General features: G+C 36.7%; 11 protein-coding genes, 5 long non-coding RNA genes, 1 other non-coding gene and 3 pseudogenes across 26 annotated transcripts in view; 10 read left to right on the plus strand and 10 right to left on the minus strand.

Moving 5' to 3' along the window:
- Nucleotides 1–820, minus strand: part of LOC103321993 (uncharacterized) — a 1,346-nt gene extending 526 nt beyond the window's left edge. Inside the window, exons 1-2 of one of the 2 annotated variants that reach the window (XR_016123684.1) lie at nt 798–820; nt 1–36 (exon numbers count right to left, since the gene is read on the minus strand). The exon at nt 1–36 is cut by the window's left edge and continues 136 nt beyond it. This is a non-coding gene — a long non-coding RNA (uncharacterized LOC103321993). The other variant, XR_513421.3, reaches the window with a different exon arrangement.
- Nucleotides 821–6,919: 6,099 nt separating this feature from the next.
- LOC103321994 (geraniol 8-hydroxylase-like) lies at nt 6,920–9,049 on the minus strand. Its single transcript, XM_008223847.3, has 2 exons — nt 8,019–9,049; nt 6,920–7,716 (listed from the first exon to the last, which is right to left on the minus strand). The coding sequence occupies exons 1-2, from the start codon at nt 8,910–8,912 to the stop codon at nt 7,108–7,110; spliced, it is 1,503 nt and encodes a 500-aa protein (XP_008222069.2). The 5' UTR covers nt 8,913–9,049; the 3' UTR covers nt 6,920–7,107.
- An 11,216-nt stretch (nt 9,050–20,265) lies between these two features.
- On the minus strand, nt 20,266–22,915 carry LOC148919868 (uncharacterized; annotated as a pseudogene).
- A 2,730-nt stretch (nt 22,916–25,645) lies between these two features.
- On the minus strand, nt 25,646–28,105 carry LOC148919869 (uncharacterized; annotated as a pseudogene).
- A 1,081-nt stretch (nt 28,106–29,186) lies between these two features.
- Nucleotides 29,187–31,509, minus strand: LOC103321995 (uncharacterized). The gene is made up of 4 exons (XR_513426.3): nt 30,821–31,509; nt 30,147–30,224; nt 29,780–29,853; nt 29,187–29,537 (listed from the first exon to the last, which is right to left on the minus strand). It is a non-coding gene; the product is annotated as an uncharacterized LOC103321995 (long non-coding RNA).
- Nucleotides 31,510–35,745: 4,236 nt separating this feature from the next.
- On the minus strand, nt 35,746–37,983 carry LOC103321996 (geraniol 8-hydroxylase-like). The gene is made up of 2 exons (XM_089045475.1): nt 36,708–37,983; nt 35,746–36,623 (listed from the first exon to the last, which is right to left on the minus strand). Exons 1-2 carry the CDS (start codon nt 37,605–37,607, stop codon nt 36,003–36,005), a joined length of 1,521 nt encoding a protein of 506 aa, XP_088901601.1. The 5' UTR covers nt 37,608–37,983; the 3' UTR covers nt 35,746–36,002.
- A 424-nt stretch (nt 37,984–38,407) lies between these two features.
- Nucleotides 38,408–40,021, plus strand: LOC103321997 (AAA-ATPase At3g50940-like; annotated as a pseudogene). Its single transcript, XR_016123900.1, has 2 exons — nt 38,408–39,334; nt 39,416–40,021. The product of XR_016123900.1 is annotated as an AAA-ATPase At3g50940-like (transcript).
- Nucleotides 40,022–40,037: 16 nt separating this feature from the next.
- Nucleotides 40,038–45,817, minus strand: LOC103321998 (U-box domain-containing protein 6). Of its 3 annotated transcripts, none has more exons than XM_008223853.3 (6): nt 45,554–45,817; nt 44,468–44,560; nt 43,697–43,882; nt 43,391–43,498; nt 41,365–42,557; nt 40,038–41,044 (listed from the first exon to the last, which is right to left on the minus strand). In XM_008223853.3, the coding sequence occupies exons 2-6, from the start codon at nt 44,516–44,518 to the stop codon at nt 40,252–40,254; spliced, it is 2,331 nt and encodes a 776-aa protein (XP_008222075.2). In that variant the 5' UTR covers nt 44,519–44,560; nt 45,554–45,817; the 3' UTR covers nt 40,038–40,251. The 3 variants fall into 3 exon arrangements, with proteins under 3 accessions (XP_008222075.2, XP_008222074.2, XP_008222073.2); XM_008223852.3 differs by having other exon boundaries at nt 45,415–45,803; XM_008223851.2 differs by having other exon boundaries at nt 45,280–45,803.
- Nucleotides 45,818–55,470: 9,653 nt separating this feature from the next.
- Nucleotides 55,471–55,553, plus strand: TRNAL-UAA (transfer RNA leucine (anticodon UAA)). The gene has a single exon. It is a non-coding gene; the product is annotated as a tRNA-Leu (tRNA).
- A 201-nt stretch (nt 55,554–55,754) lies between these two features.
- LOC103321999 (N-terminal nucleophile aminohydrolases (Ntn hydrolases) superfamily protein) lies at nt 55,755–58,680 on the plus strand. Its single transcript, XM_089045256.1, has 8 exons — nt 55,755–55,901; nt 56,070–56,196; nt 56,289–56,418; nt 56,664–56,770; nt 57,089–57,223; nt 57,321–57,428; nt 58,143–58,242; nt 58,364–58,680. The coding sequence occupies exons 2-8, from the start codon at nt 56,083–56,085 to the stop codon at nt 58,489–58,491; spliced, it is 822 nt and encodes a 273-aa protein (XP_088901382.1). The 5' UTR covers nt 55,755–55,901; nt 56,070–56,082; the 3' UTR covers nt 58,492–58,680.
- A 3,807-nt stretch (nt 58,681–62,487) lies between these two features.
- On the plus strand, nt 62,488–66,708 carry LOC103322000 (Leucine-rich repeat protein kinase family protein). Its single transcript, XM_008223855.2, has 2 exons — nt 62,488–64,360; nt 65,667–66,708. The coding sequence occupies exons 1-2, from the start codon at nt 62,854–62,856 to the stop codon at nt 66,299–66,301; spliced, it is 2,142 nt and encodes a 713-aa protein (XP_008222077.2). The 5' UTR covers nt 62,488–62,853; the 3' UTR covers nt 66,302–66,708.
- A 2,755-nt stretch (nt 66,709–69,463) lies between these two features.
- Nucleotides 69,464–70,440, plus strand: LOC148919870 (uncharacterized). The gene is made up of 2 exons (XR_016124033.1): nt 69,464–69,699; nt 70,283–70,440. It is a non-coding gene; the product is annotated as an uncharacterized LOC148919870 (long non-coding RNA).
- Nucleotides 70,441–70,761: 321 nt separating this feature from the next.
- Nucleotides 70,762–71,478, plus strand: LOC148919871 (uncharacterized). The gene is made up of 2 exons (XR_016124034.1): nt 70,762–70,845; nt 71,067–71,478. It is a non-coding gene; the product is annotated as an uncharacterized LOC148919871 (long non-coding RNA).
- Nucleotides 71,479–71,489: 11 nt separating this feature from the next.
- Nucleotides 71,490–82,071, plus strand: EMB3011 (RNA helicase family protein). 6 transcript variants are annotated; one of them, XM_089045722.1, is made up of 20 exons: nt 71,490–72,520; nt 72,617–72,741; nt 72,855–72,875; nt 72,958–73,000; nt 73,113–73,251; nt 73,825–74,046; nt 74,576–74,654; nt 75,850–76,133; nt 76,449–76,622; nt 76,752–76,897; nt 77,002–77,099; nt 77,495–77,606; nt 78,110–78,287; nt 78,403–78,632; nt 78,715–78,891; nt 79,323–79,394; nt 79,515–79,691; nt 79,924–79,985; nt 80,091–80,243; nt 80,326–82,071. In XM_089045722.1, exons 4-20 carry the CDS (start codon nt 72,995–72,997, stop codon nt 81,923–81,925), a joined length of 3,909 nt encoding a protein of 1,302 aa, XP_088901848.1. In that variant the 5' UTR covers nt 71,490–72,520; nt 72,617–72,741; nt 72,855–72,875; nt 72,958–72,994; the 3' UTR covers nt 81,926–82,071. The 6 variants fall into 6 exon arrangements, with proteins under 6 accessions (XP_088901848.1, XP_088901847.1, XP_088901849.1 ...); XM_089045721.1 differs by having other exon boundaries at nt 72,961–73,000; XM_089045723.1 differs by having other exon boundaries at nt 72,651–72,741; nt 72,961–73,000.
- Nucleotides 82,072–82,253: 182 nt separating this feature from the next.
- LOC103322042 (uncharacterized) lies at nt 82,254–83,375 on the plus strand. The gene is made up of 3 exons (XM_008223906.3): nt 82,254–82,511; nt 82,714–82,797; nt 82,893–83,375. The coding sequence occupies exons 1-3, from the start codon at nt 82,301–82,303 to the stop codon at nt 83,240–83,242; spliced, it is 645 nt and encodes a 214-aa protein (XP_008222128.3). The 5' UTR covers nt 82,254–82,300; the 3' UTR covers nt 83,243–83,375.
- On the minus strand, nt 82,750–84,451 carry LOC148919872 (uncharacterized). Its single transcript, XR_016124035.1, has 2 exons — nt 84,169–84,451; nt 82,750–83,062 (listed from the first exon to the last, which is right to left on the minus strand). It is a non-coding gene; the product is annotated as an uncharacterized LOC148919872 (long non-coding RNA).
- A 3,139-nt stretch (nt 84,452–87,590) lies between these two features.
- LOC103322055 (mannosyl-oligosaccharide glucosidase GCS1-like) lies at nt 87,591–91,933 on the plus strand. The gene is made up of 9 exons (XM_089044465.1): nt 87,591–87,859; nt 88,237–88,500; nt 88,656–88,830; nt 88,988–89,074; nt 89,190–89,258; nt 89,393–89,489; nt 89,914–89,996; nt 91,611–91,667; nt 91,775–91,933. The coding sequence occupies exons 1-9, from the start codon at nt 87,591–87,593 to the stop codon at nt 91,931–91,933; spliced, it is 1,260 nt and encodes a 419-aa protein (XP_088900591.1).
- Nucleotides 91,934–93,296: 1,363 nt separating this feature from the next.
- LOC103322046 (mannosyl-oligosaccharide glucosidase GCS1-like) lies at nt 93,297–101,033 on the plus strand. Its single transcript, XM_008223909.3, has 22 exons — nt 93,297–93,702; nt 93,784–93,857; nt 94,187–94,438; nt 94,796–94,970; nt 95,367–95,453; nt 95,570–95,638; nt 95,782–95,878; nt 96,204–96,286; nt 96,857–96,964; nt 97,464–97,585; nt 97,772–97,879; nt 97,970–98,043; nt 98,310–98,435; nt 98,662–98,729; nt 98,933–99,082; nt 99,159–99,209; nt 99,433–99,489; nt 99,861–100,010; nt 100,097–100,188; nt 100,307–100,416; nt 100,535–100,598; nt 100,703–101,033. Exons 1-22 carry the CDS (start codon nt 93,424–93,426, stop codon nt 100,842–100,844), a joined length of 2,538 nt encoding a protein of 845 aa, XP_008222131.2. The 5' UTR covers nt 93,297–93,423; the 3' UTR covers nt 100,845–101,033.
- Nucleotides 101,034–101,401: 368 nt separating this feature from the next.
- Nucleotides 101,402–104,528, minus strand: LOC103322047 (nuclear pore complex protein). Its single transcript, XM_008223910.2, has 9 exons — nt 104,091–104,528; nt 103,939–103,992; nt 103,610–103,669; nt 103,392–103,502; nt 102,672–102,737; nt 102,506–102,592; nt 102,119–102,220; nt 101,879–102,028; nt 101,402–101,694 (listed from the first exon to the last, which is right to left on the minus strand). The coding sequence occupies exons 1-9, from the start codon at nt 104,526–104,528 to the stop codon at nt 101,572–101,574; spliced, it is 1,191 nt and encodes a 396-aa protein (XP_008222132.2). The 3' UTR covers nt 101,402–101,571.
- Nucleotides 104,529–109,963: 5,435 nt separating this feature from the next.
- LOC103322048 (Galactose oxidase/kelch repeat superfamily protein) lies at nt 109,964–111,785 on the minus strand. The gene is made up of 2 exons (XM_008223911.3): nt 110,946–111,785; nt 109,964–110,833 (listed from the first exon to the last, which is right to left on the minus strand). The coding sequence occupies exons 1-2, from the start codon at nt 111,473–111,475 to the stop codon at nt 110,206–110,208; spliced, it is 1,158 nt and encodes a 385-aa protein (XP_008222133.2). The 5' UTR covers nt 111,476–111,785; the 3' UTR covers nt 109,964–110,205.
- Nucleotides 111,786–122,743: the final 10,958 nt, after the last annotated feature.

Raw genomic sequence — 122,743 nt, forward strand, 5'->3', positions numbered from 1 at the left:
GAGGTATTGTCAGGCCAATAAGTATAGAAATTAGAACTGCAGTTATGTACAATATCGATAAACTGCACTAAATTAGCATAGCTTACCCATCACGTTGTTTACAAACCATATAAAAAAACCAACTAATGCATCCATTGAATAAACGGGTGATTTGATACCTCTTCCTAGAAATTGACAAAGGACACCATCGTCCAATGAACTCTATTAATTTCCATTAAAATAGGAAAATAAATATTGCTTAGTATTAAAATTCCAACAAAAGCTACTGCAACTGCAAAAACAAACTATAAAGATTCATGTGCCTAATGTAGAGACTATAAATGAACACCTACAATTTTCCTTCTTTGGATGAAACAAAAACAACAAACAAACACAGAATCCAATTACATAAATTGCCAAAAGCATTAAAACCACAATGGAACGGGAATAAAACAATAATAAACTAGCAATGACACAGCACTACGATGCCAATATAATACCACTAAAATGGCAATCCAACATCAATAAAACAACAATACGATACCAATAACAGCAGCAAAACAATAGCAGTTTCAAACGAAGAACAAGAACACACTCCTTCACTATTTCAAACAAGGAATCATCACAATCATACAATTTCATAGAAATCCTTAAACCCTAAACCAAATTCAAAGAAACCCCTAAACCAATTTCATAGAAACCCATAAACCCTAAACCAATTTCAGACAAACCCTTAAACTAATTTTAGACAAATACCTAAACCCTAAATCAATTTCGAAGAAACCCCTAAACCCAAAGAAAATGATGATGAATAGTACTTTTTGGATGTGAACAGTAGAGTTAAGCTTCGATGAACAGACACCGTTGAGGGAGGAAGACCACTGCGTCACAGAGAGAGAGAGAGAGAGAGAGAGAGAGAGAGAGAACTGAGAAAGACCGAGAGTGAAAGCTGGCGAAGACGGACTGAGACTTGAGCGACAAAGAGACAGAGCAAAGAGAGAGTGAGAGCTGAGCTACAGCAAAAGATGGCGGCAAGAGAGGTGAGAGAGAACAAAATTTCTAAAAATGTGATATCTGTGCAATCAATGGACAATAAAAATATATTTATAGGTGATAGTTTTAAAATTTTGGTGGAGGGATGGTATTTTCACAAAAAAATTATAAAATGGGTGGCATTTTGAGATATTTCCCTCTCTTTTTTCCCAGTAGGAGCTCATGCCTCTTTAGTTATTCTAATTACCAATCAATCTTGAAAATTAAGATGCGTGACGCAGGGAGACAGTACATTCATGCATTTGTGGAAAGAAAGTTTTTCTTTGTTGTTTTCCTATGAATAGAAGACATGACATGTTTTCGGCTAAATTCACTCTTATGCACATGGCTGATTTTTTTGAAAAGGACCCGTGGAGCACGCAACATGAAACACTGTCATGGAATTACATATATATATTAAGACTAACGTCAAAAGACTTCCTAAAAATTTAGGGTCATTTTCAATATAGTGTAACAACCTGATCCTAAATTAATATTTAATTATTAATTTCTTCAGGTAAAAGTATATTTTGTCTTTGGAATAGTTTAATTATTCAAAAGTTGACTTTTTGTTCGGAAAGGAATTTGGAAATTTCAATTGGACCGCTACGTAGAGCTCGTCGATATGAGTTCGTAGACATGCGGCACGCCTAATTCCGAGTTGTAACGAAGGAGGAAAGGTCTAGAAACAAAAAAGACATAGTGGGAATTTTAAAAATTGTTACTGTATCTACAGTACCGGGTCTTCTTCCTTGTGATTTAACCTGATTTTCTAGTTATTTTTTTCTTCATTCTTTCCACTTCCATCATTTTTTTGAGGCACCATCTCATCTCGGTTGCCACCGCAACCTTCACGAAATCTTTTCCCATCGTCCTCCTCTACAAAACCCACCCAAGACCCAATCCGATTTGGTGATGATGAGCTCGATTCGAAGCTTGGAAAAAAGCAGGTTTTTCGGCGATTCCGATGGCCGAATCAGTCGAGTGAGGTATGGTTCCTCACTTAATTTTCGAGCTCTAGCTGATGGTTGGGTAGGATTTGATCAATTTCTAGCCTAGGTGGTTTGATTTATAACCCTCAGTTTGGCCGGTTTTCAAATTTGAAATTCTGGCCAATCCCGGTCATTTTTCAAACAAAAGTGGCTCCAATCGATGTCCTGAACCTAAGGTAGGAATTGTGACCGGCGGTTTGGAGATTTTCCAGCCACCGAAAATTTATCTAGACACTCAGGAGTTGCCGACGCGTGGGCCAGGTGGCGGTCAGGCATTGGGGTCTAAAATGATCCTTGTGTTGTCACGAGTGCGTAGGTGTGTTCGGATTTCAATTTGGATATCGTTTGAGTCTCAAACAGACTTCAACTATTGTGCAATTTCTGGGTTTGATATGTTCGGAGTGTCAGATCGAACTCAAATTCAAGTATGTGGTACTTTATAATTCTCGGATCGTATAGGAATCGATGGATCATGAATCCGAGTCTTGGATTTTCAAAAATCGCTAACCGTAGGGCTAAATAAACTGTAACAGTTCGATCTTGTGATTATGATCAAGCCAACCATCCAATTCAAATCAAACTTGCAGGGTAGGTTTAGAAAAGTGTGTTGAACCTGTAGGGACTCCCGGATTCGTGATAGGAGTTCGTGGGCCCCGCGGGCCCGGTTGACCAAGTTTAGGTGGTTGACCCTTCATTTGACCGTGAGTCTTCCGAAGTAATTTTACCCTTCGAAAAGTGTTAGAACGATCAGGTAAACGAGTCTTGAATGGAAGTTGGGTTATTCTGACCCTGTTAAGGTTAGAGGATTGTTTTATAGTATCTTATAAAAATTCGTGGATAGTACATCAATAATTGAAGTTATGGGAGTTTCTCTGAAAGTTATCATTTTTCATTAATTGATATTATTACGTTTATAAATTAAGTATATGGATTGAGTGGTATTAGGTTTTGTATGGAAGCATTATGTTTTAATTGTCGAATACAGTATTTTATGGAAGTCATATGAAAACGTGTGAGTGTTCATTTGTTAGTAATGGCATTAATTTCATAGATTAGATTACCATATCACTTATTATGAAATTATATGACTATGGAGTGAGTATATATAATTGTATACATATGGATTGCTAAATTATATATATATATATATATATCTATGTTATTTTGTATTTGGAGGTGTGTTATAGTATGTGATGGTAAACCTAAAGGGTATTTTCGATAATTGGAGATTATGCAATATTGAGAATTGATTTCTGGAAAATTGAGAAGAGAATATAAGCAAGGTTTGTGAAACAAGAGGAACTTCGAGATAAGTTTCAGAATATGGTTTTTAAACCCACCTGAGGAGTATCCCCCCCCTCCCAGTTGCCTTGAGACAATTTGTTATTTATGATAATGCCCCACGAGTTTCGGGGACGCCTGAACCGTGTGGTGTGAGGATTGCGGCTCGGTTGATCTGGTATCTCCGATGCTGCGAGGATTGCGGCTCGGTGACTAATGGTCCCCGAGGCTGCGAGAATGCGGCTCGGTTAACTTTGTGTTTCGAGACTTGCGAGTACGTGGCTCGATTAACTTTGTGTTTCCAAGACCTGCGAGAACACAGCTCGGTTAACTTTATGTTTCCGAGGCTTGCGAGGATGGAATTGACGGTATTAATGGAATTGACGGATTATTATTGGAATTGACATACCAGGAAATGGGGGTTAGACCTGGCAAACGGGTTGATTTAACGGATTTCGGGTCGTATTCATTTCAACCCATTAAGTTAATGGGTTAACACGACATGACCCGTTAAGTTAACGGGTGACAAATACTAGACCCAAACACGACCCGTTACAATTCACGAATATCCGACACGACCCGTTAACCCATTAAGAATAAACCATAAAAAAAAAAAAAAAGGAACAACTATCACAGCTTCTCTACCCAGCTAGCAAACACGCCATCTCTGTCTTTTTTCCCTAAACCCCAACCCTAATTGTTCTTCCCTCTTTCCCTCTTCGTTCCATTCTTCTCACCACAAAACAGTATATATATCTCTCATACATATCTTAAAAAACCCAACAACTACATAAATTGAGGAAGAAAGAAAATTCAAAATTAACTGAGAGAACCAAAACCAACAACTCTAGAATCACAATCACCCTCTGTGGACTGACCCAAATACCTCCTCCTTGATCCCTGGTGGCTAGGCTGATGGAGTCTATTGAGTGGAGAAAAGAAGAGCAGAAGAAAAGAACGAGAGGAAGAAGAAATGGAAAAGGGGAAAGAAGAAAAAGACACGAAAAAGAAGAAAGAAAAGAAAAATATTTTGCAAAATTACAAAATTAACCTCCTTAACAGGTGGCTAACGGGTTAACCCGTTTTTGCCCGACACGACCCGTTTGCTTAACGGGTGGCTAACGGGTTCACTCGTTTTCAACCCAACCCAATAAGCTCAACCCAAATACTGATAATTTCATGCGAATTCGTGTCATGTTAACGGATCGTAAGCAATATTGACAGGTCTAAGAGGGTACGCCTAGGTGGAGAGAATTTAGATTTTAATATGCTTTTAAACTAAATTGAGTATTTTATACGGTTACCATTATTTTCTTAAGCGTCACATTTGTTTTACAAGTGATAGATGGAAACATACATATAGATTCTAATTAAGTTGTTGATATATATATATATATATATTTATGAACCTTGCGTTAGTTTCGATACAACTATACAAGGGTCTTCGGAGCTTATAAATCTTTAACTTATTTTATTTTATTTTATTTTATTTTAGTATGTTTATTTATCTTTATCTTTTATTATTTTATATAGTATTAAATAGCTTAAGTTTTTCTAGCTTATTTTGCCCCACAAGTTTTAGAGTTATCCGGACTGTGGGAGCGAGGATTGCGGATCAGGTTGACTAGATGTTTCCAGAGTCCAGCAAGGATTACAGGGCAGGACATCTCACCAATGGTGTCACGAAGAAATGGATAGTTATGGCTTCCCAAGTGTGATTACCTAAATCTAAATACTTTTACTCATTCATTTAATTATATATTTCCAAGTGAGTAATGCCAGGAAGTTAGAAACAAGAAGCTGAGATGAAATATGAGAACTATGTGTGGATTGATCCCTTGGTAAGGGTACGTAGGCAGCCTATAGTTACAAGGTGCAGCCACGAGTTAGAATGTTTGAGATTGCCAATGTATTATTGTTGTTATGAAAGTTGAGATGAATTTTATTAGCAAATTGATTTATTTGATTTGTTGCGGCCAGAGGCCAGAATAATATGATGCTTGATTTGCTTGGGTATACTTTAATACATGTTGAATGATTGGGATATATAAATGTTTGTTGACAGATGGAAATTTTGGGAAATGTCCAATTTACAGGGAAGACTCAGTCGAATTTTCGGCAGAAGTCAAACTTGAAATAAATTGAATTTTGAATAGAAGAGCAAATAGGTCATTTGTGCTAGGCACCCACCAGGTGTCGGACACGCATAGGATTCGGCTAGGATTCTAAAGTGGAATTTGGGTCGGGTCCTGTCATATAAGTTCTCGAGTTTTAATTTCATCAATTTATACTCGATGGTTTTCAAATTTGACCAATTTAGACCTTCTGTTAAGTTGATCGTTTAGTTTAACTGATAACATGTCCACCATAGGACCACCGTTTCTTTAAATAAAAAAATTAATTAATTATATAATATAATATAATAACATTAAAAAAATCATTACCAAAAAAAAAAACCCCTCCCTCTCTCTCTCCATCCCCTTATCCTCCCAGCTCCCCCACAAGAAATCCAGGCAACTAATAGACACATTTGCATGCAACACAAGAAATCCATATCTCACCTAACTCTTAATTAAGTTTTGGCACGATATCCATATCTCACCTAACTCTTAATTAAGTTTTGGCACGATTGTCGAGACTTATCGAGAAAGCATGAAATTATCTTTTCACAGACTAACTCTTTTAAGTCGTTTATATGTATCCTCTAAGCTAAGAGACAAACTTAGGTAAAGACATTTGAGAACAATTTGGGTCTGGACTTATTTGTTACGAGTAGAAGCTTTTACAAGCTATCTCTATTTACCCTAAAGGGGAATTTACATGAATATCATCCGAACTTTTAGGTACATGCGGGATTATCACATAAATTTTTAAGTTTTTTTAATAACCATTTGAACTATTCAAAGTGTTGGAATATTTACCACCTATGTTTAACTCCTTTTAAAATTTCTGTTAAATCAAGTCACATGCTTCAAATAAGGCAATTTCCATCAATTTACTGTAAGTAAAACCAACCTAATTTTTCCACGACTTTTCCATCCCCTTCTAACACCAGTTCTCAACCATTGCCGAAGTAGCCCCTCCCAAATCTAGAAGAGTAGAAACAAAGAAAGAAAAGTGATTGAGCCAACAAGATTTCCAAATACATTTTTTAAATTGAAAAATCAACACCGAATATCTTAATAAGAAATTTACAAAACAAAAATCTGTATTCTAGTGCCATGGCTCTGTTTGCTTTTCCTTTAGATATAACCTTCGCAAGGTCAATCTACCATCATATATTGAAGGGGATGTGTAGTGAACAAATTTTAAGAGGCAATGATCTAGAGTTTCTAAATTCATCTTCCTGTGATGTGTTGTGAAGAAATACGTGGGTATGAGATCCAAGCCTAGTAAAGCAACTAACACCAAAATTTTGAAAAATATTAATCGTTGAGAAGAGGAGAGGAAAAAGCACTAAACATAAACAAACACCCTTATGGGTGAGGAGTGAGGAGCGCTAACGACTCTCAATGTTGGCAACTGGAGAATCGCTAATCGGCGTTAGCCATTAGCTCTGATACCATGTAGAAACTGATTTTTCCTTAGTAATTCATATGATCATTATACAATATATAAATATGTAGAGAACAATCTACAATTGGAACAAGTCATTATCATAAACATAAATATGGAGTTATGGCCTAATAACAACATAACTGACAACTAACCATTTCCTATCATTAGTAGGATTAATTATTGTAACTGAAATACTATTGTAACTCCCTAATAAAAACATAAATCTATTTACTATAGAAACCATAGCTAGCTAGGTTTGGTTCTCCTAATACTTGATGGGCACAGCTATCAGAGGATGAGCCATCTGTAAAGTGAGGCCAAACTTCTCATCCATGTTCATTTTTTCTGGCACAACTCCATCTTCAAGCTTCCAATTATCAAACGAGTTAATAAGCGAACCCAACATCAAATTCAACATTCTCATCGCCAAAGGCAACCCAGGACATATTCTCCTCCCGCTACCAAACGGAATAAGCTCAAAGTTCTGGCCAGTAACGTCAATATCCAATCCCAAAAATCTCTCAGGGATAAATGAGGTAGGGTTGTCCCAAATGCTGGGGTCTCTGCCGATGGCCCATGCGTTGACCAACACTTGTGCACCCTTTGGAACAATGTAACCGCAGATTTCTACGTCTGCTTGGGCTTTGCGAGGGAGAAGAAGTGGGACAACTGGGTGCAGTCGGAAGGTCTCTTTGATTATGGCTTGTAAGTAAGGGAGCCGAGTGATGTCTGATTCCTCAACTGGTTTTCCTTTGCCAACAACCTTCTTCAGCTCCTCTTGAGCTTTTGACAGCTTTTCAGGGTTGCGTAATAGCTCAGCCATTGCCCATTCTAATGTGGCTGAAGTTGTCTCTGTGCCCGCACCAAATAAATCCTAATTCACCAAAAAGTTAATTAGTCAAATTAATATGGGCACATAGACACATAATGAGCAAATAAAATTATATATATATAGTTTTTTTTTATACAAGCGATATAAGGTGATTCGAACACAAGACATTGATCAGTGTAGACATTGTTTATAGTACTAACATAAACAACAACAGAAACAACAATAATAAGTTATAATTATAAAATCTAAGAAATTTAATTATGAATTCAGACAAGGTCATCAAGAACAATTAGACTTAGTAGAGCTAGAGTAGAGTAGTAATATAGCAATAAGTAGCAACTAACCAGAAACAAATGTTGAGTTTCAGCCATGTCCATATCCTCATTTTTCTCTTCGCTCATGTTTATAAGAGTATCCAACATATCATTCCCTGTGACATAATCACGTGACTTCCTTGATTCTAACCTTTGGACGATCATGCGGTCAAAAAGGTCAATCATCTTCCGGAAGTGCTTGCCCAAACGGCGCCGTATCCCCATGGGATCAATCTTCTTAAGCACAGGAAAATAGTCAGCCAAGTTTGGCTTCCCAGCCTCCTCCATAATATTCCACACCAATTCCTTGATCTCTGTAGCCCTCACACTGTTCGGGTCCGCTAAATCCACAGAGAACACAGTCCGCGACATCAAATTGAGCGTAGTTTTGAAAGCAGCCCTTCCAACTTCAACCGCCTTACCTTCAACGCCTTCCTTAAGGTCAGCTAAGAGCTCCTGCACTTTTAGGTGACGGTTGGCCTGGTTGGCGTCGAGAACTTTGGCCGCGAAAAGCTGGGAGTTGCATATTTTGCGGAGGTTTCTCCACGTGGAGGCAACCGTCAGCCAGGGCATGCCGTACTTGGCATGCTTGCAGGCTTGGACTGCATCCGGGATAGTTCGGTTGCAAAAGAATTGGTCGTGGGTGCGGAGGACTTGTTTGGCCACGGCGGATGAAGAAACTACAACTGTTGTTATTTGGCCGAGTTGTAAAGTCATAATGGGGCCATAGCGTTGTGAAAGCTTGGTTAGAGAGAGATGGGGTTTGTTTCCAAGCTCTAGAAGATTGCCAATGAAGGGAAATGGGTTTGGTCCCGGTGGAAGCCTTGTGGGATTTGATGATCTTTTTGCAAAGGAATAATAGAGGGCATGGATTGAGATCCATGCAACTATAAGACACAATAGTATGAAACTCAAGAAATCCATCTCTCTCTCTCTCTGCTTCTTCTCCCCCTACTCTTAATTTCTCTCTCTCTCTCTCTCTGTTTCTTCTCCCCCAACAACCTGTAAAGTTTGGCCAGATGCAGGCCAAGTCTCAACCATTCATTTGCCCCCTTAGTCCATCTCCAATCCAAATAGGGCTAAATCCAAATTTCTCACTTTCAAAATACAACTAGTCATGTATTGCTCGAACTCAAACAGTTTTTTCCTCCAACCATGTAGACTCATAATTTGAGTCCTCAACTTTATTAAATTGTTTAAAAAAGGTTAACCTCTATTTTTTTTTCTCATTAATTTTTCTTGACATTATTTTTGTTTCGACCTTCGTGAATTAATTTTCTGAAGATTTTAACCTTAAAAAATCCAAAATTCAAAATATAATATAATTTCACTTTTAAAAAAATACAGCAGCATTTTATTTCATAGACTTTAATGAGGATTTATAGAGTTTGGGATATGTTTTGGTGTTAGGTCTAATTTATAATATTTTATTTATTTATTTATTTATTTTAGATGTTGGATTTTAATTTTAACCGTTGGATCATTTGTTTTTTTGTTGATCAAGTCACTTTTTAATCACAGTCATTGGTTTAAACTAGCCATTACATTTGAAACAAATAAAAAATCAATTTGGTTGTTTGAATTGCAGCCATTAGATGGCAACAACTACAAGCTCATCTTGCGCCACGCGTCAGCAACTTTCTCTTCAAGTAGCCGACATGGCTGGCCCACCTCCTCAATTTCTCTTGCCCTCATTCAACATAAAATATCATGAAAACTTGACACTTCATAGGTGTAGACAAAACTAAGTGGGGCTAGTGCCTTCACTGGCTAGGTACTAGATCCGCCACTACTTATAGGTAAAACTCCTCTGCTCTCTTTTTTTAAATCAAAAATACCCTGAACGCCCTTTAGAACTTTTAAGAAAGAAGAGTATAGAGGACCTGAAGTTGGCCCACAACTCAGCCAACATGAAGGTATTGGACTTTTAGGTACACATGGGCGTGTAAAGCTTATTCTTCTGAGGCCTAAGGCTTAAGGTCTTGAATCTGATGGACACCAAGATTCTTGTCAACGGCCGTGATAGGAATTCTCCCATCAAAGGTTTTTTAGGTTTTAGACATAAAAAAAATTTCACTTTTGGAAAAAGCTAAAGTTTTCAAAAAAAAAAACCACAATGTATTGAATTCCTTAGGAAATCTAAAAATAAATAAGGGCATTTTTGTCCATTTTTGCTTCTTTTAAAATTTTTCTCTCTCCTTTTGCTTTTTCCAAAATGTCCCTTCTATCAAAGAGTGTCAACTTTAAATAACTATTTGATATATTTGAGGATTCTATCAAGGAGTGCCAGCTTTAAATAACACTATGATATACTTGAGAATTTATTATAATTATTAAATTTCTATATTACAAATTTGGTATCTTAAGTAAGCATAACCCAAATTCTATCAACGTAAAAATATTGTCAAAGTTGATCTTAGATACACTAGTAAAAAATAAACCTTGCGTGACCAAATTTTGCGCGACAAAAAACTATTCGTCGCTCAAAGTCACTTTACGCGACGAAACTCAAAACTTCATCGCTCGAAACCTAGTGAGACCATCTTTTGCCCAACGAAAAACAATTCGTTGCGCAAAGTCAATTTGCGCAACAAACTTTTGCGCGACGTCAATAGATCGTTCCTCAAAGTCTTGCACGACCAAATTTTGCGCAACGAAAAACAATTTGTCGCACAAAGTAACTTTGCGCGACAAACTTTTGCCCGACGACAATACATCATCGCTCAAAGTGACTTTGCGCGACAAAACAATAAACTTCGTCGCGCAAAGTCCTTATAAAAATAAACAAAATAAAAAATTTATTTTTTAAAATATTTGCATGGCGTAATCTAAACATTCCGTCGCCTAAATCAATTTATTTTTGTTTTTTATTTTGTATGCATAACACTTAAGAAATTAAACGGTATATATATTTTTATTAAGTAGCTTTAAATTTTTTATTTTCGATCGGATCGGATTTTTGTTAGAAAAATATATTATTGTTGTTCGGATTGGGTTTTTGTTAGAAAATATATTTTATAAATTGACGATCGAATTAGTTCATTGTATTCATATAGGGTCAAGGAGTGTAGCTATAAAAAATCATCAAAATCGGAGTTAAAATAACCGTTAAATTGTGATTTTTCATTTATAACCGTCGAAAAGTTTTGTCTCATTACTTGATCTCTGAATATTTATTTTTTCTGATTTTTGGCATATATGATCTTGAAGTATAAACAAACAAGTTTGACGGTTGGATCGTTGAAACTAGTTTTGTTGAATGCGTATGCTATCAAAACAATATATTCACTAACAATTAAGAGTTTATTTATACTTTCGTTAAATATAACATAAGATTTTGTGGTATCCACTAGTGTAAATATTTTAAATTGAAGATCAAATTCAGTCATTGTATTCATATAGGGTCAAGGAGTATAGCTGTAAAAAAATCATCAAAATCGGAGTTAAAATAGCCGTTAAATCATGATTTTTCATTTATAACCGTCGAAATTTTTTGTCCCGTTACTTAATCTCTGAATGTTTATTTTTTCTGATTTTTGGCGTAAATGATCTCGAAGTATAAACAAACAAGTTTGACGGTTGGATTGTTGAAACTAGTTTCTTAGAATGCATATGCCATCAAAACAATATATTCACTAATTAAGAGTTTATTATACTTTTATTAAATATAACATAAGATTTTGTGATATCCACTAGTGTAAATATTTTAAATTGAAGATCAAATTCAGTCATTGTATTTATATAGAGTCAAGGAGTGTAGCAGTAAAAAAATCATCAAAATCATAGTTAAAATAACCGTTAAATCATGATTTTTCATTTATAACCGTCGAAATTTTTTGTCCCGGTTACTTGATCTCTGAATGTTTATTTTTCCCGATTTTTGGCGTATATGATCTCAAAGTATAAACAAACAAGTTTGATGGTTGGATTGTTGAAACTAGTTTCTTAGAATGCGTATGTCATCAAAACAATATATTCACTAACAATTAAGAGTTTATTTATACTTTCGTTAAATATAACATAAGATTTTGTGGTATCCACTATTGTAAATATTTTAAATTGAAGATCAAATTCAGTCATTGTATTCTTATAGGGTCAAGGAGTGTAGCTGTAAAAAAAAATCATCAAAATCATAGTTAAAATAACCGTTAAATCGTGATTTTTCATTTATAACTATCGAAAAGTTTTGTCTCGTTACTAGATCTCTAAATGTTTGTTTTTTGCGATTTTTGAGGTATACGATCTTGAAGTATATACAAATAAGTCTGACGGTTGGATCGTTAAATGGTGTGTGTGTATATATATATATTTATTAAGTAGCTTTAAATTTATTTATTTTGTACGTATAATACTTAAGAAATTGAATAGTATATACATTTATTAAGTAGCTTTAACCTTATTTATATTTTAAATCGTAAAATAAAATTAATTTATTTTTTATTATACATAACAATTATTTTTATAAATATTGTGCTACGAACCAATTTTTAGTCTCTCAAAAGTTTGCGCGACTAACAGTTCGTCGTGCAAAACAAATTTATTTTTTAAGACTTTCGACCCATATTTTGTGTCGCTCAAAACTTTTGCGACCAATATATATTTTTAAATCGCGCAAAAAATTTGGTAGTACCAAAATGGGACGCATGAATTTTTTATATAAATTTTTAGACTTTGCGACCAATATGTATTTTTGTCGCAAAAAATTTAAAAATTTGGGTGGGTACCAAAAATGGGACGCGGGAATTTTTTAGACTTTATGACCGATATGTATTTTTTGTCATGCAAAAATTTAAAAATTTGGGTGGGTACCAAAAATGGGAAGCGGGAATTTTTTTATATAATTTTTTAGACTTTGTGCGACCAATATGTATTTTTCGTTAAAAATTTAAAAATTTTAGGTTCCAAAACTGGGACGTGGAATTTTTTATATAATTTTTTAGACTTTGGGCGACCAATATGTATTTTTCATCACACAAAAGTTAAAAATTTGGTGGGTTACCAAAAATGGGACTCGAATTTTTTTTTTTTTACTTTGCGACCAATATACTAATATTCGTCGCAAAAAATTTAAAAATTTGGGCGGTATCAAAAATGGGACGCGGAAATTTTTTTTTTTTTACTTTGCGACCAATATTCCATTACTCGTCGCGCAAAGTGATACGGTTTTTAAAACGAAAATTGCTCCTCCACCATTTTCTCAATGTCATTCTCTACTCTTACCTCTTCTCTCTCTTTCCCTCTCCCCAAATCCCACCCTTTCTCTCACACTCACTCCTCTCACCTAATCTCTCATCATCTATTTCTTTACTATCTCTCTCTCTCACTCTCACTCACTCTCTCATCTCTCTTTTCACTATCTCTCACTCTCACTCACTCTCTCATCTCTCTATCACTATCTTCTCTAATTCTCTGACACTCACTTCTCTCTCTCATTCTCACTCACTCTCAATCTTGCCAAAAGGTATATTCTCTCCAAATTTTAAATTTTTTTATTAATATGTGTTTTTGGAGTTAGTTTTGAGTTTGTGTGGGGTTTGGGGTTGAGTAAAGGGGAGGGATTGGAGTTTGGGTTGGATTTGTGGTATAACAATTTTAGGGGAGATTATCCCCTTTTTTATTTGACCTTTTTTTTTGTAGAGAATGATCAAGACTTTGACGGCTAAAGTTGAGGATTAGAAAGCTATCAAAACATATTCTCCGCCACTACCACCACAATACGCTTGTATTAGGATTTTATTATTGTACTTTGTTAATTTATGTGTACATTTTGAATATTATATATATATATATATATGCATAATTTGATCACAATTTTTCATATGTAATTTTATTTTGAATATGTCAATTTAAATTAAAGTAATTAAATTAAAGTAACAAAAAAAATCATACAAATAAATTAAATTTAAAAAGTAAAAATTTGAAAAAATTAATTTAATTAAATTAATATTAAAGAAATAATAAAACCAAAAGTCAAAAACCAAAATATTTCGTTGCGCAAATATTTGAGCGACGTTAGTATTCGTCGCACAAAACCATAAAAATTTAGGCGGGTACCAAAAATAGGACGCGGAAATTTTTTTTTATTTAATTTTTTAAGACTTTGTGCGACCAAAGTTTTTCGCATAAAACTTTGCGCGACCAGTGTTTTTCGTCGCGCAAATGTTTTTCGTCGCGAAAAATTTGCGCGACTAATATTTTTCGTCGCGCAAAGTCTTTCTTCACGATCTTTGCGCCAAGAATTTTGCGCGACGAAGTTTCTATCGCGCTGAAATTTGTGCGACTACAATGTATTTTGCGTGATGAAATTCTCTTCGTTGCGCAAAGTGTAAAATGTAGTCGTGATAGAATGAGAAAATCAAATTAAATCCATGGCACACACATGGTTCAAGGTTTAGGAGTTTGATATTGGGTTTCAAATTGCATTCCTATGTTTGGTAAATGCATACTTGGGATTCTAATTATGGACTCCAAATTTGTGATTATTTCTTATGCCCTATGCCTTATTCCGATGATTTGCATTAGTTTCTTCTGTGAAATTGGTTGTTTTGATGTGTTTATTGCGAGTTTTGTAGGAAATCGTCCCTAGGAGTGACTTGACCCAAAAAGGAGAAAAATATGGTGAAAATGAGTAAAGAAGATATAAATTTGGAATTAGCAACTTGCAAGTCAAGAAACTACCTATGCACAGAGGTTGAATTTACGGATTTACCTGTACGTGCTCGAGAAAGAATTAGATAACGTGCCATATATCATTGGAAAGCTCTAGAAGTATAGTTTCTAAAGAAGTTTACGGTTTGTGATTTCGAGTTTTCTAGAGGAAGTTACATTAGTTTTTGTACCAGTGGTTCAGGCTACAAACTGTGTGACTACGTTCTGGCGCTCATGCAGACATCATGGAATTTTTGGCCTTTTTGGTTAGTTTTCCTAGGGTTTTTGGGAGTTTTAAGTTTCCTAATCCTTGTATGATTAGAGAAGAGTCCTAGGGCCTATAAATACATCTTTTAGACTAAATTTTTTAGGAGAACACTAGCTAGCGTATTGTTCAATATCTCAAATCACCCAATTCACATACTCACTTTCTTAGCCATTCATAGCTTTCAAGATTTGCTGAAGGAGGCGTTCAACTACAGTGGATCCATCTAAGGGTTTTTCTATCTGAATTCAAACTTTGTATTCTATTTTCATTAATATATTGTTTGTTTCTAAGATGGCTTTGGGTAACTAAATTCTTTGCTAGGGATCCGATATCACCTAACATGATGATTCTATGTTATTAAGTTAATATCTTATTTTTAATCAATTCATATTCTTTGTTTCATTCATTATTATAATTGTGATCTTGATACTTATAATTGGTCATTTCAGGTATTTTGGATTGTCTAAGATAAGATTGGGTGAGGGGTTCATCCCTAATCTTATATGCACTATGAATGGATGAATTGTTGTTAAAGCCGAGGTTCAAGCTAAGACACTTCTTGGTTCTTGATTGTTCTTTGAAAACTTAATGGGTTTCAAGGTTTTGGAGCTTGAGAATGGGTTTCAAATTGCATTCCTATGTTTAGTAAATGCATACTTGGAAATATAATTATGGACTCATGGGTATGGACTTCCAATATAGGGGGAATTTCATACCCTTGATAACTTTTCATTACTAATTACTGCAGTAATTAACCAAACATAAGAATGAGAGATAATTGCATTTCCTAGTCCTCATTTCTCAACGTTCCCAAATATATGAATGAACATCCTCCATTCCCATCTTGTGGGATTAGAAATGGGAAGTTTATTCCCAAAAAGTTCAATTCATGAACCAAACGGGCCCTTAGGTTGGTTGCCTAAGGCCTCCAAAATGTAGGACCACCACTGACGAAGTGGCTATGATGGTTGCAGTAGCATGAATACCTAGAAGTGGTGGTGATGGTTGACGACGAAGTGCTTGCCCATATTTCAACTTGGAGATGAATCTGGGACTACGTGAGAGACAAGGGTGAGAAAGGAGTGAATTCATTTTTTTAATTTTTGAAGTAATGGGATTTTTTATTATTTATGGACCAAATTGCCCCTCCACAACTAGTTGAAGTTATAAAAAAAAATAAAACAAAAATTGAGGATTATCCTTAAATTGCTTCAAATTGAAACCACATGAACAAAAATTATCAAATTGAAACAATAAGGACCTTAATGGTAAAAATGATAAACCATAGGAATAAAATAAAATAAAAGTGACTTTTTATCATAAATAAAAGACCTAAATTCCATTTGAAAATTGCTTGAGAAGCTTGTTTCTCTCATCCGAACATTGACCATGTTTGAAAAGTTTGGGAAAAGGTACTCAATCTTGGATTGGAAAAGGTACTCAATCTTGGATTGGAAGGTACCCAATCTTGGTCGAGATGAGTAGGACATTTAATAATATGACATAATATACTAGTTGAAATGTCATGGTATAATCCAAGTCATGTTACTAGACGGATCCTTGAAGATTAAATAAAGAAAGATTTTTGATAACATGAATTATCAAAAAGTTATATTGCCGAGTGTTTAAAAATGGCAAGGAGATTAAATTAAGACATAGCTATGTGAAGTTATCAAGAATTTCATATATTTTAGAATTTGATTTTGTAAGTAAGTTAAACTTACGAAGGTTTTATGTGGAACATCAATGAGATGGTGTTAAAGTCCAATTTATTAAATCACCAATTGTGGAAACTCAACTCAACACTTGATGACACATTATGTTCTTGAGTTCAATGAGCAAAGTACATCATATGTAGTGGTTGCAAGCACTAAATGTTTTAAGAAAAAGGAGAACACTAATAATATATTTTCCATCCAAGGTTAAAAGTGCTTGGTACTATATGATAAAGAATAAGGTGAGTATTTACTTTTAGGATAAACTACAGTAAAGCCCCCAATCTATAGGGTCATTTACGAGTCTATACCCGATTTTGGGGACATTTATGAATACATACTCAACGTCACGGAAAACCTACAATTTGCCCCCTTCGTTAGCGAGATCGTCAGAAAATCCGTTATCTGCCTATGTGGCATTTGTGGGACCCATTTTTTAATTGATGTGGGATTCCACGTGGACAAAAAATAATAAAAAATTTACTTTTTAAATTATTTTAAAAAATTAAACATATTAAATTATAAATTTAAAAAAATTAAAAACCCTACCCAGATTCTCTCACTCTCTCTCTCCCCGATCTCTTCCCCTTCCTCCCAATTTCTTCCCCCCCCAGATTTCTTCGATCCCATATTTCTTCCCTCCACCCAAATTTCTTCCCTCACCCAAGCAGAAAACAAAACAATTTCAATTTTTTTGTTCGCACTAAATCAAAACTTCGGAGTCTACAGACTCTCCCATGGCTGAAACTACGGAGAAGCCACCCAAGGATATTGAAAGTGATGACGAATAAGAGCAGACGTTCGAAAGCCTAGGATTGGACGGTCATCTTATCCGTGCCCTAAACAAGAAGAAAATTTCTTGTTCAGATCAAGCGAAGCCGTATAAAGCTCCTCCTTTGATCGAGCGAAGCCTGAAATTGAGGCTTTTTAGTATTCTGCAACCTTAGGGTTTGGATTCAAATTCGAATTTGATCAATAAATTGACCAAGTACAAATTAGGTTTTTAAATCGATTTGAGTTTGGTGGGTTATTTTTGTGATTTTTGTGATTTTTTTTGTAGGGGTTTTAAAAGCCTCAAGCGTAATTTCCGACGGCATGCCTCTTTAGCTTGTGATATCTCTTTTCATCATATAAGAGCTTACATGTTTCTGAAAATTTATTTAATCAATCTGCATCCTTCAATTTGTAGATTCCAATGCATGTGTTTGATTTTAATAACGAACTGGTTCCTGGATAATGAGACTTTGACATGCTCTTCTCCCTCTTTAATTATCGTTTTCATAATTTTGGAGCCTCAGCGAAGTTCATGTGGTTGGTTGGGTGTGTGGCGTGGGTTCCTAGAGGAGGGTGGGTGTTGGATGTCAGCTCAGAGACTTTGGGGTGGTGTTAGGTTGGGTGGGCTAAGAGATTCAGGTCGCTGGGTAGGAAGGGAGGGTGGGTCTGATGGTTTTTTTCCTAATGGGTTTTGGAGTGGGCGACAGGAGAGGGGTGGTGAGAGGTGGGGTTGAGTGGGGGGGAAGAGAAGAGGTTGGCTCCTCAACAAACGCACTCCTTGTGCAGCTTTTTTTTCTGGGTTTTCTATTTTTGGTTTTTGGGTATTCATGGTGAAGGGAGGGAGGAAAAGATGGCAGACATGGGTTTGCAAATTTTCCCCTCCAATTCGTCTTCATCATCTGAATTGGCACTGGATTTTTTAGGCGGTGGCTGGGTTGGTGGTTTTTGGGAGATGGATGGGTGGTTCTTTGGGCAGCGACAGGAGAGTGGTGGCTGAGAGATGGGGTTGAGTCTGGAGGGAAAGAGGGTTGGCTAGGTTGGAGAAGAGAGATGATATTTTTTTTATCTTTTTTAATGATTTTAATATGATTTTAAAATTATTTTTAACATTTACATAATTTTGTATTAATTTTTTGTCCAAACCACATGTCAATTAAAAAATGGGTTCCACAAATACCACGTAGGCAAATAACAGATTTCCTGACGGACTCGCTAACAGAGGGGGCAAATTGTAGGTTTTCCACAACGTGAGTATGTACTCATAAATGTCCCCAAAATCGGGTATGAACTCGTAAATGACCTTATAGGTTGGGGAGTTTACTGTAGTTTACCCTAATTTTTAATAGACATGATTGAAAGTACTTATTTACAAGGGTACTACATGTTTACCTATATGAGTGTAGAGGGTGGTGCCGCCTTCTATGCAACTTAGGACTTGTCACTAAAGCACTCATGAAAGTGGGTATATACACAAGGCCAATCCACGTGTCAGTCAATCAAGAGGATTAAAGAATTATGTGGAAGATTTATCCAGTTAACCACAACAAGAATGCAAGTTCAAAGTTTATCTATTTAGTTACTTGATTAACTTTGATATGTTTTCACTAACCTAAGATTCAAGTCCACAGGACAACTTAGTTTATTCACAAAGTCTTTCAAGGAATTACTCAAGAAACTTTCTAAACGTGTTTTCAAAACCTTTTAAAAGGTATACTTAAGTGTTGTTTTTTATTTCTTTGGAAATGGTGGAGGATTGTTGGAAATTTTCAAACAAAAAAAAAGCGACCGGTCGTTTCAGGCAGGAAATTCTAGTTTTGGTCTCTGTATAAAACGATTGGTCGTCCGAAGAAAAAACGACCGGTCACCTCGTGTCTAGGGTGCGATTTTGAAGTACCTTTTGAGTGTTTAAATGTGTCTCTGGGTGCCTAAGTGTTTGGATTAGATATATGAACATTAGAAACACTTCACATACACAATTCAAATATAAAGACACTCTATTATATGAAGAAATGTGATCCCTTTGAAGTAGTACCTCTTGATTAAGAGGTGCAATTCAAGAGAAACATGGTTTCTGAACTAAGGGTTACACCAATCACTACTACATTTTACGCTTTGCGCAAATAAAAGGATTTCGTCGCGCAAAGTCACATTCAGTCGCACAAATTTCAGCGCGACAAAAAATTTGTCGCGCACAATCCGTCGCGCAAAGAGCGTGAAGAAAGACTTTGCGCAACCAAGTTTCAGCATTGGTCGAGCAAAACAGAGTGATGGGTTTAACCATCGCTGCACCAAAGGTTTAGGGACGACACAGTTGTTCATCGCACAAACCTTTGCGCGACGAAATATTCATTCGTCGGGCAAAATGTTTTTGCAAGACGAATATCTTCATCGCGCAAGAATAATGTATGTCATTAAAATGTTGTTTTTAGTTTATTTATTTTGTAAATGTGAATTTACGCGACGGGCAAAATTAATATATATTATTTAAATTTTATATTACGTTTTTTTTATTTTGTAAAAAAATAAAATTGGTTTTCTTTTTGGGGTAAAAAAATGAAATTGCAATCCAAAAATGAATTGAAGAGAACAAAAAATTATATAAAATAAAATAAATATGTTACAAGAAAAATGTTTAAAATATAATTATAAAAATAAAAAACCAATCAAATAATGTTCCAAAATCTACTTGGTCGTCAGGCATATGCAGCTCGGAGTGCAGGGGTCCACAGGCGATGTCCGGGCATGCTCGGGTGCACGGGCTCGGAGGTCACCGCATCAAATTGCGAGGATGGGAATCTTTGGACCGTGCGAGGGACTGCAGAATCACCGACATCGACCAAGCACGCCACTTGTGTTGTTAAAGCGATTACGACTATTTGATCCGATAAACGGGTCTAGGTTCCTCACCGTGCATTCCCATCCCTTGACAATATGTCCCCGGCCTCCTCCCAAGAGTCTGATCTAACGTCTCCATCAAGATCTGAAATCCAGTATCCTATAAAGGATCCACAGACTCGATCGGAGTCTCAGGAGGAAGTTGGGAGGCGAACTCCTGAAGAACCAACCGGCTCCTCTCCACCATCGTCGTCTGTTTAACATAACATAAAATATAAAATAAAACATGCATATAATTGAATGCGTAACATGAGAATTAAAATTAAATAATACTTACATAAAGGGACTCGACTAACTCATTCCCAGGTCGAACATAAACGTCACCAAAGACGTCGATCTCTGGGAATTTAGACCACCCCAAATTGAACAAGAGAAGAAAAATATTAGTATGAAAAAATTAAATTAATAATAATGACATATTAAAAATTAAGTATAAATTATTTTATTATTACCCGCCGCCGTGCATCCATCCTATATGAGAAGGGCCTGGAACCGGAATGGTGGAGAAGAGTCTTCTTCATCCTATTGCCCTTATTCACTTGGGCTTTATTCTGTTATACAACAAATAAAACGTATTAGTTGAAATATAAAAAATTAAATAATAATGAAATATAAAAAATTAAATAAACATTAGTAAGAAATATGTAATAATTAAACAAATATTATTAAAAAAATACCACATAATCGGGCGCCTGAAAATGAGCGCAGAGCCATGCCCAACTATCTCCTGCCCCTCAAGCTCCTTCGGGCAACCCTCCTGAAGAGCGACTTGCGGATCATCAAACGCCTCAAAATGGTGGTGCAAGTCGCTCTTCCACTGCTTGTACATCTCAGTGAAGAGTCTGTTGACGTACGCCAACTACTCGTCGTCGAGGTCCTCTAAGTTGTAGTTCGTTTGCAATTACATTAAGTAATATAAATATATAAAGTTTGAAAGAAAAATAATTAAAAGGTAGGATACATACCGACAACTGGCCGCGAACCTCCATCTTGATCTCATCAAGCATGACCTTCCAAGGCTTCCATTGCATCGGGCAATGGGTTCGAACGACGTGGCCAATGTCGTGGGCCAAGGAGCTATGCAACTCCATTGTCGGTGCAGCCCGATGGGCCTCGTCGTATTCGATGCTCGATAAGACTGGGTGACCTTCGCCGTCTTCAACTGCCGAAATGACCCGCGGATGTTCTTCTTGACTGCAAAGAAATATGACATTAATGTTAAATAAATAACAAATTTAACTACAAAATACACAATACAAAAAATAATAAATAGAACTATAGTTGAATGATATCTATACCTAGTTGTGACCTCGAGGCACCAGTACTTTCGGTCAATGTGGTGTCGGTGGTGCTGGCTGGCCGGTGACGCCGCCTAGAGCTAGCGGTTGCACCACTGATGAAGCGATGACGCAGGCGCTGGGACCCCTGGACCAAGCGCACGTGGTCCATCGATGCTTGAGCAATGGTAGCAGATACCGACCGGGGCTCGAACTCGGTGCGATCATCGCCCTACCACGTCTAATCAGGTCTGACATTTGCACATACAATTTCATTAAGAATTTTAACTAATTAATTAAAAGCATAGCTTCACCTAGGGTTTGTGATTTCGAAGTATCCGGGACTCCGATCCGCGATCCGTCAAATCCTACACGATCCTAGAAATACAAGGTACAACATACGTGAGTTTGAGTTCAATCAAACGGTTCGAACATATAAAACCTAGAAATCGCGACACCACATTGACCGAAATCTGGTGCGCCAGATGAAGCTGGTGACGCAGCGCTGGGACCCCAGGACCAAGCGCACGTGGTCCATCGCTGCTTGAGCAATGGTAGCAGATACCGGAGCGGGGCTCGAACTCGGCGATCATCACCGCCCTACCACGTCTAAGCAGGTCTGACATTTGCACATACAATTTCATTAAAATTTTAACTAATTAATTAAAAGCATAGCTTCACCTAGGGTTTGTAATTTCGAAGTATCCGGGACTCTGATTCGCGATCCGTCAAATCTTACACAATCCTAGAAATACAAGGTACAACATACGTGAGTTTGAGTTCAATCAAACGGTCCGAACATATCAAACCTAGAAATCGTACAATAGGAGAAATTCGTTCGATACTCAAACGGTAACCAAATTCAAATCTGAGCGCACCTACGCACTCGTGACAAAAAGGGGATTGCTCTGGGACCCAATGCCCTCTGCCACGTCTCCCACGCGCCACCACACGCTCCGACAGCGCGTGGGTGTCCAAAGCGATAACAATCGCCAGAAAATTCTAAAAACTAAGGGCCAAGGTTCCTACCCTAGATTCAAAACATCAAATAGTGCCACTTTTGTTCTCGGACCTACCCCCGAAAAATGGCCGGAAGTGACCGGAATTGAAAATCAAAAACCGGCCAAAACCTAGGGTTTAAATTCCAGCAATCTATTGCAAAAATTAACCAAATCCTAATCAACCATCAGCTAGAGAACAAAAATTAGTCCAGAAGCCATACCTTAGCTGTCGGATTTGGTGGCCGGAGGAGAGATAACGAGGCGGTGAAGAATCTGTCAAACCCAGCAATTTCGTGGCGGGCTCGACGGTGACGGCGAGGCGTCTGGGCTTGAAGGTTGTGGCGGCCATGTCCTTTTCCAGCGGAGCGATGGGCTGAGGTGACGGTGGAGAGAGAGACAATTTAGGGCAGAGAGAGGAAGTGCGGAAGAAAGGAGGTTGTCGCAATTCTTCTAAAATTTTAACGGATCTTGCGCGACCAAGCACAAATGCGTCGCGCAAAGTAGTTTTCCGCCCAAATTTTCATTACATTGCGCGACGATTAAATAAAACCGTCATGCAAGGTACAAAGTCTGCCAAAATTTTGGTCACCTTGCGCGACGAGTGGATAAAACCGTCGTGCAAGGTTGGTATTCCGCCAAAAAATTTTGGGTTTAGGGTTTAGGGTTTAGTGAAGGGTTTGATCATTTTGCGCGACGAAATAATAAAAACCGTCGTGCAAGGTTGTTATTCCGCCATAAATTTTTGGGTTTAGGGTTTAGTGAAGGGTCTGATCATTTTGCGCAACGAAATAATAAAAATCGTCGCACAAGGTTGTTATTCCGCCAGAAATATTTTGGGTTTAGGATTAGTGAAGGGTCGACCATTTTGCACGACGAAATAATAAAAGCTGTCTCGCAAGGTTGTTATTCGCCAGAAATATTTTGGGTTTAGGATTAGTGAAGGGTCTGATCATTTTGCGTGTGAAACAATAAGAACTGTCGCGCAAGATTGTGTCAAACCCTAAACCCTAATCCTAAACCCTAAATTAATAAACCTTGTGCGACGTAGTAGAGATTGTGCGTCATGCAAACCTCTGGCAAAGTAATATTTTAAATTTAAATTTAAATTTTTTTATACATTCATACGTATTTTAATTTTAATTTTAATTTTAATTTTAATTTTATTTTATAATTCTTATGCTGTTTATTATTTTTTAATCGAGTATATTATTTTTAAAAAAATATAAATGCCCAGAAAAATATACTCTATTAAAAAATAATAAACACCATAAGAATGGTTTAAATTTTTTTTATACAAGGAAAAATACTCTATTAAAATAAGAGTCATTATGTAATAGGCCCTTGCAACTCTAATAGTCTATACAAAAAATCATCTACATATTTACTTCCAACCAAAACCCAATTTTGAAAACGGATGCCATGAAGGATAAAGTTGCCCATTTGTTATTACTTATTTACAAAACCCTGCCATTTTTGTTATCCAACGATTTTTCCTAAACAATCCCTAATATCTAGCCTTTCCATTATTATGGTGTTGCTTGGACTCAACAAATCAAAACATTCTCATAATATATATAATATATGTTCGTTCATAAATAATATATATACAGCTATACATATAAACCATAATTATACATAATAATTTACCTATACATATTTCACAGTAGGTATATTATTCAAATGGTAGATATATTGGATGACATATAATACCTAAATCCTAATCGTAAGTACATGTAGGTATACTGGATGTCGTATAATGTAGGTATATTGGAATAGATAATTATGTACACTTTTTATAAATTAAAAACAGGTACATTTTTCATACTAGGTAAATTATATTTTTCATAAAACAAACAAGTAATAGGTACATTATTTTTTCAACTGTGATGGATGTACAGTATTATTCATAAACAATTATAAAGTAGATTATTAATCATGTCTAATTCATAAAAAGAAAATAACATAAACAATTATAAAGTAGCATCAAGAAGTGTTGCGCGACGATACTAAGTTGCGTAATCAAGTGTTGCGCGACGATACGTCGTCGCGCAAGGTTGTAGAAATTATCGCAACTTGCGCGACGTAAATGTTAACTTCGTTGCGCGAAGATGTGTTCTTGCGATGAAGTACGTCTTTCGTCGCACATCTTGCGCGACGTACAAAAAGCAGTGACGTCGCACAACCCATTAGATTTCTCGCACGACGAAAATATTTGTCGCGCAAGTTTTAAACTATAAATTAAATATCACGATTTCTAGTATATTAGGACAACTTGCGCGACAGGAATGTTATCATTACATCGCGCAAACCTCTGGCAATGTTTTTTTTTAAGTTAAATTTTTTATTTTCTTTATTTTAAATAATTATTATAAAAATTACACATGTTACCTTAATGAACTTAAGTTTCATATGAATCACGAAAAAAATTCAAGGATTTCGGTACAATTGAAAAGTTAAATGTTTATATTTTAAATTTGAATTATTATTTTATTCTCTAATGTGAGACTTAATGTACACATTATAGTTTGTATAATAGTTTAATACTTGATTAAATCATTAAATAAGATGGGGTTGTGAGACCTAAGGGCCCGATTCTTGATTTTGTTTTTTTCATGTTTTTTTTATTCATTCAATTTGAAGATTTTAAACACAAAAAAGAGAAAACCGTAATTCTTATATTCATAATGACCACTGAAAATCAAATAGACAGATTCAAATCTGTTTTCAAATTTAGATATATATCTAAATTTAAATTTATATATTATATGTTGTAATTTCATTTGTGTCTGCAAATTTTGTGTGCAACTTGATTTTAATTTGTCATTGTCATATTTACACTACCATAATTAAATTACAACAAATTTCATTTACTATGTTTTACATGGGTAGTCGCTAATAAATTGCATTATTCATCATCTGAACTATAATAACCTTTGTTATCCTTGCTATCATCACTTTCGGTCTCCCAATCCTCCTCCTCATCACTTTCATTGTTCGGGCCCACTGGAACTTCGTATCGCGGAAGATCACCGAGGTCAATTGTAATTGACTGAATCGGTATTTCGATTTAATACACTCCTTAAAACTGAAACGGTTTTTGTATAACATTTGTATCTCGAAGTGTTTCTGCATCATTTTCCATGGAAGATTCCAACCGTTGGTCAGTGACGTTGTCGATGTCGTTGTCAGTTGGGTCTAGTTCTGGTATAGCATACATGTTTCTCTGATCCATCTGCTGAGCAACTTTCCAACCGCTTCTGGCTTTAGGGTCATCTAGATACACAATCTGTCTTACCATGTTTGCCAAAATGTAAGGGTCGTCATCATACCAAGTTCTGTTAATGTTCACTGATAGTAAGCCATGTTCTATTTTAACACTTCCCTGCCTATTTGGGTTTGTATCAAACCATCTACACTTAAACATGATCACATGGTATCAGTCTTTGTAAAGCAATTGCACGACAGTTGTGAGCTTGCCATAGAAATCAATATATGTACGCCTTCACCTAGGATATGGATACCGTTGTTTTGCATACACAACTTGTCATCTTGTGCAGTCCCCAAAAACTTGATGTCGTTAACATGGCAACCCGAGAATAATTCAGTGCAAATCGGGCTGAACGCCAAGTTATATAACTCTTCACTGTACGAGGGTGAATTCGATGATTTCAACTTAGTCACCTAATATTATACAAAAACATTCACATCTTAGTTTGATAACATTAAATAATACAATATATATATATATATATATTATAATACAAAACACTTATAACTTACATATTCCAAAAACCATTGTGGAAACAAATCACGGTGCTTCTTGGCATACAAATGTGATGGATGTTCTCGCTTCATCATCTCTTCATGCTCATCTAAGTATGTCATGATCTCATTACAATTGTTAAGTACGAACTAATGCGCTACCTCCATGTCATTTCTGCAAAACGACTCTCCTTATACAGGATCTCCAAAGGGTCGTGCGCTGAGGACGATTGAAAGCCGTGTCCACATCTTTTAAATACATTCCACAAAAAGTAAGCGACTCATATTGAACCCAAGCCTCTATAATTGATCCTTCGGGCTTCGCCCTGTTGTATACAGTTTTTTTCAGCTCTCCGAGAAGCCTGCCAAAATAAAACGAAACAATACAAATTAGCGATCGTGGGATAAGGATGCATAAATAAATGATGAGGATTATATACTTTTCTATTGAATACATCCAGGGATAGTTGACAGGACCAGCGAGCAATGTCTCTTCTGGCCAGTGAACCATCACGTGGATCATACTTGTGAAGAAAGCTAGGGAGGAATATCATCTCGAACTTGCATAGGACTTGGACAATGTCATGGCGCAACTGATTAATGTATGCCTTTCGCAATATTTTTGCCGTCAATTGGGAAAAAAATCTGGACAACAACATGATTAGTTTCACTACATCTTCTGGCAAAAGATGTCGAATACCCACAGGAAGTAGGCATTGCATAAACACATGGCAGTCATGGCTCTTTAGTCCAGTAAATTTACCCCCATCAAAATTCACGCAACGCGCTATATTAGAAGCATACCCATCTGAAAACTTTACGGACGATACAAACGTTAGAAAATCTTTTTTGTCATTTGGTTTCATGGAAAAAAAAAATGTCAGATCCCTTCTAGCTTTATCACTGTCCATGTTCATCCATAAACCTCTTCGTATGCTCATTTGTTCCAAATGAAGACGAGTTTTGTCTTACCCTCGATATCTAGAATCATGCCCATCAATGTGTCAAAGAAATTTTTCTCAACATGCATAATGTCGAGATTGTGCCTCAATTTTAGTTTCGACCAATATGGGAGCTCAAAAAACATAGACTTGTGCGTCCAGTTCAAATGTGTAGAAGGTCTGGTCCAAGTAACTGTTTTCCCAAACGGAGAAAAATCCAAACGGCTAAGATGTTCCAAGATCTCATCACCGAACCATTCTCTAGGTCTGAGGCGATGCTCTGTGTTCCCGTCAAACTCTTTATCCTTTTCCAGCCACTCATGGTCCCATGGAAACCATCTTCGATGACCAAGATAACAAACTTTTTCTGCCTGTCAACCAGAAGTTACATCTTCCTTGCATACAGGGCATGCCATATAACCCTTTGTGCTCCACCCAGAAACCATTGCATATGCGGGAAAATCATTCACAGTCCACATAACTACTGCCCGCAAAGTGAATCTCTTCCCAGTGGATTTATCGTACGTGCGCACACCGTTTATCCATTAATCCTTGAGCTCATTAACCAATGGGCTTAAGTAAACATCGATTGACATGCTAGGATCCTTAGTTATCAAAACAGTTATCATCATATATTCTTTTTTCATACATTTCCAAGGTGGCAAATTATACGGGAATACGAAAATCGGCCAAGTGCTATGGTGTTGGTTTAGAACCCCGTACGGATTGAATCCGTCAGTGGCAAGTCTCAATCTAACATTTCAGGGATCAGCAGCAAACTCGAGGAATGTTTGATCAAACTTTTTCCATGCCTTACCATCTGCAGGATGCCGCATCACATCGTCGTCTACCCGTTTTTCCTTATGTCATCTCATGTCTGTGGCAGTGTGAGTCGACATATACAATCGTTGTAGCCTAGGTTTCAGGAGCAGATAACACATGACTTTTTATGGGATCTTAGTCGTTCTATTCTAAGATGTCATCTTGAACCTCGACCCTTTGCATATAGGGCATGTATCTAATGTTTCATATTCTTTGTAGAATAACATGCAATTATTTTTGCAATCATGAATTTTTTCATAACCCAATCCAAGATCATTCAACACATTTTGCGCTTTCTATGGTCTTTCGGCAAACAATTGTCTGTCGGAAGCATTCTCTTGAAAACCCCCAAAAAGTAATCGAAACACAAGTTCGACATACAATACTTTATTTTTCTGTGCATTACCTCCACAATAGCCGTGAGAACAGAAAAGCTCTCCCACCCCATATATAACTCTTGGTTTGCATTTTTTAACAATCCACTACTACAAAAATTGAAATAGATGACGGTAATCCACCGTCGTGTATTTGGTTTTTCAACCGTCGTGAAATCGACCGACATCTTTTGATGCATAAAACTACGACGGTAAATCCCCGTCATCTATTATTTGTAAAGACGACGATTTTACTAAAAACCATCATCTATTATAGGTAAATAGACGACTCTTTTACTCAAAACCGTCGTCTATTTACATATAATAAACGACGGTTTTACACCGTCGTCTATTTGATGTAAAGACGACGGTTTTTGTGAAAAAACTGTCATCTATTTTATGTAAAGGCGACGGTTCTTTTCAAAGAACTATGTTTTATTATATCCAAAGACATCGGTATTTGTTAAAAAGCGTCGTTGATTGTATATGAAAAAGACGTTATGGTGTAAAAATAGGTCATTGATAATATATACAGATAACTATTTTTCCAATAAAACCATCGTTTTATTATCTTTAAATCTGTCATCTAATAAGTTCACAAGCTGTTACATTTTAGTTTTTTGAAGAGTCAATAGTTATCACACAGTCAACCAATCTTTATTCTATTACATACATATTTCCTACCTATAATTGGAAATAACGGAGCTCAACATTAAAAATATCAGTCACAATAAAATAATTCATTGCATTAAAAAAATATCAACATTCTTCCACCAAATTCACAAGCTATCCAAATTTGAACAAATTCAAATCCAAGTCTAGACATACATCTCTCTAAAAAACAAACCTGGATGACTCTACAACCCAGTCTAGATATGTCAATTGATCCAAAAACATAAAAATAAGATTCACCACAGTTGAATGACTGCAAGCTTCTGCTCTTCTGGTGGAACCTTCAAAAGCATACCTTCCCTTCTTCTGAGCCAAACTAGCAAGAAGAGTCAAATTTATCTTAGTATCCCGATCCTTTAAGTACTCTCCACTGGTAGATCCTTTAAATTAATACTCATCACTGCTTAAAATGAATATAAGACAAGATTTTAAGTTTAGTCAGGCCATGAGTGGAGAAACCAACGTTGTTACCACTAAACAGCAATGTACAAAGTCAGCAATCTTAAATTAATAACCAAAAATGAAATACAAGTCTCCTATAACAAGAGAAGTCATATGAAAGTTTATGAGAAAACGGTACAAGAGCACAATTGGATTTTTTTTTTTTACTCTACTCTGTTAATAGGATTAAAATTTACTTACATGAGGATAAATAGAGATTGACAAAGATATCGATTGGCCAATAATCAGATGTACGTTTAAATGATTTCACCAAGCTGACAGGAAAAACATAATAAAAATAATAAGTCACCTGCAGCTAAATTATCACAAGTCCACTGCTAGATGAAAATACATCAAATATAAAAGTCCAGTTTCAATAAATTTTTACCCTTTCAATTCCACTTTGGAATTTGACTCAAAATAGTAAAGGGATAAATATAGGCATGCGAATTAAATGGCTTAATATATTAAACAAACAAAATATGGCTACAAATACCACACAAAGCAGTAGATAAAAAAATTGCAATAATCAGTGCTAGAATAAAAAAGTCAGAGAGCATAAGCTCACCAATAAGACTAAAGAAAAAGGCAGCATGAAGATGAAAACCAAACAGCCAGAGATCCAAGATTTCTTACCAGAGGAGCTCTGTCAAGTTAAGTGAAATGATCAGTCACAATAAAATGAGCAAGTAACCCATATTAATAGCATCATTGAGCAAATATCATTCAGACTTCAGAGTACTAGAGACTTCAAATGAGATAAATACCAAACAAGAACAAACCAAGAAACAAAAACCATAGAATTCTATAACCAGAATAGGAGAGGCAGTGGACCCATAATGTTAAAATCTTAAAGCATGTCATCATTTTCTATGAAAAACATACAAATTCTGAAAACTTGATAAGAAAGAAAGACATGCCCACTAAAGAAAATAACAAATCAATAAATTCCAATAAAATAGTGAGCATATATAACATAACTTCCCTTCTTCTGAACAATGCAGAAGCTTTTAGAACCAAACCCAAGGACCCTTCTACTATAGCCCCAGTTTGTAATGGAATTGCAAGGGGTTTTTTCAAAACTACAGTTACTATTCAAGTTAACCCCAAGACTGCAAGAAGCCGTAGCCACAACCATTTTAAGCTTAAAAATTAACAAACGAAAAATCAGAGATTCAGAAAATTAACAATGAAATTCCAAAATAATTAAAGCAAACAACAAAAACAAAAAGTGTTTTGGACCTGATGATGTTGTCGGTCCTCAAACGGATCTAGTGAGGGATGGGTCTGTTTTGCCTCATCTTTTTCGTCAGCTTCTTCTTGATTACGAAGGCCTTATGGGACGGCTGTGCATATTTATAAAAAACCCAAATGAGAAACTCACTTAAATCCCACGAAATTAGCACAATACATGAACAATTTATATATATATAAAGACCGATTTCCATAAGTCTTTCTAGATCGAGTCGCTGAGTTTGATGAGCAAGTTGAGTGCCTGAGAGCGAGATCTTCTTTGAAGAAAGTGAAGGTCGAGATCTTCACCGCATCCAAACATCTCTTGATTCTCAGATCCAGAACCTCCCTCTCCATCTTGTGGATCTGTGAGCTAGAGAAAGAGACAACAAGAAAGAGAGCGTCGGCAAGAGAGGGCTATCGAGAGAGCCAGAGTGAAGATAGCTAGAGAGTTAGCGCGATATTGAAACCAAGATGGCGACCTCAGTGACCTGGACGGCGAGATCTGTGACCTGGATGGCTCGATCTGTGACCCGGATGGCGAGCTCGTAACCAAGATGGCGCAATGGAGATGGTGTTTGAGAGAGGGAGAGAGGGTTTTCTGAAAGGGTCGTCAGAGTGAGTGTTTGAGAGAGAGAGAGCTGTACGTAAAAAGTTAGAACTTAAATGAAATTTTTGTCCAGCGCGTTTTAAAACACGACGGTATTAGAAATGAATGGTCGTAATTTGTATTTGCGCCTTTTAAAGCACGACGGTTCCTTTTGCAACCGTCGTAGATTTTCATAGTTTTTCAAAACACGACGTTTTTTAGTTTTACGGTCGTCTATTACGGGTCGTGTTTTTCCATAATTGTAGTAGTGATCGTTCATATTGTTCGAACTCTGCACTGTCCATTAGGGTAGGCACGTCATCTTCCCCTTCCTGATTGATGTTGGTCGATGCAAATGGAAAAACATCATTTCTAATATCCATAACTTGTTCATTATGATCCACAATAAGTTCAACATTGTCCACCCTTGTGGCATTTGAAGACGAAGCATTGTCTAATTGTTCCCCGTGAAGGTTCCAAATGTTATATGTCTCAATCATTCCATTCCTCACTAAATGAAATCCAACATTTTCAATTGTCTCCCACAACGTGTTGTTACACCTCCTACAAGGACAACGGATTCTAGTTGCACCCGGGTTGTGTCTACGTGTAAACTCAATAAAATCCTCGATTCCATCCAAGTATTCGTCTACGCATCTATTTGGATTATGTATCCACCTTCTGCTCATAATTCCTGAAACCACAATCACAACACAACAATCACAACAACTCATACGAAATTATAATATCACATTATGCCTCCAGTAAGGGTCATATCCTATTTGGGAATGCATAGTCCTGTCACGTAACTTACGGCTACATGAGATTAGATTTCGATGTGGATGAATTTCGGCAGCATCTCGATACAGTTCTTGAGGTCGGCATAGGTATATATAAATACCTACGTACCACTCGAAGAACGTACCAAAATGACACTGAAATCTCCACAATCGAAACCAAATCATATAGCCGTATATTACGTAACAACACTATGCATTACCAAACTGTCCAAATAATGGGACAATTCAAGAATTAATTGGACCGCAATCATGCTTTACGCATCCATGCACGAAATCCAACTAATCTCGAATGGGAAACTAAGTGTTACTAAATAATAATAATAAAAGTAAGAAGTTAATTTAAATTAACTTCGTACATCACAACACATTGTGCTACGTCATGCACAATTTAACAACATAATATAAATATAATTTCACAACAAAAAATATAAATATAACAAACTAAATTCAACATAAAGTAATTAATTTAATATAAAATGAATAAAATACCTTCTCAATCGTTCTCCACAATCGCAAATTATAAATATCTATGATGAGAACAAAATTAATAGTGTTAGTGCGAATTCACATTAATACTTTTAAACAAACGACAAATAATACTTACTCAATAAGCGTATTGAATTCCTAGCAGAGGCAGTAGCACGGACAAAGAAAGGTTCTAAAAATTTTAAAAAATTTTGCATTCTGCCTCTGCAATGGCAGAACCCAGAGATGTAGACGAAGGATTTTGCGCGATGAAACAAATTTTTCGTCGCACAAACTATCGTCGTGCAAAACCATTTTTTCGTCGCATAAAATCACTTTTTTTCGTCGCGCAAGCACCCGTCAACATCGGGCTTTTGCGCGACGAAATATCTTGTTCATCGTGCAAACCTTCGTCGCATAAACTCTAAACGGCGTTGCGCATACGCAAATTTCGGTCGTCTAAGAATGTGCCGACATCAAACTTTGCGCGACGAATCGTATTTCCGTCGTGCAAGTATTTGGCGCCAAAAAAAAAAAGGTATCGTACGTTTTTCTGTCCATCTTTACGCGACGAAATTCGAAACCGTCGCTCCAAGATATCTTTCGCGACGATCAATATTGTCGAGCAAATGTTTGGCACCAAAAAAAAAATAAACTCGGATTTTTCTTCCCCACTTTGCGCGACGACTCATTTGTTTGTCGTGCTAAGTTTCTTCGCGCGACCAAACATTTCGTCGCGCAAGTTTTCGTCTGTTTGCGCGACGAATTTTTTTTTCCCATCGCTGGAGTGTATTTTGCACGACGAATTTTTTTTCGTCGCGCAAATAGTAAAATGTAGTAGTGAATTCAGAAAGGACACATATATCTCTATAAATATAGGAGAATTCTCTGCAAAACGAACTTACTTTCAATCCTATTTCTATCATAACTACTCTCCATCATATTTCACAAAGTAAAAACTTTCTAGAGACTATAATCTGCAGCAATAGCTTCTAGATATTCTTGAGTGTGTTTGGGTTGTCTTTGGTTGTGCAAAACATGGACAACATATAGCTATTAGGCTAAGCTTCATTGCATCCATAGGGCTTATTTGCTTAGCCTCTTTGCACAAAAGTAATTAAGGCAAATGGAGTCTGAAAAAGAGTGTATACATACACGCCTTGAAGCATCTTTCATCCTCTCATTATCATTCCTTCTTAAACACTTCTTCTGTAAGCCATTCCCACAATATTTTTAAACACAAATATCCAACATCAAGAGACTATTTCCTCTTTTGGGTTAGAGACTGATGCTTTGGTTAATTCTATTGGGAGTAACTCTAATTGGGCTTGGCCTCTCTTGAGTGCAGATGAGTTAATTCATGTTAGAGTGATGATGCATAATATGCTGCGAATTCTTTTAATTTGGATGTGGTTCGCTGGGTGCCTGCGTCTAATGGCCTTTTTTTGCCGCTTCTGCTTGGGATTTTCTCCGGGTTTCAACCAATGGTATCTGCAATGTCCTTGCTTTGGTTTAACCAAAACATCCCTAGAATGAGTTTTATTATGTGGATGGCCATCAAGGGGAAGTTACCTGTCCTTGAAAGAATTGCTGCTTATCGTCCTCTTGTTGTGACGTCTTTTCCGCTCTGTCATGGCCCTCCCGAATCCATTGATCATCATTTCTTTAAGTGTTCCTACTCTGAAGCTATTTGGCGTCAAATTATTCGTAAGTGTAGAGTGGTGGGCATTCCTCATTCTTGGCATCTGTTAATTCCTTGGGCCTCTTCTTCGTGGAATGGAAAATCGGCGAGATCTGTTGTCAAGAGACTTTGTCTTGCAGCTTCTGTCTACTTCATTTGGAAGGAAAGAAATTGTAGGATCTTCAGAAACTCTTTTTGCCCCCTACTGTAACAATCAAGTTAGTTTTGAATTCTGTTAGGAGTAGGCTTTGCTCTATAGGATTTAAAACTTCTCTTGCCAATGCCTTCCTTATGGAGGACTGGAATGTTTCCATTAACCAGCTGCCTTTAGGGTTTTCTGTTTTTTATTTTATTTTTGGAGGTGTCTGTCTTTTGGATGGACTGTCCTCTTTTGTTTGTTACGAGTTGGTCTTTTGACCTTCTTGTTGTTTGTTCTTGGGGCTGGCCCTCCTCGGTTATAAATTCATTTAATTACCAAAAAGAAAAAGTGTGTAAGGCTTACTGTCTCGAGGCCCAAGGCTTGAGGTCTTCAATCCAATGGCCTCCATGTTTCTCGTCGACTGCTTTGTCAAAAGTGCTAATCATCCTCTTATTTAAATTGCACTGACTAAAAATAAGATAATGTAATGAGGTAATTTATTCTCAACTTCTCTGGTAATAAGTATCTAATAATACAACAAACTCATGTGCATGAGATTTGAACTTAGCACATATTAAGATTCAATGAATCAGAAGAAGAAAGGAAGAAAAGAAAGCATAAAAAAGAAATGAAAAAAGATTTTTCTTGCTGATATAATGAATGGTTATTACACTAAGAGGTTAATACAACATATGTTTCATATTTTACCAATATATTCTTTGATAGAGCGGAAACTATATAGAGTTATTACAGTAACAACCTATGAGGTTTTTAGTGTTTTCACAAACTCCATAAGGTTTTTGGTGTTTTCACAAACTCCATGAGGTTTTAGAAATTATACGAATATCCCGTGAGAATTCAAATTATTTTCACAAAACCTCTTTTCGTCGATTGTTCATCCAAAAATTGACTATTTCATAAATGAAAAACTTATGTTAGTGACAAATTTAACTACAATGAATGTACACGCAAGATAATATCAAAGGCTAACTTTGTCATTTGTAGAAACTTTTTGGTAGAGACTTTATCTGCAGTTGCTTTTAGGAACCCAAGTTACTTCTGGTATTTTGTTGTAAGGCTAGATATTTGTAGGCTTGAACATTACCAGCTTTTACTTTAGGTGGTAAAGATTGGTGTGTGTGCAAAGAGTATACTACACAACTAATTTATATGTATCAAAGAGAGGAAAAAAAAACCTCTTAACTAAGTTATCGAATATCATAAAAATATCAGAAACCCAAGTACTTGTTATTTGAAAGATTATGAGCAAAGCCACACTCACGTGGTTAGTTGAGTTGTGGGATTTCATTATACTTATAGAATACCGAGTACAGATACAAACAAGGGAGACAAGATCCCTAATGCAAGGAGGGAGACAAGCCTCCCTAATGCCAAGGCAGTCCACAATTCTAAGCACCTAGGAAACACGAATCAGACAGTCTATCACAAATATATGTCACGGTCTATCATTATTCTCTTCTCCAATTCTTGCATAAAATCCAACAATATAGACTCCATTAAATTTCACAAAATGACTTGGGCACAGCTCTAAGAGGGTGAGCCATCTGCAAGGTGAGGCCAAACTTCTCTTCCATATTCAAGGTCTCTGGTAAAACCCCATCTTCAAGCTTCCATTCAAAAGAGTTAATGAGTGAACCCAACATCAAGGGCAGAATTCGCATTGTCCATGACAAGCCAGGACATATTCTCCTCCCAGCACCAAATGGGATAAGCTCAAAGTTTTTCCCGGTAACATCAATTTGGTCATCCAATCCCAAGAACCTCTCAGGCACAAATGAGCTTGGGTTGTCCCAAATGCTGGGGTCTCTGCCGATGGCCCATGCATTCACAAACACTTGTGCACCCTTGGGTACAATATACCCGCATATTTCAACGTCTGAATCGGCTTTTCGAGGGAGAAGCAATGGAGTTGCTGGGTGCAACCGAAAGGTCTCCTTGATTATTGCTTGGAAGTAAGGAAGCCGAGCAATGTCTCCTTCCTCTACTGGTTTTCCTTTGCCAATGATTTTCTCCAACTCTTGTTGAGCTTTTGACATCTTTTCAGGGTTGCGTAGCAGCTCAGCCATTGCCCATTCCAACGTGGCAGAGGTTGTATCTGTGCCCGCAGTAAATAGAATCTATTCACATAATAAGTCAACAAAATTAATGGTATAACAAATTGTAATGACCAAGCAATTAAAAACAAAACAAAAACAACTAACCAGAAGCAGATGTTGAAGTTTGGTCATGTCCATGTCCTCACTGTTCACTTCACTGATGTTCAAAAGAGTATCCAACATATCATTGGTTGTGAGATAATCATGTGCTTTTCTAGATTCCAATCTTTGGCTAATGATGCGGTCAAAGACCTGTTCTATCTTCTGGACATGTTTGATCATGCGCCGCCTAATTCCCTGGGGGTCAATTTTCCTAAGAACAGGGAAAAAGTCCGCCCAGTTTGGCTTCCCTGCCTCTTCCATCGAACCCCACACAGTCTCCTTGAACTCTCTGGCCATCTCGCTACTTGCGTCAGCCAAATCCACAGAGAAGATAGTACGCGACAGCAGATTGAGCGTCGTTTTGAAAGCGGCCCTTCCAATGTCTACCGCCTCACCTTTGACCAAGCTTTCATTGACATCAGATATGAGCTCTTGCACTTTCATGCGGCGGTTGGGTTGGTTGGCGTCGAGGATTTTTGGGGCGAACAAGTGAGAGTTGCATATTTTTCGAAGGCTTCTCCATTTGGATGAAGTTGGTATCCAGGGCAGGCTGTCTCCGCGAAGGTCACTGGCTTGGATTGCATCTGGCACGGTTCGGTTGGACAAGAATTGGTCATGGGTTTGGAGGACTTGTTTGGCTGTGTTTGACGAAGAAACAACCACCGTTGTTACTTGGCCGAGTTGCAGAGTTATAATGGGGCCATAGATATGAGAAAGCTTGGTGAAATCGAGATGGGGTTTGTTTCCAAGCTCTAGGAGATTGCCAATGAAAGGAAGTGGCTTTGGTCCAGGTGGAAGAAGATGCCTTTTGGGGTTGGCTTTGCTTCTGAGGGCTTGAATTGAGAACAAGAACACAAAGAAAAGACTGGTTAGGAGGACCATACAAAAACTCAAGAAATCCATTCTCTCTCTCTCTCTCTCTCTCTCTCTCTCTCTGGTTGTAATTTCAGACAGAAACAAAAGTTAAGGGAGAGCATAAACCTTTTCACCTCCGACCTCCTAAAACTAGTCTTTCTACTTGATGGCCAACTCAGAAGTGTCTATAAAATCACATTTTAGTGTTTATTTATAGAAACACCTACCAACCGGGTGAGAAAGTGTCTTGTTATATTTTTGTCAAGTTCAACTCGGTTCTATAGGAATTATTGTTTGCTGTTAGTCACGTGTCAACAAGGCATTGGATAATTGCCTCAACTAGTATGAATTAGGTAGCTATTTTAATTTAATTTTTTGTTTGTCGATTAATTAGGCAGCTATTTGTTGTATATAAAGGCCAATGCAATCACTAACAATGAGATTAATTCAATTGGCCACTCAGATCAGATTGTACCATTTCGTCGTGGCCAAACTACGACACTACTCCTCTTGGAATTTGGATGGACTAGTAGCCTCGTCTTTTCCATGTATAAGCCTACTGTGAATTTATTCCAATAAAAAAAGGTCTGACTTGCTTCAGATCGCTAGGTTAGTGACGGTTTGTATAAGCCCATTGAACCAAGAGTTTGTTTCATTTTGGGGGTTTGTTCTTCAGGACCCAAAAACAGGTTCACCCGGTTGGAATTCTTGGGCTCCATTCTTTGTAGAAACAAGAGTCTATTCATAACTAATTGGGCAGTTCCCATTGAGGAAGATTGGGGCTGTGGCCAGATACTTACAATAAATAAATGAAATACGTAATTTCCTTTTGAAAATTGCCTGAGAAGCTTGTTCCTCTCATCTGGAACATTGACCAGGTTTGAAAAGTTTGGGGAAAGCTTGCTAATATATCTACTCAAACAGCTTCAAGTGGAAGCTAGATTTCCCATGACAGTGATCAATGAGGTCCAGACCATAACCAGCCAGTTCATTCCCCAAAAACTCCGAGACAAAATCCTCGCCACAATTGGAGGCCTTTTGGGTAATCTTCCCTACTCTCAAATGACTCTTATCATTGATGAACACAGTGGCCTCTCTGTCAATGAGATTTACCAGGCCTCAGAAATCTACTTAAGCACAAGGATCACCCCTTCAATTGAACAGCTAAGGGTTTCCAAGGCTCCAAGCCAGAACAACTTCTCTGTTGTCACTGAAACCAAGTTGAGCACTGAAACCATCATGACTATGAAGACTATTCAGCTCAGCTCCCATAAGACATACAGAGAGAAGGTGTTGCGCACTTATCTGCCATATGTTGTAGACAGGTCAAACGCCATACAAGAAGAAAGAAAAGTGGTTAAGCTTCATGCTCTGGGGAACTTTATGCAGGTCCCTGGGGATCAGTCATCTTTGATCATCCATCTACTTTTGACACATTGGCAATGGATCCAAAGCTTAAGGAGGAGTTGATTGATGACTTGGACAGGTTCGTGAGGCGAAAAGAGTTTTACGGGAGAGTAGGCAAGGCATGGAAACGTGGGTACTTGTTGTATGGCCCTCCTGGTACAGGGAAGTCTAGCTTGATTGCAGCCATGGCTAATTACCTCAAGTTTGACATCTATGACTTGGAGCTTAAGCATCTGCGTAGCAACTCCGAGCTCAGGAGGCTGTTAGTCTCCACTGCAAACCGATCAATACTGGTAATTGAGGATATTGATTGTAGCATCGAATTGAAGGACAGAGAATTTGGAGGAGGCAACCCCAATGACAGCCAGGTAAGGACCAAGAGCAACAAGTTTTTCATGCAAGTAATTTCTGACTCTGATTTTATATTAATTAAGCTCTCCTTTTAACAGTTGACTCTATCTGGGTTGCTGAATTTCATCGATGGGTTATGGTCAAGCTGTGGAGAAGAGAGGATAATCGTGTTTACAACCAACTACAAGGACAAACTAGATCCTGCATTGTTGAGACCAGGCCGCATGGATATGCACATTCACATGTCCTACTGCACACCAGGGGGATCTTGCTTCAAACTACCTCGGAATAAAAACTCACTGTTTCTTCGACGAAATTAATGCATCCGTTAGGGAGGTGGAGGTGACTCCCGCAGAGATTGCGGAAGAACTCATGAAAAGTGAAGACACCAATACGGTGCTTGGAGGACTTGTTGCATTCGTCAAGAACAAGAAAAAAGATGGACTGTAATGCAGGAGTCAATGTTGAAGAAACAAAAGAAGTCAATGAACAAGAGAAATAATGCCTGGAAAACAAGGAGCTAATATATAGAGAAATGGAAAATAATCTCCACCTTCAGTTGAATAACTTGAGAAATTCCCTTTGCTTCAAATAATTTATGTTCCGATTTCGTGAAAATATATTGCAGACTACAACTTTTCCACATCTTTCGTATGGTCTCAGTCCCTATGAGCACTTATATGAACAACCAAGCAAGTATGATAAAAATAGTAGAAGAGCTTTATGCTAAAACTAACCACTTGAATTATGATAAACATAATACATGTATTCCTACCTGAAAGAGAAAAATAAACCAAAATCCATAGATTACAGGGGCCTGTACATTCTGCTCTTTGAGAAAAGAGAATAAAAAAGAATAACTAGGAATGCCCATAAGAAGGGAACAAAGGAAATGAAAAGATGATACAACAGAAATTTACAGCACCGTAGGACTTTAACACTGGTAAACAGAATAGCTCTTGCTCTTCCACAAAAACCTAAAAGGTTTGCTCATCTTTCTTCTTGAGGCGGATTTGCACAGTGGCTTTGATTCTGGAACAGACATTGGCTTGTTGCTATTTTCAACAGACAAATGCACCTCCGCCTCTGCAGGTGGTTGGTCTCTCTGTCTCTGCTCACGGAATAGCATTAAAAGCTTTTGAGCCTTCTCTTTTCCTCTTGATGTACCATTCACAGAAATCGACACCAATGCAGGTATCACCCCTTCCTTTAGGACCATCTGACTGCATTTATCATTCCCATTACACAACAAAAAGAGACATGAGACAGCTTGCTCCTGCTCAATGGGTTCATCAGCCTCCAAAATTGTTGCTAGCGCACTGATAAGACCTGAATTTGATATCATTTCATCTCTTGCAGAGCTACTTGAAGCCAAATTTATCAAAACAGCTGTACATTTTTCTGTCCATGTACGGTCACCAGAGTTCGCAAGAAGGGTTTGGAGACCACTGATAATACCAGCTGAAAGTAGATTTGGAATATTTGATGGAATGCCAGAAAGATTGTATAGGGCGTGGAGGGCATCCAGCTTGGATTGGATTTCAACATTGGCTTGAAGGAGCTGGGTTAAGAAAGGGACAGCAGGGCTTGTGCCAACTATGTGCTTGGCTTCTTCAAGGCAGGAGAGATTCAGATAGAGGGCTGTCGCAGGTCCATGAGAACTGGGATTGGAGATCATTTCCTCTAGCAATGAAATTACTCCTGATGCTAACATCGTTTCTTTGTTTCTGGGGGAAAAAAATAAAGAATCGATAAATTTCCAAGTTTTTAATCCAAGAATAAGAGCTGAGAAACAACACATTATCCTCTCGACCCATGATGCAACGGAAATATCAACACATCAAAATTAATCGCTATGTTGCACCCATTTCCCAGAAAATTTCTTAACATTAGTGAGCCATATTTTGATGCTTAATAGACCTCTGACCTTTTTCAGACATTTAGCAGACCACATAATTGCAATTTAATTCAAAATTAAAATATTATCAAACAAAGCCTGTGGTCACATCTGATTCTTATAAAATCTGGAAATTTTATTGAACTATACCTGTTATTATTGACAGCAAGATTGAAGAGAGCCATGGCTCCACTTTCCTGAGCTAAAACATTTGCTTCACGCACTGCTGATTTCAGAAAGCATAGAAGTGCTTCAACAAACCCATTAGCACCCATATACATCCTGGCCTCCTCATCATCCTTCAGCAAGAACCTTAATTGCTCCACGACCTTGCACTTCTTCCTGAAGTCTGCACCTTCATTTAAGACAGTTAAAAGACCCTGATAACTTTCAAAAGAATCAAGCTCAGACTCTGCCTCCACCGGAGACACGTCTTCTGTTTCATTCCCAACAGCTTCATCTATTGTGGCACTCTCCTCTAAAGGAACCACCTTGACACCTTTCAACTTGCAATAGCCAACACTACCCATAGATTTTGAATTAGTGGACTCAGACTCAGACAACGCAAGCCTCCAATAGTTGAGGTCAAGAGACTCCGGGGGACCATCAGGAACAGAAATTCCATTCTGTTCGCACCAACTAGCAATGAGACCCTTGACACAGTAATTGGGAGTTAAAGAAAGATGAGACAGCTTCTGTTGAGTCTTTGGGCAGGTATTATGCCCATCGCTGAACCATTTCTCAATGCAAATCCTTTCATAGGTCTGACCAGAAGCAATGATGACCGGATCATACATAAGCTGCAGTGATATAGGACACCTCAACTCTTCAGGTGGAAGAGGCATCTGACCTGACCTCCGATTGTTTGGCTTGGAATTAAAAGAACTCTTGAAATTAAAAGAACTAACTTTTGACAGCTGTCGGTCAAATGCATGACCATTGCCCCCAGGCGCAGCATCCTCAATTGAACCCTGAATAGTGGGAGAACAAGGTGCAGAACCCTGTGAATCATTGTCATCTGAGATTTCACTTCTAAACAACTTGGAGTATTTTCTCATAAGATGTAATAGATAAGCCACAATTGATTCTTTCCGCTTGTCTTCCTCAGCACGGGCTCTTTGGATGAGTTTCTTTAGAGCTCTTCTCTCAGTAAGAGCTGCCCTTGAAGAGGTAATACCAAGTTTGATAGCAGCCTGATGAAAAGATTCCAGCTCATTATTGTCATTACAGTTGTCAAACTTTCTCCCTTGTTGGAGGAGTGCAATTATTTCATCACCAACTTGCTTCTCTGATGGATCAAGTGAGAAGACAGTACCCTCAAGTTCACTAACAATCTCTTCAATCTGAAACAAGTTCAACACTAAATGATGTTAAGAACACATATAAGTGACACACAGAAGAGTAATGGCAAGAGAAAACCACAAGACACAATCACCAAGGAATTAAAGCATCACCAGTTAATTTCAAACAATTTCTATTAAGAAAACATAAAGTTATATGGAAATAAAGATGCCTTGTATTGCAAAGCACCAAATTAAATGGGTTATACAATTGTGCAGCACTAAACCAGTTCGCCCAAGATAACAAAAGGCTGGACATGACCAAGTTTCATTGTAGGGAACCACATGCAATCAGATTATACTTCAACCTCTAGTAGGTCATGAACATATGAACCATGAGGTCCATGACAACCAACACAGGAAAATAGTGAATGACCATATGAGAACCACACTGAATCATAGAGAAAGCTTCCAGTAAATTCCTACGTTAGAATATGGGGGAGAAACAAACCACATTAATAATACCTCAACCCTTTGGTGGACCATTAGGATTCATGGTAACCTTCTACTGAAAATTACTGGTCAGATTTTCAGTAATCAAAGTAAATTTCCTATTATGCATTTCAAAAATGAGGCAGTTTGGAGTTTAAGACTTTGTTAAAAGGTCAGAAGCGATTCATGGACCTCAAACGCCAAGTCATGATATTCCAAGACCCTATCAAGTTGACTCAACAATCACAACTAGATGTGTAAGTATAACGGTAACTCTGTGCTTGCGTCTACTCGCTAAGAGCAAAGTTGTGGAAACTATCTTCACCAGGGCATGCACAATAATGAAATATGATATAAAAAGCATTCAACTGAAATTACCACTGATCACCTCAAAAAATAATTACCTGACTACCAATAGATTGTGGAACAATATCTTCAACACGCCTAAGACTATCCATGAGAGCACATCTTGCCTTCTCAAATTTTGAGAGCACAGAATCCCCAGTTATAGCCTGAATGATAAAAAGTAAGTTCTCCATTATACACACAATATACTAATTCACAACCTCATCAAGAATGAAAACAAATTTAGACAACAAACGAGAAATATATTCCTCTATGGTAGAAGGGGAAAGTCTACTTGACATTTCTGGGGATGGGAGTAACAACTACTGAATAAATTACCAACGAAATATTGAGGAAAAACCTACCAAGTAAAGTTTACTACATTCGGAGCAATGCTGAAGAACATTCTTAGCCTTTTCAAGTGCTACATGCAATGAACATAAAGCTTGGATGCCCGATTTGCTCCTAGGTCGAGCTGCTTCCAAAGAAGGAAAAATTGACATTACTCTGCAATAAATCGCAGAGAGTTCCTTGCACAGTTCTCCATGCAACTGCAGAAGGAAACAAAGGTGATCAATTATATACACTGATACAACCATATGACAGAATACAGACTTTCAAAAGGTTATAAATGGGGGATCCATGCTGGTAAATTTTCCAAAAAGAATATGCAAGCCAGCTTTGAAAAGAATATACACAACTACCTATATGTATATAAACACACAACCAAATTCTCACCAAAACCTTGTACTCTCACGATGACTTCAAACTTCTCTGATTCCAAATTTTTACCAATATTATAACCGAATAAATAAGTTCGATAGATGCAACTATACCCTCCCAAGGAATGGCATAGACCCGGAGTATATGTAAGAAAACCCCATAAACTAAAATAACTGTCTTAAGTTAACTAACAATTCCTAACTAGCATTACCTATAGAGTCCAGGAACTTCGGGGATTAACAGTTCACACACGTAATTACAGGAAACACATAGGAAGTCAGCAAATATAAATGTTGAAAAAATCAAAGTTATGTTGAGTTTGAAATATTTTGCACACACAAAAAAAAAAAAAAAAACAAAACAAAAAACAATACCAGTCATTAAATGTATTGCCACCCATATCTCATTCATACCTTGGCATCGCTGGCAGCAAATAAGCTTTCTTCAACCTCAGAAAGATCCATGATTCAAGCTCACTTTGATAACTATGATGAAAGCTTATACATCTGCATTGCCGAAAAAGACAGTAAAACAGAATCAGCAAAGGCATAAAGGAAGCTTCTCATTAAATGTCTAGAGCATTAAACATAAATAAGCCAAAATTCTACAACTAAGTTTAATTTTGGCTGCATCGACTAAATAGGCATGGCAGTGAAAATAACACAGTACACTGTTGGATTTCTTTGGAAACTGAGGATTAAACGAAAACAGAAATAAGCATCTAACTTGTACTTCATTTTTCCAGGTTTTCAATGATTGAGTGAAAAATCAAAAAGTGGCAATAGAGAAGAAGCCTCCACTGAGGCAATTAATTGTAATATCCCCACTCATTCATTCCTTGGGATTGGAATATTTATTAAGTAAATCCCATATTTGGAACACTCACTTTCTCAGAAACCAAACAGAGGATTGGAAATTTGACAAGAAAAAACGAGGATAAGGCCTTAAAAAAACAAAATGGAAAAACCCAAAAAGAAAACTGCAGAGTTGATTCAGACAATATAGTATCTTCTGAAGAATGAAAAATATTTTCGAAAAACAAAATCAAAAAGAAAAAACAAATTGATTTAGACATTTCATTCCATGGCCAAAGATACAAAATCTGAGAGAAGAATGTTGATTAGCAAAACACACAGATTGATTGAGACATTTCACCCATTTCGCAAAAACTCCAACTTTCAGACAAGACCCCAAATAAAATAGGCATAGCAAAATCGAAAATGACCTTCCCGGAAATCAACATGGCCAATCAAATTTCCAAACCTCCGCGCACAGAGATAAGAAATGTGAGAACCCCGCAATTATAGAAGCGAGTAAGCTCTAAAAATGAAGCTACAGCCACAACGCGCCAATTGCTTACTATTCAGATGCGGAACAGAAGCACACAAAACACGGAATTTCGGATGACAAATTGGAAATTTACAGCTCAATGTGCCTAAAAAAAAACACCAAGTCTTTGACGGGAGATAAGCAACTAGGGTTTGGAGCTGGGTGCGTACCAAAAAACCAAAACGAAACGAACTAAGGAGGCTTCATAAAAGAGCATTTAGGATATTCCCAGCAACCAAACAGAAAATTAGGGTTTCTCCGATGATCTGTACATTCCCATTTCATTACACTTAGGCCTGTGGATTCAAATAGAGAACCCGAATTTCTCGGAGTTCTTCGGGAGGGAGATATATTGGATTTTTGGTTATTCTGAGCGGGTGGGCGTAAATAGTAGTGAATATATTGGAAATAATTGAAAAAATAAAATAATTCGAGACTTTGGAGAGTTTTGGGAGATATGTTTCTATTATTTTATTTTATTTTTCGGATTTTTTTATTTTTTTATTTTTTAAGAAAATTTAATTGTTAATGTCTGCATTTTTATTTACTTTTTCGCCGCTTTTGTCTCCCTGGTTCACCGGCCGACAGTTGCCGACCTCCTCGTTTGTCGGTTTGCAGATCTGTCATAAATGTGCGCGAATGACGAAATTGCCATGTTAATTGAAAATTCTGGTGGAGTAGAGTGACTTTGCACTGCACTAGCACTCACTCCTCCCGGGTATTATTGGTTCCTAATTTCCTATTGCATTTCTATGACATTCCAATAACATTTATATTAATATTATGCATATATTTTGTGACCAAAGTTAGTTACATCCTTTTATAATCTAATCCATTGCCACATATCATATCAATACTTTAATTAAAGCAATATACGCATACATGCAATAACATATTTTTTTAGATCCTCAGTTATAATTTTTCTTCTAATGTATACGTCTTTAAATTTTTCTTCTTAAAAACAAAGATAAGTCGACACGCTACTTTACTCAGTTAGATTTGACTCTCTACCATACCTCTACCTTTTGAGGCATGTTGTCAAACACCTTACCTTGTAGATAGCAACCATATTCAAGGAGATCATTAAAGGAGTATTGGGCAATTTCATGTGCAGTAATAATAGAAAGTGGGGCAATTATATGCACCGGCAAATTTATGATCATGTACTTTTCACAATCAATAATATACGATAGTAGTATCTTTTTCATATAATAACACAAACTTATTTGTGCATGACCTTTTTTAATTAATGAGAAACAAGATATTCAAACTTATGACGTCTCTCGATCTTGAGGATAACTTATTGATTGTGCAAATTTTGAGATTACCTATTATTTCTCTTACTCACAAAGTATTGTATCTAACCAACTAATGAAAATTCACATGGCTTTCATTCATCAGACTTTTTTTAAGGAAGAAGAAGAAGGAAAAACAAAAAAAAAAAGGTATGCTATTGCATCATATCATGGCTAATGACAACTACCAAGAATGACATTTTCTTATGGAAAATGTAGGAAGGAATAACCACATTAGTATTAGATTGATTATGTCACTTCCAAAAGTTGTGAATTATTCATATGGTCCCTCGAATTCCAAAAATATAAAAATATAAAATGATAATAATTACTATGATCACTATAATCTTTATATATTGAAATCCAAAATGATAATTTTTTAATACAAGTAATAGTCTAAATTATAAGAAAAAGATTTATCACACTCAATACCAAAGTGTCATGAATGTTCAACCTTAGACCACTCATTTACAAGTGAAGAAATTTTTTCCAATTGCCTATATGCCATTAGCCAAATGACATTTGTTTTTAGTTCTTCGAGATTGACATGTATAATATAAATATAACAACAACCTACTAAATTAGGGGTGGGGAAAATGAGTAAACGAGAAGGGTAGTTACGTTAATCCATATTCAAACTGATTCCATTTGCAGCGGATGTCTCCAAGCGGGAGTGGGGGAACAGAAATCCTCAATTCTGTGTGATTATAAAAACGTTGGCTCAGCATCGCTCCACGTGGTGTTGTTTTTCACCACCCATTTTAACAGTCTCCTCCTCCACTCTGTTTTACACCTCGCGTAGATCCATAGATCACGGATTCTGTTGTTGTTCCCCCAACTGGTGCTTAAAATGCATTAATTCGCGGACGCGATTGGTTAAAATGTTAAAATTTACCGCGCTTTCATCATATGAAATTACCATGTATATGTCTATAGAATTATCAATATTTTGATATTTACCCAGTTTTAAAAAATACTAATTTATTTCTTCCCAGATAGTTTCGTAATTGAAATACGTAATCGTTTTTTAAAATCAAATTTTGATTTTGATTATATAATTTTATAGCTTACGTGATTAAAAACAATTATCCTCACACCTCAGATTCCAAGTTCGATTTCCACTCTCTAAATATTGGTTATATAAAAAAATAATAATAATAAGGGAAGAAAAATTAGAGGATGTGACGCTCTCATGTCAACATCAATATGACACTTTTAGAACCTTTTCTCTAAAAATCTCACTATCTTAGAAGTCAAACTCATTGATTTTGTGATTCGAAAACCAATTAGAAAATCACACCAATCTAGACCTACTGTTCTCTCGATCACCTTAATTTAATATATATATATATATATATATATTTATACAAGCATAAAGAAGCAGGGGAATAAGAAGAAAGGTTTGTACATAATTATATATTATACGTATATATTAACCAATTAAAAACATAAATTAGTATACAAAGATCTTCAAAAGGAGCAACGAATTCCTTGTAATACCGCATTAGTGTATATATATATATATACATGTTGAAAATTAGTGCAATGATCTATTTATTTTATCTATATGTATTTATAAATATAATTATATATAAATAAATAAATAAAAACAAAATATCTTGTTTCATGGCGATGAAAAACTTACGTGGGAAGTACTTACAGGTACATCATGTCAATGATTTGCGCAAATTACACGTGGCGACAATTTGCATGACAATAATTATAGTTATGCGCAATTTCTGCTCATAGCAGAACGCTAGTAGTCGCATGGCTTGATTTTTCAGGGAAAATCCAAAGTTTTGAATTTTTGGACGGTTGGAAGCAACTTGTCCAGATTCGCCCAGTCAGCTGGGCATCATGTAATGCCAAAAGGGTTTATATAATTATGCCCGGTTTGAAACTACTGCATGTGCATGTTTAATATATCGTCCATTTCTGTGCAGATCCAACCTTAGAGTCAATGGAGGTGTAGACTCAGAGCAAATAATTACGGAATAAAAATAAAATTTATGACCATCGATGTATGAGTAAATATTTTTACTCAATGCCTAACGAGAGTTGGTTGAGTTGGTAAAGATCATTTTCTTCACTATCCGGCCTAAATTTGAGTTTTGTTGCTAACAATTCTTTTTTATGGGTAATCTGTAAAAAAAAAAAAAAAAGGGATAAGACCCCTCTATAAGTTCTTAAAGAGGCCTTAATATGTCATAGACCTAGAATGAGATAACCTCCCCTCCACCTAAACTTTTATTTATTAGAAAATAATAATTTTTAATCAATTAAACTACGAATTCATAGTGTGTATGTCATTTTTAGGATTAAATATATCGCTGGAGTTGGGCAACACTCAAAATTAAAAAAGAAAAGAGGTCAGTTGAAGAATCGTGTTGGGAATTTATGTTGTTTACCTGCTAATTAATGATATCTCTAATGAGAGTTGTTTATCGGATATTATGACACCTATTAAGATTTGAACCTCTTCTTAGTCACATAATCTCAGTCAAATGCAACTTAAATTAGACGTGCCAAGCAATTGTCCAAATTTCCAATAAAAACAAGAATAAACCTTTTTTTTTAGGTGAGCAGAATATTTTAATAGCAGAAAATATATTTTTATAGAGAAAATGGAGGAAAATACTGAAGAATTATAAGTCAAATAAGGCAGAAGAAGGTTGGTGCAAAATGGACCAAGCGATCAAAGAGGTGGGGCCAAAACTGTTGAGCAATGACGACGACCCAAGCTGAAAGCCTAAAACCCATGTCCTTGCTTCCGGGGATGTGAATGAATAGCAACAAAAATGTCGCTCTCCAAAGTCAAATTCAGAATTTATTAGAATTAAACAAATTCTAAAGTGGCGCGGAAAGTGATTAGCTTTTCTTCTCTTCACTCACTTTGACCAAATATTGTTTCCATTTTTGAAAGGCTATGGATAATCATGATTTTAAAGCTGTGTGTTTACCTTTAAGAGGTAAAATGAACAATTGCCGAAAGTGAAATTTTTAAAATAAACCACAAGGCGTGTGTGGTTGGGAAATTGATATTTTAGCCGGCGAGTAATCTGATGTTTTAATAACAGAGATTTAAAACCCTTTGAAAATACTTTGTGGCCAAGAAAAATCTAAATCCCGAGCGAAGATTAATCCCATTTTTCAAATATGGGGACAACTTGTGATATTTACCCAAAAAAAAATTTTAAAATAAAATAAAAACATGTCGGCAAATGCCACTTGGAAAAAACATGATAAGTAGGTTAGAGGAAGTGGAATTTATTACATCCTCGTAAGGAGACTTAAGAGAATAATTATTATGAATCATCACAACCATGCATGTCTGTAGCACATCATCATTGGGGGTGGTCCAACCAAACTAAACGGATATTGGGTTGACCACGTTCGCTTTCTTTTGAACCCAGTCTATGCATGCTATGATTGATGTTAGGCGATTATGGGGAATATTTTTGGGGTTCTTAGATCTAGGTTCAAAACGATTAGTTGTTATTGTGTTTAGTCTAAGAGTTTTTTGTTTTAAATGTAGGTCCTTTGACTTTTATTACTCTTTTTATTGTGTCAATTTTACCCTTTGAGGTACATAAGGAAAACATTGAAAAATCTAAATTTAATGAATTATTTACTTGTAATTAAATTTCAAAATTTAAATTTAGAATTCTTTCATTGATAATATTTACCTAATATATGGGTAAAATACAAATTAATCAATTGAAGTAAAGGCCCACATATTATACAAATAAATTAGGCAAGCACTCACATTAAATTATGTACCTAACATACAGGTAAATAGTGTTCTTATTAGCAATGAAAAAAACTTAGTTATAAATCGTGTTACTTATAAGTCATGAACATAAATTAGAAGACTACATATAAGTCAGATAAAAAAATAGACAAATAAAATCATATGTTACCTATAAAAAAATGTATATAAAATACTATTATTCATTGTCTAAAATATGAAAAAAAAAAACACACACAAAAACAAAACAAATATATACATATGCAATAGGCAATATGACAATATACCTACACCATAGGATAATTTATCTACAAGAGTATATACTATACATCTACCATAGGATGAACAAAAATAAAAATAATGGCATATAAATTATCATCTTACTCATTTTAGACAATAGGGATATAATAGGAAGAAATTAATACAAATCAGTTAAATACAAAAATTTGAATCAACATGTCAAAGATGGAATGTAATCTACGTGGCAAACTAGTCAAGGGACTTGTATCAACAGACAATAATTCGAGGACTAGACCCAATTATTGGTTGGATTTTTGGACCTCTATCAACTTTTCTAAATATTTTTACTCAATGCTTGATATGTGTTTATAAGTATAATCATAGTTAATTTTTTATTTTAAATTTGTGAAAGCGTTATGCCTTTTTTTTTTTTTAAGGGAAAAGAAATAAACTACAACCGGAAACCACGCGAGCACGCAGGCCCCACCAAGTCAAAATAAAACGGAACCGAACAACTTAGAGGAAGCCCACGATCCCATAGTCGGGAAGGGGCAAGATTATAGTCTAAACTAGCAACAACATCTGCAGTAAAGTTAGCTTCCCGAAAGATGTGCTGAAAAGAAATTTCTTCGCAATAAGAACCCTAAAGCGTTATGCCTTTGGACACGTGTAAGTGTTGAAAATGATGATAATAATATATATATATATATTAGGTTTAAATGATGAGCAAAATACTCTAGACGACTATATATGCGAACTTTCAATTTTTGCTGTAATTATTATTTGCTTGTTGCCCGTCTTTAAAGGCATTTAATGGGGCTGTCTTTGGTTTTGGTACAAATTAGTTCAAAATGTGACTATGTTCGGGCATATGAACATGTACAAGAAATGAAAGCTCTCATTAATTTGGTCCGTGGAGTTGGATAATATTGCTTGTCCTGTCCATGCTATAAGTTTGAGGAAAATATTTGTGATAATTTGGTTGTATCAAATAAATTAGTGGGTCATGGATTGCATGTGATGTTCAAAGTGTGTGGCACGTTCTCTCCATGAAAACTACTTCGACAATTAAAGAGGCCCGTCAGGGGGTGTGCTAATTGGATCGCTCATACCCAAAACTACATTTATTGGATCGCTCACATCATCATCAATGACAATCAAGTAAGTTCAAGGCTTGGATGATCAAATTCTAGTGGTTAAAATGTTTCAAGTTACCGCTTCCTGTTAAAATGCTTAAAATGCTTCAGAAGACCTTATTTTATACTGTGTACAATATCTGCTGTCTTCAATTTGATGTTTCCCTTCGTGTCCCTTCTCTAATTATTTGACACATGTCATGTAACTTAACATTGTTAACTTCTTTTATTTTATCATTAAAAGAATCCTAAAAAAAAAAATCTCCGAGACAAAAGTGCGGTGAACTTAAAAACCAATACATCACAAAATGGAAGAGATATGAAGCATAAGTGAATCACAATCCCTAAGAAGAAGACATCTGAATCACAAAATGAAACCAACTCATCTTTTACATAAAACAAATGCTAGAACGATGAAGAGATTGTTTGATTTATGATATATATATATATATATATATTTAAGGGAAGATACATGAGTGTTGAAATCAATTTGGAGGATTCTGAGCAAAAAATGAAAAAGCCAAAAAATTGATTTGGAGGAGATAAACTCACTCATATCCAAACTCTCTATTCATAAAATCAAAATCAAATTGAAACCCAAAGAAAAAATCAACCAAAACCTAAAACAAATAACAAGCCACAACTAAGGGGACATTCCAAGATCAAAATGAAACAAAAACCGCAAAAGAATCAAGGGTTCAAAAGAACAGAAGCAAACTTAAGATAACTCCCAAATCAGTAGAAAACAAATAGAAAATTTGGACATCTTTAACGACAAGAAGCTCTCCACAACCTAGATTCATGCCCACGTAGAAACGGCCAAAGGCACCGCACGATCAACTCGCATTTGCTCCACGGGATCGAAGGGGCATTGACCACTAGGGTTACTGTTGGGATGCGTACGGTCCTTTACTTGGTATTTTCGAGGTTTTAATTTTTTTTTAATGCCAAATATAAAAGAAGTTAACAGAGTTAACTCTTTGTTAAGTTATATGAAACATGGCAAATAGCTAGAGAGGGGACATGAAGGGGACACGGAATTGGAGATAGTAGATCCGCTCCTGAGGAAATCTGATTTAATTTAGGGCTTCTTAAATCTATGTTCAAAATGATTAGTTGTCATTAGGTTTAGTCCTCCGGTTTTTTGTTTTAGATATAGGTCCTTTGACATTTATTACTTTTTTTGTGTCGATTTTACCCTTTGAGGTAAATAAGAAAAACACATTGAAAAATCGAAATTTAATGCATTATTTTCTTCTAATTGAATTCCAGAATTTAAATTTTGAATTTTTTCCTTGATAATATTCCTAATATATAGATAAAATACAATTTAATCAATAAAAAGTAAAGACCCACAAATTATACAAATCGATCAGACAAGCACCCACATTAAATTATGTACCTAACATACAAGTAAATAGTGTTACTATTCGCAACGAAAAATACTTAGTGATAAATCATGTTACCTATAAGTTAGGAACATAAATTAGAAAACTACCAAAAATAAACAAAATAAAATTGGATGTTACCTATAAAAATAAAAATAAAAGCTACATAAAATACTACTACACATTGTCAAAATATGAAAAAAAAACATATATATATATATATATATATATATCTATGCAATAGGCAATATGACATAAATGATTATTACCCGATTCAAGTCATAAGGGGCAACATTGGAACAAAAAATAATTTTAAAAATAAAATAATAAAAAGTTACATAAAAAATTTTAAAAAGGAATGTAATTCTATGTGGCACAAAAGTCAAAAGACTTGGATCAAAGTTATCAAATCCGAGAATTAAACCCAACTCCTCAATACGAATTTGAATCTACATAAACTTTTCTATTTAATTAAAAGCAACGGAATTAGAAATTTTTTTTTTTTTGGGGTCGAAGAATTAGGACTTTATTATACAGCTGCAGGATGATATGGAATTGCAATGGCTTTAAGAGGATATTTTCTTTGTATGGAGGCGCCATTGGTTCATGTCTAAGTCCTCCCACCGGCACCCCCAGGCAACTCCCAATCAAACTTATGCACCAAATTTGCCAAAGCAATCTCTTTAAGCGCCATGGAAAACTGAATCCCTGGGCAGACCTGTCTGCCAGCTCCAAATGGAATGTATTGGAAGTGGTTTCCTTTAAAATCTACGGCGCTATTCAAGAAACGTTCGGGCTCGAACTCCTCCAGCTTGTCGTAGGTTTCGGGGTCTCTTCCGATCTGCCATGCGTTCACTATGACTTATGTGTTGTCCTTGATGTTGTAGCCGTCTATGTTCACGTCTTGGGTCGACATTCTTGGAAATAATAGTGGGATTGGAGGATGCAGACGGAGAGTCTCCTTGATCACTACCTTTAAGTAGGGCATTTTCGGCCAAATCATCCTCTGTTAATATGTCTGTATTTGTTGCCCGCCTTTGCCCTTACCTCAGTTCGCAGTTTTTTCATCACCCTTGGGTGGCGTATATGGTGATGATTGTTTACTCTGGTGGCTTCAACATGTAGTCAACAAGTTGACAATTTGAGTTTTTTTTTTTGTACTTTTTTCCTTTTTACACCCATGTAGCCATCAGGTGGTAGGGTAAGTAAATGGCACACAAAGTTCATACATAGGCTTCAACTTAAAGTGAAACAATGGCACAGAAAGTATAAAATTCATTTGCTAATCCAAAACCAAAAAATCTGTTGAAATTTTCCATGAACTAAGCATTCGAAGCGCTCTTCCATGTCTTGCAGGTTATTCTTGGCAATTCCAAGAACATGCGAAAATTAGTAATCATCATAACAATGCAGGAATGTGTGTAGTGTACGTAGTACGTACATCATCATTGGAGGTGGTCCTCCTGACGTTTTTCTCTTGAAACTAGTCTGTGAGTGATTGATGCTGGGCGACTGTAGTCTGTACATGTGTGAACTTTCATTTTTGCCCTAATTATTGCTGCCTGCCTTAAATGGTATTAATTTTTTGGTCTGTCCATTTTGATATCGCCCAGACAATTTGAGATTTTTGTTGAAGACTTAAGTTTTCAGAGGTCCCATTACTATTTTGCCATACGGCCCCTAAAATCTCAGAGCCGCCTATATTGTTAGATATATTGTGGCTCCCCATATATACTATATAGTTTTGAGCTACTTCATCAAACAATTAATTGTATGGAAGTAATTTTAAGGGTTAACTGCATAAAGCTGTTCTAGCCAACTCTGTTTTAATAATTTGGGTTGTATCAATTAGATTACATATATAGGGAACCAACTTGTATGTATATATCCAACGGTCCCACCAATATATATACAGTCCTGATTTCTTTGACTACAGGATTCAAGAAATTTGTGGTCACTCATCATTGGATGTAATTTCAACGGTTCACTCACTCTTGCACTCTTTTTAAGAAATATTTTTGAATCATTTGATTAATATCCAACGGTGGGTGACCACAATCTCTTGGACTCCTATGATCCAAGAAATCAATATATATTGGTAGGTCATATATTGCATGTGATATTCAAAGTCGCGATACCGTCCACGTTCTCTCCATGAAATTTACTTCTAACAATGAAAAGAGTCCCATGATTGGATACCCCACAAAAAATAAAAATAAAACAAAATATGTTATTGATTTCAACGTATAAATATTTAAAGTTTAGATGATTTCACAATCAGCTGGTTTGCCCGAGAGGTTAAGGGGGAAGACTTAAGATCTTCTGCACATAAGTGCGCATGGGTTCGAACCCCATAGCCAGCAAATTATCGTATTTATTTTGCTTTTTCTTTTTTATGTATACCAATTATGCGCAAGTTATTTCCTTTACCAAATACAAAAGCCCAATTTATTTTCAGTTTTCCGACCAACTTGGGCCTACCATCTCGGCCCAAAAATAAAATCAAAGTCGACAAAGCAGTCTCCTAGCCATCACTATTATTTTATTTCGACCAAAAAAACAAAAAACAAAGGCCATCACTATTAACACTTTCCTCGAGCACAAGAAACCCTCTCTCTCTAAATAAGTATTCCTTCCATTAATTTTCTCTGCTCGATCTTCGTCTCTGTTCTTCGTCTTCCTCTTCCTTTGCGTGATTATCAATCGTCCAGGTATTTTCACAAGCTTTAGTTTGTTCCAATTTTGTCGATTTTCATAACAGAGTTCATGAAATTGAACATTTTGAACCAGCTTTCGATTTCTAGGGTTCAATCTGGAACCATGATCATAAAGCTGTCGATGGTTTAATTTTCTTTTTTGGTCAATGCTTTTCTTCTCAGAAATTTAAGAGGTATGAAGCTTGATACTAGCGGTCTTGAATCAGCCGCGCCGCTGGTTGGCGCGAGCAGTGGGTTTCTCGATGGGTTTGCAGATGCTCCATCGTTCGAGGTTCCTACTACCAATGATGTGAGTTGTGATGTGCTTGTTGTGCTTTCTTCCTGTGTCTCTTAGACTATGTGGTAACATTTTTCTGAATATGAGTTTTTCTCGTGCTTCAGTTTGATGGCTTTCAGAAAGAAGCTATTCAAATGGTGAAGCCTGCCAAGGGGACAACCACACTTGCTTTTATCTTCAAGGAAGGCGTCATGGTTGCCGCTGATTCTCGAGCTAGCATGGGAGGATATATATGTAATATTTTATTACTTCAAATTGTTTGCAAATATGTGATAGTGCTATGCTTTGTCCCATGAACTTTTTATTGGGTTAATTGAGAGTGATGCTTAAACTTAGTAGTATCCATGAAGATGCGGCTTCTTCACTTTATCATGTTAGTTTAGGTGTCTTAGAGTGTCTCTGCTAATGTTAATCATGTACCTTGTCTTTGGCTATGGAACATGGGTTCACATTTACAATCTTCTTCCTAATCTTTGCAGCCTCACAATCTGTGAAGAAAATTATTGAAATCAATCCTTACATGCTTGGTACAATGGCTGGAGGAGCCGCTGACTGCCAGTTTTGGCATAGAAATCTAGGGATAAAGGTAGTTCTTGTGCTTTGTTTTCTTATTTTGTAGTGTACTATTTTAGAATTGTCAGCTATGATCAACTTTGAAGGGGTGAATATATTTTTTTGGTGTTCTATACTTATTATCATGTTGTTTTTACAAGGACGAGGAAGGTCAATATGTTCGAGAAACTTTATCATGAGTCATAGTAGTGGCATCATATTTGTGTTCACCTATTAAGGGCATGATTATTATGCTCTTTATTTTGGCTTAGTATACTGTTAAAGTGGATTATTATTTGTTGTATCTTTCCTTATATGGATTACTAACAATCAATTGTTTGAAATAACTCAGTGCCGGTTGCATGAATTGGCAAACAAGCGCAGAATTTCAGTTACAGGGGCATCAAAGCTGTTGGCAAACATTCTGTACTCTTACCGTGGCATGGGTCTCTCTGTTGGGACCATGATAGCTGGATGGGATGAAACGGTAATGAAATACAAATCTTATCACATGATTTTATTTATTTATTTATTTTTTTGCAGTCACTTGTACTCACGTAATCTGCATCTATTTCTGGGTGCAGGGTCCTGGACTCTATTATGTGGACAGTGAGGGAGGAAGATTGAAAGGCATGCGGTTTTCAGTTGGATCTGGTTCACCATATGCTTATGGTGTTCTCGATAATGGGTGTGTACTTTCACTCCTTTAATTTTTTGTTTGTCTATTGGTGCAATATTTTTTGAGTCTTTGTTTCTGCAGTGTCTTCCCTTTATTAAGCATTGAACACTTGAACACAAGAATTACAAGTGCATAAGATTTAGTTATAGATAAGGTATTACAAGCAAGTGGAAGTGTAAAAAACACCCGTTTCAAAACTTTGAATGTCATGGGAACTTGTCTCTGGAAAAGAAAAAGGGGAAATGAAAAAACAATTAAAAGGATTAAGATAAGTGAGGGAGTCTAATAAAACGGGAAATTTTTTGTCCACATAAGATTTCTTTCACTTATGTACCTGCTTTTCTTTTCCTTTGGTTCTGTTAGAGGTTCGATTGATCTTTGGGGTAACTGGATTATGAAATGATTGAATCCCCTTGCTCTGATGTTGTGTTTGCAGCACAACCACATTTTGTTTTTATAACTATTCTGCTTTTTACCCATCGAAGTCATCTTATTATGACTTTAATTATGGCATTCTGTTTTGCCTTAATAGAAATTTTAGAAATTGGCCTTCTTTTTCTTTATTGCGTCAAATATATAAAGTTTTTCTCTGACTTTTGGTTCCCTACAATTTTCTGAGTATATTTGAGTTTTATTTGTATAGATGCATTGCTTGTTTTGCTTGTTTTCTGCAAACTTTTATATTTTGGTGCATCATCATTCTACTGACTGTAGTTGCTTATGCTAGGTACCGTACGATATGTCTGTTGAAGAAGCTGCTGAGTTGGCTAGAAGGGCTATATATCATGCAACATTCCGTGATGGAGCCAGTGGTGGAGTTGCGAGCGGTAACTCTCTCTCTCTCTCTCTCTCTCTCTCTCTCTCACACACACACACACACACACACACACACACAGTAGACAACACACATTTTACTTATATTGGTTTCAAACTGGTGTTTTTAATCAGTTTATCACGTGGGACCAAATGGATGGAAGAAGCTTTCTGGCGACGATGTTGGGGAGCTTCACTATCACTATTATCCTGTAGTCCAAGGTGCAGTTGAACAGGAAATGGTTGAAGTAGCTGGGGCCTAAGAATCTTACACAACCTGGACCAGGTTTGAAGTGTTGTTCCCCCCTCATGTATCTGATGGCAGATGGAAACGCAAGACTATAGGATTTCATGACCTATTTTGGTTGATATGTTGTTAGAATCGGGATTTTAAGTTTGATGTCATACAATTTTCTGATAATCATCATCTTTCCATTGTGGATTACATTTTATCCATTGTTGGTGATGCCCTTCCATTTTAGTGGTCAAACTCGGTTATATTTTTTTATCGGTGCTCATCCCCCTGGCATGTTCGTATTTTATAATACTAATCTAAATCCAATGGGAGAAAATGGAAAGGGGAGTTTTTTTTTTCTTATAGTGGACATGGGCATTGGGTGGTAAAATGAAATAAGTTATTATTTTGATGATGGATCTTGTGCCATATAGTTGGATCAAAATAGTTTGGGCATAGCTGCATGCTTCTTTCGTTGATTTAAACTTCCTTTCACTTGTTTTAACAATTGAACATTAGAAGAATTTCGTGGAGGAATTTGGGCCATAAACATGTATTGTTTACCCATACCATACATCAGAGCATCTTTCCTTGGTGCTGTATTTTGCAACCACTGATTAGGGCTGTTTTGCGGTCAGTACTATCATCAACAGTCCAAAGGGGAACCCAAGAAAAAGATCAAACCCTCCTCCAACATCTTGAGTCCTTGACATTGAATCTCAAGCCTGCATTTCTGATTTAGGGTTTACAAATCATGTATGCCCGTGTTCATGTTATTATCTACATTAACTAACTATTAAGACTAGGAAGGGTAGTCAGTCGTCAAAACAAATTTCCTTGACTTTCCACCAAAACCAATCCCTGAAATTGTTTGTTTTGTTGTTCAATACATCTATTTCTTTCTTCTCTCCCCAAAAGTAACTGATTTTTCAATTTCTCTTTTAACAAGGCCTTGGAGTGGGGGCAGTCTCTCTTTCAATTTCTTGCTTGCTTCTTGTTAGCCATGTCTGCAACCGAAAGCTCAGAGTATCGGCAGTCAAGGCAATGTATTGCTCCTTTTCGTTGCTGGTATTTGCACCTTGGTCGTCTGCCTCACAACAAGCATTTCAAGGTCATACAAAAACCTGAATTCAGTATCAGCGGTGCTTATCTTTAACCATTTCAATTACATCGAAACCAACCATACTCTCTCCTATAACCTTACCCTCGACATCTCCCTCACAAATCCGTGCCAGAAATACTTTAAGTTGATTGACAACCAAGTCTTTGCATACTATCAAGACCAGAAATTTGGTCTTGTGACTTTGATTGATAGGAGGACAGCGTTTCACCAACACCCCAAGAACACCACCTTTTTTCAGAATGCAGTTGTTGAAGGCTGGAAGACCATGGGGACGTCGCGTGCAACCTAACCGTTCCACTGACGCGAGTTTTTATTGGAACATCTTGTGATAGTTTCAACACTACAAAGTGCTTCTATATTCCTGTTTAATTTTAATCATTACTTTCAATTTGCCCTATGTGCCTTAGCTTCAAATAGATTCTAATTAAGGTTTTAAAATATAAAAAAATATTATATATTAACAAATTTTGTGTTTTCACCTTGAAACTCTCTTTTTTTTCTTCTTCTTACCTTTAATCCATTATTAGCCTCTTTGCAGGCGCGGAAGCGCCTGCAAGAGGTTTTTATTTATAAAAAAAAGTTAAATTTATTTTAGAATTAAAAAAGAGAATGGTTAATTATACATTATCTGATTTTTCCTTTTAATTTTATTTTTTGTTCATATGAAAAAGTGTGAAGTTACCATATTATCCTTATTTAATTAATAATTTCAATTCTTAATGTTTGCATTAACCAAGGGAATTTTCTGGTATTTTGAATGTTTTACCATTCTCTGCATTTTGCTTTATAAATATAGATATTTATTTATTCATCTTGAACCTAGTGACCATGATTCAAATAAGTAAATTTCCTTTAAATTCATTGATTTAAACTTCCTCGGCTTGTTTAACAACTGGACATAAATTTTGGGAGATTCACTATTATACCCAATATAGTAGCCCAAATTATAAAAACAATATATATGAAATGGACTTTAGAAACACACTCAAAACTCATTTACAACATAACAAAAAGGCTTTTAACTTCTTTTGAATTACAAAACTGACATTGATTTTTTAAAACAAACTCAACCTCAAAACCTCACAAAAAAGTCCAAAACACTTAGTAGGGCATTAAAGTAACTTAATAATCAAAATTAAATTCAATGGGCCAACTGTTATTTTTTGGGTTTGTTTATAAAAATTAAATGGTGTAAGGTTTATTTATAATTTTAATGCTAAAAATTGGTATATGACTAAATATCTCTAAAAAAAATTTCCCTAGAAGTCGATCTGGGCATGTCTGCCAATCATTAAGAAATATGAAACAGATGCAAATTAGAAGTTGTAGATTACACTACAAGGCAAACACTGGACTTTTCTCTCCCACTTTTTGGTTCTACTCTTTTTAGGTTTAATCAGAGTCAGACCTACCACCCCAGCATGCTTCAGTGAGGTCACCCAAATCAAATGCGTCAACGAGGAGAATCAAATTTTGGGTAAATGGGCCCCATCTTTCTCATGAGCATCTTGAACAACTAAAACCAAAACCAAACCAAACCAAACCAAAGGCAGGCTGGTTGGGTTGGGGTTGAGTTAACTTTGATTCAAGCCCAATCAATTACATCCCTTAAGTACAAAGCATTGGATAATAATAACATTATTTTTGCCTATATAAGGCTTTGTCTTTTGTCACACGATGTCATCACTACATGCTTAGCTACCAAATATATTCTAGCCAGAATTTTTTTTCATTAAAAAATCAAGTACAGAAAGGGAAGGGAGTCTACTTTTTATGGCCAATAAATTAAGGTGCAATTATATTAATGGTCCATTAAATAAATAAAGTACAATAATTCGTAGAATGCATTGTTCCACCGAAATGAAAATGATGTGTAGATAGATTCCAATCTGGCAACTACTCGAATGAAGACAGGAGGACAATCAAAAGACAGTACAAAGCTAGAACAATTTAGCCCTGATTTATTAGCTTCTAAGCATGTTTTCATCATTAAGAATGAGATATCATTATTATGCAAGTTTCTACTTAACAATTATGTAATTAGTTTACATGATTAATAAAAAATATTTTGGGAAACAAAACCTGCTATTTCGCACAATCTCTGATTAATTATGCGATTGCGTTTTATAGTCACATCCCGTACATTAGAGTAATTAGAATTTTCGTTTATAAAAATTAAAAAACTACCAAATCAGTTTACTGTAAAACCATATGTCTCTGTTTGGTTGTTGTCAATTAATTGCGAAACCTTTAGGGATTCATCAGAGAGACTCCTTTTTCTTAGGTCAACATAAGTCAGACTTTTAGTTGGAGATTCTTTTTCCTACCAATAACCATTACTTGCTTCATTCATTTGTAGTTGATCTTGCTCGTTGCTGCTGTTTCTGTGGACCAAAGGAGCCACAACAGATAGACTGTGACTGTGTCTGGACTGGGCATATATTTCTTTATTCTAATAGTTTAAGTTCCAAAAATTTCCGTCATACAATCTTATCAAACAAATGATTCTCTTATCATAAACAAGTGATTCCAATGCTAATTAAACATATGAGTTTTGTTAGGATAGTCGCACACGCGCACTTCAGTCATTGATGATAGTATAATATGTATTTTATAATGTAACTTACACTTATTTGGTGCACCGTATAAGTGATTGTTGTTGATGAATGTGACTCTCACAATGTGGCCAGACTAATCGACGAGAGAGGTGGGAAATTACCGTCCCTAGCATTTTCCTCTTAAACATAAAAATATTGCAAGCAAGGCCTAGTTTATTAGTTAACCTAGGATATGAAATTAGATAAAACCAACAAAGAGTCCAGAAAATGATGGAATGTTATTTATAACTAGACCTGACCAGTGACCATAGAGTATATGTAACATCAGCATCATATTCAATTCATGCTTTAAAAACACATTGCAAAAGCCACCACTCCCTCTATGCCTTTGCTTTTCTTCTACTCCCTCCTTCCCCCCCCTCCCTCTTGTTCTGTTAGCCGGTCCTCTCTCTCTATTCAGCTCTATCCCTCTCTCTCTCTCTCTTTGGCGGGAGGTGGACCCCACTAATCAAATCTCCTCCATCTCAAGTCTCTTTCTCATAAATACCGGCGGGCACCAGCCCACCCACACCTCCAACTACTCTCTCTCTCTCTCTCTCTCTCTCTCTCCACAACAACAACAACAACAACAACAACAGCATGCATTTCAATTAGAAACCACATTTCAATTTACGATTTCGCTCCCATTTTTATTTTTCTCTGCCAAATTATGGAACCTTCCATTTTCTTCTTCCTCCTCATCTCTATCTTCATTGACGTCACTCTCTCTCTCACCCCAGACGGCCTCTCCCTCCTCTCTCTAAAATCGGCCGTCGAACAGCCATCCGACGGCTCCGCTTTCTCCGACTGGCTCGACACAGACGATACCCCCTGCCGCTGGACCGGCATTTCTTGCATGAACGTCACCGGCTTCCCGGACCCCCGCGTCGTCGGAATCGCGCTCTCCGGCAAGAATCTCCGCGGGTATATTCCGTCCGAGCTCGGAACCTTAGTCTATCTCCGGCGGCTCAACCTCCACAGCAATAACTTCCACGGCTCTATCCCTTCCCAGCTCTTCAACGCCACCTCACTCCACAGCATCTTCCTCTACGGTAACAACCTCTCTGGTTCGCTCCCTCCCTCGATCTGCAACCTCCCCCGCCTCCAGAACCTCGACCTCTCCAACAACTCTCTTTCCGGTTCGCTCCAAGCAGAGTACTTGAAGAACTGCAAGCAATTGCAGCGGTTGATTCTGGAGAGGAACAGATTCAGCGGCGAAATTCCGGCTGGAATTTGGTCCGATATGGAGAATCTAATCCAATTAGACCTCTCCTCGAACGAGTTCACCGGATCGGTACCGGAGGATTTCGGCGAGTTGAAGTCCCTGTCCGGTACCCTCAACCTCTCGTATAATCACTTATCGGGCAAGATTCCGAAATCTCTCGGCGATTTACCTGTGACGGTGAGTTTCGATCTCCGAAACAATAACTTGAGCGGGGAAATTCCCCAAACGGGGTCGTTTTCGAATCAGGGGCCTACTGCGTTTCTGAACAATCCTCTGCTATGCGGGTTTCCGCTTCAGAAAACTTGTAAGAACCCGGGGCAGAGCTCGCCCGGTAATCCGAATTCGGGACCGGGATCCGAAAACGGTACGAGAAAGGGTTTGAGTCCGGGTTTGATTATCTTAATATCGGTGGCTGACGCGGCGGGAGTGGCGTTTATTGGGCTAGTCGTCGTTTACATCTATTGGAAAAGAAAAGATAATTCGAACGGCTGTAGCTGTACAGGGAAGAGCAAATTTGGAGGGAACGAGAAGCTTCATCTCTGTCAACTCTGTTCTTGCGCTTGCATCAATGGCGGGTTTGGGAACGAGGATTCAGAACAGGGCGACCCAGAAAAAGCAGAGAGGGGAAAAGGGGAGGGAGATCTCGTGGCCATTGATAAAGGGTTCACGTTTGAGCTCGACGAGCTTCTGAGAGCTTCGGCTTATGTGCTGGGCAAGAGCGGGTTGGGGATCGTGTACAAAGTGGTGCTCGGCAATGGCATCCCTGTGGCTGTGAGGAGATTGGGTGAGGGCGGTGATCAGAGGTACAAGGAGTTTGCGGCCGAGGTTCAGGCAATTGGGAGAGTGAAACATCCGAATGTTGTGAAATTGAGAGCTTATTATTGGGCTCCGGATGAGAAGCTTCTGATCAGTGATTTCATTTCTCATGGCAGCTTGGCCTCTGCTCTTCGCGGTGAGTTTTTTCTCTTCTTCCTCTGTTTGTTTTATTTTGTTTGTATGCAGTTGTGTGAATTGAATTACGTGGTTTTGTCGTTTGTGAGTCAGAATCTGATGTGTCGTGTTTTGGTTGGCGTCTTTTAGTTGACTGATAGTCTTTGTTGAAGGCATATAATGCAGCTGGGCCACGATTGGGTAGTTTATTTATGCCCAGATTTGGGCTATTGTAGAAGCTTGAATTAATTGTTATTGGTTGGGGCCTGGATCGATCGTTTAGAGCGAACAGGTTTAATGGGCAGTGGGAACTAATTATTATCCCGCGTAGTGCACGAATGATGATATTGTATTATGTTTCTCAACGCTAATCATTGTTTGTTGGGCTCTTTTAACCATCATTTTCTTTTTCCTAATGGGCCAGATAGCTTATAAAATTAGACCAAATTGAAACTAATAAATCTTTGCCAACTTTGCAAGTAATAGAAAAATGACACGATCTGTTAATGAGGGTTGGTTGAGTTCGTAAGGATCGTTCTTTTTACTATCGAGACTTAGGTTCGAGTCCCGCTGCCGATAATCTCATTTGGTGGGTAATCTGTAAAAACCCAAAAAGGAGTTAAGACCCCCTCTGTAAGTCCTCAAAGAAGCCTTTGTATGCCTTGGTCATGGGATGGGTAGCCTCCCCTCCCCGCAAAATTTTACTCATTAAAAAAAAGAAAAAGAAAAAAGACATGATCTCCTATTGGTTCTTCGATTCTGGGTAAGAGTTGTAGCTTGTATTGTTTGAGTTAGGAACAAGGGGTCTTTTCCTTGGTTAAATTTGATGTTACAATTTTCACCTTTGCGTGAGAGTATGTGAAGAGTGGACAGTGGATCAGTGCTGCGATGGGACACGAGTGAACTGTGTTGTGGGGCTTGCACATTTGTATGGTTCAATCACAACTTGGTAGGTCAGGATGATCATTCCTCCCTCATGCTGCCGATGAGTCTTATTTTCTGTGGCCTTTTTCACAACCAAAGGGCGGATTTCGTTCTCTTTTGTCCTCCTCTGACCTGAAATGATCATCATACTTTTTGCATTTCTTTTTGCATTTCTTTTTACGTTTCCTTGATGGCATGGAGCCACAGCCACTACAACTACCATGGCCCATGGGCATGGGCTTAAAATTGCAATTCTTGTACATTTTAATATTTTACTTTTGGCGACAATATTATAGACTTTGTATGTTACTTTTGGCTACATAACTGTTTCTTTAATTAATTCCTTTCTTTAATTTTTTTAAAAAGAAAGCTAATGAAACTGGAAACTCTACTTCATTTTGCAGGGAGAAATGGCCAGTCATCATCAAGCCTCTCATGGACCACGAGGCTAAAAATCGCCAAGGGAACAGCCCGGGGCTTGGCCTACCTCCACGAATGCAGCCCAAGAAAGTTTGTACACGGAGACATCAAACCCTCCAATATTCTTCTTGACAATGAATCTCAAGCCTACATTTCCGATTTTGGACTCAACAAACTGATAACCATCACAGGCAACAACCCCTCCTCAGGTGGCTTCATGGGTGGAGCTCTGCCTTACCTAAAATCAGTCCCAACAGAGCGATCAAACAACTACCGTGCCCCGGAGGCCCGAGTCCCGGGCAACAAACCCACCCAAAAGTGGGACGTGTATTCGTTTGGAGTTGTGTTGCTTGAATTGCTCACTGGAAAGTCCCCCGAGCTCTCTCCGACCACATCAACTTCCGTCGAAGTCCCGGACTTGGTGAGGTGGGTGAGGAAAGGGTTTGAGGACGAAAACCCTTTGTCAGATATGGTAGACCCTTTGTTGCTTCAAGAAGTGCATGCCAAGAAAGAGGTGCTAGCAGCCTTTCATGTAGCGCTTGCATGTACTGAGACAGATCCCGAGGTTAGGCCAAGGATGAAAACTGTCTCTGAAAATCTTGAAAGGGTTGGGACGTGAGAGAATTTGATGGTTCTTGTTTGGATCCACATTTATATATAGCCAAGAAATTCCCACATTCACTTGATGAATTTGCAGATTGAAATTTGTCACATGGTGAATTTTGATAGGTGGTGGTAGCATTCAGAGTCTTCTCTACCACCTAGATTTATTTCGAAGACCCAAATCGTTTTTGGAAGTCAAGCAATTTCCCATAGCAGAATTTTGTTATACATTTCTTTTCTATTTTGTGTTAAATTGATAATTAAGAATTGGGTAGGTTTTGTAATTTAATTCTTTTTAAATTTCTGTCAGTCCCTACAAAATGCTTGTAATAATGTACTTTCCCTCCATTTTGTGCTCCATTATGGGTTGTATATTCACAAGTCCTCAAATAGATGTTTTCAACAAAATTCAATCTGATAAAACCTTTGTTAGTTTGCCCAAGCAGGACTTTATTCAACCAAATATTTGGATGGAATAAAAAGATATTGACTAGATAACTTATTTGACACATAATCATGGAGGTTTGTAATATTTCTTCCTTACATATTCTTTATTCTTTTCTTCTTGTTAATTGGACCTACAATTTTTGTTTGAGCAAAATTCTCACGAGAGAATTGGGTGGCGGAGCGTGTGAGAGAGAGAGAGAGAGAGAGAGAGAGTGAAGGGGTGGCCATGTATTTATGAAGCTCTTGCCTTCTAGGGTTTTTTGGAGAATAATTCCCATATGGAATGAAATGATTCTCTCCATTAAGTGAATAGATTGGATCAATTAGGGAGATTTAATGAAAATCAAATCCATAATTCATGGTGATATCTCTATTTTAAGTCTAAACAATTGGTCAATTAAATGGAGCACAATTGTCGACCTAAGGAATATTCTCATTGTCCATGTGGCACCTCATGATTGATTGGCAAAATATGTGCTCCCACAAATGCCCCCTAGCTTCTGCATGGCACATGTGTGGCATGGAGGAGATGTGAAATGTTTATCAAGTTTTCCAACTGTATCTAGGCTTCCTTTTGTGAATTAGGCTCATAACTGGAGGAGACTTTTAATTTCTTCTTGGAGTTGGGCTTCTAATTGGATTAGGCCTTTGATTCCCTATTGACTTAGGATGCCTAACCATTATAAATGCAAGGCTTCTCTTCACTTATCTTCAAATTGTAAACTTGTTTTCCTATACTTTCTAGCTTGTGAGAGAGATCTTGGAGGATCGTACTGCTTGTCGAGGAGAGGAGTTGTCGTACACACCAAGGTCACACATGGTTTTTTTTTCTTTTCTTCATGGCGAGAACTGGCTAGGTGGACTGGCGATTGTTGTCATGATGCAATGACAAAGGTGGAGTGGCTAACGACAATGATGGCGATGGTCACTGGAGGCTGCTACCACTATTTGATTTTATTATTATTATTTTTATATAGCTCTTCACAACGAGATCCAGTTGGCAAGCCGTGACCGTGAGGATCACCGAGAGTAGCGGTTGTCACGGTGGCCACGGATCAACATAGGCTTAAAGAGGTGCAGCTGCACCTCTCTCGCCAAAATCACTTGGAGAAGTTGGAAATGCCCTCTGCTCGCCACCACTTGTTCGATTATTTGCTCCAAAGAAGCTCCAGCACTCCTTTGTGCAAGCCGCAGGCTGCTTGGTTTTTTATTTTTATTTTTATGTGATATGTCCAAAATGCGTAGTTTTGGTCCAAGTGAATTTTTTATATAATAATAATAATAATAAAAAAATAAAAAGAAAGGGCCAACTTCAAAAGAGTTTCAATCGAAATTGGATATCCCAAATAAACCCTATCATCCCCAACTCTCAACCTTACCCCTCTACACCTAAACCACCATTACCCACACCGACCAACTCCCCAACCACATTCATTTTTTCTCAATCCTCCTTTGCCTCCATCATCCATTAGCTTTTCTCTTTGTGCTTTTTTCATTATCATTGACTATCTCTCACTCTCTCAAATTGGTACAAGTAAATTCCATTACATTCATTCAACAACAAACATGAAAGGATCTCTCTCCCTCTCTGTATTCTTTGATTCATTTGGTAAAAACCCATTTGTTTGTAGAGGCAAAAGAAGGGTTGTGAAGTGGGCATAAGCCATGGCAGCTCCTAAACCAGAAGAGATAAGCCATCCACCAATGGACCAACCCTCCACAATTTGTTTGGAAAATTAATTTCTCTCTTAAATTTCAAAGTAATTTCTCTTTATGCTTTAATTAATTAAGATGGATTGTTAGGTTTTGGTTAATTGATTGAGTTTTTATTTTGGTTTTTGTATAGATCTTTTTGAATTTATTTATTTATATATATTTTTAGTTTTGAATTAATTAGTAATGATTGTTGTGGTTTGATTAAATGATTAATATGGTGAATTGGTTAATATTTCAATGTGGTGTTTATTTGTATATAATTAACATGGTGAATTGGTTAATATGATTAACATAATGTTTTTAGCCTTTTAAAAATCGTTTAAATTATCAGGTTATTTGGTTGTCGTTGTTTTGTTAAGCTTTTAGCCTTTAAAATATTGCCCATTTCTTGAAAAATTTATAGGTCCGCTGCTGACGGCAACTGCCGAAATGGTCAAGTGATCCTCTTATTCTTTATGTGGGCCAGCGGGTCGGCTTTTGTTGAACCGAGGCATGCTGACTGGCTCATGTGCTTGGACCGATTATGGGACCAGCCTATGTTGGTTGTGCTGAGGTCACATGAGAAGGCTATTGTCGCGGTAGTTGTCGACTTCTGCTAGTATCGACCACGACTATTGTTTGTTTGTTTGTTTTTTTTTTTTGGAGCTGCGCCGCAACCTGCTAGGGTGTTGCATGTAATATCCCGCCCCCACATAATTTATTTAATTATATATATTTTTTAAAACAAAGGACGATCCTACCCTTAGATTTTATTATTATTATTATTTTTTTTTGGGTTTTGGTGGTTTAGAGTTGATTTTTGTTCGGAGATGGTTTGGGAAAATTTCTTGGCTCCATTATGTAATGCATAAGCTCACGAGTTCATAGACATGTAGTGGGCCCAAATTAGAGTTGAAATGAGAAAGTTACGATCAAAAGAAGTGTAACGGCATGATCGTAATTTTCGCAAGAAGGGTGTTAAAAAGTCAGATTTTCTCTTTCTTCCCTCATTTTCTTACTCTCCCTCTTAATTCTTCCCCGCTCTCTCGCGTCTCTCCTTGTGATAGTGATTGTCACAATAACTGTTCCAAGCTATGCTACTATCCACAAAAGCTTCGTATACGTCTCTTCTACCTAACCCATTCCTCAATTGAACTTAAAAAACCCAAGAATACCAGATTTTGGACTGAAACCGATTCAAAAAGCTCCACCTGAGGCCGACCAATTTTTGGAATTTTCAAGCAACTCTGGCCATCGATTTTGTCAAACAAGGTATGGATTTTCATCCTTTTTCCATGATTTATATGTTTTTGGAGTTAGTTTGGGCAGATTTCGTGGTTTAAAGAAGTGATTAGGACACCAATTTTGGCCGGCGGTTTTAGCCATGTTTCAGGCCACTCTGGCCACTTTTTGGTCGGGGTCTAAGAATTAAGAATACTCCACTAAGTGTGTTTGAACTGTTGGTATAAAAATTGGTCGGTGGTTTGGAGATTTTCTGGTTATTGGAAATTTCTCATGCCACCCATTATCGGCGGTGGTGCGTCAGCCAGATGTCGACAAACTATTTTCACCCTAAAATTTACCCCTCGTCGTCTTGAGTACTACGGTATGCTTGGATTAGCTAAATTCAATTGGTTGAGTATTTTACTAAATTTTGCCTATTGCTTATTCTCGGGTTTGATAAGTCGGACTATCAGAACTTAATGAAATTCTTAGGACTTGTTGAAGGGGTTTAGTTGAATAGTAACAAACTTTTCGAGGATTGTGCACACACTTTGTAAATTCCAGGAATTTGGTTTTGATTAAGGGCTTGAGGCGGAACTTTTCATTAACCAAAGTTTATATTCTTTCTTAGGTGCTTAGACTTCACGTGCTCAATCGGAAGGACCTTGGAAGGGTCAAGCGAGATTGGACTCACATAGAGTGGACATTTATTTATATTGATTTTTCATACTATGATGGTTTATGAAATGCTTTATGAACAAATTATTTATAATATTTTCTTTCCGAGTATTTGGTTCTGGTTAAAAAAAAAAGTTATATTATTATTATTATTATTGATAAGTAAAACTAGTTCGGTAAATTGAGAATGGTTTAAAAACTGATTTTGAGAAAAGTTTCGGAAATGTTTTCAAAACCACCTAGATATCCTTTGGTTGCCTTCGGATATTATGATGTTCTCGGACATCTCAGTTGTTGTCAGGAAGTGGTTTGTCTTCGAACAATTTGGTTACTTTTGGATAAGTTTATGCGGGTATGACCATGCGCCACGAGTCTCGGGACGCTTGTGATGCGAGGATTGCATCTCAGGTGACTTTGTGTCCTCCGAGTTCTAAGATGTATCACACATGTGGCCACGTGTGTGATACAGAATTGACGGTTCACTGAATTGATTGATTTTCTATGGGTTACATCTAGGTGAAAAGTTTTACAGTTGAGAAATTCTTTTATTTTAAATCGGTGATTTGTCTTTTGTTTAATATATTATGCTTATGTATGAATATTAGTTACTTGTATAAACATAGCATAGAATTATATCTAGTTTGCTAATAATTTTAAATGGTGGGGTTATTATGTTCTCACTATGTTAATATTTAATTTTTTGACCATTCACACTTTCCTTTTTTTGCGTCCCCTAGGCAATAGACGAGCATCGAACAACCACTTGAGGACATTTCACCATCTACTACATTTCCTTCTTCCCTCTTTTGTAGGCATTTACTCTGCTGCAATTAAATTTCTAGTTGTAAACTTAACTGAATTAGTTATGTTCTGATATCAAATTGACAAGACCCGACCCAAATTCCACTTTGAAATCCATGTCGAACCATGTGCATGTTCGAGGCCTTGTATTGGCCTAGATATTTGTTTTAGGGTTTTTCTTTTATGTGGCTTCTTTTTTATTTCTATTGGGTTGAGGCCTTGTACCTATTCAGTGTAATCCCTTTCATTTTAGGGCACATTTACGTATTAGTAATGAGTATGGGAGGAAAAAGAATGATTTCCATTCTTGACTTCCCCTGCGTTTACTTGCAATCGAATGAAAAATAAGTGGCCCCACCTCAAAATCCGTAATCACATCCCCTCATAACTAGGTATCGATCAACTAGGGGGTGTAGTCGATACGATTCTCATTTTTGTTTTGTCTTAGTAACTTCCAAAAATACCATTACCATTTTACCATAATTCCAAAACACCCCAAATCCTAAAAAAAAATAAAAACTCACACCAAGAAGTTTCAAGACGCTCCAACCCTAAAAAAAATAATAACTCATTTTCAAGAAGTTCCATGTATTTAATGTATGAAGATAGGTTATTATTATTTGATTGTTTACTAGTTACGTAAGTGAAAGATATATATATTTATTGGAGTTTATTTTTTTGTTTGAAATTGGCTCTGAACAAATGTGTTAATAACATTATCATTGAAGTGGGCTCTTGCTGTTCATCTTGTTCAACATACTGATTCTTTACACCGCCTTACTGGTTTGTTGTAGGATTAGTTTGGTCTCCTTAGCCAATTTGAGAAATATATATGTGCAGTGATGAAAATGTGCAGGGCAATTTAGTAATCAAATTAATTTGGATTCTGATTCATGAAAATTAATAAACAATAATAATAGGAATCAATCTCATTCCTTTGTTAATTTCATATGTTTAGTAAACAGCTTAATGTGAATGATTTTTCCCATACCAATTTAGTAGTTCTCTGATTTTTAAATTCTCTGATTCCTCACTTTCTCCATTATTGATACGTAAATATATCCTTAATAGAATGAATTACCTTGAAAAAAAATATTTATATAAAACCAAAAAAAAAAAAAAAAAAAAAAAGAAAAGAAGGCCCAGAACTCTTTGAAGACGCACATCTTCGGGAAAACTCCGGGCTGAAATGCGAACCCGAATTTCTGTACTAGGTGGTTTGGTTAAACCCGGAACCGGAAACCCACATCTCGCCGGTCGAGTAATTATAGTCCCCACGGTCGAAAATCACCGCCATTTTTATTTTTAATTTTCTGTGAAACTACCGATTGAAGCCAAGAGACCCTCCAACACGGACACACCACTCTCTTTCGCCGACCTTCTTCCACAGGTACGTACGTACGCCTCCCCTTTCTCTCTTCTAAATCTTCAATTAGGAAATAATTCGATTCAAGGCGTCCAAATTTGAAGCTGAATTTTTTTCTAGGGTTTCCAAATTAGATTCTCTTTGAATTCGGTAGGTTTTCCCTATTAAACACACGGCGGCACCAACTCGAAGAACCAAGTTCCCGAACTAGAAGAAGAAAGAAAGAAGAAAGAATTTTCGAAAGGGTACGGGTCCAGCCTCTTCTTCTCCACTGAAAGTTCTGCATCTGCTCCACCCAACAGCTTCTTTTTTGTTTTTAAATCTGAACTCACGTTAACTCCTCGTGTCCGTGCAACAGACCATTGGACCAGAGATTTGAGTAAGCACAATTTTGTTTAGGTACCTTACAACTACATGCTCTTGAAATTTGTTTCTGATTTCACTCTCACTATATGTATCTGCAGGTGCCTTCATTGTTAGACGGTTTTGGTGATTATCATGGAGGTTAGTATCCTATTCGACTTGGCTAGAAAGTAGAGTTTAATAAGTAACTGGCATTTTCTTTCACTGATGGGTTCTTAAATTTTTTTTAAATGTTATTCTTTGTTATGTATAGGGACGAGCAAATGCTGAACCTATTGACCTGGACAAAACAACAGTGACGTTGGAACCTGAGGTGAACAACGCTGGGGGATTATTTGTTCCTGGGAAGGATAGGGTCGTTTTTAGACCTCCAGAGAGGAAATCTCTCTTAGGTAAGATTTATGTTTAACAATTTTCAATTTTAATATTGGATACTTATCATGTCAGAGGAATTGACCAAACCCACCTGAAAATTAGAAGAACCGATTACAAAAACTTAGCGTGTTAATACTTAATAGGAGGGGAGTTATAGGCCTCCCCTCCCTAGCCATTACATTTTGATGCAACGTTATTGTCAAATTGCTCTCAGTTTTGCTACTGTCATTGCTTCGTGCATGCATGCTGTTAAAGTTCTTGAAGACTTGTAGTGCTACGAATTGCCTTATTTTGGTATATGCTGCATTTATCTTTCAAGGTTCCTGTTTCTTGATTTTTTTTTAAAGATGTCATGAACTAATGAAAGATGTTCAGTACTTTTGCTAGGAGTATTGTCCTAATTTTTACTTAACTAGGTTTTACGTTGAACCCAAAGAGCTCTTGGGTTTCTATCCTTGTTTTGTATTTCATTATATTTGTGAAAGTTGTGGAATCAGTGCCCTCTCCCTCCAATGCAAGTGCTAGTATTCTTACACGCACAAACAGAAAGCTAGTGGCCTTTCTTCAAATTCTGATTTAAGATGTAACAGGGTTAGATGTGCTTGCTATTGCAAAACGGGAAGGATCTAAGGTTGATGGTGGATTCAAGACCCCAAGAGAAAGAGTTGTATCTGTTGTCTCATCAATAGAGGAAGAGGAACAATCAGAGTCTGTAAATACAGATGACAAAGGGAGTGATGCAGGCCCTGCTATACAAAGTCACTCTAGGAGGCGATATCGTGAAATATCTGGGAGTGAGACACCGCGTACAGGTACCTTTGGGTTTATTCTGTTCTACCTAATTATTCTAATTTTATAACTATATGAACCATTTTACAATTTGCAATGATATCATGTTTGTATGGAAATTGAACAGTGGATTTCACAGTAATATCTACAATTTCACATGCTGTGATGCTAATTGATTCCATCTAATTATTCTAATTCAATAGCTATATGAACCATTTTACAATTTGCAATAATCTCATGTCTGATCCTCATGTTTTTCCTACATCTCGTATGAATATGATTATATGTAAAAGTATTCACATTCTTATGTTTGTCACAAATCGTTTCTATTTTTAAAAAAAAAATAGTATCAGAGGCTCAGGTATTCTCTTATTGTGCAAACTGTATGTGACTGTTACAAATGGGTTTAATGTGCTCTCAAGTTATCTTCTTGATCCATATTATAGACTGTTAGTAATTTTTTTTTTTATAGTGTCTTACTCTGTCCCATCTGCTTTTCTTTAAGGAAATGTTTCTTTACTTAAAGACACCTTGTAATCTTTGTGGTTGCAGAAAGTACTGTAACAGAGGAAGGACAAGTTGATTATATGTATGGGACTCGTTACTCTAGGGAACATGTGAGGGCAGATGTAAGCATACTTCTATCGCCATCTTTGTCTCTCTGTTGCATTCGTTTATGTTTTATGTTTGTTGTTTAGATTGGGAAATAGTTCACAAGTGATTGTGATGTATATTTATTAAATGGTTAGTGCTAGCACTATAGTGTTTGAAAGCATTGTCGAGTTGTGTGCAGACCGACTTCGAAGCAGCCTTTTCATGCTCTATATGTTAAGAACCACGATTATATGGTTAGTACTAGCACTTTAGTGCTAAACACTTAGGAAAATGAAGGAGAAATATTTTTCAGGCAAGAGCATTTAGTATTTGATTTATTGTACAACTAATACTATGTTTCACTTTGGGTCAAAGACCTTTAGCGATACATGGTACATATAACCTCACCTCTTGGTTCCAATAACCCCTTGGTGATTTAGTTATTAGTTTTGACATTGTCGACATGTGCCTATCTCTGAAGGGTTTATGCAGGACGCATAGGACCTAAATTTATTAGTTTCCTAATATATTTGTTAGTTTTCTAGATTCTCTAGTTTTCCAAATTATAATAGGATTTCTACTTTTCCAGATTTCCAGATTTCTAGTTTTAAGTTTCCTATTTTATTTGGGTTAGGATTTCTGTTTAAACAAGGGATTTTTATCCTATTATGTCTAGGTTTTAGTTTGCTACAAATACCCCCATGTAGTTCTTTAAAATTCAGATTTTGGATATTGAGTAAACCTTCTCTTAAAACTATGTGATTTCTGTCCTTCCTTCTCGGTTCTCTGATTTCGGTCCTTTCTTTCGTCCCTTCGATCTATATTTTCGTCTCCTCGACCTCCGATATTCTTCTTGTTCTACTGTTCTGCCCTTTCTTTTGTCTTTTCGATCTATATTTTCGTCTCCTTGAGCTCTTATATTCTTCTATGTTCTATTGTTTGAGTGCTTAATCTAATACCTACGGGCTGTTCTACATCAAGGGTCCATACCAGATTTATATAGTGGGAAAAGTCATGGATTTGTGAATGAGAACTTAAAAGGCTTTTGATTGGTCCATTTGATTATATACTTTGTCTATTTTATGCTTCACTCTGTTGTTTGCTTGGGATGTTTATGTTAGAATTTTATGTTTATGTTAGAATTTTACACTTAGGACATGTATTTTTCTTCTGTTGCTTATTTTGTTTAAATAAATTCTGACGTGCTTCTTACCATGCCTCTGAATTGAAGGTTTTGCCACACCTAGTGGAAGTTCACACAGTGTTAGGTCTCGGACTCCTAAGTATGACAGGGATGATCGTGGTAGTGAGAGAAGAGATGACAATGGTAGGTATGAAAGGGAGGACCGTGGTAGCGAGAGAAGAGATTACCAAGATGGTAATAGGAGTGAGAGACAAAGATATGGTAATGGTAAGGATTATTATCGTCGAAGGGAAGGTGGCCGATATGAGCAAGAATATGGTGGAGAATATGGAAGAAAGCAGCGTAGATATGAAGATTCAAAGAGGACACCTGGTATATAGTGTGTTTTTCTTTCCTTTTGTTAATTGCTTATTTATTTATTTATATTTTATAAATATTTATTCTTCTCGGTTATGTTCTGAAAACTGTTATGCTGGTGTTCCTTTCAAGGAACCTACACTTTGAGCTTGTAAACGGGTTCCCGATTCTCATATTTGGAACTGTAGCATAACAAGATACCATATGCATTTATCTAATTCTTTTTCATAATTACATGTGTGAATAACTTCTATTATCTATAGCTTAAGTAATGTTCAAAAACTACGTGGATATTGTTGTCTCTAATGCCATATTTTGCAAATTTTGCAGGCAGATCTGACTGGGATGACGGGAGATGGGAATGGGAGGAGTCACCACGACGTGACAGCTACTCTAATACCAGTAGGCGCCATCAACCGTCACCATCACCTATGCTACTTGGGGCCTCACCTGATGCACGACTAGTTTCCCCATGGTTGGGTGGCTACACACCTCATTCTTCTGGTATGTTATATAGACATGGAGCTTACTTGCGGGGACCAAATTAGATTTTTAATTTTTATTTATGATGGTGATGGCTTGGATTTCATTTTATCTTGATTTTAGGATGTAACTTGATTAAAATTACAACAGGTTCTGCTGCTTCTCCCTGGGATCACATCTCTCCCTCTCCAGCCCCAATACGTGCTTCTGGATACTCAGTCAAATCTTCAAGTTCGAAACATGGTGCGAGGTCCCATGAACTTACTTTTTCTTCAGAAAGTTCACAATCATTTGAGGTATATTGTTTTTATAAATATCTTTTTGTGGTTAATTTTGGAGATTTTGGTATAAGATCTTTTGCCTGTTTTGGCTGTGTCAATGATGAATGTCTTGTCTGCAGGATGGAGAAGCAGATAACACTGATTCGGCTGAAGAACACAAATATGAGATTAGTGAAAGCATGCGTATAGAGATGGAATACAATTCTGACCGTGCATGGTAATTAAAAATATAGATAAGTTCTTTATGTTCTAAAAAACAAGTGTAGGGGATTACCAAATGTGATGGTTGTTTCCTGGGAAAAAATGTAATGCCCTGAAGACACCAATCTGTGAACATTGTTTTGTTGCCTTGATTGAGCTAATCTGTGAACGTCATTTGTACATAATTTCAGGATTCTTTTGTGCAGTTAAACATCTTAATATTGTTATTGTCAGGACTAACTACTACTATCTGATGCCATCTCTTAAGTAGTAGCTATTTCTAGAAAAGTTTTGTCACTGGTCAATGGCTTATATATTCCTGTATGGGTTGCCCTTGTGGACCTCATGTTATGATTTAGTAGTAAAGTTGAGTTGTGGCCTTCATTTAACCCATATAATCTTGTTATATAGGTACGATAGAGAAGAAGGAAACACAATGTTTGATACGACTGATGACTCATCCTTATTTTATGGAAATGATGCTTCATATCAAAAGAAGGAAGCAGAGTTGGCGAAAAGGCTGGTATGTCCATTGTTTTCTTGTTATTGTTCTTTAATTTACAGAGTTATATCTGAACTATATTTTGGTTGATGAATAAGTATTACAGATTGCTCTTATTAGTAATAAGAGAGTTGACCAAAGGACTGAAAGTTTTTTCTTTATTCTTCTAATTTTGATGGCTTCTTATGGTGGAGGGGGCTAGTAGTAAGTGATTATCATGTTGGTTGAGAATGTAAACTCGAGAGGTTGACATATAAAGTCAAAGACAAAAAGCAATCATTGAAGTCACAACATTTATTTGATAACATTAGTAGATATGATTAATAATCCAACATCAATTGTACTTAATAATGTCTTCAGGCATCTTTCTGCTTTTTATCTGCCTGAGTTCAGGCGACCTTGTATAGTGCCTAACAGTTTTTATATATTATTTATTATGTTAATTCAGATAATATATTGGTCAACTGTACCGGCTCTGCTTGTATTTCTGTCACCTTCACTAAATATTTTGATTTCCTTTTTAGGTTCGAAAAGATGGAACTAAGATGTCTCTTGCTCAGAGCAAAAAGTTGTCTCAACGCACTGCTGATAATGCTCAGTGGGAGGATCGTCAACTTTTGAGATCTGGTGCTGTTAGAGGTACCGAGGTGCAGACTGAGTTTGACGATGAAGAAGAGCGGAAAGTTATTCTTCTTGTACATGGTAAGAAATGGTAAACTAGCCATATCACTAAATTGATGAAATATATGCTTTTTGGTGTTTGTGTATGGAAGATTGAAATCTGAGTGTACTATAATATCTACTACTGTTATCACAGACACAAAGCCTCCTTTCCTGGACGGCAGGGTTGTTTATACTAAGCAAGCAGAGCCCATAATGCCTATAAAGGATCCCACATCAGATATGGCCATAATTTCACGCAAAGGGTCTACTCTGGTTAGGGAAATCCATGAGAAGCAAAGTATGAACAAGTCACGTCAGCGTTTCTGGGAGCTTGCAGGTTCCAAACTTGGTGATATTCTTGGTGTTGAGAAATCGGCAGAGCAGGTATTGAACTTAAGAGAGGAAGTTCCGATTTTTGCTTTGCACTTTGCAGGTTTGGGACCAACCCTTTCATTTTTTATGCTAGATTGATGCAGATACTGCTGCAGTAGGTGAAGATGGTGAAATTGATTTCAAAGAAGATGCCAAGTTTGCACAACATATGAAGAGTGGGGAGGCTGTGAGTGATTTTGCATTGTCAAAAACACTCTCACAGCAACGACAATATTTGCCCATATTTTCTGTGCGGGATGAGTTATTGCAGGTATGATATTTATCCATTTGTGTGTAATGCTTTGTTTGCTTTTGAGTAATACCTAGCAGATCTGTCCATTCCAGGAACAGACCCCTTCAAAATTGAAAAACCGAACTATCAGTATTAATTAGCTTGAATTTATGATGCGGATCTTTTGTTGAGTGGTTTAATGAATAAGATGAAGGGTTTTAATTGTTTGGCTTTTATTGTCTTCTTTGGTGGGTACAATTCGGCAACAATTTGATTGCACTCAAATCTATGATAATTGATTTAATTGAAGGAAAAATTAATCAGGGCCTTTTACTCAAAATGTTTTTTTAGAAATAAACTTGACTTTTTTTTTTGGTCTGAGTGTTATTTTTCTTTCCACTTGGTTATGCCCATTTATATATCTCCGAATGTTGTACTGTACTAATCCTTATTAAATATCCATTTGATAGGTGATTCGAGAAAACCAGGTTATTGTTGTTGTTGGAGAAACTGGTTCTGGAAAGACAACTCAACTGACACAGGTACCTTTATTCATATCCTATCATCAAATACTCTCTCAAATTTGTGAGATTTATAAGACTGGATGTATATGTATGGTGTACCTCATTATCTGGCGTTCATTATGTGGATTATGTTGTCAGTATCTTCACGAAGATGGGTACACAGTAAACGGTATAGTGGGTTGCACCCAACCAAGGCGTGTGGCAGCCATGAGTGTTGCAAAAAGAGTTAGTGAAGAGATGGAGACGGAGCTTGGTGATAAAGTTGGCTATGCTATTCGTTTTGAGGATGTGACTGGGCCAAAAACCGTAATAAAGGTAACACTTTTGTTTTCTCCTTGAACTGTACTGGCTATCCTGAGTCTTCTCCGTGGGTATTTATTATTTTCATGATCTTTTTTTCTCCAGCTTGGCTCTGTTCTGGATCTCATTTTTCCTAATTTATTTTTATCTTTTGAGGCACAGATTTAGTTTATAGAGAGTTAAAGATTACAGATGGTCTTCACCTTTATATTATTATACGTTAAATCTTTGTTTTCCAATGTTGCAGTACATGACTGATGGAGTACTTCTGCGTGAAACGCTTAGAGATTCTGACCTTGACAAGTACCGGTATGAGAAGTTGCAGAGTTTGAAAAGTCCTTTATCTATGAATTGAACTGGTTATTTACATTTAAAACAAAATCATTTACTGTCAAGTCTTTTTTGCTTTTGCAGTGTTGTTGTGATGGACGAAGCCCATGAAAGGTCACTCAACACGGATGTGCTGTTTGGGATTTTGAAAAAAGTGGTGGCCCAACGTCGTGATTTTAAGCTTATTGTGACATCTGCAACTCTAAATGCTCAGAAATTTTCAAATTTCTTTGGAAGGTAATCTTTAATTCTTTTTACTCATATGTCATCATTTTTGCGTCTGCTTGCTCAGTTTGCTCAATTTGCTATTTTGTTGCAGTGTACCAATTTTTCACATTCCTGGGAGAACATTTCCTGTTAATATCTTGTACAGCAAAACCCCGTGCGAAGATTATGTTGAAGGTGCAGTGAAGCAGGCCATGACTATTCACATCACCAGCCCTCCAGGTGACATTCTCATCTTCATGACAGGCCAAGATGAGATTGAGGCAGCCTGTTATGCACTTGCTGAGCGTATGGAACAACTTATTTCATCCTCCAATAAAGGGGTGCCAAAACTCTTGATACTCCCCATATATTCTCAGTTACCTGCTGACTTGCAAGCAAAGATATTCCAAAAAGCTGAGGATGGTGCTCGCAAGTGCATTGTAGCAACCAACATTGCTGAGACTTCGTTGACCGTGGATGGAATATTTTACGTTATTGACACTGGGTATGGTAAAATGAAAGTATACAACCCTCGAATGGGTATGGATGCTCTTCAAGTGTTTCCTGTTAGTCGTGCTGCTGCGGATCAGCGTGCTGGGCGTGCTGGTAGAACTGGGCCTGGAACATGCTATCGGTTGTACACAGAGAATGCATATCTAAATGAAATGCTGCCCAGTCCTGTGCCAGAGATTCAGAGGACTAACCTTGGTAATGTGGTGTTGTTGCTCAAGAGTCTTAAGGTCGAGAACCTGCTAGATTTCGATTTCATGGACCCACCTCCCCAGGACAACATTCTCAATTCTATGTACCAGCTGTGGGTCTTAGGCGCTCTTAACAATGTTGGGGGCTTAACTGATCTGGGCTGGAAAATGGTGGAGTTCCCATTGGATCCCCCACTTGCTAAGATGCTATTGATGGGGGAAGAGCTAGGATGCTTGGATGAGGTTTTGACAATTGTGTCCATGCTTTCGGTGCCGTCCGTATTCTTTAGGCCTAAGGATAGGGCAGAAGAGAGTGATGCTGCACGTGAGAAATTCTCCATTCCAGAATCCGACCACTTGACACTGTATAATGTCTACCAGCAGTGGAAACAACATCAGTATCGTGGGGATTGGTGCGGTGATCATTTTTTGCATGTTAAAGGGTTACGAAAGGCTAGAGAGGTGAGGTCCCAGCTGCTAGAGATCCTGAAGACACTGAAAGTCCCTTTAACATCCTGCTGGCCTGATACAGATAATGTGAGAAAAGCTATTTGCTCTGCGTACTTTCACAATTCTGCAAGATTGAAGGGAGTTGGGGAGTATGTGAATTGCCGGACCGGGATGCCTTGCCATTTACATCCGAGCAGTGCTCTTTATGGTATGGGGTGCACTCCGGATTATCTCGTTTATCATGAATTAATTTTGACGGCAAAGGAGTACATGCAGTGTGCCACAGCAGTGGAACCACAGTGGTTGGCTGAGTTGGGGCCTATGTTCTTCTCTGTAAAGGATTCGGATACTTCAATGTTGGAGCACAAGAAGAGACAAAAGGAGGAAAAAACAGCCATGGAGGAGGAAATGGAGAACCTGAGGAAGACTCAAGCAGAGGAGGAGAAAGAAAACAAACGGAAGGAGAAGGAAAAGAGATCCAAGCAGCAGCAGCAAGTCTCGACGCCGGGTTTGCACAAGGGCTCTTCCACATATTTGAGGCCAAAGAAACTTGGCTTGTAAATGTAAATTGTATAGTATATATGATTCAGTGCTAGTTTTCTGGTGGAAAGCAGTTTTGTTATTTGTTAACAAACAAAAAAAAAAAAAAATTTTAAAAAAATAGTCCTTTTTAATCCCATATTTATAAATAAAGAGCATATTTTCCGATTAAATAATGCTTTCTTTGATTGAAAGCCACCGGTGCTCCAAATCCTAACGATTTTACAGTGGGAGGGGACCCAACCACTGCCATAGCCAATGCTTAGCTTTCAAGACCATTCAACGTTTTCACCAGATTCTTGTTGAACCAAAACCTTTACTTCCGTAATGTACAAAAGCCAACCAACCAAAACCCCTTAGGGATTTTCTTGTCCATATCAATGCAGCAAACAGAAGATGAATTTCTGTGAAGAAAAAGTGAGAGTTTTTCTTTTTCAAGAGATGGGAAATTGTGGTTCGGTTCATAAAACCCAAGACTCTTCCCCTCAGTCAAAACTCAAATGCTCAAGCTTTTCCAGGACAGGATGCATCCTCACTGAACAGCCTATTCAAGAAAACACAATTCGTACCGTGATGCCCGGTGCAAGCAGTTTACGAGAACTAATAAGTATAATTCTACCTACTTGGCTTACTAAAGTCATGGTTTATTAATTGATTTACACGTATATTAGTGCTAACTAATTTTAGCCTTTCAATGATTAAATTGTTCATGGTCCTGTTAAATGTCACTACTTTGGTAGCTGGAAAATTTCGATTTTGTTTGAGTTTCTCGTTTTGTAAGCAATCTGTGCATGCTTGCTACTCTGTAGATGGCAAAGAGGATATGCAATTTTCTTCTGACCCCAACCCCAGGTTAGAATCTGATTGTGAAGATTTCTTCAGTGTCAATGGTGGTAAGATATATCAACTTAAATTTGTCACACCAAATTTCTTCTAATGTCCTAAACACATATGATGCTGGAACTTCAGATTTTTCATTTTGTTGCAGATCTTACCCCATCTAGCACCAATACTCCAATCCACCAAAGCAGCCCCATAAAATCCCCTGCAACTGATGTGAAAAAGCAACTGATTGAATTGTTTCATGAAAGCTTCAATGATGAGGCTGGCCATCAAGATTTACATCATGAGTCGGAAGCAGAATCTTCTATTTTTCACCTGCCACAAAATTCAGCAAACAAAACCCCATATGAATCTGTAGCAGATATAGTTTTCAGAAGCGTGGCGATTTCAAACGCAAATTCCGAACCCAGGACAAGAAAAAATACACAGTTTGCACAATGCTGCCTGCCAAAGTTGGTGCGGAGCCTAAGCTTCAGTGAGAGGAAGAAACACTGAGTGACAAAGAAATCCAGGATGCCAAAATTTTCCATTTATTGCTTAGTTATTTTCGACTTGTTGGCTGAATTGTAAGTCTGGAACAATCTATATAAATGTGTTTATGTGTGAGTTGTATTGTATTTATTAAGAACATCTGTCAAATAGTACAAATTCTGATGCTTTATACTATATCATCGCTTCTGGTGACACTTTTGGTCTATGAAGCTCTCGGATTTTTGACTCATAGGAAAAGAAAGCAATAGATTCAAACACTTCTTGCACAACAAATTTCGACATGGTAATATGTTCATCCAATCACAATGAAACTTAATTAGGATTAACGTTTGATCTTTCATAATGATTACAATAGTGAACGAACTTTGATCTTTCACCGAACTGAACATTGTACTTGGTCAATGCGATTAGTCCATCTCTATTTTTTTCGAACTTTTTGTTCCCAACTTGCATGGCATGCTTATGTTGATATGGACATGCTATTTATTCCATATATTCTTTCCTAACTTTTTAATATAATATAATAATGTGGTGTGTACACAGTTTCTCAAAATAGTTGAGAAAAAAAAGTAAGTAAAATTGAAATATGTATCATGTTAATAGTGATGGATCTAGAAATGTTTCTTTTGAGAACAAGATTAAAAATCTCCCAAACACTTTTTTCAAAAGAAGAAGCCCTACACTACCTAATCATCATAATCATACAATACAAATCTACTACATCAAATGGAAAATCCTAAGTTTCAAGATTCACATATCTAGAGTAATCTAAATCTATTTGGTTGATGAGCATGAAGATTTAAAACACATAACCTAGAGCAATCAAAATAAAACCAATTTCAGATAGACCCATAGAGATTAAGAAAATGACCATCAAGACTAAATGCAAGAAACCAAAGCAATCAACAATCAGAGACTTAGAAGACAACCTATTGGAGGTCGGCGATGGATTTAAGCTTCGAGGTTGCAAGTAACTGCAACCTTAGGCAATTCGGAAGAGAGACCTAGAAGATGAGGTTGAGGGGGGTTTCGTGATTCAAATGAGAGGATGAGATTGGTTTCGTGGAGAGAGAGAGAGAGAGAGAGAGAGAGAGAGAGAGAGAGAGTTATGTGGGCAATAAGTAAGTATTTATAGGTTGTATTTGCAAAATGTGTAGGTAAAGGTGGTATTTGCAGATTAAATTTGGATGTGAGTAGCATTGATCGGTATTTCCCATTATTAAATAGATCAGTGGAGATTCAATTTGTTGCCCCTCATCGTCCTTCCATGGATCTGGCCCGCCCGTGCATATTAAGACATGTGCATGCTAATTATAAGATAAAGTCTCAAGTATAACTTGGTTACGTAAATATAATCTTATTTTTCTGGTCACATAACTAGTCTCATTAGTCATGACGAGAAAGAGATACGTAATTGTACCCAAGGAGATTGCATGCAATCGAAATGTGTATATGTGCAATTATTATTATTTTTGTCTCAAGCAACCTATGCAATATATATATATATATATATATATTAGACCAAAAATACAATTTACGAATTTCGACTAAAAAAATGATATAGTTGAGAAGAAAAATAAGGAAAATTGAAATATGTGTTGTGCTAATAGTGACGGATTTAGAAATGTTTCTTTTTTGAGAACAAGATTAAAAAGCTGAGTTTTTATAAATAAATAAATAAATAAGCCAAAATTTACTCTACGTTTTCATAAATGTCAGTTTTTATAAAAACTTTCAAAAGTAGCCAAAAAGTCTCAAATGCCCTTAGAAGTAAAACTCACTTAAACCTAAAAAGCAAAACTTTGTTTATGACTTGCCGCAGAAGGAGAGAAAACTATGATGGGTTCAGCCGTCCTCAACCATAGAAAAAAAAAATAAAAACTAAGATGAACAAAAAATATCAAAATAAAAAAATAAAACCTTTAAAAAAAAAACTATTACATAAATCATACGGGTTGCAATATGATATGTATTCATATAGAAAACTAAAAAATTTGACGCATAAAAAAAAAAAAACTAACAAATTTGATAGGTCCAACCGCTCCACTGACGCTTTCTTTCTTTGGTGTTATTGTTGATTTTCAACAACTTTTTTCTTTTCGAAATATATGATGGAGATTTTGACTCATTATGCAACTAATTTACTACTCATTACAAGATGGATTTCAACATAAGTGGTCTATGTTGTTAAGGAATTAACTTTTGGAGACATGGGGAAATAAATACTCATATTTTCTGGTGAAATATAGACAAACAATGGGTATTTCATAATCTTTGGAAACTGGGTGGATTGCAAAAGTCAATCTAATAAGCTTTGAGGCAAAAACTTGTTGAGCGTTGGTTTGTTAAAATCTTTGTGTGAACTGAGGAAGTCATGTTGATGGATTGGCGATCCTCAGGCGAAGTTTTCATTATCGTCATAGACTCATAGTAAGCTAACTTGGTTTGGATTGGCTGCGGGGAGTTATCCAAATTTCAAACTTTAGCAACTCAAGGTAAGAGAAAAAGAATTGCAAATGTTTTTTATTCTCTGAGGGTAATTTGGTCTATTGAAGTGGGTTTTCTGCTATATGTGAAATTTTTTATAAAAACTGACATTTATGAAAGTGGGGGGTAAATTTTGGCTATTTTTGATAAAAACTCTAAAAAGCTCCCAAACACTTTTTTAAAAGAAGAAGCCCTACACTACCTAATCATCATAATTAGACAATACAAATCTACTACATCAAATGTAAAATCCAAAGTTTCAAGATTCAAATATTTAGAGCAATCTAAATCCATTTAGTAAAAACCCAAATGGATGAGCATGAAGATTCAAAACACATAACTCAGAGCAATCAAAATAAAACCAATCTTAGAGAAACCCACAGAGATTAAGAAAATGACCATGAAGACTAAATGCAAGAAACCAAAGCAATCAACAATGAGAGACAACCAATTGGAGGTCGGCGAAGGAGTTGAGCTTCGAGGTTGCAAGCAGCTGCAACCTTAGGGAATTCGGAAGAGAGACCTAGAGGATCGGATCGAAGGGGGGTTTCACGATTCATAAGAGAGAGATAAGAGGATGAGACGGGTTTTGCAAAGCGAACGACAGAGAGAGCTAGGAGAGGAAGAGAATTGCGTGAGAGAGAGAGAAAACAAAAACTAAGAAAAAATATTATGTGGGCAATAAGTAAGTATTTATAGGTTGTATTTGCAAAAGGTGTGGGTAAATGTGGTATTTGTAGATTAAGTTTGGATGTGAGTGGCATTGAGCGGTATTTCCCATAATTAAATAAATTAATAGAGATTCAATTTGTTGCCCCTCCCTCCTCATCCTTCCATGGATCTGGCCGGCCGTAAAGTCTCGAAGTGTAACTTGGTTACGTAAATATAATATTACTTTTCTTGTCATATAACTAGTCTCATGAGTCATGACGAGAAAGAGATACGTAATTGTACCCAAGTAATAATAGAGAGAATTTTCTCCAAATGAGAGATAGCATGCAATCGAAATGCGTATACATGCAATTATTATTTTTTTTTGTCTCAAGCAACCTTTTTTTGGTCGAAATGTCTCAAGCAACTAGGGCTGGGCATTTGGACCCGAAACCCGACCAAACCGCCCAAACCAAACCGATGGGTTGGGTTGGTTTGGTTTTTTTTCAATTTTTTTTTGTCATCGGTTTCAACCCAAATCAAACCGAAATATATAGTTCGGTGTCCGGTTTGCAATATTCAAAACCATGGTTTAACCAAACCAAACCGAAGATATTAAAAAATATTATATATAATATTATTATAAGAAATATATATATATAATACATAGTTTCAATCTTTTCTTTTTCTTCTCTCTCAATCTCTCCGTTTGTCTTGTCTTCATCAGTCCCTCTCTCTCTATTTTTTTTCTTCTCATTCTTCTTATATCTGTCTTCACTCCCTCTCCCCCGTCTTTTCTTCTTCTTCTTCTTCTTCATCTCTTCCTCTCTTTTTTGTCTTCTTCTCCTCTCCATCGCTTTTATTTCTTCCCTCTCTCTCTCTCTCTCTCTAAGAGACAAAAAACCGAAACCGAACCAAACCAAAGCCTAGGGTTTTTCAGTTTGTCGGGTTAAGCCCAAAATCGAGCCCAACCCTACAAGCAACCTATGCAATATTTTTTTGTTTTTGGACCAAAAATACAATTGGCAAATTTCAACTAAAAAATGATATAATAGCACACGTGGCGTAAAGGCGTATGGAGAAATTGGAGCGAAAACCTTTTCAAAGTTGCAGCGTAGGAAAACAAAAAGTTCCAGTATTCGTTCCAAATTCTACGTATATATACTTGGCTCGGCCTCTCGGTCCTCTCAATCGAGCGTGAAGTCCAAAAGTAATGTCTGCAATTGAAACAAGTGTTCGAAGCGAGCCAAATCCTGAGATGCCGAGGATGACAATGATCGCGACGCCGTTACTCTCCGTGAACAGAGCCCAATCGAGGCCGCTTAGAGATAGAAGTAGAAGCCACACTTCAATTGGAATTTTCAACGTCGATCTCAAGCTCCTGATAGGGCTTGGCGTGTTTGGGTTCTTCGTTGCCTTGGTTTTTATCTTCAACCTTGTAAATCCTGTTCAAGAAGCTAACAGAGCTAAGGGGCTCGTTAGGTCCTCCCCGCTTTAGAGCTCATGGACCCCTTCGGTATGGCGTTATTCGATTTCTCTTTGCTGATTGCTGTGTGTATATTTTTAGGTTTGAATCTAATTGTATTTTCGGGGCCGTGGCAGTCTGAAAGTGTGAACAAGGAGAGCTTGTATTGGGGAACATATCGCCCTCATGTTTATCTCGGAATCCGTTCCAAGTGTTTGATTGATTCTTTGCCATTGCCACCCCAAAATCTTTTTTTTGGGGAGGAGGGTTTATAATTTGTGTTCCTTCGTTTTGATTGTTGTAATTTATGATTGATCTTTTGTTTATTTAGGCTTTTTGGATTGCAAATGATGATGTGGTGGTAATTACTAATTATAGCCGTTGCACCTTGCAGGACCCTTCGGTCTTTGATAGCCGGGTTAATGTGGATTAGTGGAAAGGATGGGAAAAGTTTCTTGCGCCATGTTCGCAAAGACTCTGATGAGCTGAGCATATATAGTTGGGCACATCATGATGACTACAATTTTGGACATCAAGTCATTGTTGACCATGACATGAACTTGGTCACAAGTTTCTTCAAATCCAAGGGGGAAGACAGTGGCTATGGAGGAGATTGGGTGGTTCGAATCGATGTGCGAAGCCATAAGTATGGCCACAAGTTACTTATTTCTATAGCATTTGGTTTATAAATGCATAGGGTATTGGCATTTTTGTTTCCAATAACAATAAATGGCAATTACTTGTGCATAGTTGGCAGAATTAGGCTGCCTTCTTTAGGCACTCACTACTCTTCTCATCATGCTTCATTCACAGATCTAAGGGGAGTGAGGAATTTTGGAGAAGTGCACATCTGTTTTTCTATTTGGCTGATGAAGATGAAAATGCTCTAACTTTAAGTGGTGATAATTTGGGAATTCGTGAGAGCTCTCCCCTTGCATCTGGTTTACCTACGGATGTTGGAAGTTGGCAGCTATATCTAAAATCACAGGTAATGTTATGAAGGCATTGTTATTTACCATATATCTTTGTGTCCAATTGACGGTCAGTTCCACGTGATACATGTTCTTAGTCATTTTTCAGTTGATGTATATTTTTGAAGGCCTTCATACTAATATGTGGCATACTTCTCTGTGTTTCCTTTACAGGATGATGTGGAAGTTCATTATTTCGGTTTTAGGATGCCTCATACTCACAATTTATTTGATATTGTCCAGGAATATCTTGAACCACAAGTATGTAGGATTTTCATGCCATTATTTTGTTATATAGCTAGGAAGAATTTTCAGCTTTTAATATCAGTCATAATTCTTGCCATGACCACTTGGGGTTTCACTGCCATGTTTCTAGGTAAGGAAGTTTGGTCCACTGCAGCTACCAGACATTTATGATAAATCTCCAAATATTCTAGTTTTTCAGGTTCGTTGTCATGGTGGAAAAGAGTACTAGTTATCTGGGAAAACATCTTAGTTGTGTATCATAGGATCGTTAGTCTCATCTCTCAATTTCACATTCTCATCTACCTTCTCCTGTGGTTTCCCGTTCTTATGCAGATTTCTGCTAACATTCCTTTCAAGACAGATATTGCATTCAAATCCGGAGCTGATTTGGAAAGTTCAAGAGTAGAAGAACGCGTCAGCAGCCTCACAGGTTCCTTTTCCATTAAATCTTAATAAGTAACAATGATAGAAGCACACGAGATTCCACCGAGTACACAAAAGTATACAAGAAACTCATAAATGTGAAAGAGAAAATTATTTAAAACAAAATAAAGGTAGCTCCAAAAGTTCAAGCTTTATAGTCAGACTTCCAAAGGGATCCTTAGGACTGAATCAAGTAACCAATGTTTCACAATCATGAACTTCCATTGTTGAAACCCAAGGTTATTCTACTAAACCTTACTGATAACTTTGCCTTCAATTTTGGGTTTTGTCAAGAATTAGAAATTACAATTCTGCTTTATGCTCTTCTTTTAGCTCTGTGTGTGTCCATTTCCCGATTTTACGGAAATGGCTCCCAATTGAGACGTCGTTGTGGCCCTTTTTACTTTTTGTTAGTTCTCTGTAATATGAAGGTACCTCACTGACAAGTCAACTAATGGAGAAGCAAAGAGAATTTGACACAAAATTTGAGAAGAGCTTTGATAAGCCTGACAAGGTATTTCATCTTCTTAGTATAATGCACCATATATTACAAACCCCATTGCATTTAGCCTGGTCTTTGAATGTGTTGTTGAAATTGAATATCTATATTTAGTCACATAGATATTGGGGTGATTTAGGATAACATAGTGAAAAGTCAAGTTTATTTGTCCTACACTTCTATGATGCTAATTGGTTATGCACCCTTGTGCATGCTGTGAGAACTAATAGATAGCTTTGAAAATACAAGAAGACAATAGAATTGCTGAACTGAACTTGTTATTCATTGACTGAAACTTGCTCTTCTTATAAAGGAGCGTACAAACAACTAATTAGCAAATAAACAGGAACAACTAAGGGCTGGTTTAGGAGTGCTTCTTCCCGAAGCGCTTATGCTAGTAGAGCTTATGACATAAGCGCTTCTACAAAGAAGCAGTTTATCGTTTGGATGTCACATTTAAAAGTGCTTTTACACTACATAAAAGCATTTTTGATATTTTGTTGAGTGTTTGGTTGACACAGTAAAAGCACTTTTAAAAGTACTTCAAAAAAATTTAAAGAATCCCAAAATATTAAACATAGGAAATAAAAATTCACATGATCCCAAAATAAAAACATGACTTTAAAAAGTATGAACTTCACCAAGTATAATTTGTAATCATTTTTTAAAAATAAAAATGGAATTAACCAGACATAAGAAGATTTGCAATTCTCTCGCGTTCGTTAGCCATCTCATGCCCATGGGTTAGATTTTGTTCTTCAATCATCTCTTCCCCTATCGTAACTCCTGCCCCACCAGAGGGAAGTAGCTCATGATCATCATCATACGGTTGGAAATTCTTGATCTGTCATTGAGTGACATCTTATAAAGTTGTGAAGAGCCATGAAGCAACAACTATTTGTATTTGTTTTTCCAAGGAAAGTATGCATTCTTTCTCCAACTATTTTTCCAAACACCAAAAGTCTTGGTTCTTAAGAAGAATGCTTGGTTAAATATTTCTTTCTTCCCTCTTGGTTGACTTCCACATCGAAAATCAGGAAGATGATATCGCTCACCCTTATATGGCCCTAAATATCCTTTGATTTGTGGATAGCCTTTATCCACTAGATAATATTTACCTATAACAACAAAGAACAACATGAGCATTATTTACTATATCACAAATTAAAACATATTTGAATTGGAGAAATAAATATATGTATTTAGTTACCTGTAGGTGGATGAGGAAACTTTAAAATTGGTCTTCGTAAGGCTTCCATGAATATCCATGCATCATGAGCAGCACCTTCCCATCCAGCCCACACAAAAGTAAAGCACATATTAAAATCACATACATCCATAACATTTTGGGTAGTGATACCTTTTCTTCCAATATATGGTACTTGTCTTTCTCTAGGCACGATTATTGGTATATGTGTACCATCAATTGCCTCTATGCAATCTTTGAAATATGGCCAATATCGATCATCAGCTTTGATTTTATCCGGAACTCTCCTAAATTGTGGGTCTTGTGAACTTATGATATCACCAGCCATGTGACAAACAACATCTAAAATTATCCCAAACCACCTTGACAAGTTTTTGCAGAACTAATGGATTATGGATGCTTTTATTTATTTATTTTCCCAGATAGATCAAGCCGCGGACGAGTTTGATAAGCATGCTCCTCCTGGTTTTACTAAGCAGGTTGTGAGCCAAGCTCTCGGTTTTATCCAAAAAGCATGGGGAGAATGCCCAAAGATTTGTAAAGCATGCTCAAAATAGGGACACCCACAAGACTATTCATCATGCAGTTACAGAATATAAGCAGTTTCTCTTCAACCAATCTGCCAAGTTGTGGGTCGACCAGTACCCTAAAGTCCGAGAGTGGTGAGAAGGCTTCTTCTGCAGCTTCTTACTGGTCCCAGAAATATAACCATGTGGTAAAGGACTTGACACTGAAAAGGTTATAACATATCGGGCTACCTACCTTTGGTTCCAATAGATAAGAAGATGATCAAAGCACCTAAGCATGGCGAGGCACGCAAGAAAGGAAATGCAGCTGTGGTTGTCGATCGAGCATCAATCAGAATCTCATTCGGATTGAAGAAGCCTTTGCTTGTTTGAATTTCTTTTGTTGCTTCTAATTCTCTAGTATTAAGAAACTTTCATATGGCTACATAATTTGTACAAATTCCAATCCATGAATGATTGTCAATTGTTGATCCTTTATTATATTTAAAAGTGATCATATGTACACACAAGTGATATATTTAAAATATGTACACACAAGTGATCTTTTATACATGCACGCATAGGCATCTGTATTCATCTTCCACTATTTTTAATTTTTTTTTTTAATGTTTCGTGGTAGGGGTGTGCATTAGTTCAAAACTATAATATAATTTAGTCAATTTGCACATCCAATTCAATATAGATTGGATTATGATTTTTGGAATCCAATCCGATCGGATTGATATTAGATTGGACGATCAATTTACATAATGACAAAATATAATAATGAAAAATATGAAACATTATCGTGAGATTTAATTTAATTAAACATTTTATTACATGTAAATGTAAAATATAAATGAAATGCTAGAAAAAATTATTTTGATTATATAACATATTAAACATAACTCCATAAAATGAATTAAAATGTTCATAATTTTCTCAATTATAATTACATGCACGGGTAAAATAAGCATGAAATTAACTAATTGGATTGAATTTTCACAAGCAAATCCATTATTTGATCTAATCAGATTGTTTTGGAAATTAGGGATCCTCATGTAAGTTAAGGTTCCACTCTATAACCAATTTGGCTACGAGGGAAATAGCCCAACTTATTTTAGAAGCTCTTGTTAAGTTTTTCAACTTTCCAATATGTCATCTTCACAATTTTAAACTTCACATTCACATTCCCACATATCTAATTCAATCTGCCAAATCATCTAAACTATTTTAAAATTGAATTTGATTTGATAGGTCAATTTAGACGAATTAGATTGGATATTGCACACCCTATTTCATAGTCTTACACACATGCAATTATTATTATTTATTAATATTGTGGAATTTTCCCCTCGGAATTATTAATTATTTTTGGGAGGATTTGTGCAAATAATTGCTTAAATAAAATTATTAATTCTTTTTGGTAGGACTTATGCAAATAATTGATTACATAAAATTGAGAAATGGTACGAGTAAAAAACAAAAACAAATTGGAAAATGATAGAACCGGACACGTGGCGTAGAGGCAGGTACAGAGAAATTGGAGCGAAGTTTTTAAAGTCCTACAAGTATCGAGTATTGGCTCCAATTTAGTGGGCCGAGCACTCGGGCCCATTCATTTCCATCTTCTGGTCTTTGTTCGGTTTAGAGAAGAAGAGAAGAGAGAATAAGCAGACTGAGACTCTCTCAGTCAAGAAGACTCGAGCCGATAACAGTGAGGTCTACAATGGCTGGAGCTGGAAGAAGAAGTGCTCGAAGCAGAGCCAGTTCCTCTAGAGACGACGACGATGCAAAGCCCATTTTGAGGCCACCCAAAGGTAGAGGTAGAAATCATACTTCAATTGGAATTTTCAACGTCGATCTCAGAGTCCTGCTAGGGCTTAGCGTGATCGCCTTCATGGCCATCTTGTTTTTGATCTATAACCTCATCAACCCCATCGAACAAGCTCAGACGCCTAGGGTTGTTACGCCCTTTCCTGCTCCAAAGCTCATGGACCTTCCTCAGGTATAGTGTGATTCGATTTTTACTTGTTGATTGTTGCGTGTCTTTTCTGAGGTGATCATGCTTTTTCCCGGGTTGTGGCAGTTTCAAGGGGTGCACAAGGAGAGCTTGTATTGGGGAACATATCGGCCTAACGTTTATCTCGGAATCCGCGCCAGGTGTGTACTTGCCATTGCCTAACATATTGTTCTTTGTTGATGTTCTTGTGTAAATTTATGTCCGTTAATTGTGATTTTTGTAATCCGTTGTGTATTTTCAGGTATTTTGAGCATAAATTTATGTTGCACAGTAAATTTTGTTATTCAAGTCACTAAAACTGGGCACTTGCTCACATTGTTAATCAACATCTGTTTCCCGATATGCTTGATCTTTCCCTTTATATCATTTCATTATATTCACATATGCTTCATTTTGTTCCTTTATGCATTTATACTTAAAGGATTGCAAATGATGTTGTGGTGGTAATTATAGCTGTTGCACCTGGCAGGACTCCTCGATCTTTGATAGCCGGGTTAATGTGGATTAGTATAAAGGATGGGAGATATGTCATGCGGCATGTTTGCCAAGATTCTGATGAATTGAGCAAATATGGTTGGGAACAACATGATGGGCGCAATTTTGGACATCAAGTCATTGTTGACCAGGACATGAACTTGGCCACAAGTTTCTTGAAATCCAAGGGGGAAGACAGTGGCTATGGAGGAGATTGGGCAGTTCGAATTGATGTCCAGAACCACAAGTAAATAGCCTGACTTAATTCTGTAACTTTTGCTTTATCAAATGCATAGGGTATATACAAAGTGTGAGGGGGGTTGAGCATTGAATGGAAGGTGTGAGGACTATTCATACAAGTATACTGATATAATGAAGAGCAACCTTTAGATTTTCTCTTCATTTCTTTGTTGAAGCGTTGGGACCCTTCCCAGGTAGGGGAAAGGCTGATGGCAATTTTGTTTCTAACTATAGCATTGAATTTCCCAGGCATACTTTATTCATGTACATTGCATCATGGAACTGACAGAATTAGGCTATCTTATTTAGCCAAACAGTATTCATGAATCTGTTATTGACTCTTTTCATCATGCTTCTTTCACAGATCTAAGGGGAATGAGGAACTTTCGACAAGTGCACATCTCTTTTTCTATTTGGCTGATGAAGATGGAAATGCTCTAAATATAGGTGGAGATACCTTGGGGATTCATGAGAACTCTCTCCTCGCCTCTGGTTCACGTATGGACATTGGAAGTTGGCAGCTACATTTAAAATCACTGGTAATGTTATGGTGAAGATAAAAAATGTTTCTTTATTTTGAATGAAAATGTCTTATGATGAGGAAACTGGGAAATATATTTTCATGAACCTCAATTATTCTTGGTCTACCTCCTTAACTTAAGAACCGTTGGTGCCGTAGATTATCATGGTCTTTGTGGTATTCATGTTAAATATTAGCCAAAACTAATGAATTACTGAACAGTTCATCACATTTGTGGATGAAATCATATGCTCGCTTACATCCAAGTATTTATGCTAAAATTTTACCCCATGTCTGTATGAAAATTCAGTGTCAGTTCCGTTCAATCCACATTCTTAATCAATTTTCAGTTGATGTATATTGTTGAAGGCCTCCAGTACTGATCGGTGACATACTTCTCTGTGTTTCTTTCCAGGATGATTTGGAAGTTCATTATGCCGGTTTTAAGACGCCTCATATTCACAACTTATCTAATCTTGTCCAGGAAAATCTTGGACTACAAGTATGTCAGATTTCCTTGACATCATTTTATTATATATCTGGACAAAATATCCAGATTTATAACATCTATCACAAATCTTGCCTTGACTGCCTGGGATTTCTCTTCAATGTTTCTAGGTTAGGAAGTTTGGTCGACTGCAGCTACCTGACACATCTGATGATTCTCCAAATATTCTAGTTTTTCAGGTATATACTCATGGTGGTAAAGAGTACTGGATAATTATTTGGGAAATATCATAGTAGTTTAACTAATCATTGTGTCATTATGTTTCACTCTTCATTTTATCTTTCTCATCTGCCTTCTTCTGTGGTTTCCCATTCTTATGCAGATTTCTGCTAGGACTCCCTTCAGGACAGATGTTGCATTCATATCTGGAACTGGGTTGGAAAGTCCAAGACTAGAAGAACGTGTCGGCAGCCTTACAGGTTCCTCTTCCATTTAATCTTGATAAGTAACAATGATAGAAGCACAGAGGGGTTCCACTGAGTACAAAAATAGTATATAAGAGAAACTTGGAAAATGTGAGAAACATTCTTTCAAAAGAAATTAAAGCTAGCTCCAGAACTGAAGTTCTATAGTCAGGCTTCCATTAAGGGATCATTAGGACTGAATCATTGTTGAACCCAAGGTTATTCTGCTAAGGCTTAAAGCTATTCTTTCCTTCAATTTGGGTTTTGTCAAGGACCAGAAATTAGAATCTTATTTTCTTCTATTCTTTAATCTCCGTGTCTGTGTTACTCTATAATCAAGGTACCCCACTGAGCAGTCAACTGAAGGAGAAGCGAAGGGAATTTGACACAAAATTTGGGAAGAGCTTTAATCTGGTTGACAAGGTATTTTGGAAATCAGCTTCCGAGGATAACGCATTTTGTTACAAAATAATGCATTGGGCTTGCTATTTGAATGTCTTGTTCAAAGAGAAATATTTATACGAAGTCACACAATTACGTGCAATTACATGAGTACTGTTCTATGATATTCTTCTGATTTTGGATGACATGGTGAAAAAAATTATGCCAATTCAGCTAGGGTCTTTAATCTGATGAGCTAGTCCATCATTTTGAATACTCTGTTGAATCTCTGTGTGATGTTTGGGACATATCGAAGTCTTCACTGTATTTTGGCCACACAGAAAAAAAGCCTTTATTGCATTGATGCCTTCCCACATCCTCTAGCTTCGTGATACTTCTAATGATTTCTGGATTTGAATTTTAGTTTTGATAATCCCATGTCTTGCATGTCAGCATGACAGTTGAAGCTGATGTTCTATATATGCGGTTACAAACACTGAATTTAAATTTTTTTCCCAAACTGAGATAGTTATGTGCATCAGAGTTTCACTTAAGCTGATTAAATATTATTGGCAACAAATGACTTCTGAACTCATGTTATTATGCTTTCAGCTTGATTCCGAATTTATTGTTGCTGGTAAAGCTGCTATAGGAAACTTGTTGGGTGGCATTGGCTACTTCTTCGGACAGTCAAAAATAGCCATATCTGGGAATATGAATGTAAGTTGTTGGTTACTTCGATGGGCTACCTGTCCTTTCAATACTTTTTATTTTTCCTCTGTTTTCAATTTTTTTTTTTACAAACAAATTGACTTCAATTTCCATATTTCCTCCTTTGTTTTCATAATTAGGGAATATAAGATCTCTTAGAGCATGTCATATGGCTAGTTGCATGATCACCCAAAAGCAGATGCTAATGATTCCTGCTTAACTTAGTGAAATCCATATATTTTGCTTCCAAATAAGAGAAAGTGCAAGAATCACAAACCAGGATGTTTGTAAGATAGGATGTGATATCAATGGGGTTCGATCACAGTAAGTATTATCTGACTGGGCTTTGATAGAGCAGTTAATTTACAGTGACCAAATTTGCGAGAATCTTTGGCTGCATCAGTTAAATTTTGTACTTATTTGAAAGAATAGTTATTTTTTTATACTTATTAATCACATCAATGTGGACATCTGACAAAATCATACAGTTCGCCATTTCCTCTTGCAGCCGGGAAATCATGAAGATTCTATTTTATATTGGCCTGCCGAGCTTTATACAGCTGTTCCAAGTCGGCCCTTCTTTCCAAGGGGATTTTTGTGGGATGAAGGCTTTCATCAGCTTTTGGTCTGGTGAGTTGCCTCATGTTTTTCAGTCTGCATGTTACTCCCATTTTGACCTAATTCCAGCTGCTGCCTCTGCAATTTCTGGAAAAAAAATATTAATATATGAAATTAAATACCTTATGTTAGTGTCCTATCTAACTACTATTGGAAAATGGCAACTTCTTTCATATATGTATCTTCAATGTCGAGCAGGCGTTGGGATATCCATATTTCCTTGGACATCATAGGACACTGGTTAGATCTGATGAATATTGATGGATGGATTCCGCGTGAGCAAATTTTAGGTGCTGAAGCTCTAAGGTGATATTCTTGTTCAAATATGTGTATAAGTTCAGGTCTTAGATTTTGTAAATGGAAGTAGTATGTAAGCTTTTTCTGGTGTACCTGCAGTAAAGTCCCCAGTGATTATGTTGTTCAGATTCCAACAAATGGAAATCCACCAGCTCTACTTTTAGCGTTAAATGGTAAGTGAGTTTTTTTCTTCTTTCTATTAAACTTTCTGTCCGTGGAAATATAGTTTTTGGTGTGACTCTTTTATGCTAAGAAAATATTATTTTGTTATCTGTGTCCCCATATATTTGACTTTAGAGACTTTTCAAGAAAAAAATATGATGTGAGCCATCATTGTTAGAATTAGAATTTTGACGACCTAGTTTCTTTCCATATCCCTTAGAATGTATGTTGTCTACTTGAAAATTATGTTGGCTGGCTGAAAGTTTGCTTCTGACAGACCTAGTTCATGGCTTAAAGAAAAACAAGTTTACTGCTGCTGAAAGCGATGCGATCTCTTCATTCCTAGAACGAGCTTTTGTTCGCCTAGAAGCATGGTTTCAATGGTTCAACACTACCCAGTCAGGTATATAAGGGTTTTGTCACTCTTCAGTCTCTGTCATGGATTTTTCTTTATAGGCAGGGTTGTGAGACATGAGTTCATGGTCTGTTATTCTACTCAAGGGCACATATGTGGTAACTCATTACTGAGTATGTGCTTGTATGTCTGTTATAACTCATTACTAGAGTCAATTTTCCTTTTTGACAATTGGAACTTTTTATTTATTTGGAGTATGATTCTATGAACACAGGGAAGGAAGTTGGCACCTACTACTGGCATGGGAGAGACCACACAACAACTAGGGAACTAAACCCGAAGGTTCTGTTTTATAGAAATTCTTACTCTGTTAAGGACTTGATATTCAACAAGATTTGTTTCTCCTTTTGTTTTAAATATTGGCAAGAATGTGGTATTATTTTGGGAATGATATGCCATAGTTGCTCAATTTCGGATCAAATTAGGAAAACCTTCCTGTTTAAAGACACTGGTAGTAAACGTAGATTTTATTTTGGCATCTCCAGACGCTGACTTCTGGATTGGATGATTATCCACGTGCTTCTCACCCGAGTGAGGATGAACGCCATGTAGATCTTAGATGCTGGATGCTACTTGCAGCAGATTGCATGCATTCCATTGCAGAGCTGTTTGAGAAGGAAAATAAATCTGGAAAGGTATGTGAGTGAAACAATTACATTTGGAAACACTACTAGGATATTCCAGTTATTTAATATTTAAAAAATGATGCAGGAATACGGTAATACGGTTAAGTTACTCTCGGATTTTGAAATTCTGAATCAGGTTAGTTTTTTGTTATCATATTTAAAGTTCGTTGTTGTATATTCACCCTGACACATTTGACTGCAATATGCATTTCCCTTGGGGTGGTGGTGGGGGTGGTGGGTTTGGGGGGGGGGGGGATTGAAGGCAGTTATTATCATGTTCAATAAGTAAATGTGCTCAGTTAATTACTATTTTAGTTTATTGTTTTTATGTCTTATATTTGTTTTCAATGTTTCAACAGATACACTATGATGATGCATATGGAACTTATCTTGATTTTGGAAATCATACGGAAAAGGTAAGCTGCTTGCTGGTAATCAATATGATCCCTTTTTTCTTCTCTTCTGTGATGTTTTCACAAGCATTAATTGCACATAGTACATGGGTTCCTCATGATTCTAGTTAATATCTTGATATAAGAACAAGAGTCAAAACTGCCTGTAAGTGAATAAAGATGATTTGTTTTGGAACTACAAATTTCTTATAGCATCCTAGCATGTGCTGTCATGTCGTAATAGGTTTAGATACATTATGTCGTCCAATAGATGGTTTGGTAGCCTGCTGGGTCTAATGTCCATTGCATAAATGTTTCCAGGTGGATAGCCTTTTTGCTTTTCAATATTTACAATATTTGCATGTTAATATTTGGCGTTGATTTGATCATACTAGGTTCGTTTAGTTTGGAAAGAAACGACGGTTGGACACAATTATGCAACTCGAGAGCTCGTGAGGGAGGTATTAGAAAGCCCCAAATTGAGACTGGTTCCTCATATCGGCCCTGTTAGTCTTTTCCCCTTCATTGCAAGGATTATTCCAGCAGTAAGTAGTGTCATCTTGTTTCAAAAATAATATTTTGCCAATTATATCCTTTGTGTATGGATTTCTCATGTTTACATATCGCACAGGATTCAAGGATTTTGGAAAAACAGCTAGACCTTATATCGAACCGTAGTATCTTATGGACAAATTTTGGACTCCGCTCTCTTGCCAAAACAAGGTGATCATGCAAAAAGATAATGTTAAATTTACTGGTGTTCTTGGTAGGATTCATTTTCTCTGACTTTTGAAGCCGTGTGAAGTCTAAAGCACTAAATATTTCATCTTTTATACGACAGTTCCTTGTACATGAAATACAATACAGAACATGATGCTCCCTATTGGAGGGGTCCAATATGGATGAACATGAATTACATGATTCTTTCATCACTCCATCATTACACTAGAGGTACGTTCCCTAACCCCTCACCCAACTGATAATAGAAAAAGAATCATCCTGCAAGCTTTATCCCTTCTTTTATTACTGTCTTATTGCTTGAATTTTCTTCTTGTTTGAATTGTTCCAGTGGATGGGCCATATAGGGAAAAAGCGAGAACCATCTACGAAGACTTGAGAGGCAATTTGATTAGGTATTGTGGACATTTTCTACCCATTTGATGCCTATTGATTTGCATTTGCTCATGCTTAGTCTATTATATTTGATGGATTTAAATGCCTTTCCCCTGTGCTGCAGAAATGTGGTTCAGAATTATCATAAAAATGGGTTCTTCCGGGAACAATATGATCAGAGGAATGGCAAGGGAAAAGGTGCCCGCGTATTTAATGGCTGGACATCCCTTGTGTTATTAATCATGGCTGAAGCTTACTCTAGCTAGCTAAAGGACATCGTAGAAAAAATCCATAGGGGAAAGAAAATGAAATTTAGGAAAATGCTCTAGTTATAGTTTATCAATGAGACAGGCCTGCAAGCGTTGTATTATTTGGAATCTTCTAAATTCTATTGTAGGAAAATGCTCTTATAAAAGAATGCAAATGTAAAACAATCCCCGTTTTTCTTTTGTCAATTATCCGGGTGGTGCAATAAAGCTAAGAGGACTCTTGAATGATTCGGCATATAAACACCAATAGACTTCATACGAGGCCCGCAACTGTACCTGGGCCCATGTTCGGACCAATGGTCATGCCAGGCCCTTAAGAGCTCAATTGGAGGCCCATTACTGGACCATTAGTCATGCCAAGCCCATAACCAGACTCATGGTCATTCAAGGCCCAATTCAGACCCAATGCAGGCCCATTTATAGATCTAATGCAGGCTTATACAGGACCAAAGAAGGACCATATAGGCCCAAAGCAGGGCCAATCCCGTAAATGGTGCACATACTTTTCTGTTTTTCCTTTTTTTTTTCATTAAGTTCTTTGGTGGCAGTGCAAGTAGATCCTAAAGAGTCAATATTCATTGCAAAAGATGCAAGTACATAAATGAGTTCCATCTCTCTGATCATCCAAAATGATTTCCAGAATTCCACTCAAAACTACCCTGCCGCTGGTTACCAAATTAAACGCAAAAATTACAGTCGACAAAACAACTGTCATTTTGCCACCTTAGCTCATAATCATATTCTCTGTTGTTTCCGTCTCCTCAGCCATAATAATCTCCATGTCCCTAATGTCGCGCTTCAAAACATTGCCAAGTCTTGCAATGGCTTCTGTCTGCTGTTGTAAGACCTGTCCCACAAAAATGAACATTCAGTTAACCAATCTCACATATCATAAGTTGTCAAATAAAGACATGTACTTCAATAATTCCTAAAGGGCAGCATGGCAGAACTACATCAATAGGAAACTACACAGACGGTTACTCGCAGAAGCTGACATAAAATAGAAGTTTTTGAAACTAGTCCACTCTCACCTCTTGCATATCAGCAAGACTCTGTTCATGTATTTTGGTTGATCCTGGAAGACAGACTAAACCACCAGCACCAATAGCATTTTCTTGGACACGGGATATCGTTACCAGGTTTTGTACCCTCCTAGATAACTCAGCTCCCGATCCTTTCAACTGGAAATCCAACTGCTTGTTAGTATCCTCACCTAATGAAAAACGGGGAGTAGGATGCATAGAAGGGATAAAGGGCAAGAGAAAAAGAACCTGTCTAGTAATTGCAGCTAACTTCTCAGCCAATTCTGCCTCACCTTTCATTAAAGGCAGCCGAAAACCCTTGCCCTCAAGTGCCTCCAGTAGTCTCATCACCTTTTGGAATAGCACAAGGACATTCAAAAAAGTCAAAACACTTGCAGAGATACAAAATGCATAAACTACCCACACAATAATGATTTAAACCCGTGAAACAGACACCTATTTCGGGTCCAACCCATACAACTGACAACAACTAGATGTTTGTTACAAGGCCAAATTGCAATGAAGCTATTTTAGTCTAAGCCAACTTAAAAACCAGAGGGGCAACAAAGAAGTACAATGAGTGTCAACCTTAATTTACAGACTCATTCTTAAATATTTAGCAGAAACTGTACCCACCCTCAAAAGGCGCCTTTGAAGACCTTGTTCTTTTTGTCTCATTCTTTCGATCCAAGGAAGAGTGTCAGCTTGAAAATGCCTTTGAAGCTGTAAATGACAGAGGACATGAAAACTATTTGCAAATTTATATGATAAAAGTAGACGAACGTATGAGCTAAAAAGATACCATCTTGACATTGCTTTGGGTCATTTGCAATCTCTCAGCATCTGAAAGGAGGACTTCATCTTGGAGCTGCATCAGCTCATTTTGACAACATCAGACTTCAGTAAATGATGACAAGGAGTACAGGTGCAAAATCCTCAAAACTGATCACTTTTATTTTATTATCATAATTTCTTCATGCAAATAAATATTGATCAATCAAAGTAAAACAAATAGCTTTTAATCATTAAGTTCTCCAAATATATATGTTTGTGTCGCCATGCAAGACCAAAAGATTTCATTTGCCTTTTCCCTGTCTTATGAGCTATCAACACATAGTTATTGCAACTGCATTGACACCTAAACGTTTTTGTTCTACTTATACCATATATTTTTCGGAAAGGAAATTCTACTCAAACCATATTAACTCAATACTTGCATCATGGAAGTGATCCAACTATAGGCACGTAATTTGACAGAAAACTTTTTGTGACGGCAACTCTGGTTAGTAACCAACAAATTTTTAAATTTTTATCCGAAATTTCAGTCAGTAAATGCCATAACAGAACCCCAGCACTGTAACATCTTCACAAAAATTGGCATTCATGAACACCAACCAGTGAATTTATTACTAAAAAAACTCAAAAAATTACTAAAAAGCACTCTTTCCAAGTATCAACAACAAAAACAACACGCAAAAATACTCCTAATAATATCTCTAAGCTTCAAACTAACAACAATTACCTTCAAGCGTTGCGAAAGATCTTTAAAACCCTGAACAAGCTGAGGCCACAGGCGTTCCCTGTCAGTACTTTCCAGACCTTCAAGCTTCCCCATAGCCTCTGCCCACATTATCTGACAATGCAAACTATTCTCCAAACTTAGCCGAAATAAAAAGATTAACAAAAAAACAGATAATAGCACTAAAAATTAGGAAATAAAAATGGAAACAATAAACTCACATCTGATACACCAGCAGGCTTCACCCTGAACTGCGGATCAGTTACGCTAAACAGCAAATGCTGCAAAAATCAAGACAGTCAATCATTCCTCACATGAATCTCCGAAACTAGGCTGCTTAAAACCAATGGGAAGACAAGAAGCTGGGGTTTTACTCAAACATGAACTTCACCATTCAGTTCCTTCTAAAACAAGTATAATTTCACAACCTTACTTTCATTATTTTATCAGTTTTCCCACAAATGAAACAGACAAGAATGTAGATCGGGGCGGGAAACCACTGCATTCGAAAATCTAACAAACTGAATAAAGAAAGACAATAAAAACAAACCTTAAAAGCATATTTAGGGTTTCCAGGCTCATCCTTGTAAGCGTCAACAATTGCCTGGCGCAGAAAATCAAAAACGTCAAATCAAAACATATCGAGAGAGCTAGGGTTAGGGATTCGAAGTGAAAAAACAAAAGGTAAAAGGAAAACCTTACTTGAATATCGCGATCGGCAAGAGAGAAGGGGAGAGGAGCAACAGGAGCCATCTGAGTAGTCAATTGAGAATTAGGGAAGGGAGTCGGCTGTTGTGGCGTAGTGAACGGACTCTGAAACCCAAAGCCACCAGCAGACTGAGGTTGTTGAAACGACGGCGTCTGCTGTTGTTGCTGTTGTTGCTGTTGAGTTTGAGAAGAGAATGGAGTGGCGAAGTAGGAGCCGCCGAAGCCACCAGTGGAAAATGAAGACGACGACGGAGTTCCAAAGGCTGGGGTCGAAGGAGTGAAGAAGCTTGGGGTTGACGACGGCGTCCCGAAGGCCGGGGTTGACGACGGCGTCCCGAAGGCCGGGGTTGATCCCGAAGGCGGCGGCGTTCCGAAGACTGAGGTTGACGATGACAGGCCGAAAGGAGAAGAGGAAGCTTGAGCTCCGAACATTGTCGCTGCTGAAATTCTGCTCTCGTGGTTGAACGCAGAGACAGACTAGAGAGTGTGGACTGTGGATTTGTGAATTGTTAGATGCAGCTCAGCTGTTCGACGTTTTGCTTGCGTTTCTGTTTGGGTAGAGCGCCAGCGCGCAATAAGCAGTGTGCGCCTTTTTTCCCCCTCCTCCACATTACTCGAAAGAACATTTATTTTTTCGCATGAATGTGAAAAGAATAAATTCATAATTTTGATGGTTTTTTTTAGTCCTGTTAAACGAATTTTAAAATTAACTGAGTACACCCTATTATCAAATTATTTATTAAATTATTAATTTATTGTAATATAAAATAACCAAAAAGAATATTTTGAATTGTGAAACAAATGTAATTTTAATAAATACACCCTACTCATCACATTCAACTCTAATCAAACATAAACGAAAAACCCTACTCTAAAAACTCTATTATTTCCTTTGATTCAGGGCCGTCCTTAAGATTTTGAGGGCCCTGTGCGAAACTTAAATTGGGGCATCACATAATCTAATACGAAAATACTATAAAATGGAAATATGCAATGACAATCAAAAATCAAATTCATAAAAATTTAAATGTTTCCATTTGATAAAGTTAAATGTTAGGTACAAAAATAAACTCCTTGTGCCCCTATAAGGTCCTTGGTTGCCTCCAATAAGTAATCTGTGTTTAATAGAAAAAATAAATTGGCAATCACAAATTAAAGAGTAGTTGCACACAAATGTCATTAACAAATTAGAGAAATTGATGAACAATGATGATTACTTACCAGAAAATCAGAGTTTAAGAGAAAGAAGAAGCCATGAAGCTTTTTTCATAGTGTTTTGAATGAAGAAAGTACTTTTCTTGGAGGAGAAAACCTTTTTTATTTTATTTTTAAGAACGCTTGGGGGGATATATCATATATATTCCTCCTTTGGTGTGGTTAAGCTTCCACGTTGCCTGTTGAATGCAAAAATAATATCAAAAAAGGCTAGCCAGTAGAATGACCTCAAAGAGCATCGAACTCGGACCCTTTTGCAAAAGATACATGCGCTCCATCCAACTCCCCTGAACACGCGCAAATATCTAGACGCTATACTATATATACGATTCATATAATATTAATATATATATATAATATAAAGAATTTTTTTTTCGGGGACCCTTAAGAATCAGGGGCCTGCGGTGGCACCACTTGTACCACCCAGGGCCGCCTTGCTTTTATTTGACAATAAAAATATTAAAATACCAAGCGAGTTCATACGTGCTTACTTGGAATTGAAACAGGAATTCGGTAATTGTGTATGGAAATTCTAAAAAATTGAAGAAACCCAATTCAATTTGGGAGTGTATAAGGCTAAGAATTTTCAAGTTTGTTAGCTGTCCAACTAGAGCTATGTCCCCCAACACGCACTGATCTAAACACAAAGTTTGAAGATTTGTTGGGGATTGAAGAAATGGAGGCAGTGATGGGAAATGAAGTTGCGTTAAATCTAAGGTCCCGTTTGGGATTGCTTTTTTTTTGGCTAAAAATCTGCTTAACTTTAAAGTTAAGCAGTTTATGGTGTTTGGTAAAAATAAAATATCATGCTTATTTTAAAAGCAATGGTCTTTTGACAACAGCGCGCTCTCTTTAATGAAATTTTTGCAATTCCACAAATACCCTTATTAGGTTAGATAATTACCCTCACGTATTTCTCTCAAATCTGCAAACACCAAAGTTCATCTTCACGTAGCCTCCGAAGGCTCAATCTCTCTCAATCTCTTTCACAAGGTAGATTATCAATCTCTCCAAAGTTATTGATTATAATTTTCTAGGATATATTTATTCTTCAATCTCTCGAAATTTTTATATACGTGTTGCTTTTGTTTTTTGGTTTTTCTAGGGAGACTTTGGAAAAATACAAAGGAGAGAGAAATTTTGTAAAAGAAGACAAAATGGACAAAATTGCCCTTATTTATTTTTGGATTTCCTAAAGAATCCTATACATTTGCATGTCTTTGATTTGAAAGTTGAGAGGTTTTTCTGTCTTTTTTGAAAAAGCTTTGGCTTTTTCCAAAAGTGAAATTTTTTTTTTTGGCTAAAACCTAAATTTACTTTTTTTCTACTGGTTGTGCTTATTATGTATATCTGATTCTTGTGTTGGAAATTTTTCCACACGAAAACTCCCTAGCCAAATCAAATCCATGGTTTCAAGCATGAACGGTGTTCATGTCATCCCAAAACCTGTGCTGGGGTCACTAAATATAGCCACCATTGAAGACCATCTGATATGCTTGGCTTCTGCACACATGAGTGAGGCTGGACACCCAGTGACCTTGCTGCAGCCACAAGGTTGAATGGAAGCCCCATTGATGACATCATCATTGTGTGCTTTTAGAATCATTCAAATTGAAAAATAAATGGGATGCACATAAAGAACAATGGAAAAGCACTTTCAGCATCATGTCCATTTTAGTCATTATAAATAGTTACAACACTTTTACGGTAAAATTTACCAAACGCTCTGACACTGCTTTTCATACTCACAACACTTTTAAAATTACAGTTTACCAAACGTTTAACTACTTTACTTTACAGCTAATTCTTTTTAAAGCATAGTAGAAGCAGCTTTTTTTCAAAGCGGCAGCAATCCCAAACTAGGCCTAACACTCTGAGTTCCTTCATATTTTCAAAAAAGTTGCAAGGGATTTCAAGCGAGTTGTCACCAAGGTCTAAAATATTGATAATATCGGAAATATTGATAGTCCAAAAACACGGAAATTTCTATGGAAATATCGAGATATTATCAATATCGATAAAAATTGAATTAAAACAACGAAAATTGTAAGAAAAACTTGGAAATTTTTATTGAAACTTTGGAGGATGTTTATTCAATTAATTATCTATTAGTTTATCACAAAAGATTGGAAGGAAATGCATTGCATGATGGGTTGACTGATTTAAGTAGATTATATAGCGAGCTGATTAATACTGTGAGTGTAGAAAATATGTAGTAATTAATGAAAGAAAATTAAACACACCATAATCATTTGTATATAATAATTTACTACAATATTTTACACTTTATACATTGCATGGTAAGATACAAAAGTGACTTAATACCACACAAAGTTCTTATGAGGTTCAATTTTTTCACTATCTTCATCATCTCTATGTGTAGAGTAAGTATATTGTGAAGAGTAGTCATCAAATGATAAACCTCCCCAAAATAGTTTTGCATGTAATTATTCAAACCAAAATAATATAAATATAAATATTTGAGCATATTATCATAAAAACATAAGCAATATGGTGGTTAAAGCGTTGGATGAGTGAAATGACAAGAGTTTGAATCCCATTTGTGTGTCTGCTTTGTATTTTTTTTCTTCATTTTTTCCATTACATCGATATTTTCGATATTATAGTGATATTATAGCGATATTTTGATAAAATATTGTTGAAGTGTGAGCGAAATTATCGACATCGATATTTTCCAATATTATCGACATTGATACGATATTTGTATGGAATACGTTCCGAAATATCCGTGACCTACAAAAACGATAATACCCTCGATGTTTCGTCAATATTATTCATATTTTATACTATGGTTGTCACTACTCCCCTAATAAAAACATTTCAGTTCTGGGCATTCCCAAGGTACATCGGGAATCTTGGGGATAGTACATCTTTGGAGAGAGATTAGAGAGCAGTCTTTACTTGGACTTTCATCCAACTCTGTATAAGCTCTTGATAAGACATGTTGATCTGTAGATGCAATTCGGACAGCAACATCTCGTACAACATAATGCATTCTAAACCTTACATCGTCATAAACCATCAATCAACAGACAAGAATCTTTAAGTATTTTAACCAATGCATGCAATGCTTTTGAATTGTGTATGGAAATTCTAAAAAATTGAAAACAAGGGGCTTTCTACTGCCTTTGAATCAAAGCTTCTTAGCCATGATATTCGAATAATATAGTATGCCACTTGACCTTGATGAATATTGTTACCAAATTCAAATGGGTTTGCTGTCGTGTGATAGAGTGGATTAGGGTGTATTTGAAGTATTTTTGGTAATTAAATAGGGTGTGCTTAGTTAATTATACATTTTAATTTAAATATTATAGTGTACTTAGATCATAAGGTGTACTCAGTTAATTTTAGGGCTCGTTTAGCATCACTTTTTTTTTTAATGTTAAAATAATTTTGAGGTACCAATTTAAGTGAGTTAGGACAATTATTACTAGCAGAAATTTAGCAATGCTACATGAGCTTATCACCATCTTCTGATTTGTCTTTTTAATTTTCAATTTGGCCCTAATCTTTTAATTTATTCCTCTCTTTTTTTTTTTTTGGTGTCATAGTGTCAATTTATTCCCAATCATCAAATTTATCACATTTTTCGTTAATTTTCTTAATCTTTGTTTTTTTTAGTACAAGTCAGTTTAAATTATCAGAGATGAAGATTTCTCACACACACAACTATGATGTCATAGGGATTTGAATATAAGACCTCTAATCTGCAAGTCAAGCCATTTTTTAGTGGGCTAAACCTTATTGTAGGAAAATAACTCATAATTTGAAAAACACAGATCAAATTGATATGTATTAAAAGATTAAGAGAGAAGAGAACCAAAACCAAATTGAAAGTTCATGGGTATTGCTACAAATTTCTCTTATTCCAAATATTTCAAATGGCTTCTCGGAGTTTTTTTTTTAATAAAGAAAATTACATGGGGAGAGACTTTGAACATGTAACTTGTAAGCTTTCACTGTTGGGAAGAAGATTAGTAAATTAAAAGGTAAACAGGGGACACTTTTTAACGCGGGCCAAAGAGCCAACTTACAAGTTATATCAATGGTTTGAAGCATCGAGTTTTGATGTCGCAAATATTCCAAACAATTTTAGGACAAATTCAAATGGAATCACGCCTGCTAATAATTCGTAATGCGTTTATAAACTGAACTGAATTTGACACAATTTTAGGACAAATTCAAATGGAATCACGCCTACTAATAATTCGTAATGCGTTTATAAACTGAACTAAATTTGACACGAGCATGGAAGGAGAGTTGATAGAGGAATTGAAAGAGTTACTCCATTGTTTCATATTCGTATCCTTGCAACACCAACCTCGTACATGTAATTTTGTAACTCGCCAATTAACCAAATTTGCTTTATCTTGTAATGAGATATGTTACTAGATAGAAGAGGGGCCTAGCTAGCTTCACTCTTACCTTCAGGATGATTTTCGTTCTTTACATTCTATCGACGAAAGTCTTTGGCCTTTGGCCTTTAATCGGAAAAAAATAAAACAACTTATTGATTTATGATTAATTACAATTTTTATGCAACCACATATTTTAGCAAATTGGAGGTCCCACTTTTTGAAGCAGGCAGGCACTGCATACGTGCAAAGAAGATAAATCCCAGAAGAACATAAACAAATGCAAGGAAGTTAATTGATAAAAGATAGCAGTCCCAAACCAGACTTGACTGACTTTTAGGCAATGCAAGAAGTTCTGAACGAACACTAATTGTTATTGCTAGTCCTAATCCAGGCAAACAGAACAAGCACAATTATCAGTAATTATTTAAAATCCTAATCCAATCAATGCAAGAAGTTCACCAACTTTTTTTTCTAGTCTCTTACGAAGGTTCTCTAACTTTCGGGCACACGTTTCACACCTTGATCGTAACACAGCAGAAGCATGGACCAGACGGCTTTACCTCAGAAGTCTGCCACTCTGATCCTGGGGTTGCATTTGGATCATACAACAAAGTACAGTACCCAGGTTCCTCCTCAAGTGAAAATAGCAGAAGTTTCTCACCTACTATCCCAAACTGGAACTTTATACTTGTGCTTCCAGTCAATGGGATCTGTACCATCTCCCATGAATTGTCCTCTGGATTGTAAATTGAAAGCTTCCGCTGGTTCTTCCACTCCAAACAGAATAGCTTCTTTTCCAGCACAGCATGAGCAGTGACCATGACACAACCATTCTTCATCTCACACCAAGTGTGCTTCTCGGGGTCGTAGACATCAACAAACTTTGAATTTCCAATAGTGAAGCTTGACCTTCCACCCATAACATACAGCTTTCCTTCAAATCCACAGGCAAAGCAACCATATCGTGGGCGGCGAAGACTCTCAATCAGGGTCCAAGTATCAGTGTCAGGATTGTACACCTCGGCACTAGAGAGACTGCTCCCATCTATACCAAATCCTCCAACTGCGTAGATTATTCCACTCACTTCTGCACAAGCAAAGTCATGTCGAGCCACATTCAGGCTTGCTAATTTTCCCCACCTACAATTACAATCATATATGTCAACAACAACAAAAATGGCATAAAGGTGATTAAGAAAAGATTGGATTATTATGAGCTTAAGCTGAACGAGCAAATCACAGAGAAAAATACCTGTTGAGGCAAGAATCATATTGGTAAACATCTTCTGATGCAACACTGGTCCCGCTGGTCACAGAATATCCACCAATGACAAGAAGCTTTCCACTGAGAACTACCACCCCAAACCCAGATCCCATTGGACCAGGCATTGAAGGAAGAATATGGTGCTTGCGTCCAAGGCAATCTAAAACCTCCCAGTGGCTTGGCTTTCCTTGAGAATCTGTTGTTAACACATAGAGCCACTCCTCAAGAACCCCAGCTAGTTGTCGCACAGTGATAAGTTCTTTGCTTTGAATAAAATGCCTCCATTTCTTACACACACCACTCATAACAGGGAAGTTGGAACGAGGAACAAGAGCAAGGCAATGTTTTGCTATGTCATCTGGCAGTCCCGGTAGAATGGGGCTGTCAAAATCATCTACGACTAAAGAAGTCAAACTACGATAGCTTTTTGAACGAATTGGTGTATCTTGCATGACCAAATTGGATAAACGCACGTTTGGTTCTCTGAATCTCTTATTTTCACTCACAAAACCCGGCATTCTTTAGATTGAGAAACTATGCACGTCAAAAGAGATGCAGGTTATCTTGGCATGACAAGTTAGGTATCACCCAAAAATGCCTATACTTTATGATAGCAGACATTTGTTTAAAGGAATTCGTGATATCCGTCACCTATAGGGATTTTACAAGACCAAGGCATAAAGGATGTTGCAGAACGCATCACATGAGCAGTATACGCTGGCAATTTCCTGTGTTTTGTCCAGTCGGATTCAAATTCCATAACAAAAGTTCTGCTCCCAAAGTAGTTGCTCCCTAATTTATATCTTCCCCCACGCATTGCCCAAGTATCTGCATATTGCAGTGCAAAATTAGTGCCGCCTCCTCTCAAGAATAGGAACAAGAAGTAATAAACATTTCATCTGTAGTCGTGGAGTAAGATAGGTTGAAGAAATCATACCAGTCAAGGCCATAAACTTGGCAGGTTTTAGCCCCCAGTTACTTCCATGTATCCAGGACAGGTTGATAATCACCTGAATAAATCATAAATGCAGACGAAAATTCAATTCAAAGATTACCATAACATAATTTTAGCACTTCAAAAAAATAAGGCATTGATCCAGATAGCAGCAACCGAAATTCAATAAAACACACCATATTCAAATTCCATTTGAACATCACTTTCAGGCGGAAGTGTCCTACATATTTGTGCACACCATAATAGAATAAAAATAAGCAGAAAATACCTTTAAAGGGTTAAACTTCTGAGAGGATATATCATAAATGACCCATTCACCACAGAAACAAAGAGAAAAACATGACAGGCTGATACGATTATACAAGTGATGAAAAGATCAACCCCCGGTCTTCGTAGTCAAGACCGGCAGCACAACTATTTGGGAAGGGCCAAGGGAGAAACCTACGCACTTTGTTTAGCTACTTTGATTTCTTTTCTTTAACTTAAATTTTCTCTTTTAATAGGAATAAAAGGGTAGTAGCTAGACCAGATCTAAGATCCTTCCCCAGAAACAACAAAAATGGAGCTCAGATAACTAGATCTAATAACAATTAAATTATCATGGGGTGATATATTGGAAAATTTTAATCCAGTCAAAGTAGAAACCATCAATTGAGAACTTGAAATGTGAGCACATATGCAAGAATTTCAGCTCATGGCAGCTAAAACAGCTCTGATAACAACAAATTCCGAATGAAATCTGAATAAACAAATCACCAACATGTTGAACCAATCAGAATCAAATCTATGTTCATTTGGGTTAGCTAAGCTAAGCGGCTAATAGTGAAACAAGCATAATCCATGCATAAATTGATGAGCTTGTTCATTACAAGACAAACAGAAGGAAAAAAGAAAATGGAAGCTGAACCTGATCAGGAAATGTTGAGGATCTCATGTGAAAGAAAAGCCTATAAATTAGAAAAGCAAAGCATACCAAATCTGAGATTAACAGAGATGACAGTGGAGATTACCTGAAAAAGAGGAGATTATTCACAAAGGTGTGTTAGAATTTGGAGTGAGAATTTTATAGGTGGACAAAAATAGGGTGAGGTAGATGTGGGAAAGGAAGATGAGGATTTATAGGACCCGAAATACAAGGGAGGAGGAAGAAGGAGGATAAAACTGACAACGAACCCCGACCACGTCAGAATGAAATTTCCCTCACAACTGGTAAGGGAAAGAGACGACCTTGGTTGTGTTCCCAAAATAAAGGGAAAAATAATATGTTTTTTATTTCTCGTGTTATCTTTTTTATTTATCTTTTATTTGATTGTTGGGAATAGATAAATGGGATATTTCTAACATGTATATGCTCGGACTGTGATTTCTGTGTGCACTATCTCAGCGGTGCAATGGGGCTTCTTCTCTTGCTCCGAATGTCAACGTGTCAGTCAGATAAGTGATGAACGAGTTTATAAACAGAAAATAGTTTATCCTTATTAGGTAAGTAAGAGCTCCTATATTCGTGCTAATAGCAGTGTAATATATGTGTAAAAGTTTTTTTCTTTAACGTTTTTAATGTATTAATATTATATATGTGTCAAATTATAATTCGCAGAAAGAATGAATATCTTCTTACAAATAAAGAGGCAAGTAATATTCTTCATAAATTTGATTTTTCTTTATATTTCTTGTTTTGTTTCCTTTTTGGTGAAATTTTTTTTGCAGAGGATAATACAGTTGGGACATAATGGGAAGATTGGACAGTTAAGATCAAGAGGATAGGTGGGGCATTGGGAAATTCAACCTCACCAATTGATGACATTTTGGATGTCTGCAAAGTTTAAGAGGATCAAAACCTTCACTGGCCAATAAATAAATAAATAATATAACAGAATTTTCCTAAAATTAAAATTAAAATGTGTTCCAAATTAAATCAACTCAAATCCATTATTGAGCTAATTTTATCAAATTCAAATATAGTATCTTTCCAACATGCATGCATGACACATAATATGACCACATTATATCATATCATTCAAAAAATGTCATATCTCATCATAAAAAGTGAGGAAAATATTGATAATTCATCAAGTTCATGTACTTCAACGAGGGGAATTAAGCAAGTTGACAGATATTTTCACTGGCCGGTGAGTCCAGAGCAGCACTTTGGTAATTTAAAAGGTTGCCATGTTAATATACCGTTCTCTGTTTGGTAAAACTGGTCCTGTTCTTTTAGAAATCAAATTCGGATATCATTTCTTCACCTTCAATTACAAGCATACTATTATTAGAGCTCGTTTGATAACCATTTCAGTTGAAAATTATATGTATCTGACCTCGAAAAATATATGATATTTTTCTTTTAAAAACGACACAAGTTTCTCCAAAATTGCTGGGTTGAAAACTCTAGAGAATCTGAAATACATGGCAGCTGTTGCAATGCTAGTCATATTCCAAACACATGAATCTGATAAGAACTAGAACTAGAGATACTCGGTTTTGAGCATCTAGCTTGAAATGGACAAGAACAGATTCTCAGTGTTTGAGGGCATCAACTCTCAGCTCTCAAGAGCCACAGAAACATGTATGTGGTTTTGCGTATTTAGACAGTCAATTTCAACATAAATCAATCACTCCCTCAAAATCTGCCACCCGATAAGTTAATAATACTTTAACTAAAATCCCATCACCCTGGGTCATTCAATTTCAAAAATAGGGGATGAAATGAAAATTGACATATAATATTAACTCGTTCAATTTTATCTCATAATTTGGCGTTTGCTTAATTACATATGTGCTAATGGGCTAATTCAATTGAAAATGACATCAACTTGCAGATTAATAATCTCAGCATTATATTTATAGTGTATATGAAACCACCTCATTTTATAATACAGACAATTAGTAATCTCAGCATTCGAATCTTTATAGCATATTTGTAGTGCATATGAAACCACCTCATTTTGTAATACAGACTATCATTCGTATTTTTTGAAAACAAATTACATCTGTTGTTGGGCATTGACGTAATTTCGTTTTGGATTTGCGGCATTTTGCTGGGCATTGACGTAAGGTCGCTGTCTATTGCTGTCGCGGGATATTTGAGTGGGTCAAGTCTTTAGACTCTGAATTCTGGGTCGAAGTTGACGGCGGAAGGGCCATTGGATGGATGGGGATAAGAGGCCCACGTTGAAGCGGACGTATGGAATCGATCGATGGATCATGAGCTATTGCTTGACATTAGCGTCACATTCTCTCCCTGTCTCGCATTATTCAATTTTTATTTTTATAATATAATGTTCTGTTTTGTGTCAACAAAATCACGCATAAAATGTAATTTATCATATGATCATGCATTCACATTGGCCATTCCACTTGAGCTATTGAACTACCGGACTTGCGAGTCCACGTGGTTTGAGACTCGGCAAAACTTGTTGAACATCACAAGTCGAACTTTGTGGAAATAAATCAAAATTCTCTCCTCAACCACCCATCTACAAAGTGTTTGTATTTTTTGGGCAATTAAATATTTTCCTAATTGTTTGTTTATAAAACATTGGTCAGGCTAACCTTCATACGTTCATCCCACATCAAACCTTAAAGAAGAAGTATTTTTACTTTCTTATAGTTACTAATGAAAAACTCTAATCTCAATTCTTAACTCGTTTAGATAATACATAAAATATCTCCAATGTCCGACGTCTTTTGTTTGTTTATGATCCATCATTACCAAAATATGATGTATTTGGTAAGTGCAGTCGAAATTAAATTGTGGTCCTTATGTAGGTAAATGGAGCGACCTATACCAAATAGAGTTTATAACTTAAAGCCATGATAAATTGACAAATTGACAAATTGACAAATTGATACAAAGAAACCCAGTCAGATAGAAAAGAAGCGTCGGTCACCTAATACCCCAAGTCTTCAATATATCATAGCATTTATTACCATAATAGCAATCCTGCCGCCCAAAACTACAAAATCTAATCTAATACAAATATAAAATGCAGGCTAAGCTTTTGCGTCTCAACGGCTGGTGTTTGCTTGCCACAGCTGCTCGTTAAGAAAGAGTGGCACGCTTTTGTCGGTTTGTGCTTTTGCTTAGTGGAGAATCTCAACATGTCAATACGTTATTTTTGGTGGCTATATATGCTGCTACGCTAGGCTATGGATATTTGGAGAAAAACTTGTGTAATGGCCATAGTAATGTTTTGATATGTTTAATTAATCACGTTCTGTTATGTGCACATGATAATTTTTTACATAGTGGTGCGTGATTGGTTGAAAATAGTAAAACAGTATTATCTCGATGATGTATAAATTTTATCGCATATTTGACCTAGTGGGCATCATCCCTTGCTTGCAACGGCTTTAGGAGTTTGTAGTTTTTAGGGGGTCTAAACAATATCAGTCCAATGGGTTTACTTAATTAGCGTTTTTTTAAGAGGACAACCACATTATTTGCTTTATATTTAAAAGTGGCAACTTATGTTTAAATTGAGACAAGTAATCGAAAATGTCTCGGTACCAAACATCTACTCTCTAATTTGGGAAGAAATCAAAGAAACGTTATTCAAAGTAGCAACCGACACCTGGTGTCATCAAATCAACCGATAACATTTTAGATACATTTCACGTCATTTGTCAAAGATTTGTGGCATGATAAATGATTATATTTCCACTTTTGAATAAAAGAAAAAAAGTCTACAGAATTTCTAAAAGCCCACCTAATTGCTCTTAGCTAGTCCTAGGCTGCTGACAAAGAGAGGAGGCATCACTCGGGTTGCTCCTTTTGCTTATCTGTCCTTTCAGAATGCTTAAGAGATACTAAACATGCATGCATGCATCTTATATACATGAATGTGGTGTTATTTAAGCAGACGATTTGAATTAGTCTTGCTTTAATGGTTCAATGATAACCATGGAATTTCATGTTTATCATGAAACGTAAGTTAATGCTGTATTCCATTTCAAAATATATAGAAGGGATAAGAATTCGTACATCTCTCTCTCTCTCTCTCTCTCTCTCTCTCTCTCTCTAATCAGATTGTGTTGTCATTCCTATCCAGGATAAAATAATACCATTGACTCTCCAACTCATAGGTTGCATAAAATAGATCGCCAAAATGAGAGTGTCGCACTAGCATCGGATGCCTCGAGAGCATATTATATGGTACACGATAATCACCATTGGTGAAGGATATGACAATCTTCTCTTTTTGTTTCTTTTTTGTTTTTGTTTTTGTTTTGTTTCTTTTGCATAGATAGATTTCATTCAATTAGATAGTGGGAATAATGGGCATGTTATGTGTGACCTCATTAAAATTTTCTCGAAGAAAATCACATGGGAAAAACTTCAGAGTAAAAAAGAGTACCACACACGCTGAAAGATATGACAATCTTAATATTCATTTTGCTAGTCACAAATCACATATTCTTATTAGATGTGATCCATTTAAAAACTTTGGTCAAATATTCACTTTTCGTCCTCAATTGTTTCGTAAAATCAAATTTGTAGTTGACTTATATAAACTTGAGTCACGAATTACCATGCTCAAAGCTTTGGGATAATTGTTGACATTTTTACCTTAATGCCATATTTACTTATTTGAGGTATATGAAATATGAAATCAAAAGTACTGCTTCATTAAAGCCCCAAAAGAAAGAAGTATGAAATCAGGGACCTTAAGAAGAAATAAAGAACTGGATTTGGATAAACTGCCTTTAGTTAGTTAATCAAATTCCTAATTTTTAAAGGTATCAAATTACGGCTTTTAAGGCAAGACTCGTGTATTTTTATAATTTCTCTATGTTAGTTGTTGTGGTTTTTTTCCGTCGAAAGGCTCGTCTGGGCTTGTTGATTCTTGGACTGCCATAGAGTGGTGAATCAAGCATTCGTTGTCCCTTTTTTATGAGTTAGCAAGAACTAAGCCCAAAGCATCTCGAGGGAGAAGCAAGTCCCAGGGAAATACTTTGTTTTTCTTCCAGTAGTTGCGTGTTTTGTGCTAATGTTTCCTGCAGCTAGACGAAGAGTTGGAAATGGTGCATTGATGTTGCACAGGCTTGGCATGAATTTGGTGAATTAAGATACTATTAAGCTTGGCATGAGAGGCCTGTGGCGTGGGAGCTAAGAGAAAATGAGTATAAAGAAAGGATTATGGTTTCAACTTATCAAAAGGATAATGACTATGGTTTCAACTTAGTTTGAGAGGATGAGTGTTTTAGATTTGGGATGGAGCTTTTTGAGAGAGAGAGAGAGAGAGAGAGAGAGAGAGAGAAAGATGGAGATAAAGGATGAGTGGCTTGAGTAGATTTCCAATTGCTTGGTCGTGCTCTAGATGGTTGAAGATGACTTGTTGATGTTGATATGAGATTATATGAGCTTGGCATAAGAGCTTGGAGTGTTGGAGCTAAAGACCCACAAGTTTAGCAAATGAGAATGCTTGTGCTTGGCGTGATGTTTGATATGCTTGAGTTTGAGTGTTGAGAATTTATTGTTTGAAGCTTATCACTATGGTGGTTTGATTGTTTGGATGTGATGGTTGTTGGGATGCTTATAGCAATCAAATGACTGGGGTTTCAAAGAGCATGGATGAGGAAAGAAAAGCTTAAGACTTTGAAGGCTATGATGTTTGTGACTATGATTCTAAAGAGATTTATGAGTTCCAGAAGTGGGAGGATGGAAGGAAAAGCTTGAGACTTGAAGGCTATGGTGTTTATAGTTTAGAAGGGTATGAGGAGGAAGGAAAAGCTTAGAGTTATGCTTGGTGAGGCTTTATAGGGAAGATGGATGATTTCAAGGTTAAGAAAGTAGACGAAATGGTTGTGATAGTTGAGGAATGGCTGCTAGAATGCTTGCAGCAGCCAAAGGGAGAAAGGAAAATGATCTTATGGTTGCTAGGATGCTTGCAGCAGCCAAAGGATGAAGGTTGATGGCTCAGGAATGACTGTGATGACTGCTAAAATGCTTGCACTAGCTGAAGAAATGTGAGTTCTCATGGTTGCTAAGAGACTTGCAGCCACCAAGAGGAGTTGGTTTTACCTGGGCAATACCTCCCAATTTATAGAAGGTGAAGGCTTTCTTTGGTTTTCAAAAGGTAAAAGGAAGTGTTGGAGCTAGTGTATTTCCAATGGGTAAAAGGGAGTATTGAGACATTTTTATTTCCAGCAAGTAAAGCTAGGCATTGGAAAATAACTATTTCTACTGGGTAAAAGGATGTTTTGGAATTGACTTGTTTCCAACGGGTAATAGGGAGCATTAGGACATTCTTATTTCCAGTAGGTAAAGCTAGGCAATGGAAAATGACTATTTCATATGAGTAAAAGGAAGTGCTTGAAGAATATCTCATTTGCTCACTCACATTGGAGAACTCTAAGCAATGGGCTTGGACTTTGGTGCTCCCAAGTAGATAGCCCAAAGTCTCCATTATCCAAGAGTTCTGTGGGCCTTGTGGACATCTGTAACCTTCCATGCCACAATCCTTTGTGCAAGCCCGTAAACGACATGACTTGAGTTTATGTGAGCTTAATAGGTGATTGGTATAGGACAAATGTATTATTGGCTTGGCATGGCGTGCACACTTTTTCTATATTGATTTAATAAATAAATTCCTAAAATATAGCTTGGATTAACACATGACCAACATTATATGTTGTATTGGGCTTTAAACGTCTTTGGGCTTTCCGTGGCTTTTTTGGGCCTCCACATTAGTAAACATGGGTGAAAGCATGGATTGAAATAAGGCGTATTTATTGTAATACTCCCTGAAACTTTGGTCAAATATCACTTTACCCCCAAAAGTTAAAGTGGCCCACTTAACCCCTTTGACCGTGTTTTTGTATTTCACTTTACCCCCCATCGTTATCTCTATTAATGACTCTGTCAATTTTGATGACGTGAAATGATTATTTTAGTATTTTTACCACAAGTGGTGATGTGTTATGTGAATGGCCCACTTTTTCTTTGTTTAAATTGAATTAAATATAAAATCAAATAATCAAATAATGTAATTATTTTTAATATAAATAATGGAAAAATTAATTTTAAAAAATCTTTCTTCTCTATGCCTCTCGATCTCTCTTTCTCTCCCCCAAAATTAACCAAGGCTCTCCAACAATTCTCTCCAATCAAATCATCCCCAAATCCCAACCTTCAATCTAGTGGTGGTTCGAGGATTCAAAAACTTGTTGGGCAAAACTTACATACTAAACTAGACACTATGAGTGAATTTCACTAATTGCAATCGATGAGCAAAGCAATGCACATAATATGAATATGGACAATCTTGAAGAAACAATGTTTGTAATTCATTTCATGAACCACACAGATTACTAGCACCATCATACAAGGACCACCCATATTCTCCACTAGAATGTCGTTATTACCAAGCACTTTGCGTATCTCATTTTTAAGAATCAAGGCATCGGTGTTGCAACACTCACAATATAAAAAAAACGCTCTCGAATAAATCCATCACAATCAACAATTCTTATAATAATAGTCATTTGTTCTTTACCGGATTCATAAAGTGATTCAACAACAAGAATACAAAATTTGTTCTTTCTAAATTTTCTACAAATTGTCATCCCCACCTTGGTAGCAAAAATTTGCAAGATTTGTTTTTATATATCATTGGAAATGTATTGAGAATTTTGAGGAGCCTTATCTAGGACAACTTTCTCAACTTCTATATTTATTCTTGTAGAGGACTTTACTATTTCAATGAAATTGCCCCAATTAGATGAGTCCACGGATTCATCGTGGCCTCGTAAGTCGCAACCAATTATTTATCACTTGTTGCTTTGATTGCTTATCTACCACTTTTTCAATATGAAGAGATGGTTTTTTTTTTTAAAAAAAAATTATATAAAGTTAATCCACTTTTGCATAGCAAGATGATGTGGTGAATTTAGCTTGGCTACATGATGTTGAAAGTACACATTGATTCCTACCAATTCTCTTCCATTTTTTATACCCATCAGCAATAAAGGTTGGGTGTGACTGAATCATGTAAAAAAGGAAGCAAGGAAAATAAAATACATTATTCTTGGGAACTAAATACTCAAGCCAAGTGAATTGGCCAAACCACTTTTTATTAAATCGATGAAAGTCTCGCCTTTCTAAATGACTTGGATAATCTTCTAACTTGTGTTGACATGGTCTTAAAAGAATATATGACTTCGCACATTATCTTGTTCATTCACCGAATAATTGCATATTAGACAATGTAATCCTGGATCACGCTTAAGATAATTGATATTAAAATTATGATCATCATCGACTCTTTGAGATTCAACTCTTTCAACTGGAGGCTCGACAATGGGAGACTTGGGGAAGATTTTGCTTATGACATATTGGAGTAGATAAAGAAATGCAAGAAGGCAATGTACTAGATGATGACCTATCATTCTTTTCTTAAAAAAAGACAACAAATTCTTTGTTCTCATGGGATTCCGACTATGATCCGACATAATAAAAGATAGCCTATGAAATAATATGTAGAAAAAAATTTAATCAAATATATCAACAAAAAATCAAACAAATTTCATAATAGCATCTCAACAATACCAAACCAAAAATTACAATTCATCCCTAATTAAACCCTAGAATACTCAATTTTAACAAAATCCCAAATAAAAGCCCTAGACTAATTCATCCATAATCAAAGTCCTAATTAATTTTAACAAAATCCCAAAATTGTAATTCATCCCTAATTAAACCATAGAATATTCAATTTTAAATTATAATTATAATTAAAAATATATAGAAAATGAGAGAATGAGAATAATATTGGTTAATAAAAGAAGAATTAAAGATGTCGTTGCCAAGTTGCCCACCCAAGATAATAGAAGATGTAGCCAATAGAGGAAGAATTTGACCTAAAAGAAGAAGAAGGAAGAAACAAGTTACTGTTGTTGGGTAGCAAAGAGAGAGAAACAAGAAGTCTCATAGCAACTACAAGGTGTGGTGCGGTTGACAAATTGCCATTTATTAGCAAACTACCTAGTGTCTCAATGGCAGGGTTCAAACCCGTTGGAAGCACTTTGTGGCGAGGATAAGTCGAACTCCGAGTGGGATTAATCCCACCCTTCGGATGTGGGGACACCTCTTGGTATTTACCAAAAAAAGAAGTCTCATAGCCGAAAGAGAATGAGAGAGAAGATATGGGACCACCTGGATGGGCAGCATGTGTGTAGGGTTTGCTTTTATTTTATTTTATTTTATTTTGGGTTGGGCTTATAACACATGTAGGTATTTGTTTCTTTGAAAAAAAATTGGGCTAGACAGACACCCAATCTACCCCTGTGCACAGCACCGCCCATGCTTCAATCATCACATTCAAACCCAAAATTCCCTCATTCTAAACCTAAATTGAAACATTTATACTCCAAATCAAATGGACAGACCTTAAATTACTAGCTTTACAAATAATAATTCAAACCAAAAGACAGAAAACCATCTAGATCAGGCACTCTGACGTCGTTTTGTCCATCCACGCCCACGATGACAACTCTATCATCGCCAACGTCAAGGGGTTGGTGTACACCGGGACATTGGACGCCAGACGGAATGGTCAAAGTGTGGAAGAGAGAGCAGACACTGCTGAAGAAAGAGGGTGGTGACGACATGGCTAGTGGGGGTGTAGGCGGATATGGCTGGTGGTGGGTGTGGGTGGTTATGGATGATGGTGTGGTGGTTGGTTGCATATAGAGAAGAAAGGAGGAAAGGATGATGCCATTCTTTGGGGATAGGGATTCATATTTTATTTTATTTTTTATGTTTTGGAAATTGGAAGAAAAAAGCATGGATGAGTGGAGAGGGGGCCGCTTGGGCTGGTGTTGCTGGGGA

This window comes from Prunus mume, linkage group LG2 (genome assembly GCF_029339155.1).
Source record: "Prunus mume cultivar Tortuosa linkage group LG2, ASM2933915v1, whole genome shotgun sequence".
NCBI lineage: Eukaryota > Viridiplantae > Streptophyta > Magnoliopsida > Rosales > Rosaceae > Prunus > Prunus mume.

Excerpts from the sequence above, each read along its gene's own strand:
- LOC103322047 (XM_008223910.2), bottom strand. The coding sequence starts at position 104,528 with ATGTTCGGAGCTCAAGCTTCCTCTTCTCCTTTCGGCCTGTCATCGTCA. Across the intron at positions 103,503-103,609 it reads AGCCTGCTGGTGTATCAGAT|ATAATGTGGGCAGAGGCTAT; the intron begins GTGAGTTTATTG and ends TTGCATTGTCAG. Across the intron at positions 102,029-102,118 it reads TAGCTGCAATTACTAGACAG|TTGAAAGGATCGGGAGCTGA; the intron begins GTTCTTTTTCTC and ends TTGGATTTCCAG.
- LOC103322046 (XM_008223909.3), top strand. The coding sequence starts at position 93,424 with ATGGCTGGAGCTGGAAGAAGAAGTGCTCGAAGCAGAGCCAGTTCCTCT. Across the intron at positions 95,454-95,569 it reads AGGAAAATCTTGGACTACAA|GTTAGGAAGTTTGGTCGACT; the intron begins GTATGTCAGATT and ends CAATGTTTCTAG. Across the intron at positions 98,044-98,309 it reads TCTACTTTTAGCGTTAAATG|ACCTAGTTCATGGCTTAAAG; the intron begins GTAAGTGAGTTT and ends TGCTTCTGACAG.
- LOC103321999 (XM_089045256.1), top strand. The coding sequence starts at position 56,083 with ATGAAGCTTGATACTAGCGGTCTTGAATCAGCCGCGCCGCTGGTTGGC. Across the intron at positions 56,197-56,288 it reads AGGTTCCTACTACCAATGAT|TTTGATGGCTTTCAGAAAGA; the intron begins GTGAGTTGTGAT and ends CTCGTGCTTCAG. Across the intron at positions 56,419-56,663 it reads TAGCATGGGAGGATATATAT|CCTCACAATCTGTGAAGAAA; the intron begins GTAATATTTTAT and ends TAATCTTTGCAG.
- LOC103321998 (XM_008223853.3), bottom strand. The coding sequence starts at position 44,518 with ATGGATCTTTCTGAGGTTGAAGAAAGCTTATTTGCTGCCAGCGATGCC. Across the intron at positions 43,883-44,467 it reads TTGCTGCCAGCGATGCCAAG|TTGCATGGAGAACTGTGCAA; the intron begins GTATGAATGAGA and ends TTCCTTCTGCAG. Across the intron at positions 42,558-43,390 it reads CACAATCTATTGGTAGTCAG|ATTGAAGAGATTGTTAGTGA; the intron begins GTAATTATTTTT and ends AACTTGTTTCAG.
- LOC103321996 (XM_089045475.1), bottom strand. The coding sequence starts at position 37,607 with ATGGATTTCTTGAGTTTTTGTATGGTCCTCCTAACCAGTCTTTTCTTT. Across the intron at positions 36,624-36,707 it reads AACTTCAACATCTGCTTCTG|ATTCTATTTACTGCGGGCAC; the intron begins GTTAGTTGTTTT and ends TTATGTGAATAG.
- EMB3011 (XM_089045718.1), top strand. Across the intron at positions 74,655-75,849 it reads GAACATGTGAGGGCAGATGT|TTTTGCCACACCTAGTGGAA; the intron begins AAGCATACTTCT and ends CTGAATTGAAGG. Across the intron at positions 76,134-76,448 it reads AGATTCAAAGAGGACACCTG|GCAGATCTGACTGGGATGAC; the intron begins GTATATAGTGTG and ends CAAATTTTGCAG.
- LOC103321994 (XM_008223847.3), bottom strand. The coding sequence starts at position 8,912 with ATGGATTTCTTGAGTTTCATACTATTGTGTCTTATAGTTGCATGGATC. Across the intron at positions 7,717-8,018 it reads AAACTCAACATTTGTTTCTG|GATTTATTTGGTGCGGGCAC; the intron begins GTTAGTTGCTAC and ends TTGGTGAATTAG.
- LOC103322042 (XM_008223906.3), top strand. The coding sequence starts at position 82,301 with ATGAATTTCTGTGAAGAAAAAGTGAGAGTTTTTCTTTTTCAAGAGATG. Across the intron at positions 82,512-82,713 it reads CAGTTTACGAGAACTAATAA|ATGGCAAAGAGGATATGCAA; the intron begins GTATAATTCTAC and ends GCTACTCTGTAG. Across the intron at positions 82,798-82,892 it reads TTTCTTCAGTGTCAATGGTG|ATCTTACCCCATCTAGCACC; the intron begins GTAAGATATATC and ends ATTTTGTTGCAG.
- LOC103322055 (XM_089044465.1), top strand. The coding sequence starts at position 87,591 with ATGTCTGCAATTGAAACAAGTGTTCGAAGCGAGCCAAATCCTGAGATG. Across the intron at positions 87,860-88,236 it reads AGAGCTAAGGGGCTCGTTAG|GACCCTTCGGTCTTTGATAG; the intron begins GTCCTCCCCGCT and ends TGCACCTTGCAG. Across the intron at positions 88,501-88,655 it reads AGCCATAAGTATGGCCACAA|ATCTAAGGGGAGTGAGGAAT; the intron begins GTTACTTATTTC and ends CTTCATTCACAG.
- LOC103322048 (XM_008223911.3), bottom strand. The coding sequence starts at position 111,475 with ATGCCGGGTTTTGTGAGTGAAAATAAGAGATTCAGAGAACCAAACGTG. Across the intron at positions 110,834-110,945 it reads TATGATTCTTGCCTCAACAG|GTGGGGAAAATTAGCAAGCC; the intron begins GTATTTTTCTCT and ends TTGTAATTGTAG.
- LOC103322000 (XM_008223855.2), top strand. The coding sequence starts at position 62,854 with ATGGAACCTTCCATTTTCTTCTTCCTCCTCATCTCTATCTTCATTGAC. Across the intron at positions 64,361-65,666 it reads CTTGGCCTCTGCTCTTCGCG|GGAGAAATGGCCAGTCATCA; the intron begins GTGAGTTTTTTC and ends TTCATTTTGCAG.